The sequence below is a fragment of the Colletotrichum navitas genome, assembly GCF_030913465.1.
Source record: "Colletotrichum navitas strain CBS 125086 chromosome Unknown LY79scaffold_8, whole genome shotgun sequence".
Taxonomy (NCBI): Eukaryota; Fungi; Ascomycota; class Sordariomycetes; order Glomerellales; family Glomerellaceae; genus Colletotrichum; species Colletotrichum navitas.
In genome coordinates this window covers 572,240-701,261 of record NW_026850554.1, presented here as the reverse complement: position 1 = coordinate 701,261, position 129,022 = coordinate 572,240, and the positions used below count along the sequence as shown (strand labels likewise).

The following is a 129,022-nucleotide window of genomic DNA, read 5'->3' as shown; positions in this document are numbered from 1 at the left end:
TGTAAATCGTAAGCGTGGCAGTAAGCGGCGCACCTGTCAGTGCCTTGCCTGCCTGGGTAGTAGGTAGGTAGCTAATCCGAGACTCGTTCTTTGCGCCCACTTCTGCTAGTTCCCGCAGGGCAGGGAAGGAATGTCTGTCCCTTTACCCAAGGGGGGAATCATGCTCAGCCACGGCATGTGATGGCGGATTGTTGTCTCTTTTGCACCGCATCCCGACAACTAACACCCAACCCAGCGGAAAAAAAAAAAAAAAGAGTTCCGGATACGGATAAGAGCATGTCAATGAAAGTCTAACGTATGTGCGAGTGATCAGACGAGGTGGATCGGAGGTAGTAGGTAAGGTGCTATAATTTGATGGAAGATTCGAGCCGCCGCCATGAGCGCGGGGAGCCCCGTTGCACCCACTTGGACCATTGAACCCTTCGGAACCTCGAACAATGGCAGTCTTGTCAACGACGAGACGCTGTCTTTGTTCTTCTGCCTGCCTGTTGCCTACGTATGATGTGATACAATGCTTGACGGCGTCCTTGGGCCTTTGTATTCGCCGACCTAGAGTGCCGGCCGGGATCGATGGCATATCAACCCAGAGAGAGCCGCCTGCAGTGCATCGGAGTCCAGACGGAGAGAACCGACCCCCGGACCACGATGTCCGTCGGTGAAAGCGTCCCCCCCGCACCTTCGAGAAACCAGCCCACCTCATTGCCACCCCAGCACATCGGTGCGGGTACGAAGCTACCGAACACAGCCAGGAGTGGATGCGGAGGAGGGTTTGGTACCTTCTCACCTAGCGCATCTTGCCCGACTGGGGCTTGTTCGGGCTTCCAGTCCGATTCAGTGTACGCCCGTCTACCCCGGTGCGCCATTGATGCCCGTCAAGCTTTCCCGGTACTTGGCGGTTATTGGCCATCGAACCCGAGCATCGCGAACTCGGACCACCATAGAACGGTTCACCGTAGACTAGCACGTTGACAGGTTCAGTTTTGTGACTGCGAGGCTTTATGTCCTTCGACGACTACAACCACGACGGTGTGGTTCGTAGCTCCCCCATTTGTTCCGTAGATTAGCACTCCAAAAAAGATATATTTTGCTAATCGGGACCATGCGCTATTCAGCGCTCGATCTGGTTCCTCTCCACGAGTCACATCCAACAAGCACCCACGCGGAGGAGGGGGCGTTGGGGGGGGGGCGTCGTGGGACGCTTGGATCGGCGCGCCGCCCGCCGAAGATGGTCTGTCTCGGAGAGATTCAATACTGGACAAAGGATCCGTACATCAGCGTCCGGGCGAAGCCAGCCACTTCGAATGTTTGATATTCCCGGGAACCTTCCCCCCAACCCCCTCCAGCCTCGGGAAACCTGTGCTGTGCTGTGCTGTGTTGTGCTGTGCATTCCTCCAAGTGCTCTGTGTGTATCAGTTATTAAACAGTCGACGACGCCGGAGCGCTCTTGCCTGCAGAGCTAGCGGCCCAGCTGCACCGGCGCATCCTGCACGAGGCTCCGGGTGAAGGTGCAGACTTGCAGAATACGAGTGGCGATCGGCCCACCCCAGTGGGACGCCGGGAGCAGCGACGTCCTCGCACGCACCGAGTGGCGTCGCGACCAATCGTGGGGAGAAAGCCGACGATTGATTGGGGGTTGGGTATTGATCGGAAACAGGTCCGCCAGGGAGAGTGAGGCAGGCAGGCACGACTGATTCTTGCCTCGTATTATGGCAGTTGCGTATTATCGGTGGTGATGGTGGTGATGTGGTGGTGGTGATGTGGTGGTGGTGGTGGTTGTAATGGTTGTAATGGTGTCGTAAAGCTGTACACTACGAGGAGAGTCTATTTGGGCGGGGAGAGAGAAGGGGTCTGGTACGGTAGCCATGCCCATACGGCATGGGCCATACCGTAGCAGTATGGTAGTATTGCGGGGACCATACTCCGTAACTCGCACTCGCCGAGCAGCAACGGTCACAGTCTGCTCTGCAACCTCGTAATCAGCAACGCGGCCCAGGTCACCAGGCATGCAAAGTGGAATCCGACCAGCCTTTTTGCCTTGGTTGTATTTTCCCGGGGAGGGGCCCGCAAGCCGTGTGAAGTCTCATGCCCCAGCAGATTGGTCGACGGCGCAGAAACATTCGGAACTTGGCGCCGTCAGTGTGTATTTTTGGGAGAGCACAGGAATGCTGGGCCGACGCCGCGGGCTGGGCTGGCAGACGGGCAGAGAGACACCCGTTGGATGTGGAATGGACGGGTGGGCACAAAGACAAGATAGCATCAAGTGCTCCGTACATGCACGCATGTATTAGCGGGAGGCAAGACGGGGGGTGTAAGGGGGCGTGGGCGACGGGATGATCGGCAAAGATCGATGAGCAGGCAGGCAGGCAGACCGGCTCTCCCAATATCATTCAAGACCGGCGGTCCAGGGCTGCAAATTCCTCGGCAGAGAAGGCCGGGAGACGTCGCGCGAACGACCGCTCTCGCATACTGCTCGCATACTGCGGTGCACTGCAGAGAAAAAGAGCCTGGGAAGGGTTTTGGGTGGGCTGTCGTGCAAGGTCGCAGTTTGTGGAGAGCGAGGGGAGGGAGAGAGGGAGGGTCATCTCAGGGCGGGCAATACTGGACAATCATCCCCCCCACCCCAAGCGCGTCAGAAACAAACGTCTGGGACAAGCAGTAGCAGGAATGATATCGACGACGACGACAAACTTAAGCGTCAGAGCAAATATAAAATAAAATAAAAAGCAGCACAAAAAAAACAAACAAACAGCAAAAGCCAGTTGCACCATCAGCATCGGCCGCCGCGAGAAGCAATCCCCCCACCCTTGTCTACCCTAAGCAAGCATGCATGTCCGGCCCACTGAACCCTTCCCACTCCCAAGCTCCTAAGCCTCCTCAAACTCCACCGAAAAAACAACTCCAATAAGCTCAGGGGACATGTCAGTACCGTAGACTGCAGCTTAGATGCCTTGTTCGCCTTGCCTTGATCTCGAGGGATATGGCACTCTAGGGTGGTGTCAGAGGAACAACACCATCCTCCCCCCCTGGAGGGCCGATGGCAGGGGCGGCAAGAAGCAGACATTTCCAGACATTTCCAGACATGGGCTCCCCTTGGCGGTATCTGCGCGTCCTCATGGCTGTCTGTCGGTCAGAGTCTGTCAATCTGATCTGTCAGAGCCGTGACTCCATAGATATCGTAATAGTAGTACACGTGTAGTGGTAAAATGCTTGCTATCGCCCGAGCCCCGTCCGTCGTCTCCCGCCGACAAGGATGGTACCATACTAGAATACACTTTTACGAAGTACGGGGCACACAATACATACGAGGTGTTGACCTCCATGATATCTTCAGCCCGGGGAAGCCCGTCCTGTGATTGGCCAGGTGGATGAACAGACCCCCCTCCACACCCCCCGTCCCTCCTTCTCCCCAGCGGACATGCCACCCCGGCCAGCAGGAAAACCGCCGGATGGCTGGCGTGGAGGACGTGCTAAACCCAATTCCGCCCGTCTTCTCTCGCTTCGGCTCAACCAGAATTCTTCCCATGCCGTGTCGCTTCATGCCGTACCTGTACGCATACTGTTCATAAATATACACTACTCGTGTGCTGGAGTATCCGTATGTGGTAAAGAGCACCCATCGTGAGCCCGGCCCGCCCAGGGACACCCCGGGCCTCCTTTCTTTGGGACCCTCGCGAGCAGAGAAAAGAAGCTCCCCCCAATGCGTGCCCTACTGCTACATAGATCCGCTTGGCAGAGAAGGCCCTGGCTCCGGCCTCCTTTTCTCTCTCTATCCACGGGCCTCTGTCTCTCTCTCTCGCTCTTATTCCTCACGCCGAGGCACTCCGCTACGGATACGCCTCGACCGGGTTTTCTTTTGCTTCATACATAGTATGAACCCACACACACACACACACCCAGTCGGCTTCTCTTTCGATTCCACCCCATTCCCCTCCTTCTTCTCCTCCCTTCCACACCTCCTCCCTATCAGAACCCTTGGTCGTGTCTTGCCTGTCGTTACGCAAGTTGGAGCCTCTCTCTCTCTCTCTCTCTCTCTGTTTCTCTCTCTGGATCCAAGCTCGTGTTCTGCACATATATCTGTCGCTAGCCCCCCCTTTTACTACTCTCCTACTACCGCTACTGCTGCTGCTGCTCTCCCTCGTTGAAGCACCTTCACAAACGTCCCACAGCCGGTATTACGCCACTGTCGCTACTAATACATTCTCCGGCCCAAGAACCGCCGTCCAATTTCCTCATCAGCAACACAACACACGGCCCCGAATTGCAAAACACTCTTAGCGCGTAGGTAGACTCGTCACCTCCCCATTCCTCAAACCGCCTCGCTCGTAGCTCCAGAACACGTTCTCGCCTTCTCCCTCCCAAGTAAAAGCCATGTGCCGGGTTAATGGGCTCTTGCCCCAGTGGATCAATCCCACGCTCGCTGGCCTGGCCGTTTAGGCAGGCATAGGCTTTGGGGGGGCCGGCGGATTGGGAGAGTTCAGGAATGCAGCCAGAAAGCCGCCCATAAACATACACAAACGGGTTCGCTGACCAGGGGACGCAGTCCGGCAGATCGGGATTAATACTTTTTTTTTTCCTCATTGAAGAACCTTTGCAGCCTCGCAACTCGACAACCTTTTCGAATCGTCCTTGTCTCCCTCGAAGGCTTTCCAGTCCAGCACATACACCTCGCAACATACATACACACAGGATAAAATGCCTTCGTTCAAGAGCACCTTCTTCGCGGTGGCCGCGGCATTCGTCGCCACCGCCCACGCCGACTACGTTATCGACCCCAGCAGTGTTTCTCTGTCCACAAGGAGTACGTCCTGGAAACGCCGTCCCTCCCCCCCCCCCTTCGAGGCGCATGTGTCCGGATCTGCTAACACGATGCTGCAGAAAGCTGGTGCCAGGACCAGACGTACTCGTGCCCCGTCATCTGCCAAGAGGTCTCCTCCGACCCCGTCGAGGTGAACACGTGTGACCCTGTAAGTAAAACCCCAACCGCTGGCGCGAATGAAGGACGGAAAAGAAGACGGGCCAGACAGAGACACTGACGCGACTCTCCTTTCCAGGCATCGCTCACCTATGGCTGCGTCTGCGGCAATGGCAACCAGCCCAACATGTCCGAGTACTCCTTGACGCTGCCCTTCCACGTCTGCCAGGAGTTCGGCAACCAATGCGTGGCCGACTGCGGCATCGGCTCCAACACGTGCGCCAGCAACTGCCGCGACAACAACCCCTGCGGCGCCCAGAACCCCACCCGCGTGAACGTCACCTCGACCGCTTCGGCCTCCGCTTCGGCCACCGAGTCGCCCAACGCCGTCTTCTCCGGCATCCCCGGCTCGTCGCCGGCCGCCGCCGCCTCCGGTTCCAGCGCCGCCGCCGCCCTGGAAATGGGTCGCGGCGCCGGACTGGCCGTCCTCGTCGGTGGTGTGGTTGGCGGCCTCGCTTTCCTGCTTTAAGTGAGCAGTCGAGTTCAACTTTTGAGATTTTGGGGGGGGTGGAGGGGGTGGTTGAAGAAGAGATAAGGGAGAAAAGAAATGCCGTGTTGCGTGCGTGTCCTGTCTCGTCCACTCTTGCATTACCCCTCTCCCCCTCTTGTTGCACAAAGCTTTGTACGACCACATGCTCGGCGTTTATATGGGCGCGCGGAATCGAGACCACCGGCGGCAGGTTCCTGGTTCAAGACCACATAAATTAATGTCTTTAATATCCGTTCTTTCTTCTTTCTGTTTCGGACAGAACACGGCGGCGGCGGCGGAGGACAGCAAGGTCAGGGTGGGAATCGGTCAGCATATCGCGGTCGTGTGTGTGCGTCTGTGATTATTTTTTTTTGCTTTTTTACAGCGTTCCAGAGTCATTTGCACGAGGGAATGTAGATGACGAGAAACAAGGGTCTGGAAGAATGAAATCAGAAGCAAAAAGTCAAGCTTCCATGAAGGAAAGAAAATAAAAATCATCCAAGACAAACACGCGCTCATTGTGATCCGAGTGCCCACCCCGTCCCCGTCCCCGTCCCCGTCATCCATTGCTCGTTAGCGTCCCCGCCATGTCTCTGCCGCCGCTGAAAAAGGGAGCTTCATCTGACGGGATGGGGCGCACGAGACCACATCCAACCCTATTCATCCCGTCTGAGAGTCGTCCCCGTGATTGCGGGGTGGTATGCTGCCTAGACTCCTAGACTGGCACGGCGGCGGCCACTGGCGCGGTGTGAACGGACGGCGAGGCTTGAAGGACGCGGGGCTTCGACGCATCGCGGGCGCCAATCAAAGTCGCGGTGCAATCGAGCTGCCTCAATCAAGTGTACGGAAATATCGACGCGGGCGACATGAGACGTAATGGGTAGGCAGCACAGCACGACAGGTGGTCCCGTGGAAGGCCGAAACCCAAAGGGCGGATAGGCGGCCGTTTCGACCAGACCATATGCATGCCACATGCAAGTTGGATGCCGCCATATCTGACGTGCCGGGACGGGAGTCACGAGGGGCACGGCAGGCCAACCAGTCAGCCAGCCAGCTAGCCCGCCTTCAGATCCGGGTCCGTCCCCGATCTTGAATGGGCCTTGATCTGAGGCTGAAGTCAAACTACATACCTGAAGCTGCACGACAGCGGAGGGTTCTGGACAAGGGTGTCGGCTCACATGCCCACCCTGCAGGACGAAGCAACCAGCCCCTGTATACCTTGATACGTACGCGGGCCTGGCGACGAGATTTCTTTTCCTTCTCTGAAGAGCCGACAACCAGATGATCTAGGTTGCATCTTGCCGGAGATCGGGTCGGTCTGTGGTTCGTGGGGGTTGGTGGTGCGCGAGGGCTGGCGGGCGGGTTCGGTGTGCTCGGCCAGTAGCGCCCGACGCCAGGTTTTTGGCCGGACGCTGACCGGCCGCGCGCCCCCGTCTCTCACCGCAACGGCCGGCTTCCGAAAACGTGAAAACGTCGAAAACGACGAGACAGCGCGGGGGTTGGTGCCTCTAGAGTGTCTCTCTCACATGTCAAGGACCTGCTAACCGATATTCGCACGCACGCACGCAACGCAGTCATCGAGACGAGAAGAGAAACCGTACAAAAACCAAAAAACAAGATGCGAGCTTGATGCACGCTTGCAGTTGCAGGGCGGCGTTAGTGCCGTCCAGCAGTCCGCTCCGATCCGGCCCAATGACGTTCGACGGAAGGCGCGGTAAAAAGGCGGTAAAAGCGAAGGGCGTCCTACTTTGACTTTTCGCTGTCTCGTCTTCGGGAGGTGTGTGTGGGAAGGGGAGGAACTACCTAGTGAGGAGCTTGGGGCGTTTAGAAGATTCGGCGCAAGTCCCCCCGCCCCCGGTCCCTCAGAGGTTTGATAGGCAGGGTCCTTGGGCTCTTTTGGTTTTTGTTGAACGCCGAAAACAAGACATGGGACGGCGGACTGTATCCATCCATGTGATTCGCTGCAGGGGAAGGAAGATGGTGAGGCGGGAATCGGAAGGGGCGGGAGGTTCCTATGTGAGCGGTCGCTGGGCAAAATAGTGGTGGTAGCGGTGATGATGGTGATGTGCAATGCAACTCCCTCGGTTCGTGGGCACGTGTAAGTGATGCGGTTGTGGTTGTGTGGCATTCGCAGGCGACTGCGCGTGAGTTCACGTTGTATGAGCTTCGGAGGCGGAAATCACGAGCTTTTCGACTGCAGAGGTACGTACCTGCATAGCTCTCCATCCGATCCATCCATCCACCCATCATCCACCCACCCGCCTAGGCTTCACTGCGCTGCGCTGCGCTGCGCTGCTGCGGTGAAGGGGCAGGGGCAGGGCTGGGCCGACGCATGCACGTCGTGATGGCCGCGTAGCTACCGGTAGGTAGGTAGGTACGACACATTGAGCCTTTCTTTCCCTCTTCTCTTCTCTCTCCTTCCCCTCCTGCTCTCCCCAGGTAGAGGTAGGTAGGTACCTAGGTATCCCCGAAACAGGAAGCTTGTGCCTGCACCGCATGTCATTTGCTGCGCTGTCAGTCTGTCCACAAACCCGCAAGTCCCCCCAACGCGGAACGTCTCCACTCCATATGCCTGACCCCGGCCACCTTTTCACCCCTAAAATGAATAAAAGAATAAAAAAAATACCAGATGGCACGGCCTTGATTGTGATGCGAACTCAATAAGGCCCGTCCCAAGTCTGCCTTCTGCTCTCTTGCCCCTCTCTTGCGCAAGCAGTCGAAGCCGAACGCCTCTTCTTATTCCTTATTCCTCACATATCTGCCCTTTCTTTAAGAGGAGCTTTGATCCTACCCTCCCTCCCCTCTTCCCCCTCCATCCGCCCGCCCCTCCCAACCGCCCTTGTCAGAAAAATACATCCCACTCTTGCTTCTGACCTTATTCCAACTCCTTCCCTGCCGTCGTCGTCATTCCAGACTTATTTTGTCTCCGGCGCAACTCCTTAAATATGGGCGCCGCGACTTCAGACAGTGAGCACGAAACCCCTCCATCCCTCCTCCCCTCCGCCGTTCTCGCGAGAGCCCGGCCGCCTAGATGCAATTGGCCTTGGCGTCGCGAACACGCACATCGCAACATGATGCGCCTCCGTCTACCTAGGAGCTCCCTTTGGAAGCTACGGCGGACTCTTTGACGGCATACGATGGCTAACAACCAGTCAAATAGGGACGGCCGCCGCCGAATGCATCTCGGACGATGCCCTCATCCACCTCAAGTCCTACAAATACTCGGCCGTCGACAAGTCGCCCATCTCCAACTACATCCTTCGACCATACGTGCGTAGCCCCTCCGACAATCCCCCTCCTCCTCCTCCCACTCCCTCTCGTTGCTGCCCCGCGCCCGCCGTCCGAGCGGCCTCGAGCTCAGCTCAGCTTAGCTCAGCGCTTCCCCTCTAACGACTCTGCTAACCAGACTCCGTAGTGGAATGCCGCTGTTGAGCTCCTGCCGCTCTGGTTGGCCCCGAACATGGTCACCCTCTTGGGCTTCTTCTTCATCCTCGGAAACATTGGCCTTCTGGTCATCTTCATGCCCGATCTGGTCGGACCGGTACGTTGAAACGCGCGCTCTAGACTAAGACGCGCAATTACGTCATGAAAGAATCTCTCGCTGATGCTGCTTCTTAGGGCCCCTCATGGCTGTACTTTAGCTTCGCTTTCGGCCTGTTCATGTACCAGACGATGGATAACCTCGACGGCAAGCAGGCGCGACGCACCGGCACATCGAGCGGACTCGGAGAGCTCTTCGACCACGGCATCGACTCCCTGAACTGCACCCTGGCCAGTCTTCTCGAGACCGCCGCCATGGGTCTCGGCACCTCCAAGTCTGGCGTCTTCACCGCCCTCGTGCCCTGCCTGCCCATGTTCTTCTCGACCTGGGAGACGTACCACACCCACACCCTGTACCTCGGCAGGATCAACGGTCCTACTGAGGGCATCCTGATCGCCTGCTCCTTCATGGTCGTCTCCGGCATCTACGGCCCCGGCATCTGGACCGAGCCCATCATCAACATCCTCGGTGACAAGGCCGAGCAGCACCTCTATGGCTTCCACTACCTGCTGGGCGACTATTCGATCCGTGACATCTGGATCGCCATGCTTGTCTTCTCCCTCTTCGCCACCCACATCCCCTTTTGCGTCCTCCACGTCATCCAGGCCCGTCGCGCGCGCGGCGAGCCCGTCGCCCCCGTCTTCTTGGAGTGGACGCCCATGACCGTCTTCACCCTCGCTATCGGCGCCTGGGTCTACTCGCCTTACTCGGCCATCCGCAGCGACAACCACCTCGTGCTGTTCTGCTTCATCATGGCCTTCGTCTTCGGTCGCTTGACCACCAAGATGATCCTCGCCCACCTGACGAAGCAGCCTTTCCCGTACTGGACCGTCATGCTCGCGCCCCTCGTCGGTGGTGCTGTGCTCGCCAACCTCCCCCATCTCGGCTTCCCTGCTGTCAGCGCCCAATTAGAGTTATACTACCTCTACGCTTACCTCGTCTTCTCCGGTGTTGTCTACTTCCGCTGGGCCTATCTGGTCATCACCAGCATCTGCAACTTCCTGGGCATCAATGCTCTCACCATTCCCAAGGAGAAGCAGCTGGCAAACAAGCAGGCAATTGCCGCTGCCAAGGCACCGCCTTTGACCAATGGCCTCTTGAACGGGATGAAGAAGGACTAAATCTGCGGTCCGCCGAAGCCGAGTCTCGAGGCTTTTTTTGGCCGACTGAGGACTTTGACCCCCCGCACAGAAACGGGATTGTGGGGTCCAGTGGGGTGAGGATTTCGAAAAGACTTGTCGCAACGATTTCTTCAGTAGAATGAATGAGTTATAGCAAGCCTACGGGATGATGGCGGCTTCGAAAGGGAAATGATTGCGCTTTATTTATTTTTTTGCATGGATGTCGGCGTTGCTGGAGGCTTATCCCACTTTCAACATGGCATGCACTTAACGATGGCGCTTTATTTTTGGTTGAGCACAAGCCGTGCGATATCGGCATGGCTGGATTGAGTTACAGATACATCACCACCACCACTACTACTATTACTACTCGCAAGGACGAAAGCAGTTCTTTGCATAATGTTCACATTCAACTATCTGGCATGCTTGGAATTTGCAACGTGGCTGTACTGTGTCTTGATTTCCCCGGCGACTTAGGCAAGTGAGGTGATGTTCGTATACCCCTTTGGCGAGCAAACTCGCATGACAAGACAAGACGTGGGTTTTGGAAATTCTTAGTAGGGAGAACAGTTACACAGCGTTTCGTTAGTCATTCTTTCTGTCTACTGGGCCAAAGAGGTTGTTGAGAAACCTTCAGATACATTTCAAAATCTCGAGCAAACATCCACAGTGCCGCGAGAAATCGGCAACTCTGGAGTTGGACCAACGTGTGATTGTGCGAGGAAAGGGGCGAGACCGCTCAGACCCGTAGGCGTCTCTCAACCCTCTTGCAGTCCCGACTCTTCTGTGCCTATCTATCTAGTTTTATTATGCAGGTGAGATTGGGGTTCTCAAGCGGTTACATATGCCGGAAAGCCAGCGAATCTGGCGATCAATTCTCGTTCATCTTGTACAGCTCAGCAAACCTGGTCCTGCCAGAAATCAAACAAGCCGGTTCGCCGAACTCCAACAGCTCCCCGTCCCCGAGCAACGCGACCCTGTCGTAGCGAGAAACGTGCTTGAGTCGATGCATGACGGCCAGCACCGTGCAGTCGCCGAACTCGGTGTCGACAATTTCCTGCATGAGAGCCTCCGTCTCGGCGTCGACGCTGCGGGTGCGTCAGCGAGACGACTGATCCGGAGGGGCGAAGGGGGGCGGGGGAGCGGAATCATGACGGAAGACTCACCTGCCCATCGCCTCGTCCAATACCAACAGCTTGGACCGCCGCACCATGGCCCTGGCCAAGCAGAGAAGCTGCTTCTGGCCGGCCGACCAGGATTCGGCATCCGCGTCCCCGTCCAAGCCGCCCTGTGCCCGGACGAGGCCCCAGAGGCCGACCCTCTCCAGGGCCCGGGTGATCTCCGCGTCGCCCGGGCAAGCGCCGAAGGGGTCGATGTTGGCGCGGACGGTCCCGGGGATCAGGAAGGGGTCCTGGGAGACGACGTTGATCCGGGAGCGGAGCTCGGCCGGCGCCAGCGTCGACACGTCGACCCCGTCCAGCTCGATCTTGCCCTCTCTCACGTCCATCATCTGCAGCAAGCCCAGGACGAGCGACGTCTTGCCGCTGCCTGAGCGGCCGGCTACGGCGACGTGCTGGCCGGCATCAATGGTCAGGGTGACGCCCTTGAGCACCGGGTCCGTGTCGGGGCTGTCAAGACATTTTGCCTGGTTAGTTCAAAACGTCTCTCCCCCGGGCGACTCCCTGGCCGTCTTGGCAAACGTAGCGACTCACCTGTACGACGCGACTACATTGGAAAACCCGAGCGCCCCGGCCGACGGCCACGACGCGGGCGGAGGCGGCGACTTCCCGACCGAGGCCTCGGCCTCCGTCTCGGTCACGAAGCGCCTGACCCTGGCGACCGCCCCGACGCTGGATTCGAGCCTGGTCCAGGTCTGGATCAGACGGGCCAGGACCTCGCTGAAGCCGACGACCATGACGAGGCTCACGCCGGCGGCGCCGGCGCCGAAGCCGTCGCGCCACGCCACGACGGCGGACACGAGCGCGACGGCGAGCGCGGCCACGGCGAGGTCCAGCGCGAGGGAGAGCCAGGACTGCACGCAGCCCTGGGCGTAGGCCGGGCGCTGCGACGCGTCGGCGCGGCGGTGGCCGCGCGCCTGGTAGGCCGCCTGCCAGCCGAAGGCGCGGATCGTCGCGGCGCCGGCGGCGGACTCGGAGAAGTGGGCGTAGAGGGGCGCCTTGGCCTCGATCTCGAGCAGGCGCACCTGCCGCGACGTCCGCAGGTAGAAGCGCTGGAGCGCGTAGAGGACGAGGCCGAGGAGCGGCAGGCCCGCGCCGAGGTACTGGGAGAAGACGGCCAGGACCGCGAGCTTGGCCAGGACGGACACGGCGGCTTGTACGTGTGCTGTTAGCGTATTGCATCCGGGGCAGTTTTCTTTTCTCTCTCTCTCTCTCTCTCTCTCTCTCTCTTTTTTCTTGGCTACATCTTGTAACAGAATAGTGGTGGAAATGGGCGATAGAAAATTACTGACTGGAAGTATAGTTCACCATGTTGACGGGCAAGTCCATGTCGAGAAGTTGCATGTCTTCGCTGAATCTTGATAGGGGCCGGATCGTCAGTACACTGTTGCCTCCGCGTTCGGGGGTGGGGGGAGTAGCTTACCGGTTGAGGAGCTCTCCGCTGTCGGTCCTAGCCAGGAAGCGGAAAGGGGCGCTGCGGGAAGGATTAGATTCATCTTCAGCTTCCGAGGGGAGATCTTGGCCCCGCGGTGGAAGACGTACGCGAGAACCGTCCTGAGAAGATCGGCGTGGAGCTTGAAGGCCGTGTTGGATACGACATCGAGGAAGGCGAACCAGGCAGCCAGAGAGGCGGTCAGAGTGCCGAGGACGCCGAACAGGGCGTAGACGCCCATGTAGTACCCGATACTCTTGTTGGGCGCGGCGGTGTTCGCCTCGGACCACCACTTGATCCAGACGGCTGGGGGAGTATCCATGTATCAGTTCTCTGATTTGGTCCCTGCATGGGCGAAGACGACGACGACGACTTACTCGAGAACTCGGAGAAGAAGATCCAGGCCACGACGGAGATGCCGTACAGGGCCACAGCTTTCCACCCTGCGTTGCGGAAATAGTACGCGTAAACTGCCGTCTCCCCGTTCCTGCGTCGGACATCGGTATGGAGTATCTCGTCTTCTTCGCTCCTGTCCGACAGCTCGACTGGCGGATGGTCGATCGGAGCTTCAGGCGCATCGATGCCCGCCTTGTCCTCGGCCACACCATCACAGGGCAACAACCTCAGACCGAGCTTGCTGACATATCCCTGGCGACGGACGAGGATTTCAGGACTGCCAATTTCCTGGATTCTGCCGCGCTCGATGGTGATGATGTTGTCTGCAAGAGCCATGGCATTGTCTGTTGTAGCACCATGAGTAAGGTGTTCCAGAAACGCGAGGGGGGGGGATGAGACTGTCGACGTACGATGATGTGTTGCAACAACGACCGAGGCGCGCTGTTTCTTGAAAAGCCCATCGGGCCCAATGAGGCGATTCAAGACATGATGGGCTGTTCTGGCGTCCATTCCAGCGAAAACATCGTCGAGAACCACCACTTTATGCCTGGAGTAGACGGCTCGTGCAAGCGCCTAGGTGCGAAGATGGAAAAGGTCAGCGGAACGATACCGGGCCACAGCCGAACGGAAGATTTCCTGCCCACTTACGACGCGTTGTTTCTGGCCACCGCTGAGGCTCACGCCTTTGCTGCCGACGAGAGTGAAGTCGCCTTTCGGTAACGCCTGCATGTCGGCCTCGAGCGCGCATGCCGACACTACGGTGTCGTACCACTTTTGTTCATAAAACGAAGCCCCGAGTATGTTTTGCCGGACAGTGCCGTTCTCGAGCCAGGGGGTTTGGGAACAGTATGCCGCGTCGTCCCTTTGGCACCCCCTTCCTGCCGTCGGCTTTGCCACTGGAGACGTGGAGATCAAGTTGCCTAGAATCGCGCTCAAGAAGCTCGACTTGCCACTCCCGACCGGACCGACGACAACAGTCACAGCGCCTCGCTGAATGTCAATGGTGAGGTCATGAAGTGTAGTCTTGTCTTTGTGCCACCCGAAACTCTGTCCTTTCCATGAGACGATGTGGTTCCCTGGCGAGAGTGAGGGCCTTTTTGTACCCTCAGAGATCAGCGACCCCCGCCCAGGGTCTGCTCTCGGCTGACCATGGTGACGGCTAGGGCTACGAGGGCGCTGATGGTGAATCTGGGCGTTGTGGCTATAGTTGCAGAAGTCTTGTATCCGGTCGAAGCAGGCAAGCGACTGCACAACCATGGGCAGAAGCTGGATGAAACTGACGACGGGCGTGGTGAGCAGCGATATGAGGGCAATCGACGTGAATGCTTGCGCCGGTAGCAGCGTTCCGCTCTTCCAAAAGACGGAAATGAGGGCATACACGCCAAAGGTGACGATGGGGGCGAGATTGATCGGGGTGAGTGCTGGGTTTGTCTCCTGATTTAGCATTTGGAGCGCAGTCGGGGGGTTCCGTGTCGCCCGGGGGACTTACAGAGCAACAATGTGGCCACGAGGAGCTTTCGGAAGGATTTGGAAGTACCAATCTCATCTTCCCTGAGATGCCGGATTTTGTTCGACATGACCTCGCCGAGCCCGAGCATCTTCACGGCTTTCATCTCACCGAGCATGGCGGCGGTCGTGCGGAGCCGCTCCTGGATCTTTTCGATCCATCGCGTCTGGGCCGTCTTGGTTGCCACGGATATTTTCGACACGGCAGATATGAAGACTGGGAAATGTAGGTCAGAGCTCACGTCTGCGGCACCGTACGCGCGCGTCTTACTCACCTAAAACGAGAATGATGGGAGCCAGGCAGGCAAGCGAGAGTTGGAGCCCAAGCAGCCAACTGGCGACGGCGATGTCCAGCAGAGAGGCCCAGACTGCGTGAAACATGGACATTGCTCCGGTTATACGTTCCACATCGGTTCCCATGAGAGCAACCGCCGTGATTTCCCCAGCGTCGACCTCCCTGGTATGTATAGTTTGTTGATAGATGAGTGCAATCAACCCCCCGCGAAGCCTGGTCTTGAAACGAAGGTTGTGGTACCGAAAGACCGAGCCGCTCACCGCGATTCCCAAGTATACCAGAGCCCAGGCGCCGATCAACCCTCTACCATAGTTTGAATCGGCATCTTTTTGCGCCACGAAGCTGACAGTCGTGTTGATGAGGAACGGCTGCGTGAAAGTAAAGATGGTGAGGCATAGCCGGGGAAGGACCGGTGACAGAAAGGAGCCCAGATAGCTCCGTAAACAAGCTCTCAGCAGACTGCGGCGACTTTGGTGGTCGTCTGTCGGGAATTCAGGATAAGTGAGGGGTCCCCTTGTCGCATCTGGCCAGAGATGAGAGACTCACATTTATCCCAAGCAACAGCCAGGTCCTCGTGTAGAGCGCGGCTTTCGAGGCTAGGGTCGAGACCAGGCAGATCGCCGGGCGAAATGACTCTGGAATACCCCGAGTAGAAAGTCCGCGCAAGCCAGGTGAACAAGGTCCTCGCCCAAAAGCCGCTGCTCTGCTCTGGCGTTGCCTGTTTGCTGTCCGACAGGCTCTCGTCACGGGGCACGCCCTTTTTCGATTCGACAGACTCGAGAAGAAGCGCCGCCACGATGGAAACGAGCACGAACGTCAACGCAGTCGCTGACGCCAACGCGGCGTCTCCGATAAGCCACGCCGTACGGACGCGAGCGACCCCCAGAATGGCTGCTGCGGAGAGATACAGGCTGAGCAGTGTTGACGGCCGCTGCGATCGTTGGTGGCTCAGAACTGATAGCAGGCAAACTGCGGTCGTGGCGGCGAGCGCCAAAGCATCCGCTGCGACCGATGCCGAAGTCTGGAACGGCCTCGTCCGCGTGCGTAGTACCAGGAAAGCTATCTGGAAGGCAAGCAACACAGCCAATGCCACCTGGGAACACGATACTTGATCAGACACTCGAGTGCTTTATCACAGACGGCTTCTTGAGAAGAAAAAAAAAACACACAGACGTACTAGTTTACCGCACAGAAGCCTAGATTTGACCGAGAAAGCAGGCGGCAGGCGTAAGAGGGTAAGCATCCGTGACGGCGCGAGGAGAAGGAACAGAACAGATGGCAAACACGCCAAAAAGACGTCCTCAAAGTACAGCGTGAAGTCGAACGATCTACAGCCGGGATAAACTCGTGGCCCAAAGGACCGGTCGTTAGAAAGATGTGCGCAGGACATGGCGAATGCCCCAATTCCGGTATCACGATCCAGGAGACTGGTCAAAGCATTGCCAGAAAGTGCGAATTGGTAGTCGGAGAACTTTACATATCCGATTACTGCAGACGGTTGGTTTGAAGGACCTTTTTTTTGTTTTTGTTTTTGTTTTTGGTCCGGGGTGTGTGTAGGTGATGAGACACGCGTGCGTTGGTGCCTGTTGGTTATCTTACAGACAAACACAGTTGGTTGGGTCGGCTGTCAGACAATCGGGAGGGGTTTGCCGGATATAAGGATTGATACCGGATGTGAAGGCCTGTCATCGTGTCCGTTGGTATATCGCGACAGGATTGAGTCTCGAGTATCCCAAGATTAGCCAGCAAGCACTTATCAGATTCGTCCCCGTTCGGACAACTAAATTGCTTCGGGATCTGTTTTCCAAAATATCGTGCCCAAGCCTTTCGACTCTCCTCGTACGCTGGTAAACCCCACCTCCTCATCCAAGCCGTGTTATGCACAGTTGCAGTCCATGGTGTGAGTACGGATAAGCGTCTCTTCAACCGTATCCTATCAGGTGTTTCGGCAATGTACGATGGAAAGCCGATTATTTCTGTTGGTGCTGAAAACCACAAGCTCCAGATAGATCATCAATGGTGCTTCCGTGCTCTCCACAACCGGCATGTCCAGAACTGCTTCGGGTGTAAGGGAGTGTCGGACAGAGCTACAATGTGCAACAGGGCCTTGCCATCTCGTACACTCTTCGATCTTGATAACAGAATCAGATAGTGTTGATGGAGGACCCCACTGGGTCACGTGACCCACCACCTCCTCCCTCCTTCTAGCCAGCCTCTGCCCGCTTCGGGCAGCCCACTCCTTGCCAGCTTTACATCACGGTTATCACCAATATCAACGGATATTGCTTCACCTTCGCTGTTGCTCACCGTCCCACAGATAGAGGCCCTTGTGATGCTGGCGTCAAGGACGCCGCCGCCGAGGCGGTACATCATAGACCCGGAAGATGTATCGAGTCAGCGAACCGAAAACAGCTTCGGGCCTGACATCCCGGCTCCTTGAAGAGTGGAAAATACACACGTCACGCTCTGGCATGTGCCGGCGCGGCAGATGACGCCATTGCGATGCCTCGGAACCAACACATTGTGTCTCCGTTACCCCCGCGACACCGACGCAGCGGCTTACTATTAACCTCTTCGTACCGGGGGCTTGCGTCAGACGACCGAGGGGCAAACCTAAGATGAGTCGCGGCCCGGGTACGGTGCGATGATTGACTAAGCGGGATGGACCCTGGAAACCGAAATATTACGGATGGCGTATGGTGTTTGCAAGCGGGCTTGAATGCGGGCTTGAAAGCGGACCCCGAGTTGCACCCGGGAGTCAGTGGTTGAGGTTAGATGTAAGTCTATCTGCCTTTGGCCAACTGAATGGGCGTCTCATCTTCCACCCAGTACCCTGCAGGTATGCAGTCCACACGCCGACGGCATTGAATCCCATGTTAATTTCCGCATCTAATGTAGGTGGCAATATCAGTTGATACCGATGACAACTAATCGAGTCTACAGACAAGCTGATAGTGCCCCCACCCCCCCTGTCAACCCGAGAGTACCGTGCACAATAACAGCAATAAACCTCATATCCTAAAGGTTGCAGGTTCAAATCTTGTTTTCTTAGATTTTTTAGTTCTAAAACAGCCCCACCGGGGAGGGTTAGACTAGTACAAACCTACCCTGGTGCCTGCTTCCCACGCTATACTCCAGGTCAGGATAGGCCAAGACTATCCCTTTCACCTCTATTTTTTATTGATTTTATTAAGGTAGTTGTGTTATCACTAAATCAACTGTCTGCCGAGGTTTATTACAGTTATGTTATTGTGCACGGTACTCTCGGGTTGACATGGGGGGACACTATCAGCTTGTCTGATCACTCCAACTGATCCGATAAGTGGACCATTGTACCGGTATCTGGCTTTAGGAAGGGAGGAAACCGGGGAAGTAAGGTGCGGCTCGTGGTCAGCACGTCCAGAAGACAAGAAACACACAAACAGTTGGTTTCTTTTTGCGGGAGCAAGCTGCATGTGGACGGTGGGAGGTTTGGACTTCTAGGAAAATCTCACGGATCGACGGTGTCCGCTCGGAGCACATGAACTTCCCGAAAGCCCGCCAATATGGGCCGCCAATGGGGGCCGTCCATAGGGGCGCGCCCCACACTACCGCCCCTCGGACACCTGAAGCCGCCACGGGCCCACAATGTCGACTTACACGCTGGCAGCGGACAAGTGGAAGATGCTAGCTAGGACTTCGTCATCTAAACCCGGCTCAATAAATGGATTTCGATGCTTGTTTCTGGGATGTTGGCGGATTCAGCCCCCCGGATGACCCGGGGCCCTGGAACGAATAGGGGACTCGGGTTATGAGATGGACACCCTACGGTTTGAGTGCCGTGGACCCCCGGGAAGCAAGAGACTCCGTAGAGCCCTTGATAAACCTCGACCAGCCCATATCTGCATGGAACGTTTCAGCTAACCAGAGAGAAACCGAAAAGAATATATTCACTACCCTTCCTATCCATCTGATCGAGGTCTTGTTCGGACGGGTGCTTCGAAGAACCAAGCAAGAGTACTGGTTGGTGTTGATCGGTGAGCATTGGGACGCCGCTTATAAAGGATATATCCTGGAGTCTAACTGCTCGTCTTTGAACACAGGATAGCAAGACATACCTGCAACCGCTCCATCAGCCAGCATTCTACGCCAGTTGGTTGTATTTCATCCACCGGCCGACGACATGTCTGTGCCATACAACGCCGACGCAACCTCTCGCATCACTGGCGCCGGCCATTCTTCCCACGGTAGCCAAAAGACTTTTGTGGATCACGACTCGACATTAACCCAAAACGGAGAAACTGAGAAAGCTACGCAAGTCATGGGGGACAGCACAGTATACGGCAGAGATGCCGATGCGTCTGCATCGACAACTGACGAAGATGGAAACGACACGGAGCTGGACCGCCGCCAATCTATCGTGCAAGAGCTTGCCCGGGAATACACCCGCCACTCGGCTGTCAACGTCGACGGGAACAACGTGGCCCTGTTCGGCAGCGAAGACCCCAATTCGCCACTCAACCCCCACGGAAAGAATTTCAGCGCCCGCAAATGGGCAAAGACTCTCGCAAAAGTTACAAACGAGTACGGAGCCGGTTACCGGACGACCGGATTCGCGTTCCAGAACTTGAACGTCTTCGGGTACGGCAAGGAGACGGATTACCAAAAGGACGTTGGAAACGTGTGGCTTGAGCTGCCCGGTCTCGTTCGCAGCCTTACTTCGAAGACGGGTGGCCAGCGCCGTATCGATATCCTCCGGGACTTCAACGGTGTTGTCGAGGCGGGGGAGATGCTCGTCGTTCTCGGGCCTCCCGGGTCCGGCTGCTCCACCTTTCTCAAGACCATTGCCGGCGAGATGAATGGCATCTACACCGATGAACGTGCCTACTTCAACTACCAGGGTCTGACGGCGAAGGAGCTTCACAAACACCATTCCGGAGACGCGATATACACCGCCGAAGTCGATGTCCATTACCCTCAGCTTTCCGTCGGAGACACCCTCACGTTTGCTTCCAGAGCGCGCTGCCCCCGAACTCTCCCGCCCGGGGTCTCGGCAGACCAGTACTGCGACCACCTCCGCGACGTTGTCATGGCCATGTACGGCATCAGCCACACGGTCAACACCCGTGTGGGCAACGAATACGTTCGCGGTGTCTCTGGAGGAGAGCGGAAGCGCGTGACCATCGCAGAAGCCACCCTGTCCAACGCCCCCCTGCAGTGCTGGGACAACTCCACCAGAGGTCTTGATTCGGCCAACGCGGTCGAGTTTTGCAAGACTCTGCGTTTGCAGTCGGAGCTGTTCGGGCAGACGTGCGCCGTCTCCATCTACCAAGCACCCCAAAGCGCGTACGACTTTTTTGACAAGGTTCTCCTCATCTACGAAGGGCGGCAAATATTCTTCGGTCGCACGACGGAAGCCAAACAGTACTTTATCAACCTCGGGTTCGAATGCCCGTCTCGCCAGACCACCCCCGACTTCCTCACCTCCATGACGGCGCCTTCCGAGCGTGTCGTTCGCCCCGGGTGGGAATCCCGCGTTCCCAGAACCCCCGACGAGTTTGCCGCTTGCTGGAACGCCAGCCGTGAGTGCCAGGACCTGAAGGAGCAGATCGAGCAATACAAAGCCGCGCATCCCCTCGGCGGTCCCGACGTCGAGGTCTTCATGAACCAGAAGCAGTCGGTCCAGGCCAAGAACCAACGCCTCAAGTCTCCCTTCATCCTCTCGTATGGCCAGCAGGTCAAGCTGTGCCTCTGGCGCTGCTATAAGCTTCTCATAGGAGATCCCAGTCTGACTTTATTTATGCTCTTCGCCAACACGGCCCAAGGGCTCATCATATCCTCCTTGTTCTACAATCTTCCGCAATCCACTTCGTCCTTCTACAGTCGGTCTGCCATCCTCTTCGTCGCCATCCTCACCAATGCTTTCTCCAGCGCCCTCGAGATTCTCACCCAGTACGCCAAACGGCCCATCGTCGAGAAACAGAGACGCTATGCTTTCTATCACGCATCGGCCGAGGCCTTTGCTTCAGTCTTGGTGGACATGCCGTACAAGGTCGTGAACACCATATGCTTCGACCTGATCATCTACTTCATGTCCAACCTGAACAGGAACCCTGGTAATTTCTTCTACTTTCTTCTCACCACTTTCCTCATGACGCTCGCCATGTCCGGCCTGTTCAGATCAATGTAAGTTTCCCCATCTCATACCGGGAAGTGATACCCGCTGACGCCAAACAGCGCCTCCTTGTCGCGCACTTTGTCTCAGGCCATGGTGCCGGCCTCGATCCTGATTCTAGCTCTGGTTATTTTCACTGGTTTTGCCATCCCCGTTGACTACATGCTCGGGTGGTGCCGGTGGATCAACTACCTCGACCCTGTTGCCTACGGCTTTGAATCGGTGAGTTTGGCACATCCCAAAAGTCATTTGAGCAAGAAACTCACCGCCATCTCTCCAGCTCATGATCAACGAGTTCCACAATCGCGAATATTCGTGCAGTTCCTTCGTTCCTAGCCCTACAGTGGCCGGCTACGAGAACACCACTTTGGCCAACCGAGCCTGCTCTGTCGTTGGCGCTGTTCCCGGAAGAAATACTGTTAACGGTGACGCGTACATCAACTTGCAGTACAAGTACTTTCACTCTCACAAGTGGCGCAACATTGGTATCATCATTGTTTTTGCTGTTGTTCTCCATGCGGTGTACCTCGTCGCCACCGAGTACATTGCGGCCAAGAAGTCCAAGGGAGAGGTCCTCGTCTTTCGCAGGGGTGTCTCTGCGCCTACCAAATCCAAGGACGATCCCGAAGCCTCCGTGTCAGGCCCCTCTGCGATTGTCGAGAAGGGCGGCAACGGTGCTTCTGCCAACGAGGGCACGATTCAGGGCTCCACGAGCGTTTTCCACTGGAGCAACGTGTGCTACGACGTCAAGATCAAGACCGAGACCAGGCGCATTCTGGACCATGTGGACGGCTGGGTGAAACCCGGCACGCTGACGGCGCTGATGGGTGTCTCTGGCGCCGGAAAGACGACCTTGCTCGATTGCCTCGCAGACCGGGTCTCGATGGGCGTGATTACGGGAGATATGCTCGTCGATGGGAAGATCCGCGACGAGTCCTTCCAGCGCAAGACCGGCTATGTTCAGCAGCAGGACCTCCATCTCGAGACGAGTACCGTCCGCGAGGCGCTGGAGTTCAGTGCTCTGCTGCGACAGCCTGCTAGCACGCCCAAGGCGGAGAAGCTCGCATATGTGGACGAAGTCATCAAGCTCTTGGACATGCAAGACTACGCCGACGCCGTGGTGGGCGTGCTCGGCGAGGGCCTCAACGTCGAGCAGCGGAAGCGCCTCACCATTGGCGTCGAGCTGGCCGCCAAGCCGCCCTTGCTGCTTTTCGTCGACGAGCCTACCTCCGGCTTGGACTCTCAAACGTCTTGGGCCATCCTCGACCTCCTCGAGAAGCTCTCCAAGGCCGGCCAGTCTATCTTGTGCACCATTCACCAGCCGTCCGCCATGCTGTTTCAACGTTTCGACCGCCTGCTGTTCCTGGCCAAGGGCGGTCGGACCGTGTACTTTGGAGACATCGGCGAAAACTCCGACGTCCTCACGTCCTACTTCGAACGGAACGGTGCGCCCAAATGCCCTCCTGGCGAGAACCCGGCCGAGTGGATGCTCTCTGCGATTGGCGCGGCCCCCGGTTCGTCCACCGAGGTTGACTGGCATCAGGCGTGGAAGTCGAGCCCCGAGTACCAGGCCGTTCAGGACGAGCTCGCACGACTCAAGGCTCAGGGCGCCAACGGCGAGCAGCGCTCGGGTGAAGACGAGATGCTGTCCCATCGCGAGTTTGCCGCTCCTCTGCGGGACCAGTTCGTCATCGTCACCCGCCGAGTCTTCCAGCAATACTGGCGCACGCCCTCGTACCTCTACTCGAAGTTCATCCTCTGCTGTTCCATTTCCCTCTTCATCGGCCTCGTCTTCCTCAACGCTCCGCTCAGCATCCAAGGCTTGCAGAACCAGATGTTCGCCATATTCAACATTCTCAGCATCTTTGGCCAGCTCGTGCAACAGCAGCTGCCGCACTTCGTCACACAACGCTCCCTCTACGAGGTCCGCGAACGCCCCTCCAAGACGTACAGTTGGAAGGTGTTCATGCTGTCGCAAATCGTCACCGAGATCCCCTGGAACTCCCTCATGTCGGTTTTCATGTTCCTCTGCGTCTACTACCCCGTCGGCCTGTACGAGAACGGCGACCCGAGCCAGAGGAGCGAGCGCGCTGGGTTGATGTGGCTTCTGTTCTGGCAGTTCATGATCTTCACCTGCACCTTTGCCCACGCCTGCATTGCCATCACCGACACAGCGGAGATGGGCGGCAACCTCGCCAATCTCATGTTCATGATGTGTCTGCTGTTCTGCGGTGTCTTGGCCAGCCCCGAGTCTATGCCCGGCTTCTGGATCTTCATGTACAGGGTGTCACCGTTCACGTACCTGCTGTCGTCGATCTTATCGACAGGTCTGGCAAACTCGAGCGTGACATGCGCCGCGAATGAGTACATCCACTTCAACCCGCCGAACAACGAGACGTGCGCCAGTTATATGAGCGGCTACATCAAGGCCTCGGGAGGATACCTCCAGAACCCCACCGCACAGGCTGATTGCAGCTTCTGCCCCATCGACAGCACCAACACTTTCCTCACTTCCATCAGCTCCCACTTTGAGCACAGATGGCGCGACTTTGGCATCGGTATGGTGTATATTTTCTTTAACATCTTCGCCGCCTTGGCCCTCTATTGGTTGGTCCGCATGCCCAAGGGCAAGAAGAAGGCTTGAAGGCTTCGCAAGGGAGAAGCCCCAGCTTGAACCCGGGTTTCGGCAGTGTAAGGAAGGACTGCTTCGAAACCGCTCCTCTTCACTACTCACAACGGTTTAGAAATAATTTTTTGTATGTTTAACAGCACCATGGAAGGACTTTATTAGGGTTGGGATACATATAATTAGAGGCCTCGCACGGCCAACTATTTGCATAAGTCAATACAAGCATATGAGTAATAGCCTGCCCTAGTCTCATAACATCGAGAGATGTGAAAGATGCAGAACGACTGTGCCATACGTCAAAAATCCGTCACGCAACGCGACTGGCAAAAGCCTGAATGATGATGAACAACTACGCAGCCGATGGTCTGGAGTGTGGGCCCTCAACCATGCGAAGGTCTGGTCGGCATCAATGACCTCATCGTGAGTTTTAGATTTCAGAGATCCAGAAATTCAAGCATTCGCCTGGTTGTATATAAAACAGACGGTAATCCTGGCGAGTTTTTTATTCGTGCCAAATCGAAATAATCCGAATTGTCGACTATGTCAACTGTAAGTCGTCCCCAGTTCGTATTCTGCTACCGACATATCCCTGACACCCTCACTCGGTCAACGGAACCCCCCGTTTACACGCTCGCAGAGGACCGGCCCGTGCAAGACCCGGCATCCTCGGTCATTCTTCGCGGGCCAAGTGTCCGCGGCGGCGGGCTTGGGCTGCTGCAGGGCACCCAGCTCGTCGAGACCTTGGCGCATTTCCCGAGGGAGAGAATCCCGGAGCGGTACGAGCAGCCCCCATCCGTGAGGGAAGAAGACTTTTTTTTGGGGGCTGACTTACGAGAAGAGTCGTTCACGCAAAAGCGGCTGGTGCCTGGGGTGAGTTTGAGTGCACGCACGACATCACCCAGTGGTGTTCTGCCGCCTTGTTTAAGGAGGTCGGCAAGAAGACGGAGGTCCTCGCCCGTATCTCCACGGTCGCGGGGGAGAGGGGCTCGGCGGACACCGTCCGCGACATCCGAGGCTTCGCGCTCAAGGACGCCGAGAACTACAGATGGAACATCTTCGACATCACCAGGGTCTGGTCTCACAAGGACTAACCCCCTGATCCCCGTCGGCAGGCTTACCTTCAACAAGGACCCGGACAACCACTTCCAGGACATTGAACAAGCTGCCTTTTCGCCTTCGACGTTGATCCTCGGCATTGCCCCGTCGGCGGACATCATGCTACATGCTCGCATGTTCAGCTACCCCGACGCCGCCAGGTACCGCGTTGGGCCGAACTATCAACAGCTGCCGTGCAACCGGGCGCTCAACGTCTATTCCCCGTGCCGGAGAGACGGCCCGATGCGCGTAGACGGCAACTACGGGCCCGACCCTGATTATGTATGGCAGGCTATCGCTTCGCAACTCTCCATCTGCAACTATAATCCAGGCTGACATGCATGCCAGTTCGGTCCTCGTTCCGCAAGATCAAGAGCGGTCCAGCAGATGTTGCGCACGGGGAGTGGATCGGCAGAGTCCAAGATTACACCTTCGACGTCACCGAGGAGGACTGGGGGCAGCCGCGGATGCTCTGGAAGCTGTTCAAGGAGCAGGGCGAGGACAAGGTGTTGATCCACAACCTTTCCATGCACACCAGCAAGGCGCTGCCAGAAGTCCAGAAAGAGGCGATCAGTAAGTTAGCCCCAAACATGACGTTAATGTTGGAATGGCCGGGCAGTTCTAACTCCAAACACCTTGCGACAGAGTCATGGGCCAATGTGGACGAGGACCTCAGCAAGAGGCTTGGAGAAGCTCTGAGCAAAACGGGAGACAACACGGATCATAAGAACGCACCACCCAGTCAGATTGCCCTATTGAGACACAGAAAGTGAGGGCGCCAAGTACATAATCATTTCTGAATCAAGCGTATATTATAGTTGTAGCCTAAATATTCTTGGCTTATGTTAGATGAAATGCGGCCCGTATTTCGTTCGGAAACGGAGGCATCAGGTGTAAGTGTAAAAGTTAGAGGGCCAAACACAAAGAAACTATGACTAGAAGTTGGTAGAACCAGAGATAGACTCCCACTCATCCAACAAAGCCAACGTGTCTTTGCACTTTGCGCGAACGTCGGCGAGACAGTCGGTGCCCAAGAGCAATCTTCCGGGGATCTCGCGGCCCTCGGCAGCACCGGACTTGGTCATCACATCCACCACCACGCGGGCCCCCTTGATCGGGTCACCAGGCTGGTTGTTGTTGGCTATCTCGAGCAGCTTCTTGTACTCGCCCGCCGCGCCGACGCTGTACGCATCGACGACATGCTCGGCCGTAGTACGTGCTCCGGCGTTGAGGAACCCGGTGCGGAAGTAGCCCGGCTCGAGGATGCAGACGTCGACGCCAAACGGCTTCATCTCGTCGGCAAAGCCCTCGGTAATGATGCTGACGGCGGCCTTGGTGGAGCAGTAGATCGAAACGGCCGCGCCGCCGGCCCAGCTGCCGACGCTGCCCATGTTGACGACGACGCCGAAGCCCTGGGCGCGGAGGTGCGGGGCCGCGGCACGGCAGACCTTGAGGGTGCCGAAGACGTTGGTGTTGTAGTTGTCAAAGACCTCCTGCGCGTTGGCCTCCTCGATGGTGCCGTCGAGGATGTAGCCGGCCGAGTTGACGATGTGGGTGATCTTGCCGTGGAGGGCAAATGCCTTGTTCACCGTCTCCGTGATTGTGGCCTCGTCGGCGGTGACGTCGAGGGGCAGGATGTCGGCGCCGGCAGAGGCGAGCTCGGAGAGCTTGGATGGGTTGCGAGCTGTGGCGACGACCCGGTGGCCGCGGGCGAGGGCATCTTTGGCAATGGCAAGGCCGAAACCAGAGGAGGCACCGGTGATGAACCACACAGGAGATTCCATTATGTATTGGGTGAAGTGGAGTTGGAGTTTTAAGTCAGTTGATTTGATAGGATATGGAGTTTGGAGATGGTTGGATGTCTCAATACCAGGATGAATGGATTGCTATGGTGACGAAGATAATGAAATTCTACCCCTCAATGAAGATGAAGAGCTCGCATTATATAGCGCATCTATCAGAGGCATTGAATACTCGGATGCTGGCGCTTCAGGCAGGATTTTGTCTGCCTCTGCATGCCAGATCCTTTCAACATGTGCAACGGCCAAGGCACACGGCGATAGCACTCTGTTCCGCGACTCGGAATTGTAGATCTAAAGTCCATGCCGCAGGAATTAATGCTGTCCCAGACTGAGTGAGCCATAGGATGTTGCCGATCATCGCAAGACGCTTTCAGCCTTGGTGGTGAAGAGGTTGAATGCTAACGCCGATGAACCACCAGGAGTTGGACCGCACATCGGGGATAGGCGATGTGGTTCAGCCGTTGGGGATAGAATGCCAAGTTCGGAGCAAGATATGTTGTCCGTTGATTGGACGCCACCAGTCAAGCCGTGTTCGGCACGATGGCCACGTATGTTCTACTTGAAAATACACCTCCCCAAATAAGGGATGCTGGGTGATAAGATCTAGTGTCAAATCGGTGAGTCGTCGTTCGGGGTCCAAAGCCGACAAGCCCAGAATGGCCATGGCGCTCTAGGGCGTGGAACGATAGATCTCTCTCCGTGAGTGGAGCCACAATCGGCGTATTTCCCTCCTCGATTACTCCATGCCTCGATCACCCCTTGCCCCGACCACCCGGCGGGGCGTCTTGGACCTGAGTCGCATCATTCTCCAGATCATCGACTTAACCCATTTTCCTTCTGTCAACATGGCTGCCACAACTTGACGTTTTCCGCGCAAAAGAAGCCGCCGAGCGCCACAGCCAGCCCACCCATAACAACTTTGGACCTGAGCAGCATGAACCTGCTGCGTCCGATCTGGTCGCTGTAAATGGGTCTGCTGACTTGCCTGCCGAAGCTACCCCTCGTGGGGTCGGTCCTCATCGTCCTCTGCTCGCTCTTCGCCACGGCCAACGCCTACACCGAGCTTGGCGACGAGGCACTGCGAGCCATTCCCTCGGGCGGCGATGGCTTCGACATCAAAACAGGCTCGCTGCTGGCGCCCATCTTGATCCCCCGCGTCCCCGGCACCCCGGGCTCCGCCAAGGTGCAGCAGCACTTCGTCGACTTCTTCCGCGCCAACCTGCCCGAGTGGATTATTGAGTGGCACAACTCGACCTCCAAGACGCCCGCGACCGGCGACAAGGACATACCTTTCACCAACCTCATCTTCCGCCGCGACCCGCCGTGGGCCAAGGGAGGAGATGTCGAGTACCTGACGCTCGTTGCGCACTATGACAGTCTGTACCACCCGGAAGGGTTCATTGGCGCGATTGATAGTGCAGCGCCCTGCGCGATGCTGCTGCACGCGGCGCGGAGCATCGAAGAGGCATTGGTGAAGAAGTGGAAGGCCATGGAGGCATCAGGCGACGCCGGTAGCGGGCTCGAGGAGGACAAGGGCGTCCAGATCATCTTGCTCGATGGCGAAGAAGCGTGGGTATCGTGGACCGAGACGGACTCTCTGTACGGAGCTAGGTACGTCGGCGGCCTTTGGAGAGGAAAGGTGCATCCAGCTAACAACGTTAGGGCTCTGGCACGCAGCTGGGAGGATACGGTCCACCCGGACTCGCTGTACAAGTCACCACTCTCGTCCATCAGCCTCTTTCTTCTCATTGATCTCCTCGGCGCACCTAACCCACGGATTCCGTCTTACTTCCCAACGACTCACTGGGCATACAAGAAGATGGCCAAGATCGAGCATCGTATGCGCGCACTCGGCATTCTGGAAACCAGGCCAAAGCATCCCTTCCTGACGGACAGGCAAAAGAAAAGTGTGGGCTTCAGCGGCGGCTATGTCCTGGACGACCACGTGCCCTTCATGGAGCGCGGAGTCGAGATTCTGCACATCATCCCGACACCGTTTCCCGATGTGTGGCACAAGATTGAGGACGATGGAGAACACCTGGATCTGCCGACGGTACGGGACTGGGCGCGCATCTTGACTGTTTTTGCTGCTGAGTGGCTGGAGCTGGACGAGTACCTACCCAAGGGAGCAGAGAGCGAGGCCGCTGCTGGGCCGAGCGATTCCCGGGACGAACTCTGATTATTCAACTTGGCGCATTTGGACAAAAATAGAAGGCGTTGTAGTTCCGAAGCATAGAACTTTACAAGTGAAGGGCCGAAACTTCGTCTTGCCATTAGACTCTTAGATTATTACAACCTACCGAGAAACGACATGCCCGTTGATGCAGCTTCCGTGGTGATGATTCGATCCGTACTGTACGAACGACCGTGCATCTCCCCAAATGCACAGTCCCTGGTCCCGCTGCACCTGGCCCGTGCCCCACCGGCACTTCGTAATGGACACGAAAGCTGTCCCTAAGTGAACACTGTAGTCGTGAAGCTCCAGCCCAGCTACCGAAAGCTGCCAAAGACAAGAACCTCAGCAACCATGCGATTCCTCCACTCCTTGACGCCCGCCCTCGCGCTGTTTGCGGCCGGTGCCGCGCAGGCTGCCTCATCATGGGGATTCGATAGTGCCACCGTTTCGATTTCTGGAAAGGGCAAGGATGCCACCAAGGAGAAGTGAGTCGGCCCGCCTACGCATCTTCCTGGGGCCTTTGTCGTAATCCGGGGATGTGGGAAATCTCGCAAGACACACAGCCGGGGGATCCAATTGCTGACAGAACGTGATTGACAGACTGAGCCCGACCGCTCCCCTTAAGAAAGCCCTCTCCCTGGAGACCAAGGACAGCCTCAAGCTCATCCTGACGGCGAAGGAGGGTGACCAGGCCAAGCGCCCGCACCAGGCTTTCCTGGTCCTCAAGGAGCCCACGACCGGCCTCGAGGCCCCCTTCCCTCTTGAGATCAAGGAAACCGGCAAAGGTGTCGTCGATATTGTACGTCACTAGCTCAGGTTGTTCCCGAAGCGACAATGGCAGCGTAGCTAACTCGGTCACAACAGTCCCAGAAGGACCTTCCGATCCAGTTCCTCCTGGCCACCGAGCCCCTCAAGGCCAGCATCGTCATCGGCTCTTTCGGCTCGTCCAAGGCCGTCGAGACGACTCTCTTCGAAGTCGCCGTCAAGCGTGACGCCATCGCCGCTCCCCCGGTCTACGAGCCGCCCGTCCGCTACGGCAAGCAGCCCGAGATCCACCACATCTTCAGGGAGGGTGACAAGAGCCCGCCCAAGATCATCTCGTTGGCCTTCGTCATTGCCGTCCTTGCCACGATCCCCGTGCTCCTTGTTGGCGTGAGTGTCCCTGCAAATACATGTCTAGAAGACAAATCTCGTAGAATGGAATAAATAGCTGACTCCTCTCCGCAGTGGCTCAACCTCGGCGCCAACTTCAACCACCTCCAGAAGGCTCTCTCCGCGGCGCCCCTGGCTCACGTCGGCTTCTTCGGCTCCATCGTTGCCATGGAGGGCGTCTTCTTCCTGTACTACACCAGCTGGAACCTCTTCCAGACCCTGCCCGCTATCGCCATCGTCGCGACCTCCATCTTCCTGAACGGCACCAAGGCCCTCAGCGAGGTCCAGAGCCGCCGTCTCACCGGCCAGCGGTAAACGATGTCCTCGCGACTATTCACGCGTTTTAAAGGAGAGACGAGTACGGTCTTGGCCGCATGTGTTGGGAGGACCTGGAGGGACGTTCATCGGGTTATGAAGACGGAATAGCGGGTCTCCGATCGGCATCGAAAAGTTGGAGGGGTTGGCCAGTAAGGGTGAATAAAGAGGACACCCCCTATTGTACATCAGAATCACGACAGCATCTGGGCATCTGTGGATTAGACAAGACCAGGGAAAATATAAAGGTGAAATGAACCAAGAAGAGAAAAAATTGGCATCCAGACCCGTCTATCTAACACCTTGCTCGCTATAGTAACATCATGGCAAACCGTTCAGCATTAACATCAGCTTCTCAAGCCCTTCCCCTGGTGCTTCTCGCTCTCTCCCAAAACCTCAACACTCCTCCGCCGTGCGCCAGCCGCGGAGCTCTCCCCTTCCTCGTACGCGGGCGGCGGCACATCCCCCCCCGTGGAAGCCCTTCGGCGCTCATGCCATTCCTCGACGCCCTCCTCCTGTCTCCCGCTGTGGGCCATGTCCCGCTGATACTGCTGCTGCTGCTGATACTGCTGCTGTTGTTGCGGCTGGTAGAACGGCCCGGCGGCCGCGTGGCCGACGGCGCCGAAACTCCTGCCATGGGCTCCGTAAGACCGCTGCGCCTTGATGGCGTGCCTGACGGCCTTGCGCTCGTGCTTCATCGCCCGCCTCTCGAGCTTCGCCTGCCGCCCCATGCCCAAGGGCGGCGCAACGGCGCAGATGCCGCACGGCTGGCCGCCGGGCCCGGCGCTGCAGCCGGCGTGGCCTTCGCGGTGGGCTGGCGCCGTGGCCTGGTCGTGGTTGTGGTTGTGGTTGTGGCCGTAGGGGTTCCGGCCGGCGGCAACGTGGACCACCGTCGAGACGAGACCGGTGATGAGGCCCATTGGTTGACGGATGTGCGAAGGCGAGTGGTGGGTAATTGGGTTGTGTTGAATGTCGGGGTTGGACAGCGATATCTGTAAGCTGGGGCTGCTATGATTCGGCGGGTTGAACAGCAAGAAGGAATGTATTTTCTTTTGTCTCAAGCTTTGATAATAGTTGATCTTTCAGCGTCTTCTCTCGGTGGTCTAAGGTTCTCGATGTCGTCTGAAATCTAATTAAAATCCCACAAGCCATGAGGTAGGACACACGCCGTGCTTTATATCCATCTGATCCTTCGCTCGCTTGCTCGCTCGCGCGCCCGCCCTCCTCGTTTGCTCCCTCTCCGTCATCACACAGACTCCGCTTCCATCCTTCCAACGCCGGCGTAAGCCCTTTCCCCCCCGGATCGGGAAGCCCATTCGAAGGTGCGCGGCGCGCGCCGCAGAGCTTTGCCAAGCCACGGCAGACCAAGTGGGGCGCCCGGCACCGTCATGCCGGATCAAGCCAAAGGTCGGCGGGTCACCTCGAATCGGGTCGCTACAATCCTGCCCGCCCCAGCGACCAGGACCGCAGCAGGGGGGCTGAGCAGCTACTCATGTGCGCAGCAAGTCAGTTCTTTTCGCAACTCTTTCGCACTCGGCTAGTGTCCCAATCAGCAGTCAGCATTTGCTTGGAACGGCGTGTTCCTCTGATTGTGTACTATGTAGCATCGCAGGCAGGCAAGACATCTTTAGGGCAAAAACGTGGGCTAATGTGTGCTTTACCAAAGTCGGCAATCCCGACCAATTGGGCAGTACGCGTGATCAGATAACACACTTGGGGTAGCGCGAAGGATGGAAAAACAATGCTTGGATGTGCAAGGGAGAGGCCGTCGTGACCGGCCGGCGGCTATGTTATGCGTGCGTAAGGTATTTACGTGGGGAACCCGTCTGTACTCATGATCATATGGAAGCAACTACACAAACGGACGTGTATCGTGTCTTCATCCTCGTCTCGCATGTCGATTCTGTCTCGTGCACGTTTCGTCCGAGGCCGCTACGAGCTCCCACCAAGCCCGCATCAAGGCCATGCCGCCGTTCTGCGTCTCCGGGGTCCTTCCCCTGCCGCGGTCGTTCGGATCGCCTCTCGTCGGCGGCGCCGCTTGTCGTTCGAACCCGGCTTTACGTACGCCGCCGTCCTCTTCGCGCTGTTCCTGTCTACTTAAGCTAACAAGGACCTGCTGTCCGGACTGCTCCTCATCACTAACCACCACGACACCCCTTGTTTGGTTCTTGCGTGCTTCGCCGTTCGGGGCCCACACCTTGTCCGGGTCGCCGTTGGCCCATAAGCCATCGTGCGGAAGGCCGTAGTTGCGGTAGTCGGTCAAGTTCGGCGCGTTGTGGGGAACGCCGTCCGTTTCCATCGTCGGCAAGACACCCTGGAATATGCCCGCTCCCCACCATGCGCCAAACCGGCCTTCGCGGTCTCTGGTCCGCAAAGCTGATTTGGCGTTATGCTGTACCCAGCCTAGGTAGGCCTGGCAGGCCGATGCGTGAGCCGTCTTGATCTGATCATATGCTTGGGCGTCGACAGTCATGCCTGGCTCAACAATTGCCGGCTCGATTGGCTGGCAGAATGTTACAAAGTGATGAAAGAAAATGCCCTTGAAAGTCTGTCCATCCTGCGAGCATGTCGCGCTAGCGTCGCAAGAATCTTCCAAGATGCCCCCACGGCCCAGTCCTCGCCATGGCGGCAAGTAACCTGGGGGGAGGTCTGATAGGTTGTCGATTGGCCGATCGAGCTCCAAGTCCCAGCCCGAAGCATTGATGACTGCCTGGATTAGTTTGTGTCCGTCTTCTAAATACGATGCGCTGCCTGTTGCGGTGAAGAGACCACGCTGACCAGTAAGAAGCACGCCCTGATTGTAGGTAAAGACGGCTTCACTGCGCACATCGCACTCGGTGTTGTCCTGCTTGGACTTGTCTATGTGGTAGCCGTCAACATAGAGGCCTGCATCATTGGTGAGGTTGACCCCGGTGATCCACTTGTAACCCTCAATGGCAGCGGCAAGGTACTTGGGTTCGCGAGTAGCTTTCACGCCACTTTGACTGTTGGTCCAGGGCGTGGTGTTGTTGTCGCCTGGAAACCAATGATACATCGAGATGGAGGCCGCGATGTAAAGTTCATTGGTGATGGCGTTCTTGTATGGTTCCAATCTCGGGTTCCAATTCATGCCGCCACCACAGAGCAGCGTGTCCCACCCCTTGGATCCGAGATCCCAAAAGATTCGTGCGCGGTGAGCAAACGCGGGAATCCAGTATTGGCCATGCCAAGGGCCGTTGGCCAATGCGTCTCCGAGGCCTGGGGTTGCGTTTTCATTAACGCCCTCTCGAGGGTAGAATAGTTGAGAGTGTATGTTGATGAACTTGATGGCATCGATCCAGCCGAGGACAACCCACAGAATGTCATCGAATGCCTGCTCGTTCGTTAGAATGGGCCGCGTGCTGTTTGCAATGCAAAACAGAGGCCACGTACCTCGTGACGGATTGCGACGTCGTCTTGACCAAAGTAAGAGGCCACAAGTTGGGTGAAGAACGTGTCGATCAGATTGCTCTTCGCCCCCTTGCCACTGTTACTCCCGATATCAAGCACAGCCAGGGCTTGCGAAAGGGAGGTCAAGGTGCCAGAGAGCATTGTCTCCATAACGGCGGCCGTCCAGTCAATGGCTTCTGGCCACGTTCCTTGGTCCGATGCAAAGAAGTCATGCTGCATGACCGTCAAGGCCTCAAAAGCAGCTTCGAGAGGTTCATCTTTCGCCTCGGGTGTATCAGTGGAAGGGTTCCTCGCAGCTTTCGGGGCTGCAAGAAAGGTCGCGGGCTGCTTCGGTTCGCAATCGGTCGGCGGCTGGGCTTCGGGATAGAAGATGGGGCAGAAGCTCTTGGGCGCAGGCGGGGGAGTCGTCGCGACAAGGGCTGTCGCACAAGTAGCCAGAGCAAGAACCAAGAAGCATGCCTCTTGTAGAAGCAAACATGTCCGAGCCATGATAGCAGCGCGAGTGCCACACAGGGATCTCAGTTGAGTGAATCTAAGCCACGAGCTTTCGAGAAGGCCGCTCAGGTGCAGCAGCGCTCTGCCATGTTCAGTTGAGAAGGATCTCGCAGTTGGGCTAAGCGAGGATCGGCAAACGCGGGGAATATAACGGGCAAGCAGGGTGAAGGAAATGGGGGTTGGCAAACGGCGATGGGCTGCGACGGTGCGAAGGTGGAAAGAGAAAGTCGGGGGGGTGGGAGGCGTCGGAAGACAACCGAGAAGCGGCAGAGTGCGCGGACAGTGCCGCAGGGCTCTTTTGGCGATGGATGGCCGATGGACGGGCCAAGCCCACCTCCCAGGGCGAGATCCACCTGCACGAGGCAAATGCCCCTCCTATGGTCACAGAATGGTGCGCCGAGAGGTCATAGACTCACAATAGTGGGCAGTGTCGCCTCCTTGGGAAGGTGGCGGCCACTAGAGATCCAGTCATGTTTATGTTCATGCGGGGCATACTTAGAGTCAGGTCCCTGCGCTATGTGAGTCTGTCACTGAAGAGCGAATCGCCGTTGCAGTCCAACGATGGACGACATAAATCATCATGTAGGTAGGTACCTGAAGAAGCCTCTGACCACCGCATGCAAAAGGCACGCGAGCATCCTTTTCCGAGGCGATACAACCCTGCCAGGCCCATTGTCCACGAACTGGTTCATCGACACTTGGCGGTTTAAGGACGCTCACGATGCCACTGGCTGCAGATGGCGTGGTCACCTGCCGGTAACCTGCCGGTAACTGGCCAGGACTTGGCGGACCTGGTGACTCGCATTTATGTGCCCGCGGACTTGGCCAAGGGCAACGCTGCTCCGAATATTGCTACACGTCGACGCCGCCGGCAACCAATTGACAAAGGCACAGGCGGGCATGTCTCGGGTCTTGGGATGGTACTGTGAGGTCGGAACGGTAGCCGAGGCCGTTGAAGAGTGCCGGTACATAGGTTCCCGAAGGTTCGTTGGCGAGTCGTGGAATGCATTCGTTCCTAGGGTGAAACGTGCCGAGTCGACCTCGTGAGCTTGCGTCTAGCGGTGCTCGACCACGTTGACTGGCATGTCTCATTACCGCTTACTAGTGTATGCGAATTTGGTGTGGGAGGTGAGAAGGGGTGATCCCGTCCCCGAGCTTTGTGTGTCTTGATCAGCGCGATCCAGTGAGCGGGAACTAATATAATACGGCTTTGGATCTCGGAGGTGAATCCGGTCGGTGAGTCTTTCCCCGGCTGAATTCGAGGGCGCTCTCACCGACACTGGCCGAGCACAGCTGACGTAAGGGTCCTGAACCAAGGTCAGATGGGCCAGAGACAAGACAATCTCTCCAAAATGACCTAGAGATTAGCCGGAAGACAACCAAGCCCGAGGCTGAGGAACCCGAAGAAAACACGCCCCGCGCCTTATGCTGATTTCCAAGTCTCGTCTTGTTCGGTCAAAAGAGCGCGTTTTTCTTTGTCTCGTGCAGAGCCAACCAGCACGCGTTTCCTGTCTGCAGAGGCCTAATCATTAGTGATGATTCGCCGGGAGGGGCAGAGCAAGGGCGCTGAGCCTGACCACGGGGAACAGGGCTTCCCCACTACGACGCACGGGCGTCCACAGCCAATAGCCAGTTGTTTACGCCTGCACCTCTGAAAGTAAACAAACCGATCCCTGCTTATTCACATTGCACGCACGCATTCTTCCCTCTCCATATCTTCTTGCCCGCGACTGCTCAATCTTGCACCACAGCCCTTGACCTCCGTCAAGCCATTGTGTGTGCTTCCATGCCTTGAGCAGCTTTCTCTCTGCTCGGTATCGCTTCTCTTCAGAATTACAGTTTAATTGTCCCCAAACTCTACTCATCCGACGCGTCGCCGCCAGCTGTTGCGGCACCATTGTGAATTTGCATTCCTTTTCGACTCCCGCCTTGGAAACCGCGCCCGACGCGTCCTACGGCAGTCATGGAGGCCGACTCAGCACACAATCGCTATCGCTCTCGCATTCTTCGAGAAATGAACGCAAATCGCGACAATCCTTTCAACTCCCCACCATCTTCCACCGGCTCCCACGGCACCGTAAGCCCGACAATGTCTTCCGTCTTCTCAGAACCAGACGGCGAGTCGACGCGCAGACTGAACGAAGACATCGCTCGTATTGTCGGTTCCACGGGTGGAAAGGTCCAAGTCGACTTGGAGGCTGCCCACCGCAAGTGGCCCGAATTCTATGGCAAGCCGAAGGCCGCCGCCGAAGCGAAGCAGAACAAGCCCGCCCCTAGGCAATCGGGCTCTTTGCGTCACAAGGACGCCGTCTCCCACAAGGCCATCGTCCAGAAGTACCTGTCTAATATGGTGGACGACTCGACGGAAATGACCTGGCAGGGTTCTAAGCGGACACGTGCTGAAATGCAGCCTCGCGTAGAGGACAACGAGTCTGACATGTCGGCCAACACGTCCAAGTCACCCTTCCGGTTCGATATCAACGCCGACAGCTTCAAGTTCAATCCTCAACAACAGGTCGGTCGAAGCCCCCTGTCTAGAGGACATGCCCGCTCAACCTCTGGCAACTACAAGTCGGCACGACGATCTTCTCAAGCCGCAAAGAACGACCGTCGGAAGTCAGATTTCCTGGCTCCCCCAACCCACGCTACTCCAAAGCCAGCACCAGCCGAGACCGCGCCATCGAACAACCCTACCCCAGTTACCTTTAATACGATTAGGAGCACGTTCCCGTCGCCAGCAACAACCGACAGTCCGGCTCAGAATGGCGTCACCTCCCGCTCTTTCTTCATGCCCGACATCTCTCACCTCAACGACTTCATTTCTGGCAACCTGCGCTTCCAAGGTGCGGTCAAGAACGGCGTCCCCGTATTCGTGAAGAATGGACAGGTGCGTGACCGCATCGATACAATGCCTCCGAACGACCACGCCGAGGTCGACGGCCTAGCAGTTCCCGAGGATGAAGAGAGGATATTTGTGTCTATGGATATGATCCGGGATGAAATACTCAACCTTCAGGAGCACGACGACTTGGTGCAGCAGCACGCTGTCGAACTCGAGAGTCAAGTGGAACACCTCCAAAAGGAACTCAAACGGCTCAAGGGCCGTAAGTCGATCGACAGTGCTATTGGTTCTCGAACTGCCTCGGAGCCCGAAACAGCCCACGAGGAGCGCTTCCAGACAGAGAAGCTGAGTGAGTCATTCTTCTCGCTAGTTCAGGACCAAGCTAACAGATGACAGAATTGGAGTCGCACATTGCATCACTGCAGTCCCGGCTGGATCATGCCACCACCCGGATCGATTCTACCGAATACGAGAACAACACGGTTTCTCTCGAGCGAGACCGGGCTCTGAAGAAGCTGCAAGATGCCTGTGTCGAGATTGGCGATCTCATGGATAAACTTGATGCCCAGGGGAAGGAGCTTCACGAGACCCAGGAGAAACTGAACGCCACCTTGGAGATCACCAACCAGCGGGAGGTGGTCCGTCACGAAAAGCAAACCAACTCTGTTCGGCACACCGAAAACAAGTCGGTCCAGGCAGACAACCACGCCCTTCGCCGGGAACAAGAAACTCTGCAGCAGGAATTGGACTCTCTGCGAGCCGACAACAACTCTTTGCGTCGCGAGCAGGAGTCGCTCATCAGCGAGAACAGGTCTTTGCGTGCCAACGCGCGTTCGCTCATGTCCGAGAACGAAGAGCTCCGTCAGACTGCCGCCAACGCCAAGGAGGACATCGAGGCTGCCCGCGACGAAGTTGAGGCACTGCAGGTTGAACTTCACACCGTGGAGCAAGAAAAGTCCACGCTCAAGGAGGACAACGAAAGCCTCGTTCGGCACAACGAAAAGTACTTCAACGAGAACAAGATCCTCCGTCGCGAGAACTCTGGGTTTGAGCGCAGCATCCACGACCTTCACGATGAGAACATGCACCTCAAGGAGGAAATCGAATTCCTCAAGCAGCAGCTCGACCATTGCCGCCCTCTCGGAAAGACCGAAGACTTCTCGGTGCGCCTCGACAAGCAGGTGGGCGATGATGACGAAACAGAAGAGAACATGACCTCGGCATTCTTCGTTCCGGACATTACCATTGATAGTACTCAGAACTCGGCTGTCGTCGACGGCACTGTTGAGGGAAAGAAAATCCGGAAGCCCGCAACGCCAGGCAGGAAAGCAATCGACATGCAGGACACAACGGAGCAGACGGACCTCAGTATTAACGAGGTTGACAACACCTTCCAGAGCCAGCTGAGCTCTGTGGCACCCGAGCCTCCTTCCAAGAGACGAGCCTCCGCTTCGCGTCCTCAAGAGTCCACTGGCCAGCAGAAGGTGTCATTCTCTCTGCCCGAGCGCTCAGCAGCGGCTACCATGTCGAAGAGCACTAAAACCTCCAACGTCGCCAACAAGGGCAGCAAGAGAAGCGTCTCTGCTCACACAACCTCCAAGACTTCACTCAAGGGCGACGTTGTCCCTGATCTCGATCCATTCCAGACTGAGGACGACGCCACTATGCAGTCGCTGGAGAACACCCAGACGCATTCTATAGTAATCGACATGACGAGAAGCAAAAAGGAGTCTCGCACTACCCGACAAGAGTCGACCAACACCACTCGCAACTTGACCAGCCAAAGTCAGAGAACGCCATCAAGGTCTGCTATCAAGCCTTCCCAGAACAAGTCGGTCACGATCGACTTGATCACTCAAGGCGGACTGGAGAACACGACTACGGAAATGAAGGGCAACTGCCCTGCACTGTCGTCGGACGCGCGTCGTGTGCTCGACAGTCTGGCTGGACACAGCTGTAAGAACTGCATCGTGTGCACCCGGATCAAAGGCCACCGAGGAACGGTCACTGCTGCCGATATGGCAGAGGGCAAGAAGCGAGTGAAGATCCCCAGGCCTGTTGCTCCTTCAGACCAGTATAAGCAGCTGGGCATCTCATCCGAAGATGCCACCATGCGGCCCTCTCAGCCTCCGGGCAACGCCCTGGCTAAGGTCATCAAGGGACTCGAGGATGAGTTGGAACACATGAAGATGGAGCATGCGAAGATGCAGGCCAGATACGACAGACACAACCCGGCACTTGCCGAGTCGAAGCGCAAGCAGCTGAAGATCAACATCGACGCCAACATGAACGCGCGCGAGGTCAAGAATGCCCAAATATACGCGCTCTATGATGTTTTGGAGGGCCAGAAACAGGTCGGACAAGAGATGTCGGAAGAAGAGCTCGACATGACTGTTTTCAGCATTACGGGATTGAGTGTTAGGGATATCACAGATCAGATTACTTGGGAGGGCATTCAGGGATAAAGTCAGGGCTGTTTGGAGCTCGTAAGGTGGGTGCGTGTCACTGTTCTTGCGCATGGCGTTTTGGTGGTTTCCCAGATATCAGGTTGTTGGATGGGAGCGAGGCTCCGGTTTGAGCACGCTCGGAAGATTGTCACAAGGTTATTATTTATTCAGTTTCATCGTTGTTGGTCCTCGTTGTATTATACCCGGCCTTTCAGGACAGGTCGTTGGCGGACAGCAATTATCATGAATACCCTATGCCACAACCTACGAGCCGAGTCTGCTGTGCTGGTGATGTAGGCGACTTGGCTGCTCTCATCTGATCCGGATCCGAGGCAGAGAACCCCAGGCACCCGTGTCCAATTTGAGCCCTGATTCGTCGGTAGCACCTAGCTGAACTCAGCTTTTACGACAACATATCCGGCCAGATTTGGTAAGCTTAGATTAAGGGATTGGAGAGCGGCATCGACGCTGATCAGAGCTGCCTCGTTTCCCACCCGAGGTTGAATGCGCCTCAGCGTGGACAGCCAAGACCAATCCTATCCAGAGACAGACCATAGACCAGGTCAAACGCAGCAGCCGTCTCATGGACGGTGTTTCCGCGCGTATTCGCAAGGCCAGGCACGACCCAGTCTGCGGATCTTGACGTGGCCTCCCCTCAGCAGCTCTGCAAGTAGCCGAGTTCAACTCCGTCCAGGTCGGCAAGCGACACATCCGCTGAGTATTGGCCAACGACACACCGCGTGGGGGAGATGGAGCTGTTATCTCCGCCTTCGCCGAGACGGCGAAATGGAGCGGAGAGAGGCATTCCGCTTCTGGCATGAAGACCGTGGTGACGCGAGACACGACGCCTGCCGTCACGAGAATTCTGCGAACCCGGAAATGCAGGCAGCCAGGCAGCTAGGCATCGTGGCCGCCACCTCGCACTGCAAAGGCCCAAGGCACATCAGCAGGCTCGGGCAATCGCCTCACTTTCCTCCCTCCGGGCAAGCCCTTCCTCTCATACCTGTCGAAGCACACCGTCATTTCTTCAGTCTGCTAAAGCTTTGGCACGGATCGACAGGTCCCCCCCTTCCTCGTTCCTCCCCCAACTAAATAGGTGCTTGTTGCAGGAGGGGAAAAAATCCAAAGACGGCAGGGACGATTGGCACAAGCTGCCGATGATCCCGTCTCCTGTTCAGACGCCTCGGAGGATAACCTCGAGGATGGGATTTACTGGGCCAGAGGCGAAGAGCCCGAGGCCTTCTGCTTGATGGAAGCATTGCCAACCTGTCGGCAGTGTTATAATGCTCAAGCCGCACATTGTTAACGTCGAGGATGGTCCGAATCATCAGTGGGAGTTGTGCGGCGGACGATACTGGAGGCAGCAGGAAGGGAACGCTGCTAAATGATTGAGACCCAAAGAATCGTGACGACCAGGTTGGTTTATTTGGCATCTCACGTTGCGGATATGGTGGCTCATTGCAAATCGTCACGCATCTTTTACATCATTGTTTACTAGAGGGATTTGTGTGCACACAGAACTCCATCTTCGAGCGCGACCAGAGCCATGACATCGAAGACTGTAACCACCGAGACTCTTCTTCATACCACCGCGCAAGGCGGAGAGCACAATGAAAAGTGAGTAAAAATCAAAAATTGCCACAGCGATGGTCCCGAAGGACAATCGAGAGCGGTCGACACCGCGATGTGCAATGCAGGCCTCCCACTCTGGATGCCGGATTTCTTGATCCCCAGCACCCCCATGAAGGTAAGTATGAAGAAGAAAAGAAGGAAAAGAAAGACGAAAAGGGAGGAGGCTAGAGGGCATTATATAGGTCTTCTGGAGGGCCCCCAATCACTCGGGTGGGGCACAGACTGGAGCCAATGGTAAATCCGAAAATAGAGCGGGTCCACAGATTTTCTGATTGGCTCAGAAACAGCTACGAGTACGTGCTCTTCCGACTATGCTCTCTCCTGCCTGTGGTTAGGTAGGCAGCCATGTAAAAGCGACATCTTCTCTCAACGATGAGGACCTTCTACAGCAGCTGACTCATCAATGCTTGCGAAAGACCTTGGAAAGAGTGTAGGATCGTTAATCACGTCGAGACAGTCGGCGCAGAGGCTGGTATTCCCGTGGGCCTGTCCTGGTCCTCGTATTGTTTCTTCATAGCAGGACGTGATTTTACGCTTTAGCCCAATTGGACTACGTACTCTCTGTCGGATTTTTGGGCGTACACCGTGACATATGACAGTTCCAAAAGAAAGGCCTTGGATATGCCCGCATGTGTTTACCTTTCTCGTTGGGTAGGTATTTACCGGTTCTTCGCAATGGCAAGCCCACCTGTTTGAAGCCTCTCAATGCAATAATTGCACATGGCTGGATCTTTCCTCCACCTACCTTTCCTAATGAATACGCCACTCTTGCATCTGAGTTTCCAGCACCTCACCAGTGTCACCTCCTTAATCGAGATGAGTGTGCGTGAAAGAAGGTGACGGCTAGGTTTCTCTCCAAATATACTCGCAGCCTAGGCTGCGAAGCCGTCTGTTCGTGCATCTGCAGCAACTGTGCTGCGTGCTTAGGATTAGGTGAGTAGCCCATCCGGTAAGGACTGAGCCATGATGGTGAAGAACGGGTGTTGCCCCCCTGAAACAGCAACAAGGTGGTTTATAGAAGACATGGGGTGGAGCTGTGTACTGCAAAGTCACAGGCGCGTTTACGTTTCTGTTTCTGTTCTTAGTAACCAGTTGTATCGTATTGACATCTTGAAGCAGCAGGTATATGTGTGTTCTGCTAATATGGAGAGCAGCGGGTAGGGGCATTTCTCCATGCAGAAGGGTGAAGGGTCTTTCAGCCAGCCATTCTCTTGCCATGGATGATTAGATCAGCATGCACTCAGGGACGAGCTGGCTTCACGTCTCTTGCTCCTTCAAGACTGTTAAGTAGCCTTGGCTTCGAACAGTGGACTAGAGCAATGCAGTGTGCACTGGTAAGACCTACTTACGTATTACCTTGGTAGACGTCTAAGCCTCTGATCCATAGTCATCCTATGCATGCGATAGACAACAGTTCGATGAGCTCGACAGGCTCAGCCCCTCATCTTCTCCGCCATCGATCTGTCCATCGTCTGCGTCGCGTTGATTAACAACCCCCCACAAAGCGGAAGAGGTACAACATGAGCAAGTGCCGCCAACCCGCGGCCTACGCCGCCGGTTCAGGGGTTCGCACAAGCAAGGAAAGAACAAGCGGGTGCGTGGTGACAAATCTGGGAAGAAGGTCGCGACGTGACCACACCGGCCGGTGGCACCACTCTGCCAACCTCGACGCGCTAAGCCGGGATGATGGTTGTTTCAAGAACGCGGCGTTTTCACAGGGCCGCAGCACTTATTGTCTCTCTTGCCGCCGCAGGAACGGCAAATAACGTCGATTAACATGCGGGCGGGGAATCCAGTTTATTCGACCAGACTCGGCCTTCTGGTTTGCTATCCCGGCAGAGTCCATGCAACCCATCCATCTTATTGCTCATCCTTGGCACCACCACCTCCCTTCCAAGCCAAGACGAAACCAAGACGACCCTCCCCTTTTTTGCCTCTTGTCTCTTTCGTCTCGTCTTCTTGTCATTCGGAGCGAATGCGCAGCTGTCCTGCCTCTGTGGAAGGTCGCGTATCCTTGGCCGACGGTTTAAGATTGTGTGGATGGACAAATCCTTGGCGCGGATGGCTTGCACAGCCCTCTCGCTCTGGGCACCATGGAACGGCGAGATGGGGTCGAGGTCACTTGGGTTATAATTGAGATGCCATCCCCCATTTTGATCCAGAAATCTCATTTTTCACGGGATTTCCTCGCGCTTGCTGCATTCGTTCTCTCTCAGTCTCTTTCTAGTCGCTCCTTTCAACCCCAGAGAGCTTTCAAGCATCACGTATTCTAGCCGAGCCATCTGCAGATCTCTCTCTCTCTCTCTCTCTCTTTCTCCCACTCGCCGAACACGTTTACAGAAACGAGCAGCAGCAATGACTACGGATCAGCCACAAAAGCAATTCATGGAGGCCAAGACGGAGCCTCCCAAGGACGAGAACACAGAAAAGCAGGGCTGGTCATGTGTACGACAAACCCCAACGGCAATGTGAAGGGAACCCTACAAGTGCGCCTGCTAACAAAATTACCCCCGTACATAGGCCCAATGCTGCTCAAGCTGCATGGACTGCCTCATGATGTGCATGCGTTTCTAAAGGCGACGGGAACTCATCACACATACACACGATGAGAAACGATGGAGTTTGATATTTGAGACCACCAAGGTGCTAGGTTCGGCTCGAAATGTGTCACGTACTGGAACGTCAAGTTTTGCCGGAGAGGGCCCCCAGGGGAAGAGGGGCGTGTGCCAGGTTCGGCAGATTGTCTCTCTTCCACAAGGGCCTCTGGTAGGGAGTTGGAGGAGTTTCGGTCCATGGGGACCCGGCATCGGCTATCGGGTATACCAGGGATATGATTTGGGGCATCACTACGGAGTACTCAGATGTCCTCGACTTTGTTTGAATCGAAAAGAAAATATTCACTGTGCATTTTTTCCCCCAATGCCATGTTCGTCCATCCTTTGCGCGTGACCTCGTCCGATTGGCGACCAAGCTTCGCTGCCCGCCCAGCAGGGAGTCCGTGCACAAGCTTCCGAGGCACCCCCCCACCACACGGCCTCCCTCCACTTTTTTCTGCTCTGCGCTGCCTCTCGATGAATGTACTCTCAGCCTCGCCATAGCAAACGTCTCCCCACATAACCACCACCACAATCCATCGTCACCTTTGACCACCTAACGCGCCGTCACACCGATTGGTTCCCACCCCGCGCTCCTCCGTCACCAAACACCCCCCCTCTTCTCTCCTCAACGGCCTCAACTTGACGGAAGGAATCCTCTCACCCAAGAAAAAAGCACCACACACAGCTCGCCAAGATGGCCGACGTGGAAATGGAAGTCGACAACCCCCCCTCCCCCTCCGTCGCGGCCGGCGAGGCGGCCCCGGCCCGCAACGAGTCCGAGATGCAGACCCACGGCCGCGCGACCGCCGTCCGCTCCATCGAGGGCTGGATCATCATGGTGACCAACGTCCACGAGGAGGCCGACGAGGAGGCCATCCACGACATGTTTGGCGAGTTTGGCGAGATCAAGAACCTGCATCTCAATCTCGACCGGAGGAGCGGTTACGTCAAGGTACGCGCCCTCTCTCCCCCCCCCTTTCCCCCGCTTCTACATGCGAAGAAGCCTCGGGATAAGAAATACTCGGTGAGCACAACACTGACACCTTTCAACCCTAGGGCTACGCTCTCATCGAGTACGCCACCCTCGCCGAGGCCCGCGCCGCCATCGACTCGGCCCACGAGACCAAGCTCCTCGACCAGACCGTCTACGTCGACTTCGCCTTCGTGCGCCCCCCGCCGGGGAGCAAGGGCGGCAACAACCGCGGCGCGCGACCCCAGAACCGCGGCCGCGGCCGCAGCCGCAGCCGCAGCCGCAGCGTCGACAGGGACGCCGTCGCCGCCGCCAAGGACGGAGGCAACATCGAATGAGCTTGCGCTTTTCTCTAGGAAGGGGGCAGGGAGTTTTTTTTTCTTTCTTTTCTTCTTGGGAAAACCCCAATATCAGAGTGGGAAACCCCCAAAGGAAAGACGACGGGGGAGAAGAAAAGGGCATTGAGAACATGGCCTTCGCCGATGTGTCCGCGACCAAGCAGAGCCGAAGGAAGCCTGGGTCGCGCGGAGGAGACACGTCGGCATGTGCGATTTTGTCCGAAAAGGTTGGTCAACTCGTTTGTCCCTTGCTTGATTCACTTTCAGTCTATATCCCCCCCCCCCCCCCCCCCCCAAAAGCGACGAAAAAGCTAACTCGCAGTCACAGGGACCACAGAGAAAAGAAGAAAAAGTTTGACAATCACCAAAATACTACACATATATTTTCCCCCAGCAACTCAAGAAGAAGAGGGAGGGGGTGGAGGGGAGTGTTTACGTCCTTTTCCCGGCTCCGTTTCTTCCGTCCCAAGTGGGAGAAGGGGGTGGCTCAAGACCATGCACACACACGCACGCGCATCCGAATTCCGACGGGCCACGGCCCATCAGCGACTCTGCCGACTGATTAGCCGTGACACTCTCCCGCCTTCTCCCGGCCTTGACCTAACGCTCCGCTGGTGCGGTCCTCGTCACCCTAAATGCGCCCATCCCTTCATACGTTACTTGAAAAAAACACATTAGGACACGCCTAGTCGGAGTCATAACTGTCATTACTAACGTAAGAGGCCATCCGACCTAGAGGTATCGAAAGAGACGGGCACCCCCAGAAAAAGAGGAGTCCGTTAATCCAAAAAAAAAAGTCTTCTGTCCTCATCTGCAAACCATACTCCTTGACGACGCCCATATGCTACGCCTCGAACCAGGGATAAAAATGCCATGTGTCGAATGCCAAAGCCACCCCCCCTTGTCGTTGTTGAGAATACTCAAGTTTCTTGTCCTCAACCTGTTGTGGAGTGTATCCCCCCTCCTCCTCATCTGCCGTGCCTCAAACTCTGCGACTCGTATCTCGCTGGCGAGTTGTACCGCCCTGCCGAGTCGTGCGTGCGGGCTGAATCATAACCTCCAGGTGACTCGTAGCTAATGTTCTTGGACGGCGCGTCGTAGACAGGCTCCCGTCCCGCGGGAGGTACCGCCGACTGCTGACTGACGGACCCCTCGAACTGTTCCTCGGACGGCCGGCCCTGAGACGGCACAGCGGTGCCAGCGGTGCCAGCGTCCTTCTTCTTCATGCTGAACAGCCGCTTAAATCCCGTCGGAGCAGGTGGCTGCAGATTGGCGGCCTCCTTGGCGTCATCCCAAACGAGGCGGGGCACAAGCAGTCGGTACGGGACTGTGATGCCGGCGGGATCCTTCTGGTTCACCTCGACGTTGAGGCAGATGTCCAGACCGCCCTCGAGGTCCACCTCCAACGCGTCCGCCTTCTTCTTTTGCTTGACCGACAACCCTGTTGGAGTGCGGTGGAAAGGCTTCGGCCGCGCCAGCGAATCTTGCGACCTTGGAACCTGACGGTCATCGCCTGTGGTGTAAGAGCGAGTCGGCGCACGAGCGGAGAATTGGGTTTCGTCGCCGGGCTGGAACTCGTCATGGCTCCGGGGGACTGCCATGTTGGGAGCCCCGCTCACTCGCGCCGCCGGGCGAGCTGTGAAATAGGAGTCATCACCGGATTGGTACTCATCGTGGCCACCGCCCCGGAGACTCATGCCCCTCGATCTAGACCCCGGCACGCGGTCGCGTTCGTCTTCGTACCCGTAATACCCATCGTCTACGCTATCGTCGTCTCGGCCGTTGTCCTCGTCTCCCCACTGGCCGTTGATACCACCGTCATCAGGTTGCGATTTCTTGCTGCCCCGGCGACTGAAGAAGTTGCGAGTCAGCGACAGTGAGCGTTTTGGCTTGGGCGGCTCAGCAGGCCGACCTCCGTCGGTCGAGTTGCGGCGTGAAAGACTGCGGAACAGGCCAGCCTTGCCCCTGTTGGAAATCGGAGGCCGAGACCGGGACTCGTCTCGAGCATCTTGCTGCACATCCGGGCGATAGGCGGGGCCACGGTTCGAAGAGAACCGCCTCAAGAGACCTTTACGACTCGCCGGCGGGCTTGGGCTCCTATCATAAGCAGACAGCGGCGGCGTGGGAGGCGGCGTAGTGCCCGGGGTCCACGCCCTGATGGAGCACCAGTTGCGGTGCGGCAGCAAGTGTTTGTTGTTTCTCGCCTTCCCATCCACGCCATGCTGGAACAACGGGATCATGTCTTCCTCGGTCGACTCATCAAAGTGGTGAATCTTGTTGCGCTTGTTCAGAATATCCGCCATCAGGTCGGGAGGTGGCGTGTTGACGATGGCCGAAGAGATGATGTTGGGCATGTATCTGAAGTCCTTGTGCTTGGGGAGACCAAGCTTGGGGTTGGCGTAGAACTGGCCGACGGCGGCAAGGTGAACATCACCGCTGAGGAATGTGACTCTCACGGACTTGTCTGCCGCCAGGTCCTGCATATCCTGCAGGACAACGGTCCGCTCCTTTTTGTGATTCTTGGCAGTCCAGTGATCGTTGAGGTCGTCGAGCACCTCGACGCCACCGTCGATGTGGTTCAGAGTGTTACCGAGCATACCCAACTTGCCAAGAGCCTTGACGGGATCCATGGCTCTCGAGGTGAGACTAAGAACGTTAGCATGTTATCCCCTAGATCGTGCAGGGAAGAGGAAACTCACATGTTTTCCAACCAGACCAACCTGGGGTAGGCGATCGGAACACCCAGCAGAACCAGCAGATGCTCAGTTCGCCCGTTCCTCAACTCATCGTAGCAGCGGTCCATGATTCTCTGCCATGAGGGCTCGCTGACCACGTCGAGCTCCGTCCGCTCTGTTCTGCCGTCGACCGCCAACAGGGAAACCTTGGAGCCCAGCTCAACAAACAGACTGCGGCTCAGCTCGCTGATGTACGGTCCGGGTTTGGTGCCAAGAATCCAGCTGGGCTCAGAAGCCTCTGTTTCCATAGGGACACTCTGATGCTGGAATAGCATGTAGTACTTGTAGGCAACGTTGCCAAGGCCAGAGAATACCGGCGAGTTCATGTCGTGGTGTGCGTACGAGCCGAAGCCGTCCGAGATGTCGTGGTCATCCCACATGTTGACCATAGGGATCTGCGAGTTAGCCAGACCGAAGAGACCCTGAGAAAACCACATGCAGTACCGCTCGAGGTAGGCCCGCTCGAGCTCGTCTTGCATCGTTGGCGTGAAAGGCGCGTTGTGCTTGTGGAGGGGGTTCCTGATCGCCAGCCATTCGCGGAACTGCTTGCTCTGGTCCATCAAGCAATCATTGTAAATCTGGTCACCGCCGCCAATCATGACATGGAAAGGCTGTGACTGGTGAGTGTTGAGAACGTCGCGCCACATGGGATCGGGGCCGCTGAAGTCGTCGGGGTTGACGCTAGCACTGAAACCGTTGCAGCTGTGGAACATGATGTTCATGGATTGTCCGAGGGCAGGAACCCAGAAGCCCATCGCGGGGCCCCTGTTGATCCGGTATGCGATCCGCTGCTGGTTCTCACGGAGCTCAATCTCAATGTTGAAGCGCCAGAACGTGCATCCGCGCTCTGCGTGCAGTCGGAAACCGCGCACGTCCTTGTACTTGGAGACCTTTTCACCGTCAATTTCGACGCGCTTTCGGCGGCTGGCAAAGGAGCCAGGCAAGTCCGCCGAGCCGTCCGGCTGGGTATAATCGGGCGGGCTCCTAGTCTTTTCAAAAAGGCCGTTGTCTGTCTCATCTCTAGACAGGTCCTTGGCCTCATCGAGGTGCTCCACTGGACGAACGTAAAGGGTCTCCCCTCGTCTGCCCAGCTTCGGAATTCCGGCAATCGGGTCCACGTATTCTGGCGGCAGTCCCTGCTCTCCCGTGATCTCCAGAGGCGGAGGAGGGAGCAGTTCGATGGGCTGCACGAACAGTCTCAAGGTCGGCGCGATCTCGTACGAGGAGTCGCTGTCCAGCGTCACGATCATGACCGACCCACGCCAGATAGTTCTCTCATTGACGGCGATGTTCCTATTACGCGCGGGAACCTTCTCATGTTTGAGTCCACAGTATCTCAACAGCGGACCGCACTTGAGGAACAGTGGCGGCTTGAACCGTGTGGGAGCTGGAGGTTTCTGTCAGCCTCGGCCAAACATCCGTCGCAAATCAGAACTTACCATGTGTGTCATCATACTCGCCATCAAAGGCTTCTGCCTTGCGCGGCCGTGAGGTACTCCCTCTGCGCTTGCCGCCTTCCCACCAGGGAGTATCCTTATCGTCCGAAGCAAGCCGTCCATCGCTAAGGTCCAGCATGGCCCCGGACAGACTACCGACTGTTGCCTTCTTCCACTCGTCAAGATAGACGGGTGGCTGGTAAATGCCTTGGCCGGGGCGGAACGCCTTCTTGGCGGGATACAAGTCCCGAGAGTCATCACTGAGCCCGTCATCCTCGGAGTAGTATTCCCTGTCGGAAGGTCTCCCACGTGTGACAGCCTGCACCTGGGGTATGTGGTGATGGCTGTCACCACGTCCGCCCGAGGCTACAGGTGCCTGGCCAGCATCGTCGTATCGAGGGCCGTCGTCTTCAGACTCGTAGTCGTCTTGTTGGGCCGCCGGGGCCGTCGACCGACGTTGAACTCCTCCCAAGTCAAGACCAATCAACTTCGCAGCCTTACTGGGAATCCCGGCCCGCCTCACCTCTTCCTGCATTGCGTCCGGGGGCAATGCCTGTTCGCGCTGGGACACGGATCTCTGCACTGGAGGCCCACCCTTTTCTGCAGCAGATTGGTCCAAAGCGGCGTTCCGGAACTCAATGTTGTCGTATTTCCTCTCCGCATCTTGCCGGATGCTGAACCACGGATCGCCCTTCGGCTGCTTCTTCAGCTTGTTGCTCCCGCTCCTAGTGAGAGAGAAGCTGGGTCGCCGAGACCCGGCGACCGGTGGTGTGGGTTGCGGACTTGTCTCTGCGCTCTCAGTTGGCTCGGCGCCTTGCGGCAACACCATGTCATTCTTTGCAGCGCGCTCGCGGAAGCTCAAGTTGCGCTTAGGGATTCCTGAGCTAGATGCGGGCGGCTCGCGAGGCCCTTCACGGAGACTGACGCTTCTCTGTGGGGCCCCAGAAGAAGCGGGAGGGTGTCTCGGTTTCGCAGCGGCCATTGAAGGTCCTTTCGGCGGGTATGGCCCGGACGCATGGCGCCTGTGGTTTTCGGGCCCGTACTGCGGTTGTTGCCGTCTCTCATCGAGCGACTGGCGGGATGCGTATCTCCTGTCGTCTTCGGGATAGTACTGTTGCTCTCTTCGGTCGTCGTCCAGCCCGTCGTCTCGGAACCGCACCTGGTGTGGTGGCGCCTGATGCACCTGTACATTCTGCACCGGCACATGTTGCACATATCGTACCTCTGGTGGAGGCTGCCGAGGCGGCTCTGGAAGGGGTCGCTGGGGCTCTTGCTTGAACAAGGGTTCTTGCGGCTGCGGCGGCGCACGGGGGGCGCGCTGCGTGGGCTCGGGAGGTTGCAAGAGATCCGGGTTCTGTGCAGCCTTCGCAGCAGCCTTTTCTCGGGCACGTTTCTCCGCGGCTTCGACACGAGCTCGCTTTTCCTCCTTGGTGATGCTATCGAGCGTCAGCTCAAGCCTCTGGAGCGGAGAACGGTCGTTGGCGAACTTTTTGCTGGATCCCCCTGCCGAAGACTTTCTCCCCTGCCCACTCCTGCCTGCCCCGCCCGTGGATCTCCTCCTCGAGGAACTTTGAGGGTCGCGGGGTTCGCGGGGCGGTCGTGTCTCGGCGGCGGCGTCTAGCGTGCGCTGCGAGCGATCGAGAGGGGGTAACTCATCCTGCTTCTGCTGCTTTGCTTCAGCCTCAGGCGCAGGATTCTTGTAGTACTCTTCGGGGTTCATCTCGTCGTCCGGGACGACCAGCGGACTGGACTGTCGCGAAACGCGAGGCGGGCCTGGTGATGGGTGTGTGTATGGCAGGCCACCATTTCCGTACGGATGTCTGAAGCTCACTGGCGGGGCGCGGGGTACATCCGGGGCAGCTGGAGGTGTTGGACCGGACTGGTACCCAAAATCGATGTCTTCCTCGGTCTCGTTGTTGCGCTCTCTGCGTCTCCGCTCGCGTCTCTCAGCCGGCTCGTCTGGATACTGGGATTCGCCGTAGGGGAAGGTCGGCGGACGTGGGGCCAGGCCTTGATCGGCGAAGCTGGAGGCGGTTGGCGAGGTGTAGGGGCTAAGAGTTGACTCGGTGACGGCCTCGGTATTGGTCGTCTGCATCGAGGTGCGGTTTGACTTTGGGGGGTGAGGAGGAAGAGGTTTGTCCGTCATGAGCGCTGCGGTTGGAGGGGCCTCCAGATCTGGGGAGTTACGATTGGGAAGACTAAAGTCTTCTGACTGGCGACGCTGGCGTCTGGCCGCCTTGGGACCCGACAGATCGCCCCAGTACGGTGCAGTAGGCATAGCGACGAGATTATTACCTCCCGTCGTCGCTGGGCGTTTAGGGCTGCGCTACCCAGTTGGGGCTGCAGACGGAAACAGACTTGGTCGCAAAGACAGGTGTGTGATGGTACCGTCGTCCGTGGAAGAGAGAGAGTGTGAGAGCAAACCTGCCGCTAGGAATACCCTCTAAGCTACTTTGGTATAAGAAATACAGAAAAAGACCTAGATCAGAATCTACAAAACGGTAGGGTGAAAATGGCCGGGCGTCAAAGACATATGCAGCTTGCCATAGCAGCCAATGCAATGCAGACACGCGCGCGCGCAACGGAAGTTGGTTGTATGCGAGGACAGGGAAGGAAGCAGTAAGTCGGTCACCGAGGTGAAGTTGCTGAGATTTACTTTTGGGCTGGGCCCAGGAAGAGGATGAGGGGGGAGGGGGGGGGGGGGGGGGGGGGGGGGGCGAGAAACGGTTGCAGCGAGGAGATGCAGACAAGAGACGAGTCAATAAGGGGAGTAAAAGGATGGAAAGTACCGGAGAGAAGTTGACCTTTCTTTTTTCTTTTCTTTCTTTTCTCTTCTGCTCCCTCTTGCGAATCAATCACCAAGGCGAAGGAAAGCCTAGAGGCAACGACCCAACGCGCTGCGAGCTTGGAAAATGGCGAGGTTGACGGGTTGTGTGCCACGAGCCGACGGCGTCATTCGCTCGCCCGGTTGGGTTTAGCACAACGGATGTTAGACCAGGATTGGGGGCGGCTTTGGGCGCAGAGAAGGACCTCCCACCCCGGCCTGTCGACTGGGATCTTGAGTAGTCCCCATCCAGTGGAGGACTCCAGTCATGTTGCTTCCTTCCGCTGCTAGACTAGGCGTGTCATCGACTGGGCTGGCAGGGTAAACGGGCAAGACACCTCGAGCTGCGGAGCAGGCTACTGTACCTGACCGGGTACAACCAGCCTCGACGGGGGGGGGTTGCGGTGTGTTTTATGTGTGCTGTTCAGGTCCGTAAGGTGGCCAAAGAGGAGAGTGCATATGCGTAGGAAAAAGTAGGATAAAAATAAATGAGGGAAAAAAAAACTAAAAAACTCCCGAAAGAGGCGGTCGGAACAGAGCCCACTCGATGGCTGTCGCTTTGCCATTGACCAGTGACCACGACTCAAAGATGCTGCAGCTTACCTCCTCATGCGCGCATTGCTACCGCCCCATCGTGCCATCTTCCACAGCGGAGGGGAGATAAGGAGGAGACCGACCTCTCTGTCTGTCTTCCCTCCATCCAGCAAGTCCATCCAGCAAGCCTCCTCTACGCCAACGGACCGGCCTTAATTGGCTCCTCTCAGAATGTGCAAACGACGTATTACCTGACCTTGCCTACGCCTCCCGTGTCATGAACGACAGGTGAGATTGGACAGACGCAGAGTGCAAGGTACTTTTTTCCAGACTTAGGTACCTGATCAAGTCAAGAAAAAAAAAAGGTGGCTGGCCTGGCGTCTCAATCAATGTCCCGCTTCTGGCATCGAGTACGCCAAGGATCAGCTCGAGGGTAAGACAAGGTACGGACGGGACAGATAGGTAGTGAGTGGCACATCCCGGTCGGGGTGAAATCTTGGTTTAAAAAAAGTCAATTCGATTCGATGTGGTAACACAATCTTACCCGTCCGAATATCGGGGTGGCTGGCCGGCTCCTAAACACAAAGACCTCGGGCCAGCTTGGGCCCAAAATGGACAAAAGAAAAAAAGGAAAAGGAAAAGAGAAACACCCAATTGACAACACGGTTGTCTAAGACGGAATACCTACAATCCAATAAATAGAAAACACTCGTTTGTACGGAGTACTGCCTCGGAAAGAGAGTTGACCAAACACTGACCAAAGGTCTCTGAGCTTTGGGTCTTCCACCGTCCCAAAGAGCCGTGCAGCAGCCGCTGCCCGCCGGGACCGCCCGCCGTCACCCCATCAATCAAGATGTTCCAGACCAGGCAGGGCTGACTCCCTTCTCCTGTCGCTGAGCATTGACCTGCGTGGACCAAACACACCATACATACCATCTGTACTTACAGTCATATGCAAGGAAGCACGTCGCAGACACACACACAGCCGGACGTTTGCAAATCATTGATTGAGCCCAAAACATCAACACGCCCGCCATCTAATCTTCCTAGGACAAAACAAACCCCACACAATGCCCGGATGCTCATGAACGAGAAAAACGAGGGCGGAAAAGAACCAAGGTAATTCTATGCAAAATGCTCCCGTGTCCACCCGCCTGTTGTACGCCTTATTTTTCGGTCAACCTGTCTGTCTCTCTGTGGCGGCTTCCCTCTCTTGAACGGTCCCGACTGTCATGATATTCGCCCGTACCATCCTCGTCATCCTCATCGTCCCCGGCAAAGGCATCGTAGAGCTCACGGCCCCGCGTGCGCTTCTCGCCGTTCAGGCCTTCGGCTTCGTCCTCGTTGAGCAACTCGAACTCGTAGTTGTCCCGAGGTGTGCTGTTGCGGCGCTTCCTAATGAAGAACCAGATCCCAAGAGCAGAGCAAAAGACGGCAATGAGACCAATAGCCCCGTACACCCACACTCCGGCCTTGCCAAACGATGGCAGCCAAGACACCCAGTTGGACGGGCTGGTGGTGGCCGCAGCGGTCGGTTGAGCACCTGTCGGCTTGTTCGTCTCCGCAGGCGTCGCCCCTTCGCTGGGCTTGAGCTTGGTGGGACGCTCAGGGTGGTCCGTAGGAATGACAACCGACGCCGTGTTTTCGGCAGGGTGCGTCATCGTCGTGACGGCAGCCGGCAGCGTGGTCGTGGCAACAAGCGCATGGTCGTTGTCGTCTTCTTCGGTCGGCATGGGAAGGAGCGTCGCCTTGCTCGCGTCGATCGACTCACCCCACAGCTTCAGGTGCCAGTCAACAAACGTGCCCTTGTGCTCGTTTTCCTTAGAGTCCTTGACAACCACAGTCCACTTGCCGAGGCCAGACTCTCCCCTAATGCAAGGTCAGTAACCGCGTTTCAGTCACGTGCGCTTCCCAAGATCGACTCACCAGTGGGCAACGCTCATGAAGGTCCAGTCAACGTAGCCAGTGTTGGCCGAATCCATCTTACGGGTGACGGACAGATGGCTGGTAACTCTTTCAGGGCTGATCAAATCAACGCTCAAGTCGCCTCTGCGCGTGTGGTTCACGTTCATAGTGACCGTTACATGTTCGACTCTCTCCAAATTGGCCTCCTTCAGCGCATCGGCGGTGACTTCGAAGCTGACCGCGATGCCATCCTTGCCCTGGGGGATGTCTTTGTTAACGTGGATCCAGGGCGAGTAGTACCACGCCTGCGGCTTGACGTTCTTCCACGTCTTGGCTGCCTCAACCATCTTGAAAGCGTCAATCTTGCCGTATCCATACGTGTGGCTGAACTTCTTTCCGATTTTGGTCGGCATCCACTCTCCATTGGCCTCATCCATGGGAACAGCAGTATCCATAGCGAGCCATTGCATGTCTCTCCATGTCAAGTCAGGCCGAGCTTCGAGAACCAAGGCGTAGACACCAGCGCCCAACGGAGCGGCGGCGGAAGTGCCTCCATGGCCGTTATAGCAGGCGTTCTGGCCGACGTCGGTGGTGTGCTGCGAAAATGTTAGCTCCTCGTCTCGCCAATACGCGATGCGTTTTCCTTACGATGGCGTCTCCGCTGCCACTACTGTAGGTGACAACTAGCTGAGCAGAGCACTTTTCTGAGTAATAAGGATGCTGGCCCTTCCTGTCGATGGCGCCGACGGTGATGCTGTAGATGGAGTTGGTGTAGCCGTCAAAATTGCAGTTGTCGTCGTTGGCGGCGCCGTTACCACTAGCGAAGACGTAGATGGATCCCTTACCGCCACGGCCCTTCTGAATACCCTTTAGCATAGCGCGCTTGATCAGGATACCTGGCGCGTCCATTGAGCGACCGTCATCAGGCGGGCCCCAAGAGCAAGAGTAGATATCGTTGTGCTGGTAGTCGTAGGTCATGGCGACAGCCTCGTCCGCGTCCGTGATCAGCTTGCTAAGGATACGGATGCCGGCAATTTTGGATTCATAGGCCACACCAACGCCGCACACGTCGTTCTTGGCGGCGGAAACTTCACCGGCACAGCGGGTGCCGTGCTTGTCGTCATCGAGAGTAGGCTTGGGCTCTTCCCGGTGGTCATTGAAGTCATAGGAGCCGGCGGCGTAGTAGTTGGGCTTCAAGTCGTCGCTGTACATGTCGAGACCGTCGTCGACAATGGCAACGGTTGCGTTCTTACCCGTGATGCCCTGCTTCCAAACACCGGCGACGTTGATGTCGTGGCCCGGCTGAATAGTATTAAGCAAATGCCATTGCTCGTTGAAGATGGGGTCGCCGATTCCGAGGGTTTTCATCAGGTCGTTCATCTCGGTAACCTTCATGGGATCAGGCTGCTCCTGGCGAGCAAAGTTGGAAGGACCATGTGTGCGCGGAGGGAGCCTCTTCTCCATGGGCTTTCGCAGCTGCTGCTTTTGCGCCAGACGAACGCTGTCGAGAACGTCAAAGCCGCCCATGGAGCGTTTCCTCAGCCTGCGCTCTTGCAGAGCAGGTTTGACGATGTCGTGCGCAGCCTTCCTGGCCGAGAAGATGTGGTGGCCATCCATATTACCGAGTGTACCCTCGTGCCTCAGACCCAGGCGCTCGGCGACCTGATCGGGGGATGAACGCGAATCCAGTTCGAGAACATAATAATCGTTTCTTTCGTAGTTCCGGTGCAAGGAAGAACCGCTGGCGAGGGCGGCAAGGCCGAGGAGAACCGCGGAGGGCTTCATGATGGGCTACCGTGGACCCCTCGAAGGGATGGGATGGGAGAGTGCACAGAAAATGAAGGAGGTGACTGCAGAAGACAGAGTTGAATGTCAGCCTTCGGCGCCCTGATTGAGATCAAACCAATGTAGGAGGAAAGAAGACGATAATGGCGGACAGGTAGAATAACACAAGACGTACCTCCCTCGTTCGCTCTCTGCTTGATTAGGGGAAACAAAGGTAGCCGGACTGGGCCCGTTCAGGGAGGCAAGACGAGACGTGGTCGAGTCGCAAGTGGCAAGGGGTTGCCCCGGGGTTGGCCAAAGCTTCACTATGGGTTTCTGAGACACCTCTCTCTTGTGTCCCCTTAGGAATAACGATTACTGTCTCCTCGGCGCGACGAGCTAGGAATAGCGCTAGTCACCCCAGCAAAACCGCGAATCAACTCTTGGCGATGCAGATTAGGCGGGGACTTGACAGTTGCTGTTTGTCGTCGTTGATCGGTTCTTGGTTAGAAGGCCAGAGTTCACGGGTAAGAAACAGCGGGGAAATGCCGTTTCATCGTCCTCAGGCACTCGATATCGATGGGACGGACGTCTGGGCCACAAGCGAAGCTGGCCCACTCGAGGAAAGGGATAATGCGACAAGTAGGTAATATAGGAAAGTGAGGATGAGGAAGTCAGAACAAGCAGACAATGCAAGTGGTAGACATGGGCGTCCCGCGTGAATAATGCCGATGCTGATGAAGTAAAGGGAACACATAGGTCATGCGCTGACTAGATGTTGTTTCGTGGCCTTCTCGAAAACGACAGGAACCAGAAATGCAGACAGGCATCCTATGCGGATACCTACCTGCTTTCCACGAGTAGACCAGAACTCGCCCCCGCCCCAGTACAACCTGGGGCACCTAGGTAGGTGTGCTTCAATAGTAGGGGTCCTGGTGCTCAAAGGGATACGTGTAGCAACCATGGGGGCCAATGGGGCGGCCCCTTAACGGTTGAAACCGCAGTGTGTGGGCGGGTTCCTTAGTGCTGATGCGCCCGAATCGTCCCGCCTTCCCTTTCAGTGCAGACGCCGAATCCTCAGCTGACAGCCCGTCTGTTCTGTTCCGTCAAGGGATAGCGATTTCCCCAAAGTCCCCCAAGCCGACAAAAATGCCTTGTTGAGTTGTGCCTTTTTTGCCCCCTTTCTCTCGCCTCGATGTGTCTCTGGTCTTGCAATGCGCTGCCGACGTCTCGTTCAAGAGTCTTCCTCTTCCTCGCTCACCCCAAGCAATGAGTACGTATCGGCTTGCGTAACTCTAGCTTTCCACATGCCAATCGCGAGCAATCTTATTCTGGTTCCAGTCATCTTTTGAACAACAACGTTTCCTTGCAGGATGGAGCAGTAAATTATCCGTAACATAACTCTCTAGACCCCCCACCTTCGTGTATATGCACAAGTCTCTGACATTTGTCATTTCTCTTGGGGCCTCTGACAAGAATGTGACACAAAGCGAAAGAGGAGGTCCTCTGTCTTTTTGCGTCAGGGAGGTCCAAGCGTCCAGCCGCGACCGGGCACTTCCGGCATGCTCTTTGCAGGCCTTGGCGCTTGACACAGTTGATCGTTTCGGAATCCGTTTGTTGTGGTGCGTACATACCTAGGGAGTCGTGGACCAAACCTAAGGCCGCAGCGTCCCAGCTAGGTTAGTCAGCATTGCTGTTGAAGTACGTAGATACAGTATTTAATACAACAATAATCCTTGGTTAATTAGGCGTATATTAATGATATCTGTCTATCCGTGCTATGTCCCCTCGTAATCTCTGCCTTGTTGGACTAGGTGGCTCTTTTTTAACCCGATCTGACTAGGCTGTTAGAGCGAAGAAATAGCAAACTCCTGCACTGTTCCACTAGTTACACAGGTTCTCAGATGTTTGATCGCAGTCGCCACTCCAATTGCATAACTAGGATTTTTAGTATGAAAGCAAACGCAATCAAGGCCAGCTTAACTTACATTCAGCCACCCGTTACCATGCCAGCTACCAGCAATGTCAACAATGCAGTAGCCTGGACCCATTCGTCCACCTCTTGCCCTACAGGTAGCTCGTGTATCACTGTGATCAATCACAGTTCTTCTCTGCGCATTTCTTTTCCAACAACTTCTCCAAGTTAGTATTAAACAAGTCAAAAGGGGAACAGATTACATACCTGCATTCATAGCAAGTTGCCTGGACCTGAGCAACAATAAGTGCAAGACTAAGGATAAAGGGAACCTTCATTATAAAGTATGTTGAGTAGATAGAGTTAGTTGTAAGATAGGGTAAGATAGATTAGAGTAGAGTGATTGTGTAGAGATAGACTCTGAAGAAATAGAATTAGGTTTGTGTTTGTAGAGGTAGACTCTAAAGCAATAGGATTAGGTTTGTGTTTAAGTACTTTGTTATCCTAAGAAAATGCAGAGATATTGTCTTATAAGTTATTCTAAACTAGGAAACGGCGGGCAAGCCCACCTGTTAAGAAAGGCCTCCTGTTAGGAAAGAGACATCATTTTACACAACAACAGGAACATTCTTAGACTAGCAGGCCATTAGTCAGTTAGGGCCACCAGTGGGGGGGACAAAGATTATAAGAGCGACTGGAGAGCGCGACCCACAAAACGGAATAAATGCAACCAATGGCTATCAATCTTTTTTTCTAGCCAATGTGAGAGCAGAAGCGAGGGACCGGGGGAGGCCAAGGGCAACAGAATCTCGGGCGGAATAGAATAACCTTTCCTAACGGAAGGCATCTCGGGCGGAATAGAATACCCTTTCCTAACGGAAGGCATTTCTTAAAAGCTACTTTTATTACTTACTGTAACGGGCTGGCCCCTATGGGGTGTATACAGGCAACTAACTGCATCAGCCGTCAGCGCGACACGCGCAACCATTAGGCTATTCGCCCAAAAGGTTCGAGAATGTCAGATCGGCAATCTGACCTCTGGTTGCAACTCATAAGGGTATCCTCGTGTAGTTCCACCCTGATCAGGGCCGCGATTCAATAACAAGGCCAATCACAGCCTAGCCTGTTACACTTACTTTAGTTGGTATAATTTGAAAGCTAACTTTAGTGTCTTTGTTATGCGGACTTAAGGGGATAAATAGTTGCGGAGATTTCCGGTATTTCGACGTATATGCAGACTGATAGGGTTACATCTGAGAAACCTTAAATAGCTCTAGGTATATTGTAGACGTGCTACACCCTAGTGTCAGATAGTCTTTACAGCCATAAATCCATTTTACCTCGGTCTTTTACATAAGAGACTTACGACAACAAAATTAATAAAACGTCCATATATACAGCTATCAGTACTCTAACTAGATAGTTAGCTATGATGTAAAGTTGGATATGTCCCGCAGTGCTGCTAAGGGAACAACCCAGTTTCCCACCGCCCCATATTTACCCTATTCTAACAGGGAAAAGCTTCATTTACTAATAATGAATGTCGGCTCCCAATAGCCTCACAGGTACCCGTGCGTGTAAAATTTCACAGGTACCGTGAAAACGAATATACAAGATACATGTCTCTGCCGCATCGCCTGACGGTGACATCGGAGAGGTGGCCAAAGCAGATGTTGCGTAGCTTCCATTTGACCAGCTCGTACCAGCGTGGCAGCAAACCAGTGTTTTAGACCCTTATTAAAATGACCCCATACAGGGAAGAAACAGCGCTCTACAAGATGGCCGTACAAGGCATCCGGTATAGGTGAACCATCATGGTGTATCCAACCACTAAGAGACAGATCCTTGACCTCGCCCAGTCGGGATTTGGCATAACACCATCGATAGAAGTCAGAGTAACAGTCCGTGGCCAAGCCGAGACACAACACCTGTCTCTCAGGCAAGATGCCTGCTGCAGCTGCGGCGAATCTCAAGCTGCCAGCTGACCAGAAGCTGGCCGAGAAGAGAATACTCTGTGCTATCCGCCTTATGCTCACTAAACACAGCATCCTCCCATGCGACGATCCCGGCCACAACAACCTCAGGACCTTTATCGATCCTCCTGGCACAACAACCACCGGAAAAAGCGGCGCCTAGATATCTCCCCCTCCAGAGCGGTAGGCAACATTCTGGACTTCAACAACCCTGCCAAATGTCACCTCCCAAACGTCTGGCAGTTCGCTGACCAGGCCGATCTCTTCCGCCTTTACGACGCCGTTTTCCATAGCAAAAAGCAGCCCAACTTCCTTAAGTCCTGCGTATCCAATCACGGGTCTGAGGCAGCAAACAATGAGCATAGTCATAAGAGACCTGGCCACTCAATGGGTAGGGTGCGAGGTACGAGTACCCCCGAACTTGGACTTCGGAAACCTCTGCCGTCGCCGGCATTATGTTGGAGGGCGTCCAGAGGCCTGCGTATTTCAGCTGCCTTTATCAACCTCCGTCAAGGCGATGTCTCTGGTTTGTCGACATGAATATCAAGGCGCTGTTCTTTAGTGCTCGCTAGACACACTCCAATCAACCACTGTCAGGAGACTAGTCCCAGTCTTACACAGTACCCAGAAGTCATAAGTTATGCCAGGCTACTAGTCACTTCTCCTAGTTACGCTAGGAACAGCATGGAACACATGTTGCGTGTGGATAACAGATATAATAGGCTCCTCCTTAAAACAGATAACAGGCTGTTTCCTCTGAACAGAGGCAAGTATAAATAGAGGGAAACCAGCTTAACACTAGGAATTAGGCATAACTAGGACCAGTAAGCAGAGAATCTTTGACACTTTAGACCAGTAGTACTGCAACTGTTGGCATATGGGTAATGCGGCCGGAGGCGGTGGGTCACGTGACACACCGCCTACCGGCAGAATCCCCACTCTTGCCCACACGCAAGGGTGCTGCCACACTTATGCTCCCACTTCACCTTGTTAAACTAGTCAACTATCAACAACCACGAATTTGACCACCTTTTCCCAACCTTCGTGATATCACGAGATACGGGATCCCATCAATTAACCAGTGAAAACCAACAGCAACCCTTAAATAGCCAGGACTAGTGTCCTCGCATTAGGAGATTCTAGAGACTAGTCTCAGGCGCACAGCCTAGAGACCAGTACCGCTGTACATAGGCCTACCCTATACCAGTCACCCAACTGTAACCTTAACCAGTTGCTAGTACCACAACCCTAGGTTGTAGTCTTTAGTGCAGGACTAGTAAGCATAATTCAATTATGGTTACGTTCCTAGTAGCCTGTCCCTGCTGATTTCAGGGTACTAGTCACCTATGGCTTCTGATGTGTAGATACCAGTAGCTTGGCATAGAAGTAAATACTAAAACTCTAGTGCATTGGAGGCTGCCAGGTGTTTCCAGCTGTGATCAGCTGTCTCAGTCTCCATAGCTGGCATTCTCTGTTTCTCTCCAAGACGGAGATAACCAAGTACGTCTTAGTCAGGAAGGGGCAATTAGCGCTCTAGAGGTCCACATCGCCCATAAGCAAGCAAACACTCAACCAATTCGTCACTGTCTTCCGCCCAGGTAAGGGGAACTAGAAATGAGGCAGCCAATGGAGACGAACAGGAAAGCCGTGTGCACCCATTGCCTGGAGACGGGAGGATGCACAGGGCAGTACAGCAAGGCATCCTTACTCCCGGCTTCTTTCACAGCAAGTTTACCCGCAAACTAAAACAATGCCAAGGGCTAGGACTCAGGGTGATCACCCAGGCTCACCCTCTCTCTGCTCACCTTTGGTCACCTTCGGCTCAGGTTAAAGCGGCCACAGATCAGTCCCCACGCTTAATGCGGATTCAGGACGAAGTTCTTGTCGCAGGTGACTATAGGTAGCCATGCAGGCCCCCCCTCCCCCCGTGCTATCGGGAAACGCTAGCCTCTGCCATGTAACAATGTCTATGCTTTTGCACTCGCGGGGCCGCCTCAAGTTGCTCTGTCCATGGCAGGTGAGTAATGGGAACACTGAGGTTGACACGAATCAATGAAGCCGCCAATGACATGCCAAAAACGTATTAGTTCGTTAATCACGTTCCTTAAACCTATCTTAAGCTCATCTCCAGTTCTACTTGACTGGCGTCCAATCCTCCCTCCACTTGCATGGTCCGCTCCTCCATACACTGTCAAGCTCGGTGCCATCCGAAAGTGATATTGTGCTAACAACCAGTCCCCCCTTTCATTGGGGATCAACTTCACTCAGTGTTTCATTGTCGAATAAATCACATAAAACCATGGCTTTCGCTTACCCTCTCCTAGTTCAGAACACGGCCCTCTAGTCCTCCAAAGGTCGACCGTGAGGCTCAACTCCAGTGCTGCGCGTTCTCGACACGCCCGCCTTCTCCATCGCATTGACGTACCCCTCCCAGATCTCAATGACCTCGTCGTAGAACTCAATATGAGAGTCGGCAAGACCGCCGAGCTGCTTCTTGAACTCGACCCGCTTGATCCGCTCAAAGTCGGCCACCTCTTTAACTACCTCGTCGTCAAACATCTCGCTTGTCTTCTTGGCCCGTTCCGCTTCCGTGGTAAGCTTGTCAATATTCATCTCCAGTTTTCTTTGGCGATCGCGGCGAGCCTGCTCGTGATCGACTCCGCGCACATCCTCGAGTTTGCGCATCAGTCTGCCACTGGCACCCGACAAGCCACCCGAACCTTGGCCGGACTGAAGTAGATCTCTGTCGACGGTGTTCTTGTTGAGGTACTCTGTGAGCTGCTCATAGTCCACCTGCTTCTGCTCGCGGGCCTTCAGGAGGCTCTTCAAAGCTGTGCTGTAGGCCTGCATGTCCCGGAGACTGCCCAGATAGTCCCCATCGGTGACGTCCTTGAGCTTGCGCAGGCCCAGGGCAGTATCCTCGATCGAGTTCGCGAAATGCCTGACTTCGTTCTCGACGCCAGGCTCAAGCGTGATGAGCTTCTGGAACTGCTCCGCCAGGTCCTTAAAGTCCAGTTCGAGGTCATTCTCCCGCCGAGCCACCCGTGCTACCACCTTCTCGATGTGGGCCAAGTCCTCGTCAAGCCTGTCGCTTCGTTCTCTAACCTCGAGGAACCGCTTGTCGTGCCTGTGTGCCTTGGTGAAGGCGTTGAGGAAGCTGTCGGTGAGGTTGTCGAACACACCGCTGCTTCCGGCATCGCTGCTTGTAGATCCTCTGGTACTGCGACTGCGCATGGTGGCGTTCCAGTCCGGGCTCTCGAGGAAGATGTGGAGGATATCGGCTCGCCGAAGGACGGGATGAAGGGAAAGACGGGTGAGGAAGCGCTGTAGCGAATGCGCTCGACGGTTGGTGAAATCCGGCCCGAAGCGATTGCCACTGACATACTCCATACGCTGCTTGTCGGGAAGGGGGGGGACTGCGGCGGTCGGGTAATCTCTGCTCAGCGTCTTATACAAGAAAACAAAGTCGGTGAATCGCCGGCGAACTGTCGTTTGCGATCTTTGGAAGGAAGGGAATGTGGTCTGAAGAAGTCGTGTCAGCGCGCAGATCTCCAAACAGAGCAGGTTTGTAGCTGGAATCCACAGGGAATCCCGAGCCTCCTCACATTAGTGGTGATCAAATAAGAGACAAAGGTGTCCTTGGAGCCTTCGTTCTCCTTGAGAGGCTCAGAGACGACACAATCCAATACCTCCCGGCCATTGGTGCCGGGTGCATCGCTTTCGTAGGCATTGTGTCCGTTCCTTTCGGTGTCGTCATATTCAGTCGCAGTTACTGAGCTAGAGCTCTCGGCGGCGGTGTGCTCATCCGTGTTCCAGGACACATTGGAGAAGTCATCTTGGTGCGGGTCGATAACCGCCATGGCGTCCAGCTGGGTGGACGTGGGGTTGCGTCGTAGTTGTGATCGGAGGTGTCGCTGGCTGTGTCGGGGAAAGTGAGATTGTGGATCGCGCGGTGGACCTCGGCAGAACGGCAATAAATTAATTCAAAAATCGGGTTTACTTGCTGACAAAGATGCAAGTCTTGAAGCCTTGAGATCGTCTTGTCGCGACGGATGGGAGATGGGCGGAAAGAGCGACTTGTTTGCCGGACAATGGGCTGGAAGTGTCGGCGGCAGTGGTGGGGGAATGGGCAGGAGCTGCTGTCGCTGAACCATGAAAGGTGACGCCGCGAGCTTAGTGTGATGCAGTTGGGCAGCGCGATAGCGGGGAGATGGCTGGTACCCACACCTGTGCGTAATTAAAGCAGGCGAGGAGGTAACTTGCTAGCAGCAGGGCAACGCCGTCAGACCTCCAGTTCCGGAGGGCTATGACGAAGCCTGGATGCAAACTAGGTACCAAACAGGTAGGGAGAAACACGCGGCAGAAACAGGCCAGGGGCTGCCTCGGGTCGTTTCAAGGGCACCAGAAGCTCTGACCAAGCCCTCCGAATGCAGAGAGCAGCGTGCTGAAATAGATGGATTTATCCAACAATTCATGTTCCACATGTTGTTGGCATTTGTGCACAATGGCTGCCATTATACAGTAGTGGAATCTATTTGCTTCCCAAGATGGATAATTCTAGTAACCTGTGAGTGATGTTCCCTTTGGGTGTCATGAACCCTCTTCTTTTAGTACACGCTACCCAGCCGTATGCCATACACGTCTAACAAAGAAAAGTAAGTGCTTGTCTACAGCGCCGAGCAAATTATTTCTCGCTCTTCTCCGCCTTGGACTGTCCGTCCCTCGCGATCAGCATCTCCTTCTCGGCCTCCTTAGCTTCCTGGGCCTGGCTCGAGCCAGCGGCCTGAGCCTCCGCAGCCTGGTGGGTCTCCTCCTTCTCATCAATGTTGTCGATATCACGAGGGGTGGCGAATCCAGTGCTGGCGTTCTCCTCGTTCTGGCTATTCTCCTCGTCAATGAGCTCCTGTTGCTCCTTGAGAACTTCAAGACGCTGCTTGTTGGTAGCGGCGCCCTCGGCGCTGTGCACCTCAAGGGACATCTCGTGGAAGAGCTCATCGGGGATAGATGAGAGAACACCAACGAGAGCCTCGACCTGGCTGTGCGCGGGGACCTGGCCGTACATGTAGGCATTGCTCAAGACCAAAAGGGTAGAAGGGACGCCGTCCTTCAACCTCAGGTCAAGCCACTGCTGGAGATACTCGCGCATTCTCGCCGGGGACACACTGTGGGTACGGATGCCACGGCTGGCACACGCCATCTGGAGTTCCGCAACAGTGAGGCTGTCAACGCCCTCATAAGCGATCTGTCTGTCGTCTCTCTTGATCTGGCGCATGCGGTGACGAATCTGGTATCGCAGCATGTTGTCGGTGCCAAAGGTGTTCAGGTTCATATACTTGCACATCGAGACCAGCTGAGGTCTTGAGAGGTTGTCCAGAGTCAAGTCATCCTTGAAGATCTTGCAGACCTTGATGACGTCCTCGTGCGTCGGCGACTCGCCGGACGATCTGAGTTTCCGGAAGAACGTGGTAAATGCCTCACTCTGGGTGGTCGCAGGAGTCAACGGCAAACCAGTCTCTTTAAGACTAGACCGCAGGAACTGACTGACTTCCTTGCGCGTCGTTCTGAGAATGTTCGCCTTGGCATCCTTGGATTTTTGGCCCTCATATGTGCTAGGCAGCATGTTGGGGAACAGTCGCAGGGCGACAGGGAGCAGCAGCTCGGCGAAAGGGACGATGACGAAGACGGAAAACGGCACCAGGCGACCAAGATCCTGGACGGTGCGTTGCAATTGGCGGTTTTCTCTCCGGCTGAGTTCGTATCCAGCGGCCATCTTGAGTGCAAGCTTGGTGCTGATCTTGACTTCGGTAGCCAGCAGCTTCGTTCCATCCCAGTAGTGATGGGCCTCCTTCTTGACCTTCTGCCAAAGGGTCAATTTATCTTTCTCGTTCTTCTCTGCTTCGGCAGAGGTTCCCTTTGCAGCAGCGAGTTCCGACAATGAAGCGTTGGACTCGGCCTTGTCGGCTGCGGACGCGTCCTTGGATGATGACTTCTCGTTTTGTGCCGCATCGTTGGAACCGTTTGTTGCCTTGGAGTCGCTTTTGACCGCCGAGGTGCTTTCCTTGGGCAGGGGCTTCTTAGCCTCTGCGACGTTGAAGCCCGGCGGCGGGCCAGACGGCTGGCCGTGGTTGTGATGGTCGGTACCCAGATGGCGTACAGGCACAAGGAGCGCGAGGGCGGTTACACGGCGAGGAAGATGTCTTGCATTCCGGCCGAGCACAGCTGACGAAACGCCGAGGCTAGAGAGCGCACGCGCTGCAAGAGGTCAGAAAAGAGATCCAAAGTAGCACCAGCGCAGAGCAGCACGGAGAGCGGAGGGAGGGAGAGCGGGGCAGGAAGCAGCAGACGCAGGAGATGGGCTTACCGTTGCCTAGAAACGGGTTGGCAATCGCCGCCCGACGAGCGACACTGGCGGAAGCGCTCATTCTGCAGCGGTTGGGATGGCAGGCAGAGAGGGTGGATGAATGGGTTGTTGGAAAGATCGAACGAACTACCGGGGAGCAGTGAACATGGGCGATTATTTCGTTGTGAGTGTCCAGTATACTACAAGTAAAGACAAATGATGAAGGAGAGGAAGATGCACTGTAATGCGAAACGGCTCAAGGATTCCGGAATGGAGGGCAACTGATCGCATCAAATGGAATGCTATTACGACCTGTCCTGGCTTTCCGAAACCACCGGGGCGGCCCAGGGACCTGCGGAAATGGCACGTGCAAGATCACGGGGTTTTTCTTGCCTCTTCGCTTTCAGAGAGAGGGGCCAGAAACGGCATCAGCGTCAGCAATCGTTTGTACCCAGGTACGTATCCAGCCTGCGCCCGGACCACTTTGGCAGTTTAGGTCCTCCGCTTTCCGCCCTTGCTGCATCCGTTCATTCGTCCGTTTATCACCCATCGCCACATGGATAGCGAAGTAGACGGCCATCTCCTGTAGATCGGTGGGTCGTCCTGGCCTTAGCTACTGGCAGCTCGATCTTCTGGAGCGTCTGGACTGTGGGCTACTTGCCAGGCGCTGCCAGCTCGGAGTGACCAATATCAGGCAATTTGGCACAGGAGCGGTCTCCCACACCACAGCAGGCAACAGAGGTTCTTTATGGCCGTAATTCATCCACGGTATCCGTGTCATTGACAGTGCGCTAGAATGAGAGAACAGGCGTTTTGATTCGGACCGGTCATCATGACTTGTTTTCCTTGTCGCCGGTGTTCAAGACACAGACCAGATTTACTACCGGTAGTATGCTACGAAATGATGCGGGATTGGAATGGGCTCTCTCTTGATTCTCCCCGCCAAGCCACATCAACCATCCATTGTTTTCTGATTTAGGGGCTAGGAGTAAGAAACGCCGGTGAAATTATTATGTCGCAAAGTGATGAGATGCGAGTTCGGAATGTGCTTTTGTGGATTCAGTAGTGGGCGGCGGCGGCGTCTCTAGGTACTGGCAAAGGACTTGCTTGGGGACCGCCTCAACAATTGTGCTCCCTGAATTTTTGATTTTTTTGTGAACTCCGCTCGACAAGTTTTGGTGGGATACTTCACAAGCTCGTCATTCGATGAGGGGTTGGAGGTCTCGGCCGCTCGGCCGCTGGGTCTCCTGCCAGCTGGCAGCGGACGAGCTTGCTTGGAATTAACTGTAACGATATGCTCCGAGTACGTACCCCATCCTATCATCCTCCGTGCCCGCTGTTCGCATCCTCAGAGGCGATACATAACGCACTGTGCCTTCCCCGGACTTTACAACAACCTAAGACCGGTCGACCATTAAGGGCCCAGGGAGGGGAAAGGGTCTGACGGACGTACTTCACAAGGGATAAGGAGGATCCCGAGCCACACCAAGGCCCGCATAAGCACAGAACACTCACTGAAGCCACCCGTCAACGGCTCGCTGGTGGAGGATGACACCAGCAAAGAGATTTGGCCGTCAGCCTATCTAGGTGCCTACGCAATCTCTAGGTACCTTGGGTACCTACCTACCTATAGGTAGGTAAGTTTCTACCTAACACTACGGACCTCACACCACGCACACGCGCGCAAAGTCCACTCTCGGACCGTCCACACCGAGTCGTGCGCCGCCGCCGCCTCCTCATCCCCTCCCCCTCCTCCTCAACGCCCACCTGCCCGCCGTCTATCGACCGATTTCCAATCATCCCTAGTCCGAGGTGCGCGCCAGCACCCCGGTCACTGCACCTGTGCATCCCACCGCCGCGGTTCTGTGTTCTCCACCCTCCCTTCTCGGCATTCCTTGCACGACCTCGATTTCTGGTGCTGTCTTCTTCTCTTTTCCTTCTCTGTTTCTTCTACCTCAGATTGTCGCCATATACCAACCTTCGTCCTTCCCGTAGAGGCCATGGGTATCTCCTAAATTACCCCCGACCACGATCCCGCTTGGGTTACGCGATTGCGACTCGTTCCTCTTCCCTGCACGTCTTGGGACAAGCAAGCCAGTTCACCAGCCAATTTCGAAGCTACCTACTTTCGTCTCTCTTCACCCCATCCAGTCCCCCCCTCTCTGTCACTCTGAAGTCAATCGTCACCTGCGCCAACCGCCCAGTGACTCGCGTATACTATGAGACTCCGCAAAGCCGCTCGCGTCATTCTCGTCGGTGCCCCGGGTGTTGGGAAAGGAACGCAGTCTGAACGGCTTCTCCAACGGTTTCCGCAGATCCAGTCTATCAGCACTGGAGATCTGCTTCGCAACAATGTCAAGCATCGGACCCCTCTCGGTGAGTGCCACAAGCCTCCGCTACCCCGGCCTCCAAGCATTAGCTAACCCATCATCATCATAGGTATCAAGGTCGAGAACACTATGAAATCCGGCGGATTGGTTGCCGATGATCTGATTATGCGCTTGATCTCCAACGAAATGTACAAGAACGGATGGCTGCTTAACAGCCGCAGAAGGCCCCAGGTCATGACGCTCTCCTCCTCGTCGGCCGCGGTGGACTCGTTCTACGAAGAGCATATGGATGACTGGGTGACGGCCTCGGGCGTGCTCGATAGCCACTCTGCCCCCGAAGCCTCCGAGGACCCTGCGGCATCTTTCATCCTTGACGGTTTCCCGAGGACGGCAGCCCAGGCTGCGGTGTGCGACAAGCTCATCCCCATAAATCTGGTCGTCTCTCTGAAGACCCCGTTCAGCGTGGTGATGGAGCGCATTTCCGGCCGCTGGGTCCATGAACCCTCGGGCCGTGTGTACAACACCACTTTCAACGCCCCAATGGTACCCGGCAAGGACGATGTTACCGGAGAGCCTCTCACGCAGCGCCCGGACGACACCGAGGAGGTTTACAGAGAGCGCTTCCGCAAGTTTCAGGAGACCAGCGAGCCCCTTCTCGAGCATTATGACAAGAAGGGCGTGCTCTGGGAGGTCGAGGGTATGAGCAGCGACGAGATCAGTCCCTTGCTTTTCGACGAATTTGAGCGACGCTTTGTTCATTGATTTGGCTTCTTCAACTTTATTATATATACAGGAGTTACACGTGGCCAAGATACCTCGGGCTGGCCAGAAAGACCCATGGCTGAAAACGGGCGCAGGTCGGACGGATGGGTGAAAATACCCAGGGCGGGGGCGGTTGTAGCGCAAACATTCTTTGTCGCTTCGAATATTGGCCGTCTCTATCATACGTACTTTTATCAATGTACCAAACATTTCATTTCCCATTCTTGGCGCGCTGCACGCTGTGGTATGTGCTCTCAGCGCGATCTCGCACAGATAAAGGTGCGCCCTCTGGCCTCGGGTAGCGGTTCTGGCGCGCCAGTAACGAATGCGCGGGGTAATGACCACCGGATGGCAAGGGTGCCTTGCTGTCATCTTAACAAGTCAAAACGACTACGACCCAGTCTAGCAAGTCTCTGTGCATCCAAAACTCGGGCCACTTTCTCGGGCTTCTTTCACTCTGATCGTCTGGGCTCCCAAGAGCCAACATAGGTATCCCTTCCAAGCGGAGGACCGGGCGAGCCGCGAGCGGGCGATCCACAGCTTCGGCAGCCCAAGGTGCGTCCCGCCCCGTGACGTTGGTCCGGCCGGACTTGATGCATGTCTCACAACCTACGCGGGAGGGGAAGCCACGAGGCACCCGAAGGGTCTGTCGGCTTACATGTGATGTTTGGACGGTGCTGAAGAAGCGTGCTGGTTTCCCCCTCAAGGCTGACTTGGCTTGTTGCAGTTGGTGTGCCGGTGCCCTCCGTTTCTTGGTGATCCACGGCTACCGGTGCTCTTCTTCTATGGATAGTGGTTCTTGGCGTGGTTAGCATGGATTGTATCTAAATGCAGTTGATAGAAGGACTCATAATGATCAAAAGGCTTTTGTTTATGACGTTCATTATTTAATTTAGTAACAAATGTATTTGCTATACGTTCACAATTCCATCGACGGTTATGCACATCTATACGTCGATCACCACCTCCATTGCATTTCCCAGCATTTCCACGATGCCTCGGCCCGGGCAAGAAGTCATGCCGAAGTACGCAGCAGTACCAATGTCAACGGGTCTGGCGACTCATATCCAGCGGCTCTCCGGCCGCCACTCGACGGAGACGTTACGGGCAAGCTTTCCTCCAAACTCGGTCTAACTATACAGAACGGATTTGTCGAACCCGGCGAGCGTCAGGGCTACAGCAGCGAGTGGAGGATAACAATGAATCACGACAACTTTTGACTCGGCAGTGTACCTCGGGTACGCTATATCGTAAAGGTCCATGGCATACGAAGCGGGAGAGAGGGCTGTGTAGGCATCAAGACGGTATGGACCCGGCCTCGAAGGCCAGCTACTGCTCGGGATGAAGAGTGGCTTTCTGCCATAGCCTAGACTACAAACTGCGGATGTCCTCTTGCTTATTTAGAGCATAAATTTAGGCAAAGGGGGCTGCATATGTAGAGGACGGCGAGCTCTGGAACGCAGTACATATTGCCAAAGCAAGTATAAGCCCGCTAGAATAGCGATTTAAACCGTTGAACACTGCTTCAGCGAGTATGTGAACGTGCTTTCGATTTGGTTCATTATCGGGGCTTCTTATATCCGATTCGCTTCATTCACAGTTCTTATCAAAGGCTGAAGGAGTTGATGATAGACTAGGAGAAAAGTAGTCCAAAATCTCATCTTGGTTACTGGTCACCAGTTCGAGAACGAAACACTAACGAAGCTGATCCACGGCTCAATCGGTCATTGATAAACACGAATGGCTGCTGATGTATTCGACCGTCATGAAAGTGGCCGCGCGTCACGGTAGGGTCAGTGAAAGCTTTGAACTGTCACCCGAAAAGCCAAACACCAGGAAGATAGAGTATTAAGCGGGTCTTTCCCGTCCCGACCGGCAAGCGCTGCGAGCCAAAACGGCTCGGATCAAGCTCATGAAAGACAGTCACGATGGCGCCAGTTCTTCCGGGTTATGCTCTTCGGTCTTGCCACCGCATAGCTCCGATCCGGAATTCATTTAGCGAAGTGTCGCAAAGAAAGAGGTCAAGGATGACACTCCAGAACCCACTCGGACACCCGAAGAAGAAAAAGCCCTTGACAGTGGTCTATCGATGGGATAAGTCCGCCCTCCCCGCGTGGAGAGACGTCGGCCCTATCACGTTGTCGAAATCCACAATGCCTCCGAGATGACAGACCATACTTTCCCCCCCAGTCATGTACGCCGCGGGTCGGTCGGGGACTCCGGATTTTCACCGACAAATTTCGCCGGACCTCGTTATCCTCGATCTGCCAACTTCCTTCGCCGCCAATCAAGCATATTTATCGACTAGTATTCCACGTAAGAAACTGAACGAACAAATTCTGCCTGACGTCCGCCTTCCCTGTCAGTTCCCGCGTCTTCCCGAACATCAAGGGCGAACCGACTCCCGTCACTTTGAAACCTATGATACGGCCACGACCAGCCCCCCCAAAGAAATGCCAGCAGCTCAGCGGATCGCAGTCGTGGAGACCTCCACATTTTCCCCGAGTGGGAGCCCGGATGAACTCCCCTTTTCACGCAAGGCGGGAGGATGATCGATTGCACTGGGGGGGAGTTGTGGCTACAATACTAGTGGATTGCAGCCGCCCCCCCCTGCATGGCATGATCATCGGTTGCGAATGCCGACTGAGGATCCAAAGGCCAAGATTCGCCAAAACTGACCCCAGGACCGCACTATTAAATCTTGATTCCTGTCAATCGCCCGAGAAGCAGCCGGGACGCTGCACATTGTGCGAGTCTGATTTTGGACATAGGCGCGCGCACACACTGTTTCGATTTTCGTGGGGGGTCAAGTGTGCATGTTTTCGTCATGGCAGATTCACGCTGCCTTTTTCCCATCCATGGCACCCATGTCATTTGGTTCCACTGTATTATATCGGCTACAGCCACATCTCTAAAAATCGCTTTTTGCTGAGTGAGAAGCAAGTAAGAGGAGGAAACAGAGGAGACTGCACCCGCTGCTCATCTGCCCCTGTCCGGGGAACGACCGAGGCCTATATCCTAGGTGCCCAGCTTTTGACCCTTCCTTCGTCCCCCGCCGCCCCAGACCGAGGAAGCACTTGCCCGCTCATTGCAATCGCCTGGGATACGTAAAAGGAACGAGTTCCTAGTGGGGCGTTTAAGAGAGAGGCGAGAGAGTCGAGAAGCGGTGGGTGTAATTGTAATAGGTACTTGAGCAGACTGACAACCGCGCACCATCTCCACGTCGCATTTCCTTTCCTGGATTCATTGCACCTCCAGGGATTTGGCTGCTACCTCTAAGCGACTGCCGGTGTCTCTTACTTCCCCCGCCTTCTCTTGTTCTGCCGTCAACCTATCTAGCACTTTTCCCCATTTCCCGCCTGTTTTCCCTATCGCAGGCTTATCCTCTCTTCCCATACGACTGTACCGTCGATCGAACCGAGCGGCCCTGACTCACCTGCAATTGCACCTCTGTTTCCATCCACCCTCAGCAAGAGAGACAGCGAGGCAACACAAGCTTCTGCAGCCGCGGCCCGTGGTCTTGTCGAATCTCATCCGCGGGTCCCTGCATGCATCAGTGAGTTGCTGGGCATCCTTGGGGAAACAACACTATACGGAGAGAGCTAGAGGCAAGAAAGCGAGGGAAGGAGACGCAGCGACCAAAACCAACATTGGTTTTGAGGCGAACTGGGACTCTCCCCTCCCCCTAGGTCTTTCACACCCCGCCGCGGGCGTGGCTTGCGATGCCAGCATGGAAGAAGAGAAGCACAAGTTCATGATTCCGGCCCATGAGCGGCGGCCTCAGCCCGGAACCGTCACCAACGACCCGACGTCGCTGCCGAGCCATGACGTCCAATCGCCTTCAGACTCACCTGAGATTCGGCAGATCGAGTCATTTTCACAGCACTCGTATCCCCAGAACGCCCACCTCCCAGGGCTCCCAGCTGCGTCACCACCGTACCCGGAATCGAGGATCAGCTCCGAGGCGCCTGTCGCTCCGACCGCCGAGCGACGCAACCCGGCGCCGCCAGTGGCGCCATTGGATCCCGAACTGCATCAGCAAGGAATGTTAGCGGGATGGAGGCAGAGGTTCGAGAGGGGCAGAGCGGACGACGGGAAGCCGAGAAGAACCATCTTGGGCCTGACCGTGTTTCGGTTCTGGGCCGCAATGGCACTGGGTGTCATCATCGTCGGCGTCGCCATTGCCGTCGGTCTGGCGCTGGGTTTGGCCAACCGGTACGTCTGACGAACGAGGCTTTCTCTTGTAACCCTCTTGTTTCTCTCCTCGACCGTCCTTCCACCCGTTCCTCTTCAGCCTCGGGCTGACGGATTGCCCCACGCCTTCACCAGACGCTTCGGCGACAACTCGAACGGGCCCCAACCTGTCACCCAGATCCTTGGCGTCCCCTCGCCGGCCCCGATCAACCCGTACTGCCCCCAGCCGACGCCGGGCGTAAACACGAGCGTGACGCCCTATGACGCTTCGGGCTCGCCCATCCGCTTCAACAATGACCAGGTCATGTCCTTCGACATCCTGTGCAACACCTTCTACCCGCAGCGCCAGGGCATCAACCCGCAGCTGCGCGACATCCTCGTCATGACCGTCCCGGACATGCTTACCTGCATGACGCTATGCGCGCAGTACAACCAGGGGTATAGCGATGCCGTCGGCGATGACGTCTTCCTTGACGGCGGCGGCATCTGCGTCGGCGTCGCGCTCGTCAAGGGCACCGCGCAGTTCTGCCACCTCAAGAACGCGACGGGGATCAACGCGACGGCGGCGGCCGGCGGCTTCGACGTCGACAGCGCGGTGCTCACCGGCGATTGGACGCGCATGACGACCGTCGAGCAGATTCTAGCGTTTGGGGGGAACATCGAGGTCGCCCCCAACGTGACTGTCACAGCTGGGTGATAAAAAAAGAAAAAGAAAAAAAAAACATGGACTTGTGGTAGGGAAACCCCTGAGGCGGAAAGTCTTTTCTTGGAGCGTATCGGGGCGATTCCTTCTTTGGCGAGAAATCTCTGTTTCTAGGGCAGGCCAAAGGGAGGGCTCCTGATAGGCTTTAGGACCACGGGCATTATTTTGGATACAGGAAACTTTGGTGCTAAACAGCGCATCGACAACAGTAGCAGCGGCGGCGACGGCAGAAGCATAAACGAAGCGTTGCAGCGGACAGTGTTTTTATTTTTTTATTCTTACGAGGTGTGTGTTTGGAGGCCATCCTCCATTATAATACGACGGGAGGACTTACGGACGCGGTCTCAGGCCTGCGTCCAGATATGACTACGAGCTACGGCGGGAGGATCGAGGCATATCACCTCCAACCTCGCTGGGCTGCCAGCGGCTCAGGGAAGGCGAAGGGGGGGGGGGGGTGGGCAAACGGGATATGCCCTTTACAAAGGGCAATTTCGGATTGGTTAGTTTGAGGTTTCAAGCTTCCCCAGTCTTGGATCAACCAACCGGCCTCGCGTGACCTGCTACCATCAAGTGCGCAGCAAAAGACGGGGTAAGAGTACATACTTGGCGAGAAGTCAAGAAGACAATAATCCACAGCATCTTATATATAACACATATATATTTACACATACCCTGAAAACACATTTCTTCTGTATTGGATTTCAAAAGAAAACGTACAAAGACCCCTCGAGCTTTTGTGAGACCCATGCCTAGGTTCCATTGGATGGTTAATTCAACATCAACACACTGTTTTTTTTGCTGGGCATTTAAGCCCAACGGGAAAACCCATAGCACGAATGCGTGCATTCGTGCGTTCTCTCAGTCCATTCATAGCTAAGCCGTTCGTCGCTACCCGAGCACGTCCGTCCCGGCGTCTATCTCAGAGCCACTATTCAACCGACTTCAGCAGCGCAACATGCCTGCTCATGGAGGAGCCGTCTCCTGATCCAAAGTCTAGGTGCGCCACTCCGAACCGTTATTAATTCCGTTGGGCGCGCCGCTGCTCCCGGCCGCGTGGCGCGAGTCATCGTCGTCCTCGTCGTCCAGTACACGGGCAAGCTCATCGGGGTCCTGCATCTTGGCGTCGGGGTCAACAACGCCGTCGAGCTCCTCAGCCCGGCGCTGGTTGTCCCTTTCGGTGTCCAGGACGCCCTCATCGGCACTGACGGAGATGCCGCGGGCACCCCACTTTGGCCGGCCACCCCGGCGAGCATGGCCCTCGTTGTCGCCAAGCGCCGGTGCACTCTCCTCGTCGTCAGACTGCACATCGACACGCTTGCCGAAGATCCTGTTGAGCAACCAGCCGCGGCGCATGTCGTCGGCGTCAACGACGCCGCCGTTGCGGAGCTTGACGCGCTGGCGGGTGTAGTATACCCAGGCAAAGTCGACGTAGAGGGCCGTCTGGATGATACCGAAGATGACGGAGACGGTGTTCGGGGCCTTGTCGTTGATGTCGAGCTCGCGGGAGACCCAGCCGATGAGGTAGAAGGCACGGTAGGAGCCAAGGGTTAGGAGGTAGAAGGAGTCGATGACGGTCGGGACGGTCGTCTGCCGGAGCAGGAGGAGCTGGGGCAAGACGCAGACGGACTCGAGTATCTGGGAGAAGTCCCAAAGCCACTGACGGATGAAGGTTAGCAAAAGCCTGGCTCTAGATCACTGCGCAACCTAATGACTTACGACTTGGAAGCTCCACCAGTTCTCGAAGATGAGCATGACGAAGGGAGACAAGAGCAGCGAGCCGGCAAAGACACCGGCTCCGACCTTCCAGGAAATCTCACGCTCTCTGGTGCGAGGGAATATCCACTGCATCGCTGCGATAATGTAGAACGATGACGAGATGTAGAAGAGCTTGAAGAGGAAGTTCCATAGTGGTTGGGCGGTGAATATATCGAGGTAGCGTGTGCAGAAGACAATGGCGTACAGGCCCTGGGTAATGAGAGAGACGCCTGCGCGCGCGCACACACACACACTCGGTCAGTATCGATTCGATTCACTCGTACGGTTTCGTCAACGTACCCTCAGCACTTCTGTTGCGGTGTATCGCGTACATCAGGATGCATTTTGACAGGAGGTGGGAGATGTCTCCCATGTATCGGAACACCTAGACGAGCGAGTCAGCTAGCGGCTTCGGAGGACGACTGTCGGCCTCGAGGCACTTACGTTCCACGCAGTCATGGTGCTGGATTGGAAGTCGAGCGTCCAGTATATTCCGGTCTATCGGAAAGTTTGTAATGAGGAGGGGGGAGGACTCGGAAGGTGCGGTTGCGACACGCAAACAAACAGCAACGGACGGGGGTGACGGCCGCTCCGTTTCACATCAAACGAGGCGGCGAGCTGGCCCACGGAAGGGGAGTTATGTTCGGATGATGGCTCTGGGTGGTGTCGGCTTCCTTCAATGATGCTTGGAAAGGAGCAGGATGGCTGCACGACGTAAGAAACAGTCGAGACTGAGGATGTTCAAGGTGGAATGCGGAGGTGAAGCTTGTCAGTTCAGGTTCCCGATCCAGCCATATGCCGCGCAGGTTGCCACACTCCTTCAGCTGGAGCTGCCCAGCTGGCCTTATCAGCTTGAGCCTGAGACTTATCTGTGCTGAAGGAAGGTGACGACAGCCCGGACCCCCAGTCATGTAGCGCCACGACTAAGGCCATTGATTGGTTCAGGGGATGGCTGGGTCGCTTATGTAACCCATCATTTGAGGGGGTAGCGCCATTGAGGACGTGGATTTCCCCGGTCGTTGCCTGTCAACCTGCAGCACGCATTGCGAAGCCTATGCCGAATCGAGAAATGCAGTGTCAGGCGGGGCAGGGGACGATAGTTCCTCGAGCAGCTTCGAAACAGGTACGGATAGGTTGCTGCGACTAGAAGGTCGCCTTTTTGATCAGATCAATGGCCCTTCTGAGGACCTCGCGGTCAGACTCGAATGTCAGCTTCTCAACGGCTTCATCGCAGCTAAAGAACCTGGCCTCGAACTGTGTCCCCCCTCCCTTCGTGCCCTCCCTTGCCACGTTGTCGCTTTTGACGGCGGCGACGTTCCACCAGATGAGTTTCACCCCGGCTCCTCCGTCCAGGCTCCTCGTCGTCAGCATGAACGGTTCCGTGATCGCTCGACGCGCGGTGGCCGCGTCCGTTGCGTCGGTATCGTCATCTGGCCCCGGCGCCCGCGTGGCCATGTCGACAGGCAGAAGCCTGCAGCGGAAGCCCGTCTCTTCGAGGACATCCCGCAGCGCCGCCTTGTGTCTCGACTCGTCGCAGTTGCGCCTGCCCTTGGCGAGGAGCCATTCGTCCGTAGCTAAGTAGCGCAGCAAGCAGACCTCTGCGGGTCCCTTGGACAGGTCGAAGGCGATGGCGCCGCAGCTCTCAACAAAGGCCTCGGATGGGTATTGGCTTTGGACAAAGTTGGAAGCCGCCATATTTTAATTTTGTTTTGGGGTTTTTTTTTTTTAATGAGGAGCTGTGCCGCCAGCTCGGAACGCCTATTATTCAGGGTGCAAGAGGGATCTTGTTCCCGCATAGTAGATCTAGCAGGTTGATGTTGTGTTGCAGAGTGGTCATGGAGCGGCCTTGGACGTACCTAGGTAGGTAGGCCATCCCTTTGTCTCACTTGCTTCCGAGTCCCGTCCCGTCGGTGGCCGGCCGAGCGTTGTGACCGCTTTGGCTTGGTTTCCCTATGGGGTGTCTGGGCTGTGTGCCTGCCAAGACGCCAGCCATCCAACAGGAGCCCAGGTCAGCTCGCCTTGAAGGTTATTTTACGGTGCCGTCGGTTCTGATGACGGCTCGTCTAGCTCAGCACGCGAACTGCTGGCAACGCTACACCTTCGGCAGCAGCCGACTCCAAGGTCGGGCCTAGTCATGAGCTGCTAATTGGGTTTTGGGGACGGTCCATCTTCTTCTCTTCTTCTGCGTTCAAGTGGGGGTATGACAGTTTGGCTCTAAAACTTACGAGCTATTGTGCAGGTTTAAAAATGAAGATTGTCGTGTCAAAAGTAAGAAAGACTTACTCTATTGCTACCGAGGTTTGAAGCCGTGGCTGAATAGCAAGGGTTCGCTCCTGGCCCCTGACACAAGTTGTTGGCATTAGGAGGACAGTTCGATTTCAGAGAAGCATGCAATGTCTCGCATGCTGTAAACCCTGGTAAGCAGGTTGAACATCCTTTGACTTCAATGCGTTTGCGAGCAAAGGTCCCGAAGTGACATAAACACGCGAGTACCCTGGTCCAAACGGACTACCGGTAGGTATGTTTTTCGGGAATATTCTTTCACATTTTAAGATACCCGCAGCGGGGAGATTGCCGGTTTAGGTGCCTTTAAGCCTCCGTATTCAGCCCCTCGCCGTGCGCGGCAGCAGACGTCGTCAGCGGACACGCAGCACCAATTTCAAAAAGGCCCCGGAATGTGGGCTGATGGAACTAAGAAGCCTTCCTGGCAAGGGCCAGCCTCAATCGCTCTAGTGCGGAGCAACGGGTCGGCACCGACGGCAGCGCCAGTGGAAGCATCATGACGCGGCCCAGTAGCCAAATGGCAAAGGGTGTACTTCGCAGACGCGTTCGCTCATCGGCCGGGTATCTCGGCCCCCCAATCCCCACAGTACAGAACGATCTATGTATGCTCCCGTTGGTGGTAGCTGCTTGCCTGTCCCAATGCCGCATTGCCGATGGGGGTTTTACTCAGCCTCGCTGCTGAATCGCCGTCACGCTACCACGTTGAGTGTCCCCTAGGGGCTCGCAGCTGGCTGCTGGAATCCGGAAGCCTATTTTTGTTCATCACTCACGCGTGCTTCTCGTTCGATAACGGGGGGGCAAGAAGGCGTACATCGCGGGTCTTGTTGGATCGGACAACCGCCCACCACCCCTGCACCCCAGCATGGCGCCTTTGGTGCCTCCCGCATCGCCCGGGAGTACGCATCAGGTCTTTCGGTGGTCGAAGGCGGTACAAGGGCTGGCACATAAGGGATGTGTAGAAAAAGCAAACGGGTCCCCTTTTGGGCCGTTGGCTGGCTGGCTGTTTGTTGGTTCGATTGATTCATTCATTTGGCTCTGCTTTAGTATACATACCAGAGTGCAGTATCCTCAAGAAACCTCCTTCAGTACCTGACTTGGTTCATTGCGCGAGAAACTTTGGCATCACTGTCAGCTCAACTCACTACGCCTTTCTGGATTTGTTGCTGCAGGAACTGAGGTGGGAGGATCGAACGTGCTCTTGCCCTGCACTGCGCCTTCGATGACGTTTTGCCCAGCCAAACGGCAATACAGATAACCAGGTCCAACAGACGACTAAGCAATCGTGCCGCCCTCGCCGTTTTTGAACCCGAGGCGGTCACTCTGGGAATCGAATAACAAGCGCCAATTCCTCGCGAGCCCAAAATCAACAAGCCAAAGATGCATATCGGACGCCTCCTCCCGGGAATCGTCGCCGGCATCACATTAGCTCAGGCTGCCCCGGTCCAAGACAGGTCTCTGGCTTCATCCACTTCCGAAAACACGGCGGCGGCGGTAGGCAAAGACACGCGGAGCCAGCCGGCAAGCTATTTCCACGAAGCAAGGTATGTCATCCAATTTTCCACTCGCATCGCCGTGTCTGGTTTTGAGACGAGGAACGCCGACGGGATGAACCGCTAGCCTGAAACTCTATATCCTGCAACATGGAAGATTACTGGATATTATTATCGTATTGACCGATCCTCGACAGCTTCTCTGCACGCTATGACGAGCGCTTCGCCTCCAAGCCGCTAAATCAGACGGCTGAGCGCGACGCCCTCAAGGTCTTGGTCCAGACCTACCTGGCGACGCTCGACGACCTGGGTGTCCAGACCTGGCTCGTGCATGGCTCCCTCCTGGGATGGTGGTGGAACAAACAAGTTCGTTTCTCACCCCTTCCCCCAGACCAATGCTTCAAAAGCTTCCCTCCCTCGTGCGGGTTTAAACACTAACAGCACAGATTCTCCCTTGGGATTCGACCGCAGACGTTCAAGTCACAGTAAATGGCATCAGATTCCTCGCCTCCTACTACAATATGACGACCTATTACTACAAGTACTCTTCTATCCCAGACGGCCGCTTCTTCCAGCTCGAGGTGAACCCCAATTACGTCCACCGGGCTAAGGATGCCGTTGGCGAGGCCGACCAGGCCGACGCCCGCTGGATCGACATGGACAGTGGCCTTTTCATCGACGTCACCGCCGAGGGCCGCAACACGTACCTTGACCCACTGTTGGAGACCACCTTTGAGGGTGTCAAGGCCAAGATCCCGTACAAGTACAAGGAGATGCTCATTTCTGAGTACGGAGAGAAGGCCTTGACGCACAAGGAGTTCAACAAGTAAGTTTCCCATAGACAGCAACCCCAAACTGCACGTCTCTAACGGCTACCTCAGCCATAAATTCATCGACAACAAGATGGAGTGGGTTCCCAACGATGAGCTCTGAGGGGGCATATGGAAATGTATGGGCTTCATAGTTGATGCAGCAACTGATCGGACGCTCAGGGTGTGTAATGGGGGCACACAGTTCGCGATAAACCCAAAGTGTGTATGTTCGTATTTGGCGTTAGGGGATACCCAAGGCTCTGATTTCAGCAAAGCAAGCAAACAAAAGACAGCAGTAAAGTTGCAGTTTTGACGGCATGCTCTATTCCCTCGTGACTCTAGTGATTTATCTCATTCAGTAGCTCCTCTGTCGCCATAATATCCATCACAATCCTTTAGCATTACGCATCACACGCCGTCTCAGTTAGTAACATTGGTGTTGATACTTCCAGCGGCATCAGCACCATTGTCTCCATCACGATCCCCTTGAATTTTGCCTTTCTCTCCTTGCTCTACGCCTGGGACGGCCCCGCCCACAGCATGCTTGACTTTGGGCAATAGGCCGTTGATGTGGACAAGCAGGGGACACTTCGTTCCGCCTCCGCAAGTATGCGAGATGTTGAGTGACATACTAGTGACCCGCTGCACAATCTGCGATATCGATGTGTCATCCTTGGAAAGTACGTTAAGGGGCCACAGCCTTTTGTCAGTAAGAATCCTGAGATAATCGCCAATGCGATGCTGCTTGGTGCAGAGTTCGGACCAAAGGATAATCTCGTGGCATGGGTGACACTTTTTGGCAGTGCTGGGATGCCGTCGGCCGCAACTTGGACAGAGCTTGCGGCCGGTGGTGTACACTTGGCTTCGGCTACTCAAAACGCCATCGATGGAGTGGATAAGCTCGGAGGTACAAGAGAACAACTTCGCCACGTTCATGTGCAATCCATCTATAGTCATGACTCATCAGCCTGTGCAAGCTTCTATTTTTCGATGCCACGTATATGGTATCTGAGAAGAAGGTATAGGGAAAGAAAAACCAAAGGTTTTGGGGGTAGGGTTGGCATCTTACTGAGAGATTTGCTCTTGTGTAAATCCCTGAGATCTTGGCTTCTCGCCCATATTTCGAGGAAATTCATGGGGAGGTGATGGGGAGCAAATGCTACCAACTTGGCAACCTCCTCTTCCGCCTTGAAGGTGATTGCCGAGCTTAACAGCATGCCCAGCTCCTCCGTCTTCGGTTGGTCGTGGCCGGCTATTTCCTGGCGTATCGAGTCACACCACAGACATATCCACGGCGCGAGAGCCTTGCCACAATCCAAGATTGCGTTGACTTTGGCGACTTGCAAGAGGTCCTCGGCTGTAAGATGCCGATAGGTGTAGGTGTTTGTGTAGTGCAAGACGGAAAAGATGCATCGAAAGGCATCCACCTCAAGGTCTACACAGTCGTAGAGTCTGGCCACCTTGCGTCCGTCCTGGGTGCCGCAGGTGGTATCGATCAATGTGGCAATAGTCTTCGAGGCCACACTGCAGACTTTTGAAGACAACTGAAAGCCAGCTATGAATGACTTTTCATGACTGAGCAAAATGACGAAGAGATCGCCAACGGGGTAGATAGGCTCGGCATGTGTGGTATGCGTATCCATGATCATACTGACCTCCTCACTGTTAGTTCTTTTGTCAGATGGTGGGTTGATGTCGTCACTGCTTCCTTTAGCAGTGTCAAAGCTGCAATCGATCGCGTCATGGTGGGAGGCCATGATGTGGACGGGGGCAAAGAAACCGACTTGAGAAGATAGAAACGACACGGTAAGAATGGGCGAAATGGATTGAAGAAATAGAATACATATGGTCGAGTGAACATGAAGGCAGCAGTGGGAAGCATACGGGGGGGCAAGCAGGGAATCTGTGTCATGTACAGCTCGATCAGAAGGCAGGCGTGTACAATTTTAGATGACTTCTTTCCCTCGGAGATTATCACAAAGCGCCGCTCTTGCCTTTTTGTGATGGAAATGCAGCCTGCCTTCCTAAGGAGAAAAAACAAAGAAATATGTCTTGGTGCCATTGGTTTATGCGTGAAGCAGTCAGGCAGACAGATTTGTCTCGAACATGCACCCTTTACGACGAGGGTACGATTGCATAAGTTGCGGTATCAAACAATATTCCATTCATAATCCTCACCAACGATAAGCAGGGAGCAACTATAATGTATGCGGAGGCTGTCTCTTCTCTCCTCGTTGCTTGCTGGGTTTCAGGAGAAATATTAGGAAAGACAGAGAGGAGAACGGAATCGCAAGAACCGTGAGCTTTGTGGCATCTTCATCTACAATTCGTTCAAAGAAGTTTCAACGAAAATTGTTCGAATCTCATTCGCTTTACCGCTGAACTGCCCTTTTAATATCAAAGTCAACGCTCAAGGCCCAAACGGCGAGCGATTAAATCCGGCTCAGAAGAGATAGTTAAGTGTAGCAGCCGCCCCAAGCCTTCCAGTCTTAACTGGCGTCAACCTGGCCCTCACCCTTGCCATCATCATCGAAGTTAGTGCTGGGCTTGTCCGTGACGAGAGAACTTAATTTTTGACCCTGAATGCTTCCAATAACATCGACTGCCGCCTCATCCAGCTCTCTCAATCGCTGCCTCAAAGGACATTGCTGATCAAACACACATTTGTGAGTGCGTGTCTCTCGGACCATGTTGAATCGGCGGACTATCTCGCCAATCGTACACTTTCGCCAGGCCTTCTCATTCGGGTAGAGCTGATGCTTCGTCAAGATAAGCGTGCACTCTGCGACGCGTGTTTCCCAGCAGCAAAAGACTTGGTAGTCTCTGGCGCCGGGCTGCTCACCTTCGACTGACGGGCAGTCTGGGCACTTTGATGACCGGCTCTTTTCGTAAATGAGAAAGCACTTGCGGCAGCGGGAACTGTGCATCCAGCCGATGTCGGACTGGTTTGCCACCAAGTCTGACACTGTGTTCTGCAAGAGAGAATATAGGCGCTGGGTAACTTCCTTCATCTTCGAAGTTATGTAGTCTGAGAAAAGTTAGATATTGAATCAAACATGTTTGCTATCATATTGCGGTGTACTTACTGCTAACATCTTCCGAAAGATTGACCGACGACTGGTCTCCAAGCCAAGAGCTGAAGTCAAAGTCGAGAGGCAGTCGTAGCACAGCTAATCGCGAAATCTTCTCAAAAGCCTGTGATTCTCCAATGATGGAAGTGGCCACCAAGAGGTGCCCAATATCTCGAAGATCGATAGTGCGGTTGAAGTTGGCAAGCCATCTCTCCATCCACGGCGTGAGCGACATAGTGCAGCAATACTTATCGCAATGGGTAGCAATGTCCGCAAAACGCTCAGCGCTCATTTTATACCACTCGCTATTATAAGAGTAGTGAAGAATGGAAAGAATAACATCCATTGCATCCGGGTTATCTTCGTGCAGATGAATGTCTGGCTTCGATCCATCTTTGGTCTTGATGCCTTCCTGGAAACCACGAGTGAAAAGGGCGTTGAAATATTCGGAAGTGATTCTCAGAACTTGAGAAGAAACGAGAAATTTCTTGCGCGACTTCTCGTTGGCGACCACCAGAGCAGCGTCCCAAGCTGGGTGAAGCTCTCTGATGGTCTCGTTTGCTATCTCAACCTCCGCCATAGTGGTTGGTTGTGTTTTGTGTGGGTCCGAGTTGCGACGGCTCAATGGTGTTGAGAGCCAAAATCCAGTCAAGTGGACGATGTGGTTGAGGATGTGATGTTGTAGACGATGCGGTCTTAACCTAGGCCCGATATTGAGTGTACTATGAGAGTAGGTGCTATGGAAGGGACTGCAAAGATTCACAACGAGGAAGGAGCGAGAGGACGAATGAAGGCAGAATAAATATAGAAGATTAAACCGAGATGTTGACGAGGGCCTGCGAAAGTTTGATGTAAGTTGTCCAAGGGGGTGTAGTGAGCTCTGATGATCGACCAACCGCCTTGCCTCCTCGGGTTGAGAACACGTAGAATACCAGTGGGATATTCACATGGTTGAGCGGTCTGAGTGATGTATGTTTCCAAGACGCTCTTGTAACAGATGTTTTGTTATAAAAAACGACTAATAAATATGCAAGAGCCTAAACCGAAAGAAAAGGGAAGGGCAAATGTGCATCCTTCGGCAACCATATGAAGTCTGGCTTAAGAGAACTTTGAATACGATTTCTGACTGCGACGATGTCTTGGTCGCACTTTCTACATGGACATAGCATGATCCTGAAAAAAGAAAAACAAGAAGAGAGAAAACGGCGACTGGAATCCACCAAAATCAATAATATTGTTATGCTGCAGCGTGTTTCCGTCAATCTACAATAGCTCTTGTTGTGTCAACATACAGGTTGGGAAGCGGACTTGTAAACGTGGTAGTCCGGAGCTGGTGGTTAATGACGCACGGACCATACCAAGGATGCTGCAGGGATGGACGGCGTAAAGGGGAGGCGCGTGTTACGCTGGGTATCAAGACGCGCCCCTCTACTCTAATCATTTGTCTCTATCGGCTCAAGCTGGCAGCTCTGTGTGTGAACCACAACAGCCCGGCCTCGACGACAAACTAGCTTCGATGATCTCCCAGCCATATTCGGATTACTTTCAGGCACTGTCGCCCTAATCACGTCTCTATAATCCGCGATCATGACCAGTGAGTCTTGGCGCGTGCAGCACCCCGCTAAGGCAAATACTGACATTTGATAGCCCGGGCGGAACGCATGCAACAGCGCATGCGAGGCGCTGGGTAGGACAATCCAATCATCTCTGCCTGAAGATTGCGACTGACAATTCAAAGACATGGCCAGGTTGAGGATGTTTCTTTCCAATTGGACTTTGGCGACGACCTCACAGCAACCGGGATCGAGCCCCAGAACAGCCCGGAGAGACCGATACCCAGAACGACGCCGAACACGTCAGCTAAGAGACGAAGACTGGACACTGATGCGACGCGGCCGGCGATACCAGCGACGAACGATACGAGCCTGACCTCGCGGCAGCCTTCAGGGAAGGACGACCCTTACGAGCTCCAAGAAGGGTCCTCTACCGAATCCGCGCGGTTCGCGGCCGCGCAAACCGCCAGAAGCCCTACTGTCGTCGTCGGCGAACAAAATGACACTGAGCCAGTCGAGTCCCAGCTGCTGCCTAGACCTGCTGCGTCTGCGCCTCCGGTCTCGCCCGTGTCAAGGAGGGGTACGGGGGAACATACCGAAGTGGAAGAAAGCCCCTTGGATGCGCCGGGTAGCGGCCGACGACGCACGGTCGTGAACAGCAGTGCTCTTGTATCGAGTGCCAGATTACAGCAAGCACTCTCACCCGGCGATAACGAAACCGAGACCGTTCCGATATCCTCCCCTTTAGAGCGTAAAGTACGGAGAAATACAGCTGGCACGCGCAGCTCCCGCGGGAGTCGAAACTCTGCCGCATCTGCAGAGGATGTTCCGGATGGCATTTCGCCGGATCACACGGTCAGGTCTCTATTGAAGACAGGATCTCCTGAGCTCTCGTACCGTCAAGATGGGGAAATGGAAGAGCCGACAGCGCCCGTCTCTGAGCCAGTATCCCCATCAGAGGTGGAGCCGGAACCAGAAACAATTGTAGAAGAAGTACGCGAAGTAGAGCGAGATCACGACGAAAGCTTGGCAGAAGAAGTGAATACGAACGAGGTGGCCCAAAGACTGGGGCGGAAACGACCACGCAGAAGCCCCAAACCACCTTCCCCTGAACCTGAACCAGACTCGACTATAGCCGACGAAGACCACGATGAGCCATTGCCCAAGAGACGGAAAAAACAGACACAAAAGAGCCCAGCGAAACAGAAGAAAGGAAGACCAAAGGGAACTTCCAAAGCCAAGGACACTTCACCGAAGGCGGCCCCAAAGCGCAAGAAGAAGCCAGGAGCGGATGGAGCTGCAGAGTCGGTTACTATCCCCGTCCAGCGATTTACAAAAAGAGTGCAAGTCGCGGAAGGCGACGAGGACGACGCGGATGTGCTCAACCAGGACATCCCATTTGCTGGACGTAGCGGAGTCAACACGGTCGATGTTCTGACTCAGGTGTGTGACGAGATGATTGAGACGAGTCTCGATACCCTCAAAGAGGGTGGGCGAAACGCCCAGGATAAATCCGCCAAGAGGGAATACCAAGTGCAGTTCCGAGCCCTAGAGGCCTACCGGGAGGAGCTGAAAAACCGCCTTCTCCAGCATGTGCGTATCAGGTATCTGAGTCCAGGTTGCCATTGCTGACCCCAGTCTAGACTATCCTCCTCGACGCACTTCACAGCTTGCGCAAGCGAGTACGTAGCGTCCAGAAGGAAAGGATCGCTCTTCGGGAAGAAATCATGCGTATCCGAGCCGAGCGGGATCAGGTGGCACTTCGGAAGGATGCCGTCAGAGCCAAGCACGAAAAGGTGACGGAGGAAGCATTGGTACGTCCCCTCGGCCGCACTCTAAGTCAGTCAGCCTTATAGCTCTAACATGTACCCACAGAACCAATTGAGCTTGTCTTCGCAGATGCATGATATCGACCTGGCCGTGGAGCGCGGTCGTGCAGCACCTGAGCTTGACCCGGCCGAGAAGAAGACGGCAGAGCTGGCCAACCTCGAGATTTTGATATCCAGAATGACAGACCAAGCCTGTTCGCAGAGCGGTGCAGGGGGAACACTGAAACAGATCAAGGACTTTAATGCTTTGCTTGAACGAGCTGCTGTGGCTCTCGAAGGCAGATGAACGGCAGAGAGGTGTGTGCGAGAGGGTAGAGCTTCTCAGTCAACACAATAACAGTTTTGTTTCGGGAATGCCACGACTAAGGTTCCTCGAGGCGGTTTGTTGTTCTTTGTTACTTACGACATGCTCGGGAGGCTTGGGGGTGGTTGAGGACAGCCACGGGAGGCCTCTGGTCGGAGGGATCCTGGGAAAGTCCGGGTTCGGCTCGGCTAATTGATGACCATGCTTTGTCCTCCCTTGCCATCGACGGGGTAATAACACGGCACTAAGTGCAAACTCTAATCCCCAAATTGAAGTAGGTACCTAGTTTTTAGCACTCTCGTCTCCCAAGAGGGGAAATACGTTACGCAGCGTAACCCGAGGATATTTCGTCAGCCCCATAGCCAGCCACTGCACAGAAAGCGAGTCCCGATCAGACCGATGACGTTCTGGAACCAAATGGTCCCACAGTCTCCTAAGCGACCGTCTCGAACTTTGGGATGCCTACTCCTAATTTGACGTCACTAGCAAGCCTCGTTCGAACTCTCCCCGGAGGTGCCCGTCGTCCCTGCGTGCGTTGTTACCGGTACCATGTTGGTGTGGCCGTGATCAGGGAGTGGTGGCCGGGTGACTTTCACCTGGCGTCTCTGTCCGCCCCTCCGCACCAATTGTTCCTGTTGTCAGCCGCACGTCCCGTGTCATGAACATCCCACCACGGATGTACGGCATCTCCGGGATCCATCGTCAAAGTTTGTACTATGTACTACGTACACGTACCTGGGGGCGGTATACTTGCCCTACCTGACTATTACGTACCCTCCCTCTACTGACCCCTAGTTCCTGGCCAGCCAACGACAAGGAAAACAAGGCGCAGCCAGTGCGCGACGGCGACTGATTGGGCGTTTAGGGTGCTATAGTTGCCGTTTTGCATCCGATAATCAAGGGTGGCTCTGTGTTGTTTCTGGGGGTGGTGGAGAGAGTGCGAAGGCGATAAGGGGGTGTGAGCGTGGGAGCCCTCGTGCATAACCTGGATTGGGAACGGTTTAGGGATCCTTGGCCGCCGACTGGTCCAGTCTGGCACGGGGAATAGCCTAGTGGATAGCGGGTTGACAAGCAGAGGTCTGCTGGTTTGTGCGGACTGAAAGAGTACATAAGGCCGGAGAGGACAGCACATCCTACCATTGATATTTTTTTTGCCAAGATCAATCTACACCTATATACACACCACCCAAAAAGCCTCCCGAGATCGTATGCCAAAGACCATCACCTCCTCTTTTCAACCTCAGATTCTTCTCGCAACCGACAACATGCCCGCTCCCGAGGCTCCCCAGCAGCAGGCCCCCATGGAGGTCCCCGTCGACAACGGCATCGTCACCCAGCAGCCCGTGAGTTTCTCCCTCTTCCTGCTCCTTTCGGGCCATCCTGGCTGGGAACACGCGAACACCGACTAACATGCTATCGTAACAGTCCGCCGAGCCCCAGCCCGAGATGAGCCTCCGCGGTGGTGAGGAGGCCGGCTGTGAGATCTGCTGCGGTCTCTGCGGCTGCGATGAGTCTTGCTGCTAGACGTGTGCTTGAGGATGACCTGACGAAGTGGATTGGAACATACGGGGATAAGCGAATACAAGCTTTTGGGGAGAGGAGGGGGCGGGCGCTGAGTGAGAGATTATGCGCACCGGTGGCTAACCCGTGCCCTCCCCCCCGGGGCGTTTTTGGCGAATTGGACTACCACCAGCTACCCTGCCGTTAGAGCTGGGTTGGATATATTATCGAAACAAAATAAAAAATCCCACATGAATGATGTACAACTCCATCTCGCCCTCAATACTGATAGCACTTAGGCGTCCAACTAGAAGAATGATCGTAGTTGAGGATGTGAGGCCCCATAATCGTTGAGGCTTGAGGTTTGAGCCTTGGGGGGCTGCCAAGTGTGTGCCAAGTGTGTGCCAAGAGATCTACCCGCTCGCATGGAAAGCTTAGCGTGCGACGGCTACTCTCCATCATCCATGGCTTTCCCCCCCTCTCTTTTTCTTCGCTGGGCGAAGCGAGTGCCGCTGCAGAATCCACCAAACTTATGAATTGTTCCGCAGCACAACACATAAAAAGAGCTGCGCCGAACCTTCTGTCGGCGACGATCACTGCACAAAAAACCTCCACTGCCCGGTAAGCATCATTTCCCAGTTGTGACAGGCACGACAGCTCACACTGTCACATTCGTCTGGGTATTTGCTGTGTGGGGGAAGGGGGTTTTGATCACACCACGTCCAGGCGCTTGCTCCAGCTTCTCCACTCGAGGCAACCCATGTTCGAGAACCGTCTTCGTGGCCTGTCGTGTTTCCGGGTTTCTGCAAAAGAGCCTGGTTGCAGCTGCTATGTACTGGCGGGCGGCCGCGAGCTCATCTTCCCCCCCCCCCCCCCCTCGTCGAATTTGCAACCGCGCACAATCGAAAACGCGGACTCTCTGCTCTCGGGTTCCCGTGTGCCCGCACTCCTCCGATGGGCTGCTGCGCTTTTGTTGGGGTACGAGATGGGATGGAGTGCGCTGAGCCACGCTGACCCTGCTGAGGGAATTACGGGCTGCGTTGCTTCGGCCCGCCTCGTGAAGTCTGTCAATGTACGTCACAACTTCAGGCCGCCGTCTGATAATATGGTTGGGGCCAACCGCATGCCCGTGAGACATCGTGATGGTGGGTCCACGAGCAATATTCTCGTTTACTCCCTTTGCCGACTCTCTGTACCAATTTTAGTGACTACACGGACGACGAACCGCCTTGAATAGATCCTTCTTCTGTCGTGAGTATTGAGAGGCTTCGACTGGAGGGAGAATATGCCATTAACAGGCTCCTTTTGTTTTTGCCTTCCAAATAACGCTTTGCTAGAAGTACAAGATAGGTAGTCTACAGTCACTTCTACAATGGCCGAAACCGTCACATCAAGGACGGTCGCATCGACCTCGACAACCCCCTCTGTACAGTACACGGCTCGGTGCCAATTGTCCTCAGGAACTGTGGCCATCTCGGACATGGTGACGCACCCCCTGATGAACCGTAGACACTGATCAACGGCAAACACCGCGCCTCTCACTTGCCGCTGCCAAACACCCCGGTGATGCGATCGTAAATCGTGGCCTTGCCCTCCGCCTTGCGCTTCTCCTTCTCCTTCTCCTGGTCGTCCCATAGCTTCTGCACTTTCCTGGCCACGTCCGCTTTGGCCTGCAGGTCCGCCCGCAATGCCGCCTCCTCGGCCGCCCGCTCCACCTCCGGCAGCTTCTCCAGCTGCTCCTTCCACGACTTCTCCAGGTCCGGTCTGGGCTTCAACTCGGGGGCGACGGGGTCCGCGCCTGACGGCGAAGTGGGTATCGCGAGATCGAACTTGGGCGCGGGGAGGCCCTCCTTCTTGGCCGCCTCGGCCGCCTTTTCTTGCTCGATCATGCGCGCGTAGAGCTGGTCCGCGTGCATCTGTATGTCCTCCTCCACCTGCGCCGGTCGGTTGTGGACGGAATGGTAGCCTAGGGCCCTGAGGAATCTCTAGTGGCGGGGCGTTAGTGATCATGAATCCCTCCCGCTGACAGCGGTGACACGAGTAAACCCCGGGAGGACACTTACCGTCTGCACGGTATAACACCTCTCGAACCGCTGCACCTGATGCCTGCACATCTGCAGCCGGTCCTCCCAGTCGCCGCTCTTCATGCAGTTCACCCACTCCTCCTGCTGGATCGCGCAGTTCTCGAGCGCCGCCCTGCCGATGTTGTGTTTCCGCTGCTTGTAGCCATCCAGCACGTCCGTGAGCTTCTCGTGGTCCGTCTTGGTCTCGGCCTCGATCTCTGTGTAGGGGCGGTACGTCTTCCACAGGTGCGCATACCGCCCGTCCTGGAACAGGCTCTCCTTGGGCACCTTTGGCCGATCTCCTGCTTCCGCGGCGTCCTGTTGTGAATGTACATGCGCGTGCGTCGCCGCATCGGCGGCCCTATTCTGGGCGTCCTGGGCCTGCTGCTGCTGGATCTTGACCGGAGACTCGCGCTCAAGGAACTCGCGGAGCTTCGGGTCGAGGGACTTGAGCGGGTTGTCGGACGCGGGCGCGCCGGACCCGAACCAGCCGTCGAACCACCCCATTGAGAAAATGCGAGCTTTTCGAGTGAAGGAAGGTTGGGAGCTCTTGGGGGATCCCGGGGGTTGTTGCCTGGAGAGCTTGGTGGCTCTCTGGTTGTCGCAAACTTGAAGCTCTGGGAGAATTTCAAGGTGGCCGACTGTGATCCAATCAGATGCTTGGAAAGACACGAAAAGACTGTATGGCGCTCGGCGTCGCACTGTATCGAACACTGTCACATTGGGGTTCAATCATCATGGCCCGCATCAAACACGTTGCTCGGATAGTATTATTGAACTGAACCATCGGGCTTTCCCACTGTCAGACGGATACAACTCAGATATTATATACTATACATTACATCTCATTTCGGGGCATCTGGTAAGTTGAAACACTTGAGGGTTATAGTCAGAACGTGCTGTGCCACTAGGACACACTTCTGGGCAGCAGTTGGTAAATTCGTCGTCGTCCCAGAGTGAAATGCAATATACGAGAGACGCAAGGGATGAGGGGCACTCGGAGGCAGCATATCACTCTGTATCACGAAGAAACAATTACACGCCCAACCATTCCTTATCATTTTTTTTTTCGTTCATTCGACCTGAGGCGTATCGCAGTTTTCCGTTCCCGCAAAAATCACAAGCCCATCGTGTGCCCAAGACAGCCAGAGAAAAAGAACCTCTAGTTCACACCCGAGATGTTTGGCTGATCGAATTCATTTGGTCTCTGATTCTGCATCTATAACACAATCATGTGGATGCAGTTTTCCTGTTGACCTCCCATCCGGTATGTAATGAAGAACCCACACCGCAGTCACGCCGTAAATGCCAATGAGCCAATTTAGAACTTGCTGAACTTCTTGACAGCCTTGCCAGTGCGGGGAAGGACACGCAGGACGTTGAAGCGGACCTGGATTCGACGTTAGTAAACTTGCCTCCCGCGAGAGAGCTCTCGTTTGAACAGCGGCCGTCGTGGTATATCTTTGTAACATACAGTCTTGCTCAGAGGTCTGCACTGGCCAACGGTGACCTGGTCACCCTCCTCGACACGGAAAGCGGGGGAGACGTGGGCGGCAAGGTTCTTGTGGCGCTTCTCGTAACGGGCGTACTTGGGGATGTAGTGGAGGTATTCTCTGCGGATGATGAGGGTGCGGTGCATCTTGGTGGAAACGACGGTGCCGGTGAGGATACGACCGCGGATGGAGACCTGGCCGGTGAAGGGGCACTTCTTGTCTGCAGACGATCCTTCGTTAGCCACTGTATCTTCTGCAGTTCACTCCGTTCCCGACGTGCAGCGCGTGGTGCTTCCTTGTCGTAATCGTCGCATAGTTTCTCCTCTGCTCGTCGAGTCCGTTTCCTAACTGGTCGTGCATTTGCTGATTGCGGCCCTCGAGGGCGTCGCGAAATTTCGTCGTCTTCAAGTGTCGTCCGTCCATCGCGCGCAAAACTCCAACACAAGTTCAATCGCTCTCGCTCGCAAACGTACCGATGTAGGAGCCCTCAATGGCAGTGGCAGGGGTGCGGAAACCCAGACCAACGTCCTTGTACCATCTGCGGCCGCTCTTGCCGGGGCGAGCAGACTTCGCCTTGACCTTCTGGTTAAGGAAGATACCCTTCTGCTTCTGGAAAGCCCTCTCGGACTGGACGGTCAACTCGGTAGCCATCTTGACGTCGTGATGCGGTCGGGTCGACTGGGCGGGGTGGGTGCTGTTGAGGTTAGAAGTCGTTGATGCTGAGCCGCTTTCAACCAGAGCTGCGGAAAAATCGAGTGACGAGCAAGAGATGTGGCCCAGCTTAGGGCACGAAAAAATTAGCGAAAGGTGGGTGGGCCTCCCAAAAACACCCACGTTCCTTTCCGGAGTCGGCTCAGCCACACTTGGACAGTCCCTCCTCCAACAGCCTCAGGCAGAAGCTGCCCCTCCTCTCTGGCTTGTCGAGGACGGTTTGTGGCGCAGCTCTACTGTGGCTGGCAATTCTCTGCATCCGAATTTCCCCCATCTTCAGTGACAGCTTGATGCCACAGCAACAAAGCGCGTCTGTTGACATCATTCCCGACAGGCGAATCAGGTCCCCTGCCGCACGTAAACACAACCCATGACAGCCCACTCACCCTGCTTTTTGGGGGGAACTAGCATAGGTATTCACGCCATCGATATAAGCAAGCCGCGCTCACACACACCCATACTTTAACAAGTGACATGCGCACGTCTAGCTCTTCGATTTGAAGCCCAGCCCATCAACAGAAACTCCGATACTCACCATGGCTTCGTTAGGCGACGCGACCCTGCCGTCGACGCGTCGGACACGCAGGTCTATCGGAGCGACCAGTTTGTCGAGGAAGAATGGCGACAAAGAGAACGCGACCATTGACGTGGGTAGTAGTCTTGCTGAAAGTCGCAAGAAGTCGCGAAGCAAAAGTATTGGTCCCGGAGGCCTGGATACCCTCAAGAACGGAAATGGGAACCGCAGAGCTGTGAGTATGCTCTCTCTTGCCGGTCACACGCACCCGCGCCTAACACATACCCAGTCCCTGGCAGTGCCTTCACGGCCCCCGCCTCGATCGATTTTGAAGCCTACGATGCCTCTATTGCCCGAGATACCGCCACACCGCAAACGGGGGGCAGACCTCATCGATCTCGGTCCGCCGAGGGCGAGCACTCCGACGACGACGGGCAGCACCGATCTCACTGGTTCTGGATCCAAGATTGCGCTGCGCACAGAGGAGGAACAACAGGCTGCGGCTAAGGAACGGGAGCGCAGAGATGCGCGCCGCAAGTCTCTCGCCAATCGTCGCGTGTCATTTGCAGCCGAGGCCACCCTTCACACATTCCACGAGATTGAGTTCATGCAGGACTCGACATCGTCAACCGACTCGACGCGCCGTAGGTCATCAGCCGCAGGCAGCTCCAACGAAGCGCCGCCAAACCGTCCGTCGACACCACGAGACCAGGAAGAGGATATTGTTCCACAATCACCAGACAATCAGCGAGAGCTGCACCAGAAGAAACGCAGAAGAAGCTCCACCGCTCCTCTGATTGAGTTTACAGAAGATGAGGAAGATACCATGGCGACCGGTTTCAGTTCCGACTCGGAACCGGCAGATGCTGTAGAGGAAGTCGGTGACGAGGAAGAAGAAGAAGCCTCAGACTCCAATAGTGACTCTGACGACGGCACGATGATGACAGTCGATGACCACGAGGTCACCGGCGCATCAGTTATGTCTTCGCGCACCACCGGAACGGACGATGATCATGACGAACTGGATGATGCACTTCGAGCGGCTGCACGGCATGCTGGCACACAAAGGCTGGGCTTCGATGACAGTGACGACGAGGAGGTGATTCCTTCTTTCGGGTGGATCAAGAAAGACAAGCCCCAAGCAGAGGCAGGTCAGGACCAAGAGAACGTTAAGCCACAACCGCTTGTCCGTAACAGCCCTCCTCAGGATGACGAGGAGGATGACATGGACATGGACTTCACTTCTGCCGTCGGAGGAATCCTTGGCAACCAGACGTCTCAAGGTATCGAACCTGACGAGGAAATGTCCATGGATGTTACCCGTGTTTTGGGAGGCATTATGTCGAAGAACAACAGCCAGTCAGCATCGGCGGAAACAACCTCCGAGGACCAGACTATGGATTTCACTCAAGCGGCTGGAGGTATCCAAAGGTCCAAAGCCAACGGCCATCTATTCGCTGCCGAGGACGATAACGAGGACATGTCGATGGAATTCACCAGTGCAATTGGTGGTTTGCTGCCGACGCACACCAAGAGTGGCACGGCACAGACGCGCCGGAGAACGATGACTTCCAGTAACAACCCAGAAGAGTCAATCATGGACATGGATATGACCGTTGGCGTCGGCCGGATCTTGCCTAACACAGACAACACATACCACGGCGACCAGACAATGGGCATGGACATGACTGTTCCCGTGGGCCGCATTCTTTCGACAGAAAACGAACCTGCAAATGAAGAGGAAGCGACGGGGGGCATGGACATGACTGTCCCCTTCGGCAAGACCTTGCCTACAGCGGATCAGTCGCCTGAGGAGGAAGAGATGACGATGGGAATGGACATGACCATTCCTGTCGGCCGGATTCTGCCGTCTTCCCAAGCTGCGGATCACGAGGAAACCACGACGGGTATGGACATGACTTTGGCTGTTGGGGGCATCATCAGACCGCCACAATCTCCTGAGGCTCGGGTTGCTGCCAAGAAACTCATGGAAGCGGAAGTAGACAAGCCCGACACGCCGAGCAAATCTATGTTAGGCAAACCTGCATCGCCTGCCAAGAAGCTTGCCGCTTCGGTTAAGAGAAACACTTCATCAGCATCAGATATTGGAAGCAGTCCCGGGTTCAATCCTTTCCAGGGCAGAGGTCTCCGCCAAAGTATGCCACGCGCAGGCACCGCTTCGATGTCGCCGGACCGAACGAGAACGCCCAGCCCTTCAAAGTCTACAGCTCCCACTCCTACCGTCGCCGAGACCCCACTCGATAGTTCGCCAGTCAAGACGCCGCAATCACTCAAGAAGCGAGGCCGCCCCAAATCACCCGTCAGGAAGCCTGCTACTCCCTCTCCCGAAAAGGCGGTTAGTCGTCTGAACATTTTTCAGCAAGACCCAACCACCGGCGCAAGGACCCCGACAGTCGTCCTTACTCCCCAAACCCGCAGACATTCCGGTATCGGTGCAGATAAGCCTGGACTGGGCTCGCCTCGAGTTGCCGCTCTTTTGGACCGCAGAGGATCACTTGGCGAGACCGTTAAAGAGTTCGTACCCGGCAGGACCCGAGGGGTCAAATTTGGCGACCCACAAGTCATCGAAGAAGAGATCGACAGAGACCGTCAGGAAGAAGAAGACAAAGAAAACGGCCGGAAGATACTCGAGCGTGAGGCCGACGGCGGCGAGAATGAGAAAGAGGCGACCCTGAACCTAAGGGAAATGATTGAGAGCTTGAGTCCGCAGAAGAGTCGCATGCGAAGTCGCAAGAGTCTTCATGTCGGGAGCGCAAGAGGGCTACTCGGCAAGCGGCCCGCTGAGCTCGATGATGAGGATGGCGAGGACCACGATGGCGTCAAGAGGCTCAAGGGCCATCAAGGCAGTCCTGTCAAGAATGTCAAGCTGCAACAGCCGCCCAGTAAGGCAGAGACCACTGGTCGCAGATTGACTCGGTCAGCCCGGAAAAGCATGGAGGAAGACGCCGCATCGAAAGCCACGCCCACCCATTCCGGTTCCCCTCTGAAAATGGCGACCTCGGCCAAGTCACCAAAATCGCACGGTCGTTTCAAAGACGTCGAAGACGACACAATGTCTCACCCGATGAATCTCGATGGTTCTCCTGTCCGAGACGAGGACGACCTCATGAACGAACAGGCTGAAGAGCGTATTCATTTGCAAGACTTTCTGAACATGACTTCAATTCGTTTCATGGAGTTGACAACTACCAAACGAAGACACACGCAGGCCCCAGAGATGTTCAAGGACGGGCTGTTGGGCGGGAAAGACGACTTGTCAATGGAGCGCTGCGTCGTAGCCGGTGCCTGCACGGTGCCCATGCTTGAGCTTTATCAACACTCCTGTCGCGAGCTGAAGAAGTACATCTCTGAAGGTCGCAGCATCGTTCGGGAGATCGAATCGGAGACCTTCGAAGAGAACCCACCGCTGTTCCGCGAGTACATGTCGGCCACGCCCGACTTCAAGAACATCCTTGACAACCAGTTCAAGAACAGCAAAACTCATGCTCGCCTGGAGAGCAAGGCCATGTGGTACGAGTGGCGAACGAAACTCCAGGAAGGTCTGAGAGAGGGCCTTGTCAGGATCGCTGAGGGCATGGCCGCCGATGATGAGGTCCTCGATCAACAGCAAAAGCTGCTCTCTTCTGTCTTGCCTGCCATTGTGACTCGCTTCACTGCCCTTCAACAAGAGCACGAGAATTTGCAAGCCGTCGCAGAAGAGCTTGCCGACTGCGACCCGGAAGAGCTCGAGGCCGCCAGGTCTGACTTGGCTAACATCGAAAATGATGTGGAAGAGAAGACGCGGCGTGTTGCTGAGCTTCGACAGGAATTGGAGGAAGCAGAACAAGACGTGGAAGAATTGAAGCAGGAGAAGCAGCAGTGCCACGAAGACATCAAGGAAGCGGAAAAGATCCGCGAGGAATGTCGGGGCTGGTCGATTAGCGAGATCAGTGCGCTCAAGGGTAAGCTCCAATCGCGATGGCATTTCTACCCCCACAAGACTAACATGGCTTGCAGCGCGAGTGGATTCTCTCGAAAAGCAACATGGCTGGGCCGTGACCGGGGTTTCCGGGAGCACCATTTCGATGACGTACCGAAAAGAAATTGAGCTGGTGTTTGATCTGGCATCCTTTCAGCATGGCCGGAAGAACTCGCGGATCGATCTTTGGTACATCGCTGCAAACCGCGACACCAACCCTGTGCCGTTGACAACCGAAAGGGACTTTTTCCTGCAGTGCATCCGGGACCACATCCGTGGACTGCCGCAGAGCCGCACTAAAATTGCGGACCTCCTCCACCTGGTTCGTGCCGCATGGGACAACGCTAATTGCACCTCCAACCACATCCGGCAGCTCAACATCACATTTCCCACGGCCATTGCCAGGACGTCGGACTCGTCCGTTGCTGTGAAGTCATCCCTCCTCCTACCCCAAATCGAGACCAAAGTGGAAATTGCCCTCGAGATCCGCGGTTCGAGCAAGCCTGACGGCATTGAGTTTACCCTGCACCCCGAGGCCAAGGTTGTCTATGGAGAGCACTTCAACACTGGAAAGATGGGAGAATTCCTGACGACGCATCTGGGAGACCGGGCATTGTCTCAGGAGGAGGGTGCGCCGTCGTGGAGCAATGTGGTCGTCGACCTTCATGAAAGGCTTCTGGCGAGAGGAAGGAAGCAGGGCTAGGAACGGGCTATTTCTATCTTGTAATGATTGATGATGGTGGAATATTCATTTCAAAGGCCGTGATTTCGGCCCATGGCGCTTGTGGCGGATACCCAGAGCACGATAGCAAACATTAGCTACGCGTCGTTGATTACATGCATATGCCACTGTCGTAACCATGGCCCTTTGAATGCATCTTTACACCGCATGATTTCTTTAAGTCCCTCTCCAACATTCAGTCCTAGATCGGCAAATGGCCCTTACTCGTGCCCAAGGATCAGACTGCATGTTCGTCCGAAGTCTCCTTACAAAGTCAACATTTCAACGACCCCAAACCACTGCTGATACTTAAGGTGAATGGGAATGGAGGGATACTTCTCGTAACCGCGGTTCGAAAACACTGGGCATGCCAGCAGCTGCTTTGTACTCCAGTGACTGGTGCTCATGCTGAGCGAGTCGAATGAATGACGGGGGATCAGCTTCTTTGAATCGATGAACCGCCTAACGGTCTGGTCTTTAATAACATCTATCCAGGTTTGCCCCCTTGTCATCTGCCGCTGTCGTCAATCTCCGTCGTCCGTCCCCGTCCGTCCTTGACCGCCCTCCTTCTGCCGGTCTCAACTCCTGAAGACCATCTCACCCGCCACTTCACCTCACCTTCGCCCTTCCGTCCCAACCCACCAGACCGAAGCGAACAACCGGAAGCCCTCGCTCGCCTACCGTCACGTGCCCAACGACCAGACCGCCTACCTGTTTGCCTATATTAGCTTCTTCCACACTTCTGAGGTTTCAGAAAGAAAGAAACCTCTTTCTCTCTTCTCTTTCGTCATGTATCGATTCGACTATTGCAGCTGAAGTTTCGCGCATAGTTATCTTGATACATGTCCCATTGATACAACCCTCTTTCTCCTTTTCATCCATCTCGCAATACCAACTTGATCTCAATTGTCAGCATCAGCATCAGAACAGTCAACATGGACGGCTTTCTCAACTGGGTCTGCCCCCAGGCGGAAAAGATGTTGGATTTTCTTATCGACACGTCCGGCATCATTTTTGGTCCGATCATTTATGGATTACTCTGGATGACCGGATTTTTTTCAATCGGGTTCGCCATTTGGATCATAGTTGGCTCCCTCATTCTCAGTGCCCGCAAGCTGTTCCAGGATGCGACACGAAGTCTCAAGTATCAGTGGCGTACCCTGTTAGACAACGACCCCAACAAGCCCAGGATTCCTGGTACCTGGCCTGGAACGGCGATTCTGAACTTCTCCTAGTTTGAGAAGTTTGGTATCGCCGTCCCGGTTATGTGAGTCTCACCATCCGGTATTCCATCCATCCTGACCATGAGCTGACCATACTCCCAGGCCCCTTTCGCCACCGGATCAGGCGGTGTGCGACCCCATTACCAACTCGTCGAACTCGTCCAATGATGTTAAGAAGAAGAAATCGGACAAGAAGAAGTTGAGCCTTAAAGTCGTTCAGATGAAGGTCAAGAAGACTACGACACGGTTGAGAAGGAAGACATCCAGACTTGAATACAGGCACCGGCAGGAACATGAGACGAATCCCTGGTCCACGAGGAAGCACCAGCAGACTGCAGAGCTGAGCAGCGAAGTCGAGAAGCTCAAGAGTTGCATCCTCGAACTCAGTGCCTATCTACGGACAGTGGAGGAGAGCCGCGCTGAATTGTTACAACGTCAGACAACCTGGATTTACCCATACGACAAGGACTTGGAGATCCCCGGCCGAATTCCGACCATTTGTGCGAGACTGCCAGTGCCCGAATTCCGCATCTCAGACGTGATTGACCGCCGGAGGGCCAAGCCAGTTGCCCCTTTCAATATCACGTTTTACAGCATGCCAGAGACTATCGTTCGATCCAAGGCCTCTGCTCCTGCCGCCCGGTCTCTTTCTAGCGCCAACAGTAAGACCATCGACCAGGCCGCCAACCAGCCCGTCACGAGCCCCGCTATCATCCCATCGCTAGTCCTTTCTTCGGTTCAGTCTTCAGTCCCGTCTTCAGTTCTTTCTTCAGTCAAGTCTCGTATCGAATTTCGGACTCGGAAGCTGATACGACTTCAGGCTCGTGCGAACAATAACGCCTCAGTCTCGTCATCCTCTTATGCGCCGACTTATATACAGTCTCCGAGCTTACTCCCAAACCAGCCCATCGCGATTCCCACCGTCAATACCCCCCGCAAAATTCCTAAGCACACCGAGAGCCCTGTTAAGAGTATTCTCGAGCTCACTCAGCCCGCATCCATCTCTGTGCCACTGCCCAAGTCCCCCCCGCAGCCGCTCGCACAGCCTGCTTCAACCCCGCCCTCGCTTGTTCACCCAAGCTCACAGATTGCTACCCCTGCTTTCTCCGCGGTATCCAAGAACAACAACTGGGAAGTGAGCAAAGAAGGCAAGCTTGCCAAGGAATCCAAAAAGAAAGCTTCAGACTACAATGTCAGCTCTGAAAGTAATAGTGACGAGAACGGCAATACTGCGCTTCCATCGATAGCAGAACCAGATGGAGACGACGGCAAGAGTAAAGATGACAGTCTTACACTGCTTCCGGATTCAGATGAAAACGACGTCGAAGGAAGAGACGATGACTTCCCGCCTCTTCCAGATTCGGATACTGGTTCGGATGGAGAGAATGATCATAAGGACCACAACAACAGACCGGACAACGCAGGCAGTATGATTCCCTCTGTAATTCAGCAGCTTGTGGAAACTTTTTCCGATCCTGCACCTGCCCAAGAGTCCTTTTTTGCGTCTTCCTCCGTCCCTGCTATCATCAAAACCAAGGTCCAGGGACCTTCTATTACCCCCCTGGGTACCCAGATGGAAGTTGACGTCCACGATAAGAATGTGGCCGAAGAGGACCACACTAAGATAGATGCGATGGATGTTGACGTCCAGAAAGAAACAAGTGAAAAGGAACATGACGCTGCTAAAGACGAGATGGAAATGGACATCGAACACGAGAAGACCAAGGATGACACTGGAAAAGACAAGATGGAAGTTGATATCGAGAACGAGACTGGCGCTACGACAGACGAGATGCAGCTGGATGATCTGGATACAATCCGAGGTCTAAAGGACGTCGACATGGTAAACGCGTCGCAGAAGATCCAAAAACCGACGGGCGATATCGAGATGAGAGACGGGTCAACAACCCCTTACATTGCGCCTAGTACCAATGTCTTTGCCGGAAAGAACACTCAGCATACAATCGCTGAAAAACCTTCGACTCCTCTGCCGAACGAACATCGCTCACAGCAAGTAATGCTGCGTCTACAGGCATCCAATGTCCGTGGCGAAACTATGTCTGACGAGGCACCTCCCCCGGCCCTGGAATCTAGGGACCAGAGGCCAGTCATTATCATTCGGCGTAGGCCAGCCGACCCAATGGTGAAACAGAAACCTCGGAAATCAAGTCAACAACAACGGCCGCAACGGCCAACAACGCCGACGTCACAGGCAGGGAATCCGCCAACCGTGCGCATACCTGGACCGCCCAGTCTTGTGAGCGGTGCTGCATCCGAAGGAACGGTGACACTTTTCCTCATGTCCCAAGCCCGAAGCAGCCCGAAGCCCCCTACGCCCTCGTTCAGGTCGTCAGTGCGATTGTTCCCAGACCGTCCGGCCCGGAAGCACAAGTATGACGAGGTGGCTGCGATCGATCAGGATTATAACGGAGATACTGATCTTTCGATGCCCTTTGATGTCAACGGACCGCCCCGCGATATTTTACCCTTACCAAAACGAGCACTTCAAACTCTCTCGGCTACAGATAACGATTTGCGCCGCCGGCGAGCTCTCGAGGCGAAGCGGCGTTGGCTATTGGCACAAGAGCAGGAAGCCGCCGCCGCTCCTGAGCCCGCCATGGAGCAGTTTAGGAATAGACCACCGCCCATGGTATCATCGCAGGGAGTCTCCGCCAGAGAGAACCGTCTTCTGTTGTCCGGAACGGCCGAGCTGAGGCGAGAATTACTTCACAGGCTCCAGGCCCTGTGGCCCCTTCTACCGAAGGCCGAGGTCGATCGGGTACGGCTGAACAACTTGAGGTCAAAGTCACTCGCAGAATGGCGAAAGCTCCTGAACCCGGCAGGCAAGCATGCGCTTCCGGACAATACCTACATCCCCAGGGACGCGTTCGAACGGGAAGCGGCCGAGTGGATGGAGAAGGTTGTCGAACTGATGACCAAATTGAAAGTCATTCCAGAAGTGGGATCCCTTCTGGAGACATGGAGGGAATGTGTGGCCCGCCAAGAGCCACTTCCCGAACCTGAGGATAACTAGAAGCAGTAATCGACGATGCGAACTTTTGAGTGAAGATAAAAAAGAGTTGTTGCCACCCAGAAAAGACAAGACACGAAAAAAAAGGCTTGGAAAATCAGAAAAACTGAAAAAGAACACCAACACCCACTCACATCACCATTAGAGGAGGCGAGGATTGAAGCTCACAGAGAGCAATGAAATGGCCATTTCAAGTACAGTCATGACTTTACGTTTGGTTTACCTGGTTTTCACTTTTGTCCAGCCATTTGTACCACCACCACCACCAGCCCGAGCCATCTGACCTTCGCCATCGTCAATAGCCCACGCATCATCCTCTAGAACCTCCCATTCCGGAACGGCAACCTCACTGACAAGCTTCTTCTTGAGCTTATCGGCAAGTTTCAGGGGGCTGGGAAGCTTGAAACTGCGAACGAATTCGGATCCCTCCGCACTGCCAAGAAACGCATAAGCTGTGCCATGTGAGTACCGTCCCACCCAAGACGAAGGCCTGCCAAGCTCTTCCTGGTCGGGTGTTTCGTGCTTCGCCGCGGGCGATGGAGTTGTCGGGGGGTAAAGTCGACCAGTATGGTTACTGTGTAATTGTTGGCCGATGAGCAAATTATACAGATTGCGACCCATGTGGCAAACGTCCTCGAATGAGTTGCGATCCCCCACGAAGACCCCCTGAGTGCTGCATGCCCAGGCGATGTCATATGCCAACAACGTCACACCCTCCAAAAAAAGGGAATAGGTAGCGGGATCTTCCTTGGCTAGAATGGGCAAAGCCTTGTCGACAAACAGTGGCCGCGGACGAGGGACGTAGTGCGGCTGGCTATCGCGCTCATCCGAAGCAAAGCTGGGGATGGTTGAAGTGCCGGGAAACGGAACATCGCCGTGTTGGTATGACGAGGCGAGGTTGAAAATGGTGGGCCGCGGGTAATCACGATGGGGCAACGTGATTTCTGCGGGAAGCCGGATAGTGAGATAATGAGACGTTAGCGCCAGAATATGAGCAATGTTGGCCAGGGAGGTCGACAAGACTTCAGGCGATGTCGCTGCCAAACAAGGGTCAGTATCATTTTCAAGAGCAACCGGACGTGAAACTCGCCATTCATAGATGAAAGGTCAATCACATCAACGCCACCGATTTTGAACTCGTATCGAGACGAGGAGCCCTTCTTGAAGCGGCGAAGACCGTAGAGTTTCGCGGCTTCCTTGCAGAGAAAGGATCGGGTGGTCGACATTTGGTCAGCATTGCGACCCCATTTGTACTTGGCGACCGAGATGGAGCGCTCGGCCTCCTCGAGCTGTCTGGTTCTCCGAGCAGTGATGCCACTCGATGCAGATGCAAGATCCGACTTTCGGCGAGAAATGGCAGCCTTGCGATCGGCAATCTCCTTCCTGGCAGCGGCGACCTCATCCCTCAGCTTATCGGCCTGGGCGATGATTTGGTCCGTTCGATCCTCGGTCATCTTCTGTTGGGAGACAGAGTCTTCAAGAACGACAACCGGGTTGGGCGCACCCGCTGTTGTGTCTTGAGCAAGCAGGTCATTGATCTGTTTCTGAAGACTCTCATTCTCCATCAACGCCTGCAGGTTCTTGAGGCGACCTTCATAGCAGTGATTGCGAGCGTCAACGGCACACAGAAATGGCAGCCGCTGCGGGCTGTGAGGTCTTTGACAGATGTTGCAGTTCATTTTGGCGAAACCGGTCGAGTCCAGGTAAGCGGCGACTCGGAGCTCGATACAACAATGGCGCGCATGAACAAAGCGTCGCTAGGGATGACGTTGGGGAGATTGTGTTTGTTTCTGGCAAGCGGATCGCGCACTATGAAGGAACTCCAGCATGGGGAGGAGGAAACAGCGACTTGATATACGACAGCTTCCGGTACGGGGGTGAGTCGCTCAGACGACCTGTGAGTGCAAGTTGTTTCTAAGGTTCGCCGAGTCACGGGGACTTGGTCGGGTGAGAGGCGATGAATGGCCCAGAACGGGAAACACTCAACTGCTATCGGCGCAGCGCAGCGGACTTTGGCAGGCAGCAGGGGTGCCCCTAGTCACTCTAATCCTCCCTGCGCCACATTTCCTTTCTTGCCTACTTTCAGCCAGCGACGCCACACCGTTCTCTGCCCACCTAGGTACCTACCTACGGTACCTACGCCAGCAGGCACGGGGAGTCGACAGGCGATAATCAGCGCCTTTCTCCACCAAAGGCCCAAAAAGGTAGCATTGCGAACCATCACCCCAAAAGGTTACAGAGTCACAAAAACATAACCAAAAAGCAACCCGGCACCAGCACAACCACCTATCCTCCTCTTGATAAATCCAACATTGCACCTGCCAGTGCAAAGGACTCTTCTCAATTTTATCGCGAAGATGCCCGACGCGGAAACCAACGAGTCTCGGAGACCCAAGTCTCTCCAGACCACCAAGACGCCTGAGCCGAGGCTAGATCAGCAACTGGCCAACGGCCAGAACAATAGCAATACCCCCAGCACACCGGGGACTTTCCCTTCCTTCGACTGGGAAGATTTCGAAGCTCGGTACGAAAAAGCCCTTGCGGAGGCCGACGGAAAGGAGAGAGAGCTCTTGCTCGAGTTCGACAGTCTCGTGAAGGTAAGCAGAACAACTCAACGTCCACTACCAACAGTCAAACTTGCAAGCATGCTAACATGGAAACCGTCAGTACTTCAATGTCTGGGCCTCCACTTCGAGTGCTCATGACAACGAACGCGCAACCAAGCGCCTTCACACAAGGCAGAGGTATGTCAACTTGGCAGAGAAGGATATGGCTCAAAAGGAGGAGCACAGTAAGTCGCTCCTCATCACGGCTTTCCTTTTTGAACGACTGACACGCGTCTACAGTGAAGGAAGTGCTCCGCGCGTTTCAAAGCGCCCTCGCCCTGCTAAGCCGGACTTAGATTCTCAATTCCGGGCTTGGGCGGGCGCGAGGTGATGTTCGACATAATTTTTCGTTGCTCTGATTATGCAAAATAACAGCAATTTGCAAAACTGCACTCACGCTTCCGGCAACAGTTAGGCATGTGCTCTATCGGCTTCAAACGCGATGGATGGTGGTGAAGGTCAAGGGGGGTCTCCACACGTGATCCAAGCTCCAAATTCCAAACGCGTCAGGTCTCTTTTCTGCGCGATTCTCCAGCTCCAGAAGTTCCAACCATCTACATCCTACACATAGCACTACTCTCCTCGGAGAAAAAAGAAAAAAGAAAAAAAGAAAAAAAAAAGTAGCAAATCATTAGCAGAAATTGCCCAAACCACCTTAGCCACAGGGCATGGCTGCGGCAAGAACGAGTCCGATGTCGACACAATCTGCTGCACCAAGTGTCAGCAAAGTAAGTTCAACCGCGCCGAACATTCATTGTACCTAATTGACCTTCTCACAGGATGACATGATGACGTTCTTCGAGACGCACTTCTCAGATGCGGCACTAGAGAGGTTCAAATCCGATTTTTTCAATTCAAACCAGCAATCGGATGCTGTCAACTCTGTCCCCTCGTTCGAAGAAGATGGCGACATCATTGAGGAAGACGATGGCCTCGGCTACTACTCTGACGGCGTGAAGCGCACGCTCACTGATGAGCAAATCGCCATGTTTCGACACTCCGAGCGTGAAGCTCTGAGGCGAGAGCAGGAGCGAGCTGCCGAGCGCCGCTCAACGGTGCCGCATCCAAACCAAGCTGGTGAGGCCGGCAATGATGGCAGCCTTAAGGCTACCGACTCGTTTCACCAGCCGGCCAAGGCAGCCAAGAGCAAGAAGAAGAGAAAGGGAGGGAAAGGCAAGCCTCAAGAGCCTAAACCCGATCTCCGTAAACGAACCTGGGACGTTGTCGAAGCAGGGCTCGACACTCTCGACTATGATTGACTTCGGATCAGAATACAACAAATCGCTGTCAATGCCCGGGCTGCCTTTTGGAAGGGACTATGGGCCGTAAAAACGTCTATAGACCTCCCATGCACGCCGCCGGGGCTGCCTCTGGAAGGGACTGCAGTGAGGGTCATAGCTCGCAGACCTAACATGCATGCCAGTTGCTGCTGCCAGGAAGAACCACAGGCCAGACAAATGTCTGTGGGCCTCTCGTGCGCGCAACAACGTTCTAACTGTCGGCAGAAACTAAGGGCCGGACACACGCTCTTAGATCCGTTGACAATCTGAACACCCAATGTTGAGAGCAGCTATTTCCATCGTCTCACGGGCTTGATACGCGCACACAAGAAATCAACACTTGAAAACCAGCAAAGACCGGAAACCAACAAGTCTGGTAGCGCCCCAAAAGGAAGCGCGATCATTGGTGTGTAGACATCCCCTTTTCTTCCTCCTCTTAACCCCCTCTACCTATGCTGTGATGAAATCCTTTGTATCGTCATCCTTAGTCGGATCCATAGCCAGAGACAGACAGCTACTAGCTTCGGCCAGCAGCTCGAGTCTCACAGAGCTTGGACATGTCGAGCAATAATCTTCTCTCTGAAAGCATGCAAATTTCACTCACTGCGAATTTACAATGCACTATAGCTGGACAGTTGCTAACGATTTCACCAGATGGACTGAAAAGGCACACAGTATGTGTGACCCTGAATGGTGTGGATTGCAGAATCAGCCATTACAAGATGGAACCGGCTAGCAAAAGCATAAAATGCTCGTCCAGCGGATCAGATTGTGAAATGGCATTCATTATTGGCTGAAGTCGGCCAGTATGTAAGACTGACAGACACGCGTCGATAGACAGGTGGGAGGAACCACCTTCATTCATGAATGGAAAAATTGATTGTTCCGATACGCTCATTACCCTGATACCATTCGTCTGACATGACTCGTCGTGACTTCTTTCAAAGTCCAGATGAGGTAGAAAAATTTGTTGCTGTCTACTAGTTACAGCATGGAAGCCTTGGATTGCACACATGCTGGCCCTGGTTATGTGAGCCGACTCCCTGTAATCTATGTCTTGACTGACCTCTCTCATGAGGTCAAATTTACCTTTGTTTCAATCGATCATGTGATAGATAGGCTTTTTGTCAAGGCACCTCGCTGGCGCTAGGTTTTTTCTGGGCGCTTGGATGATGACAACTGCCCAAAACCCGATTTTGCGAAGTTCTGGAAGAGCACTGGAGGAGCACTGCAGCGCTGGCTGTGAATCGAACTACACCATGCTGCCCAAAGGTTGAGCGGCATGAGTGTGTGCATGAATCACTGGGCCTTATCGGGCGGTCTTCTTGGGACGATAAGGGGGGAAAGAGACGGACTCGCCTCGGTCGACAGCCAATCAGAACCCTCTGACCGCTTAGCCTGATTTTGTGCATCCCACCTAGATTTACTCGCTGCCCCGTTCTCCTACCACTACCGCTACCACCAACACCACCACTGAGCCAAGCTACCTCAGCCACGCCGAGACCCCTCCTCGCCTTGCCTCCGCCGCAAAATCCAACCTCACGTCAACATCACCACCCGTCACTTGTCGAGTTCTGCGTGCAATCGCAGGCAAACAGCAGTAGCCCATCATGGCGCGGGTCTACGCAGATGTCAATCAAAACATGCCCCGCAGCTACTGGGACTACGACAGTGTCAACATTAGTAGGTTTTCTATCGCCCTGCCACCCCTCTCATGGGCCTCGATTATGTTGAGCCTCTGTGACCCAAAGGCGCGCCTGTCTCCTTTGACTTCGCTCTTTTCTTGCATCGCAGCTGACCTCTTCATTCTACAGGCTGGGGCGTTCTCGAGAACTACGAGGTGGTCAGGAAAATTGGTACGTCTTTGTGCTTGGGGGAACCCCCGCGCCGCGCGCATGCGCATTTCCGCCCCATATACGGTCACAACTCTTAGAAGCATATCGAGCTGACGAAACATCGCACATACAGGCCGTGGAAAGTACTCGGAGGTTTTCGAAGGCATCAACGTCGTTAACTACCAGAAGTGCGTCATCAAGGTCTTGAAGCCTGTGAAGAAGAAGAAGATCAAGCGTGAAATCAAGATCCTGCAGAACCTGGCAGGAGGCCCCAACGTCGTCGCTCTGCTGGATGTGGTCAGAGACTCGCAAGTAAGTTCTAGACGTCGTCCTATGTGAATCGCGATACATCCGGGCCATGGGCTAACGAAGCGTTTTCAACAGAGCAAGACGCCATCGCTCATCTTCGAGCACGTTAACAACACCGATTTCCGAAGCCTCTATCCCAAGTTCAACGACCTTGATGTCCGCTACTACATCAATGAGCTGTTGAAGGCTCTCGACTTCTGCCACAGCAAAGGCATCATGCACCGCGACGTCAAGCCTCATAACGTTATGATCGATCATGAGAACAGAAAGGCATGTCTCCGTGCTTGGAGTGTGTTTACTTGGGGCTAACTGTCGTACAGTTGCGGCTCATCGATTGGGGTCTGGCCGAGTTTTATCATCAAGGCACCGAGTACAACGTTCGTGTGGCCTCCAGATATTTCAAGGGCCCCGAACTGTTGGTCGACTTCCAGGAGTACGACTACAGTCTCGATATGTGGAGCTTGGGCGCCATGTTTGCCTCCATGATTTTCCGCAAGGAGCCCTTCTTCCACGGTAACTCCAACTCGGACCAACTCGTTAAGATCGCCAAGGTCCTCGGTACGGACGACCTCTTTGACTATCTTGACAAATACGATATCGAGCTTGACGCTCAGTACGACGACATCTTGGGCCGTTTCCAGAAGAAGCCGTGGCACTCCTTCGTCACCGCCGAGAACCAGCGTTTCGTCAGCAACGAAGCGATTGACTTCTTGGACAAGTTGTTGCGATACGACCACCAGGTATGTTTGCCTGCAAATCTTGACAAGTACATGCTGTTGACATGCGAACAGGAACGTCTCACTGCCAAGGAGGCTCAGGCCCACCCCTACTTTAACCCCGTTCGGGACCCAGAGGTTTTCAAGCAGCACCTGGCCAGTCAGACCGCATCCGGTGTCAGCAGCAACTGAATCAAAAGCGTCAACCTGCCCTTTATGGGAAACCTAATCACGCCCATAAATAACACTCCGGATTCTTCCTCTCCATACAGGCTGCATGCACCAAGCACTACGCCGCTGATGGCCCGATCGGGACTTTATCCTGCATCTCCAAATGAGCCTAGGATCTAGACAACACCTACCTCTGTCCAGTGTGAATATGAACCTGATCGGCGGATGAAAAAAAATCGGAGCATGGCCTCTTACTTCATGTCTCACTACACAGAACGATTGCTCAGAATGACTTGTCAAGATCGGTACCTAGTCGCGGACAACGGCACAAATGTCACAACATATCAAGGCGTAAGACGTCAATACAGGCGAAGCGTAAGGAGGGATGGCAGTGTCAGGGAAGCAACAGGGAATTTGGCTTGCGCATGGATCCGGGCTTCACCATATGGATGGGGGACAGGCGTTTGCGAGGTTGAGGCCCCTTTGTCGATTCCAAGTGTCCTTACGGCTCATTGTCCATGACTTTGCATACGCGGGTTTTCACGATTTTTCTTTACAGAAGCTCTCTGGTATTCATCTGATGTAGCGACTAATGAGGAAGCACTCTATGCTTCCATGACCCCTTACTACCGGTTGCAGCTCTGCATATGTTGATGGCGCCGTGGTCTTTTTATCGCAATACCGCCGGGCTGGATCCTCCCATCACAGCGGTAACAAAGCTGCTTTGCTTCTCTCGTAGTAACTACTCATCATCTACAGGCATGTGAAGCAGAAATCCCTGTCGCACCGGAACCCCTCCTCGCCGCAACGGCGCAAGTTCCCGCCCGGCGTGCGGACGAGCGACCCCGACGGGCTGCCGAGGCGGGCCTTGGAGGGGGTAGCGAACGCCCACGCCGCCATGCGCTTCCGGTGTCTGGACGTGGTGGACGCGCCAGAATCCGCGCGGCCCCCGCTCGGTACGTTCTGCTGCACAGGCGTGGCGGTCTTTGCCTGTGGCCCGGCGGGGAGGGCGGGCGTGGAGGGGGAGCCTCTCCCGAGATCTCCCAACGACAATCGGTCCCCGCGGCCAGGAGTCTGGGTCTTGAAGAGGTCCGGAGTGAGTTTTCCGTCGTCTTCGTCATCCGAGAGGAGGGAGATTACGGATATCCTGGTGGACGAGCCCTTGGCCGCGCTGCGAGGTCGTCTCGAAGACGGCGTGTTGGGCTGCTTCGACTGCCGTTTCCTCCTGGGCGGCTTGGGTGCTGGCGAAGCCTGGCAGACGGCCGGTGACTCTGGGGCGTCCGCCACCTCGAAGCCGGCAGCCTGCGAGGCGAGAGCGGGAGTAGACCGGCTGGCGGCGGCCCCTTGGGTTTCGGGGGTCGTCTCGCGCTTGGGGCTGACCGAGGCGCGAGGCCAGACAGACCCGCCGGCATCCGCAGGGGAGAAGCAGGGATCTCCGTGTCTCTCGGGGGGCTGCTGGATCGGAGGATGAGGCCTCGCATGGGGGAGGTGGCGGTGTTTTCGAGGCGTCCCGAGTGGATTGCCGAGGACAGACGGCCTCGGCGGGGCATTGCGGAGAGGGCTCCTGTTGGAGGCGGCGCCTCTGCCAGGGGCGTGAGGATGGGAAGCTCGAAATCCATTGCTTCTGGCTCGGGATCGGTCTCGGCTGTGCTTGTTTCATCCATCTCGTCGAGGCCGAGGGGGACGATGAAGGGTTCGATAACCTCTTTGTTTTTCTCATGCAGGGTGTCTCCTGCTGGGCATTCCTCTTCGGTTTCGACCCCCTCCTGGGTAATATCCGTTCGAACTTCTTCCCGAGCATTGTGTATTGGTACGTCGCTTGTTTGAGCATCTTCTCGAATCTTTTCGAGCTGGCTTCCTTCCCAACCGCCCTCATAAGTATTCCCGTGGGCTTCCGTTTCTTGATATATCTCATCTAAAAGCTCCAAAATCTGCATATCCACATCTTCAGTCGATTGAGGATTCTCTGCGCCCGCCATGTTTATCTCGTTTGTGACATGCTGCTCAGTTATTTGGTGTTTGTCAAGTATATCTCTTGGAGACTGAGAAGTGGAGGCCGGTTGAACATCGGTAGCGGCCTGTGAGACCTCATGACGATGGAGGCCGGGATCGGCTGATTCGTTGGCAGTAGACGAAGGATTGCCATTTTCTGCTACTAATTCTGGCTGTGCTTCAGAATCCTGCCGATCCCCCGAGATGTCCGAAGGAAGCGTTTGTTCAGAGGGTCGAATGCCTGCCACGAAGACTTGTTTCGTAGATTCTTCTGTTACTGGAATAGCGGTGGGCACTTTCTGACTGCGACTTGTTCTTGCTCGCGTGATAGGGATACCGTCGTCATCATCGGAGAAGGCGTAAGCTGGGTCAATCTCGTGCCTGGTGAATTTCTCCTTTGGTGGCGCAGGTGTTTTCCCGGATGTTGCTTCAACTGACGCAGCCGCGTCAGGGACTGCTTCCACAAGCGCTCCTTGAGGAACTGGACTTTTCGAAACCGGCTCGGAGAGGGCCAAACCATTAAGATTCAGGGCTTCCACCGTGTCCTGTCGGGCCGAATTGAATATAACCATATCTTCGGAATCTTCAACTTCCGTAATCTCGTGTGCTGGAGGGCGTTTCGAGAAAATCTCAACGACGATGTGTTGTCTTGGCCTTTTTTGGACCTCTTCAGCCGTCACAATACCGCCCAAGCCCTGCGTAGAGTCCAGTCGAGCGGTGACATCGACAAGAGGTTCCTTACTTCCTTGGTCGGAGGACTCAGTCAGCTGAGCGGGCTTCCTGGATTTCTGGACCTTGGCAGGAACAAGCTGTTTCTTTGAGGTCAACTTTTCCCCCGCTGAGGACTTTCTTGGTTTACGACGGCTGGGTTTCTCGGCCGAAGAGTTTGGTAACGGGGGCTTCGTTTGTGTTTGACCCTTGGCCGCATCTTCTCCGCTCTTCTTCTTCTCCTCCTTCTTCTCCTCCTCCTTCTTCTTCTCCTCCTTCTTCTTCTTCTCCTTCTTCTTCTCGCTCCTGAATTCTCGGTCCGCGATTGAAACACCTAGGACATCATCCTCCTTGTCATCATCGGCAGTAAAAACGTGCAGAGTTTTCTTGGACGTCTGTCTTGCCATCCTCGAGGCTTCTTGTCTCGCACGAGCGAGTTGCGCCATATCGATACGAACAGGCTCGGACGCTGCCTTCTCCTGCTCGCTGTCTTGTCGCGATGCCCACACAGATTGTGATCCTGAATTGACAGGGAAGCGGTATCTTGCTCCACACAGTTTTGCGATTAAGTCGTCGTCCGATTTCTGAGGGTTGATCTCTGGAACCCTCCATGTCGGATCAACAGACTCCGGTTCACGCCCCCAAGGGTTTGCAGAGGAACTCGAGTTACCATTCGCTGATGGATGAGCTGAGCCGAGGTTGGACAGCCGCTGCTCAGATTCAGACCTGGAGGCTGGCAAAGTGCGTGAAAGGCTTGAGCAATGCTGCAAATCAACTTTTGCCTTTTGTGTGAGAGCTGTCGAAGAAGATGTTGCGTCTTTTTTGCGCAATATCCGTTCGTCTTCTTGGTCATCTTCGTCCTCCTCATCATCTTCGTCCTCATCGTCACCAGAGGCAAATGCTTCCTCCAACAGCATACCTTCGTCTTCTTCGTTTTCATCAGGAATCCCCGTATCTCGTTCATTCCGCATACTTGACAAATGGCCATTGTCCGTAATGATCTCACCGGTCCTCAGATCAATCTCGTCACCGATTCCTGTAAAGTCTCTTTCGTATTTTTGAAAGATGTGCTCGAACGTCGACTTTAGCTTGAAGGCTGCGAAAGCACGGGACTGCTCGAGTTGGTAGCCGGGGTCCCGCATCCGAGACACCTCATCGGGCTCGTAGTTGAGCTCATCATCTTCATCTTCTTTTGACTGCTGTTTCAATGGAGACGGGCCAGTCCTTGGTCTTTTCGCCAGAGGCTCCATGTCGTTTGCGAGATGGAGCAAGCCCTTCAAAGTATGTTGTTGAGACAACAGGGGTAGGCAAACCAATGATAGCGGACGGCGACATGGCAAGACGGAAGACGCGCCTCGACGGGAAGTTGAATGTTCGCGTGGGTCGAGTGGAAACGCACGGACCTAGTGGGGGGCTGCTGTTGTCAAAGGCACGCAGCACCCCGAAGGGACATGCATTGTGAGCCGCTAAAGATAGTAACCACTAACCAGATGGAAGCTTGTTATTCCACCACAATCGAAAGATGGCCGAAAGATGGTAGATGACCAAGTAACTGACCTGCTATGCCTGGTTTCCACTTGACTTGCAAAGAAAAGCGGAAGACGGTCATGACTATGCCAATACAACTTTGGTGTCACTTTCATGGGCCCTCTCCATGCAGCATCGGGGAAGACATTGACACTCCCTTGGGCAAGGACCAATTTACTGGGTTGATGACAACTGACAAGTTCCTAGGCCTCATGCACAGAAATTTGGGGGGGGGTTGATACAAGGTAAAGTACAAATACATGTATCGTATTGTATTGTATTTTTTATAGAATACATGTATATGCATATTGTGTCCTTAAGCCGCCCTCTGGTGGCCGCCTTACTAACGAACAATAAAGAGCCCATCGGGCAAGCAACCTTCCGTGCTGTGCGACAACTCGTAAGACGGATGCCTTCAAGTAGAGCGGATAGAGAGTAACAGGCTACCTAGAAAGAAATAAAAAAAAATGTGAAAAGATCGAAACTAAATGGACAAGTCGCAACAGCAGTCAAAACGCTCCTCCATCGGCCATCATTCTGACATACATGGTGACAATGACCCGACCCACGCCACAGGTGTGGCCCTAGCGACCACAGGACATGCGTCCCTTTCCTTACTAGGTGACATCACAAGACCTTCCACTCTACATCCATCAACACCTGCAACTCAAGGCTTGCAAGCATGCGCGCAACAGCGAAATGTATTGTCAAAAGTGTCGCACGCCACTCAAGCTGGACAGCTCCCTTGAGGACCTGAATCCAGCTGCGTACGATCTCCTCGTCGGTCAGCACAGCCCTCTCCCCTCCATCCGGGACAGGTACAGCGCAAGGTAGCTGACGAACGTAGCATCATCCTCACAACAACCGCCCAAGAAGACACCCTCTTCACGACCATACCATCCTCAAGACGGCCAAAGAAAGGTTCTCTACGACAGAGTATCCCAAAATGCGCCCTCTCCGACCTTTAAACGGCATGCCGGCGGTCCATCCAACTCGGCGCAACGAGATTCCACCATGTCCTTCATCTACCTCACAGAATCGCAAGTCGCCCAGCCCGTTCTCTCGCGACCCGAACCCTCTTCGGCGAATGCGAAGAATGCCAGTGACGCAAAGAGTGCATCCAAGGGTCAAGACGACCAACGCGCCGGCAGCAAAGCACACGAGATGGAGCGCATCAGCAAGCTTTTTGAGATCCTTTCCGCGCGATCCGATATCGATCATCCTATATGTGTCGAATGCACCGAAATGCTGGTAGAGGGCCTGCAAAAGAAGCTGGAAATTTCCTCAAGGGAGCGCGACGCCTATGTCGGGTTTCTGAAACAAGTACAGGGTGATCGGCCCAGCGAGGAGGACTTAAAAGCACAGAACGAGGCTTTAAAGAAGGCAAAGGAGGCCGAGGCCGCGGCCATGGCCGATCTTCTGCGTCTGGAAAAGGAGAAAGCGGCTGTGGATGCAGAAATCATCGCTCTCGAGGAGGAATCCCAGCAACTCGACCGCGAAGAAGAGCAGTTTTGGCGCGAGCGCAATGCCTTCGCCACGAAGCTTGCCGACTTCCAAAACGAGCGTGACAGCACCAACTCCAAGTTTGACAACGACGCACAACTTCTCGAGAAGCTCCAACGCTCCAACGTCTACAATGACACCTTCTGTATCAGCCATGACGGCACTTTTGCTACCATCAACGGGTTGAGACTGGGTCGGCTGTCCAACAAGCCAGTCGATTGGCCTGAGATCAACGCGGCATGGGGACATGCGCTTCTTCTGCTAGTCACCGTGGCGGACAAGCTAGGTTACAAGTTCGATGGGTTCGAGCCGCAGCCTATGGGAAGCACCTCGAAAATCATTCGATACGAGCTGGCGTCCCCCAGTGCTAGCCGTCTAGGATCGCACCGAAACGCGCCGCCGCCGGCCCCGAAGAAGCACGTCCTGGAGCTTTTCTCCAACGGAGATTTGCCCCTGGGTCTGACTTTCATGCACCGCAAGTTCGACAACGCCATGGTTGCGTTCCTTGAACTAGTGCGACAGCTTGGTGCTTTCGTACATAGGCAGACGGCAGCCAACGGCCATCCGCTCAGTCTTCCGTACAAGATCGAAGGCGACAAGATCATGGACGTGAGCATTAAGCTCGGTATTGCTCAGGATGACGGCTGGACGAAGGCGTGCAAGCTTACCCTGACGTGCTGCAAATTTTTGCTTGCGCATGCCAGTAACGTCAATACGATCGCAAGGGCTGCTAGTAATCAATAATCACCTGCAAATCCCTTGCATTTGGAATGGAGTTAAAGGGGTTCGGGGCCAAGGCGGCGCTCATATCAAGCGCCATGGAGGATTACAGGAGTTGGGGGGATCACATTTCAGGGCATGCATTCCGAGGGAGCAGGTAATGCTCTCCGTGCCCCTTGGGCCTGGGTAATTAGACAGCTTTCTTCGCAGGCTCGCAAATACATGGTTTGTTGTGTGTCACGGCCAATATAGCTTGCAGGGGCAAAGGATTTGTGCTGTCGCCGTCGGTCTACATTTCAGAGCACCGTCATCCGCCCATTCTCCTGAGCGGCAATGTCCGCCACGCCCGTTACGAATACCATTTTCAGGGTCTGGTAATGGTGGAGGGGATTGTCAGAATAGAATTCGGGCTTGGTACACTTGACAGATGCTAGGCTGGGCTCAGAAGAATCGGAGTCGGACCCAGGTTCTCCTTTGCTTGGAGTCCAGTCAGCATGGATGCCTATCGGCAGCTCACGAATTTTCAGGCAACAGGGCACATTCGAGCTCCAAGCGGGGCTGGTTGCCTGTTGTCTTACACCACAATAAGCCTCATGCAAGCCCAGTGCGACTTCATTCTCGGCCGCCAATCGTTCATTGTGAGGCAGCCATCGATGCCTCGATGCGGGGTGACTGCTCGCCCTATCTTCTGCTCCAATGATGATGCAAGTCTGTGTCTTGATCATTGGCCTACAGCCTGCTCTGCCGCTGCTGCTCGCTGATGGAATGAAGAGCCGCAACAAGTCGTTAGGCTTCAAAAGCACAGCTCCCCCTTCAGGAGCCTGACTGGGTTGCTTCCGTGTATCCTGTTCTTCTTTTATCTCAATCTTCATTCGAAGTGCTTCCTATCTTGAAAAAGGCGACACTCACGTTGACCATTATGGGCGGCCAGACTGACAAGGTGGGCTTGCTGAAAAGCATACAGCTTACGCCTGGACAGAAAGTAGTGTAATAATGCTAACAACATGTTGCAGATCGTCGACGACGATAATGCCTCTACAGCCAGCTTCGAGGAGGTTGGTTTCAGAGGCGTATCGAAAGACAATCAAGCCTTGGTTCTCAAAGAGAAATCCGAAAACAAGCCAACAGCAGACATCCTCTACGTGTTGCAGTACCTAGGTTTCGGTGGCAAAGTTCTTGACAGTAAGCCCTGATTCCGTCACATTTCTCAAGGACCCTTTTAACATGAACAGGCCAGGAGAGCGTTACTCCCTTCGAAGATATACCCGATTATGGAAAAGCCATCAATGAACCCCACAGCTCCAGCATCAAGTCAATCCTTGAGATTGTGACCAAGGTGTCGACCAATGTCAAGATGCCCCAACCTCCGAATAAGCGTGGCCACCGTCATAGCAATTATTTCGATTCGTCATCTTCGGAAAGCGAGGATGAGAGTGGCGTGAAACCCGCCAAGGTCATACGAACATACATGATCATTCATTCGGAATACCTCATCAATGCCCTCAAGGCAGTTGTGGCTTACTATCCCAATGTCAACTTGCTTGGAGACAAAGTCACCATCGAAGCCCCCTACCGCGTCATCGTACACCACCGCGAGGCTTTGAAAAGGTACCGCTACCACCAGCCTGGCACCCATTCCTCCGAGTACGCTCGCTTGACAGCGGAGCATGTGGATGTCCTCCTGGGATTTATCGAGCAGACGGTGGGGGATTCCATCCGCAAAGAGCAAGAGCGACACCAGCGGAGCGTCCCAGTGGCCACTTTCGACAACTACTGGATGGCTCTGAAGCCTGGCGAGGTCGTCTACGTCAAGAAGAACGATCTTTGGGAAGCGCACGTCCTTAGTAGGGTGTTTCAGGATGTCGCAACTGACGGGCGTAGCCGTCAGCTACAAGTCGATTCTTGGTTCCTAGAATTCGGGCATAATCGAATCATACGAACAATGGACGAAATGTTCATCCGTTCGTGGAACGGTGAGCAGGCCATACACTCGCTCAGCGTCATACCTGCGAGCTTGTTCCCAGGCGACCCTGAAGCCATGCTGGAGAAGCAGGTCAGGTTGGGAAAGTTTTACTGGGAACTTCTGCAGCGGCCGACGTACATGGAATACGACGGCTTGCTTGTGCAGGCCTACCCAGGAGTCCACGGGTGGCCTATATCTCGCGGACCCTCGGGCTATGTATGCTCTTCCTTCTTAGCGGCACCCTTTGTCTGGCACTTGGACTGACGAATCTCAGATGACTGGACGCGTGATCTGTGACGCTGAGGCATACGAGAGACTGAACATGCGTGCCCCAGAGAACCGACACGCTCCTCCGCCACCTCCATGCAGGCTGCCATACGGGGTGCCGCAAGCGTCCCCGCCGGGACGAGACCACCTGCCTCACTTCCTTCCACGCTGCGGCTGCGAGGAGTGTGATACTGAGACCGACCGTACAGACTTTTCGCCATTTGCCGAATTTGACAACATCAAACTCCAGGGCTCGCCGGCTCCTACCAATGATATCTTCTACATCGCGTGCAGCAAGGTCATTCCGGGATTTCTCCTCGGCGACCGACGCTGGGGGCATCTGAATCTCGAGTACCTGAAGCCCGTAGTCACCGACCGCGAGGCGTTCAAGTACCTCGTCCTCGACGAAGAGATCAAGATGACCGTCAAGGCGCTCATCGGAAAGTTCGCCGCGGCCGATTCCAGCAAGGTGTCCCCCTGGGCCAACGATTTCGTCAGGAACAAGGGCGAGGGTCGTATATTCCTCCTCCACGGCGCCCCTGGCGTCGGCAAGACGTGCACCGCCGAGTGCGTCGCCGAGCTGACCAACCGGCCGCTCATCTCCCTGACGTCGGGCGACCTCAGCGTCGACTCGGACAGCGTCGAGAACAACCTGTCCTACTTCCTCGAGCTGGGCCGGCGCTTCGGCGCCCTCGTCCTCCTCGACGAGGCCGACGTCTATCTCGAGCGCCGCCGCGCCAAGGACATTGCGCGCAACGGCCTCGTCTCCGTCTTCCTCCGCGCGCTCGAGTACTACCGCGGCGTGCTCTTCCTGACGACGAACCGCGTCCAGGCCTTCGACGCGGCCTTCACGTCGCGCATCCACGTCGCGCTGCACTACAAGAACCTGACGAACGTCGACCGCGAGCGCATCTGGGCCAACAACTTTGAGCGCCTGGACAGGGACTCGAGCGGGCGCGTGCGGGTCGCCGTCTCCACGAGGGAGTACGCCTACGACTCGCGCGACGTCCGCGCCCTGCGCTGGAACGGGCGCGAGATCCGGAACGCGCTGCAGACCGCGCTGGCCCTCGCCGAGAGCGATGCGGCCGACGAGGGGAACGAGCGCATCTGCATCACGGAGAAGCACCTGCGGGCCGTGGTCAAGATGAGCCGCGGCTTCAGGGACTATCTGCGCAGCGGCAACGTCTATGACGGGGATAGCGAGGAGGCTGGGGAGAGCGAGGGCGAGGACGAAGAGATTTTCTCTGACTAAGAGCTCCAGACGTTGGAGGTTCTGTCTATGACTGGGGGGCACTTTATTTGTTTTATTTTAGGCGTTTTCCCTACTTCTGGGTCACGAAGCGTATTATCAGATCGGTATCAGGGACATCGGATACTGAGCACCGCGTAGGCGGTCTCGACTTTACGTGTAACGCCACACATGACGATTTACGACTGGAAGACACCACTTTTATCACTTGTGTTTCAATTATGGCCATAGTAATAACCATCCGTGGCATGGAGCCTCTCCCAAACCTGTGTTGGGTGTATTGACTGAGCTGCGACTGTTTTAGGAAACCGTACTGACAGGGAAGGCACCGCCACTATTATGACAAGCACTCTTTGGGCTTTCCTGTGCAAAAAGGCTTTTACAAGCCGGGGGTGGGGTGAGGGGTAGTACAGGATCTGACCGTGGTCCTGAGAGTGACTACTGTAGACTGGCGTTGTCGATGATAGCTTGTGCTTGTGTCATCATAAAAGGCGCGATTTACGGCGAAGAAGGCACCCTCTGGGTTGGCTACCGCAAATCGAAGTAGCTGTCGGCCCCGTGGAGGGGTAGAGACATGATATAGGAGTCACGGGTTACGCGAGACCTGGCCGAAGTCGTCGATGCTGTCAAGGTCGTGGCTGGCAGCGTAAGGCATAAGACGACCCTGGTGGCTTTGTGCCTGGTGGAAGACTTGCTGCTGGCGATCCCTTGATACAAAACCTGGTCGCGATTCTAACTCGATTAAATATGTGTACTGTGTACCACCTCCGGCCCAATCTTGCCTTTCCCCTCGGGGAAGTATCGGTAGAAGGCATACCAGATTTCAGCGACGGCCTCCGTCTCACGGCCATCATTTTCATTGAACTTGCCAAGTCCGATAGGCAAGATGTGCGCAAGTTCTATGTGTCCAATACGTACGCCAGCGCGCTGCTGAACGAGACCATTCTCAGCACTATCGCTGTCGTAAGCGCGAGAAAACGCGCATCTGAAACCGTCTCGTTTGAGAATGTCTTGCTTGAGTGGACTTTTTCGATATCTGTTCAACGACCAGATAGTGGCATTTTCCCGATATAGGTCAAGTCCGCAGCTTCGGCGTCGGGCGACTCGTCAGAGATATCAGCGGCATGACTGCTGGGACCCGCAAGTTTCACTATTAATGAAAGGCTCGAGACCCAGTCACCAGGCATTTCCACCCTGCTTCCGACTCTCGACTGGCTCAGATAATCGATCCACACCAGGAGGTACCGATTCCCTTTAGTCGTGACTGGGAAGGGTCCCAAGTGATCGTTTCCGACAACCTGCATGGGCTCTGAGATGGTCATAGGAGCGTTTGGGGCTTCTGGCTTTGATGGTGGCACCCAGAAAACAGGGCAGATTCGACTTCAAGTACAAAGCAGCGTGGACATGCCGGGAAGCAGCCCACTACTTTGTGGAGGATGACAAGCTCTGGCATTCATGGCAGGGACACAAACAACTCTGCCTCCTTCCGCATCAAGTCCCTACGGTATTGAGAAAAGCACATGATGAGTTGGGTCCGGAAATTGATAGAGGTTAACACAACGTGAATTAAGGCGTAGTTCAGATAGGGGGGCTCCTTGAGCGATAACGATCACTCTGGTAGGCTCTTCTCCAGCTGGCAGGTTCTGAGGGCCTGTTTCCCAAGGATAGATTGAATAAGCTTGTTGTGAACCTTGATTATGTTAACAGACTTATGGGCTTGGGCTGGTGCGATGACAACAGAAACGCCCTTGTCTGCCATTTTGGACCTGAATCCTTCGGAGGCTAGAGGACCCGACCCGGAAGTGATCAACCGAATCCGTTGTCTTGAAAGATGTCCTGAAACTCCGTGAGGAGGTCCATGATCTTCTGTGTGTCTGGATCTCGCTTGCAGACAGTAATGCCCAATGGATGTTTAACGGAGTCGGATTCAGATACCAACGTAGGTTGCATCAAGTGTCGTTCTGGGCAGCGAATCGAGATGACCCTCAACATCCCGGTGTGGACATCCTTGGGACTGAAGATGGGAGCTGAATCGACGCGTCTATCACCGACGCCCTCAGAACCTGCCAGTTGGAGAAGAGCCCACCAGAGTGATCGTTATCGCTTAAGGAGCCCCCCTATCTGAACTACGTCTTAATTCACGTTGTGTTAACCTCTATCAATTTCAGGACCCGACTGGCCGACAGAACCGAGAGCGGAACTCAGAGCGAGTTGGTCGCCCCCTGTTTGTGGGAGCTGACAGCGCTACAAATCTGCATCAGCATCCTATTCCTCATCCCAACCCTCATGATTAGATAGAATCATTACCTAATCGGCTTGAGAATTGTGTCGTATAGGTAACGTGCGAACGAAGCGAGCTTTGGCTTGTCCGTGACGATGGTCTTGATGTCGGTCATCAAAGCCAATCTTCCGCGTTTCCGGAGCTGTGACTGAAATGTGCCGAGGACTAGACAGGTTTTGTCGCCGGCCTGTTAAGTTTTGGAATAACGATCCAAGATGTTTTCTGTGACTTCCACGGGATCGGAGTAAAGATCGGAGTAATTGTCTGCTGACAGCTCAGATGACAGGCCACTCTGGCTGAGTGGATGATCCTTAACGCTGTTCGGCACAGTAGACCACAGCCGCGGTGGTGGGGTATCCATGCCTGTATGTGGGTGTGGGAAGATATAGAACGATAATGTATATACGACGAAGGAGAAGGAGGAGGAGGACGGGGAGGAATGTGTTGCTGCCCGGCTGAGGGTGCCTGCTCTGAATGGGAAAGGAATGTACTTTGGGTCCGTCACCTTGAGGCAGGTGAGGCAATCGACAAAGGAGTCTGAGATGGATGTGAAAACAAAATTTCTTTGTTAGTAAAGGATGGACGGGTGCAGGAAAACACAGTCACAAGTGCACAAGATATAGCAGCCTGAAGAGTCATCCCCATGTTGCCACAGGTGCTAAGTCACGAGTTTGTCTGCAAAACCCCATGGTCCTGTGTTTCCATCTATCTAAAAGAAACCTAATCTTGTTTGCTTACCTTGAGTGCCTATGGTGTACCCGAGCGGCCTTGAGAAGGCCCGGAAAACACAACTCAGCTGAGGTGCAGAATATCCTTTGACAACGATACTGATTGCCCCTTGCCGCAAAAGTGCCACTCCTAATTACATCCAAACCAATCCTGGAGAATAGCCCCCCGGGACGCCGCATTTCTCAGATAGTACGGGAACAAGTATAGTTATTTGCCTTGAGGACGGGGTGACTAAGGTGGTTTGTATCCTAAGCAGCACCGAGCACGGGTGACGTAGGTACTGCCAATTACTATTCCTATGCGAGTGCATCCGTGGTTCGCGGCGTTCCTAGAAATAAGACCTAAGCTACCCATGGCAGGTTCATTCTCGCCAACGAGCGCTCTTGTGCCGTGGGATTTTGGGAAATCTCTCCACGATAGGCCTGACGCCATGTCATCACGAGTGACAACCCTCAGCTTCATCCAATAGTTGGGTGGGAGGGAAAGGGGCCAAACGATTGATCTCTCAAGGTTGGTTTTTCTTTTGTATTCACTAAAAACAGGTTTGCGGGACCATTTGCTCCGAGCAAAAGTCCGACTTTTTATACCACTCTTTGTCTAAATATCTTTTGCGTTTTTGAAAAGACTCGGGGGGAGGAAATAACAAGGGAATCGCGCCGACAAGGATACAATGAACCAGAAAACAACAACACACAATACAACACAGACACGCGCGATATATATCCTTTTTTTGTTTTTTGCGCGCCTCCAACCCGGGCACGGCGTCATCCCCCCAATCCTCTCTCTCAACCAAAGATGATGTTCTTCAGCTTCTCCTTCTCGCCGCTCTCCTCGCACATGCCCCTGAAGACGCTGTCGTCCTTCTCCCACAGCTCCCTGGGGCTGCCGTACTCGGCGACGGCGCCGTCGCTCAGCACCAGGATGCGGTCAAAGTCGGCGATGGTGCTCAGGCGGTGGGCGATGACGATGAGCGTCGAGTCGTTGAACTCCTCGCGGATGGAGCGCTGGATCAGCGCGTCCGTCGTCATGTCGACGGCCGACGTCGCCTCGTCGAGCACCATGACCTTGGGCCGGGACACGATGGCGCGCGCGAGGCAGAGCAGCTGGCGCTGGCCCTGCGAGAGGTTGCCGCCGCCCTCGGCGATGGGGGAGTTGAGGTTGCGGAACACGTTGGTGTTCTTCTGCGACGCGTCGATGGAGGGCGCCGCGCTGGGGCCGGCGTCGTCGCCGTCGGCGGCAGCGTCGGAGCGCGCGTTGCGCGGTGTCGGCGGGTTCGAGTCGACCAGGTGCACGCGCTGCAGGGAGTCGCGGAGGTCGTCGTCGGTCTGGTTGTCAAAGGGGTCGAGGTTGGAGCGCACGGTGCCGGAGAAGAGGACGGGGTCCTGCGGGATGATGGCGAGGCGGGAGCGCAGCTCGTGGAGCTTGACCTTGGAGATGTCGAGGCCGTCGACGTGGATGCTGCCGGAGCGCGCCTCGAGGAAGCGGAAGAGGGCGAGGGTGAGCGAGGACTTGCCGGCGCCCGTGCGGCCGATGACGCCGATGCGCTCGTTGCGGTTGACGCTGAACGTCAGGCCCTTGAGGACGGGGGCGAGATCGTCGGCGTAGCTGACGACGAGGTCCTTGACCTCGAGGCGGCCCTCGGTGGGCCACGTCGCGGGGGGGTCGATGCCGCCCTGGTCCTCGGTCTTGAGGTTCGAGTACTCGACGACGCGCTCGGCGGCGTTCATGTCGAGCTCGATGTTGGCGTAGTGGCGGATGGACCAGACGATGGCCTGCGAGAACTCGAGCGCGAAGGAGAGGGTGAAGCCGGCGAGGGCGGCGTCCATGGAGGTGGTGCCGAGCACGACGAAACCGACGGCGGTGGAGAAGAAGGCGCCGATGACGGACATGCGCCAGCCCATCCAGCGGTTGAACAGCCACAGGTGCCAGGTGGCCATGCCGTAGTCGTCGAGGCTGGCGTACATGGCGTCGATGTAGACCTGGGCCTTGTCGGCGCCGCGGATGGTCATCATGCCGACGAGCGTGGAGCCGAAAAGGTCGAAGAGGGGCGACTTGGTCGTGCTCTCGAGGCGCTTGGCCGGCCTGGCGCCGGCGAGGTAGCGCGAGGCGATCCAGACGGCGATGAGCAGCAGGACGCAGGCCAGCGGGATGATGACCGGGGAGACGTAGAAGGCGGTGATGCAGATGCCGAGGACGCTGAGGATGGCGCCGAAGACGCCCGAGAGGTCCATGCCGAGGCGGTTGTCGATGACGTTGAAGTCGGCGGTGAAGCGGTTGAGGACGCGGCCGGTGGGGACCGTGTCGAGCCAGCGGAGCGGGGTGCGGAGGACGGTGCTGGTGATGCCCTCGAACATGCTGCGGCTGGCCTTGTAGCTCATGACGAAGAAGTAGAAGAAGCGACCGGTGCCGAGCACGGCGGAGAAGGCCGAGATGCCGACGTAGACGCCCAGGTAGAAGAGGGTGTCCTTGTCCATGGTGACGCTGACGGTGCCGGACGGCGGCGGCACGTGGAGTTCGCTGTGCTGGAGCGTGAGGGCGTAGGCGTATTGGTGCTGGGGTTCGTGGTGAAAAGAGGAGGCGCTGACGGACTGCCCGGATTCGCCAGTCCAGATGCGAAGCCACCATGATCGTCCTGTTGCGAGTGCGTCAGTATAAGATGAACGGATTATTTTCAATGGGGCGTTGTGACGAGACACTTACCGATGACGACAAACTGGTAGATGACGAAGAGTCCGAAACCACACAGCCACCAGGGCCAGCCACCGCTCTGGTTCAGGTACGCGGCGTAGACGTGCTTCTTGATGGAACCCTTTTCGCGGGCCTCGTCCTCGACGAACTGACGCGCAGCCTTTGACGGGACCTTCTTCAGGACGCCGCCGTCTCCGTTGAGCTCGGCGATCTCGGCAGGCTCGATGGCGGATGCCTCCTCCGAGTTGACGGCGGTGCCCTCCTCGTCTTCCATCTCCTGGGAGGACTGCTCGTGGCTCTTGATCAGTTGCAGCGTCCCGTCCTCGTTGAGCTCGGACAGGAAGCCAGAGTGCTGGACGGTGCCGTCGCCGAGCTCGACGAGGAACTTGGTCTTGGGCTCGCAGAGCGCGACGTGGTGGGTGACGAGGATGCGGGTTCTGCCCTGGCAGAGCTCGCCGGTGAGGCACTTCTCGTAGATGTGGCGGCCGACGTGGGCGTCGACGGCGCTGAAAATATCGTCGAGGACGAGGATGCCGGCGCGCGAGTAGATGGCCCTGGCGAGGGTGAGACGCCACTTCTGGCCGCCGCTGAGGTTGATGCCGTTGGCTCCCAGCTCGGTCTTGTCGCCGTCCGTGAGCATCTCCAAGTCCTTCTTCAGAGCGCAGACCTCGATGGTTTTGTTGTAGCGCTCCTCGTCCAGGGGGAGACCGAAGAGGATGTTGTTCTTCAAGGTGGAGTTCTCGATCCAGGGGATCTGGCCGACGAAGAAGATGCTGCTGGGGATGATCCAGTTGCCGGGGTTGGCCTTGTCGTCGTTTCGCTCGTGCCTCGCGGGGGGCTTGGGCGCGTAGATGGTGCCGGAGAGGAGATCGGACTCTCCGAGGATGGCTGCCAGCATCAAACTCTTACCGGTGCCGGTCTTGCCGGAAATGACGGACAGCTCGCCGGCGGGGAAGGTGAGGTTGACGTCGCGCAGGATGAACCTGTCCTCGTCCTTGGTCTCCTCGTCGACGGGCCAGGCGATGGTGGCGTTCTCGAAAGCGACTTCGGGGCCCTCCGTGACGGTCTGAGTCTTCTCGGGCCCGTTCAGGTAGTCCTGAATTCTCTTGACGGAGATGTTGGCGTCGATGACGTCGGTGATGAGCTCGGGGATGACAGCGAGGGTGACCTCGAGGTTCTTGAAGACGCCTATGCTGACGAAAGCGACGGAGGGGATCAAGGTGCCGTTGAGGAAGGCATAGACGGCAAGGGAGACGGCGGCCAAGGCGATGGGGCTGGTGATCCACATGCCGAAGAGCACAGTGTCGCCCTTGAAGACCTGCCAGAGCGCACCGAGCTCCTTCTCGCGCACGTCGAGGATGCGCTTCTCCCATTGGGGCTCGAGCGCGGAGAACTTGATCTGGCGCATACCCACGAGAGCCTCGTTGACGACGGCGAGCTTCTGGTCACGGATCTTCATCAGCTTGTCCTGCGCCTTGGAGTAGACCTTTGCGTAGGTGAAGTTGATGGGGAGGAGAATGGCCCAGGCGAAGAGTCCAGCACAGAGGGGACCCCAGCCGAGCAGGTAGACGAGGAACCAGACGGCAACAATCAGCTTGGCGCTGCTGGAGGGGAAAAGGAACTGGAAGCCGGAGAAGTCGGAGATGCGCTTGGCGTCAACGCCGATCAGATTGATGATGGCCTGCTTTGACTTGAGGACGTTGTCTTCCTCGGGCTCTTCGTCGTCGTCCTTCTTGGACTTGTCGCCGTCCTTCTTGCTGGCCTCGTCCTCGGCGGGTTCGGATTCCTGCTTGGAGGCCGCCTTGACGTTCTTCCTCCGCATGGACTTCTCGAAGACGAGGGCGGACAGGGTGCCGCGGAGGGGGATGCACAGGTCGGCCCAAGACAGCCAGAACATGGTGGCCTCGGCCCAGGCGTCGGCCAAGATGGCGAGGCCGAGCCAGAAGACCAGGATCCAGATATCCATGGGGACATCTTCGCCATGCTGTTTACGCTGGAGGGCCTCAAGAATCTGCAAAGTGATCCACGACGGGGCGAAGCTCAAAAACGCCTTGGAGATGGCGATGGACCACTGGATGAAGAGAGGCACACGGTAGGCCCAGATAATGGACCACCAAAGGTTCGAGTCGGAGTCGAAGTTGTACGCCTTCCATGCCGCAGCCGAGTCCTCCGACCTGGTCAAGTGGTCGGGCTTGGGGAGGTCGGACGCATCGAGATCCTTCTTCTTGGTAGCTAGGTCGATGATCTCGGCACCCCAGCCCCAGGTAAAACGGGAGTAAGCTGGCACTGTCCTGATGCGGTCCACAACTTTGCCGTTATAGTAGACGTCCGGCCTCCTGGGCAGAGCAACGCCCGTCACGACAATACCGACGGTCAGGACTAGGCTTGCGACTTTGAGGCCGAAAGAGACGGGGTTGTCCTCCAAGAGGTGGTCAAGAACGACCGTGTCCTGCAGGACCTGGACGGCGGCGAAGACGAGGCCAGAAAACCACAGCCACAGGCCAAGGTTGTAGGCGTGGACGGAGTCATTGGTCGCGACGATGCCCACGGCCTGAAGAGCTAAGAGGGCCTGTTTCGAGTCAGCATTTGAGCGCCAAAAGACGGAGGTGGTTGGGGGATGGGGGGTCAGTAACATGCCCATATACCGGCTGCAAGCCAATCCGCGATAAACAAACTGTCAAACTTGCCGGTGTGAGACGAGGATATCGACACGATGGAGTTGGCTAACGACACGGCCAGGCCTAGCAAGGCAAACAGGAAGATGAAGGTCTTGGGCCAGCGGTTGGAGAAGGCAGCCGAAGACTCGGCGGTGCTCTTTCCGTCCACATCCTCGTAGAAGTGGTCCTTGGGCCTGCGGGTTCGGAACTGCTTGACGAGGCCTACAAGGGCTGGAACCGAGGTGAGAGCGACGACGCCCAGGGCAGCTCCGACCTCGATCAGCATGGTTGGTTCATTTTGCATGATGGAGCTCGATAATTGGCAGCAGCCCGTGGCGTTTTTTCCTTTTCTTTTTTCTTTTTCTCGGGGTCGAGTTGAAGAATTGAGGGAAGGGGGGCCGCGATTGGGCGAGTAAGACTTTTGCTCCTTCTTTTCTCGAGTCCTTCCGAAGGTGGCGGTTGACAACGGCTTTTGAGCGCGACGGGGCAAAAAAAGCGAGAGCTGGTCAGGGCCCACAAGGATGGTTGGTAAGCTGATTCCGCCGTTTAAGGCCAAGGGCCAAATCGGTAAAGTGTGTCGGGCTTCTCGGGATCCCAGACCGGACCAGGAAGCTCGAGTAAGGGCACTCCCCGCTAGACGGCAAGCCGAGAGGGTGTTGGCGTTGGTCACGACTCTGTCAGATTTATCGGACGGCGGGACGGGTTGAGACGCGCGGAATGCTTGCGCTGTTCTCGGCTTCACCGTCCAGGAGAAAGAGAGAGAGTGTGTGTGTATGTGAGTGAGAGAGAAAGAGAAAAGTCAGGCCTCGAATTGAGGTTTACTGGTCGTTTAGAAAAGGTCTTTGGAAATACAGGGTTTCGGAGGACGACAAGCGGCGCCGAAACGGAGCCGGTGGAGGTGGGCGTCCGTCTCAAAGTTTCGTTTCGTAACGTCGATCGTTTTTTCGCGCGTGCTGCCGTATTCATTCGTAAAGGCAAAAATGGAGCGGGTGCGGCAGACGCTCGGTGCTTTCGGGACACGGGCGCGCGGGTACGGATGCGGCAGCCAGGAATTGAGACAGGCAAATACGGAACGGAAGGGAGGGAGGGGA

At 55.5% G+C, this 129,022-nt stretch overlaps 42 protein-coding genes across 42 annotated transcripts; 23 read left to right on the top strand and 19 right to left on the bottom strand.

Moving 5' to 3' along the window:
• Window positions 1-4,692: 4,692 nt before the first annotated feature.
• On the top strand, window positions 4,693-5,441 carry LY79DRAFT_576772 (uncharacterized protein; the record flags this gene model as incomplete). Its single annotated transcript, XM_060559823.1, has 3 exons — window positions 4,693-4,798; window positions 4,876-4,964; window positions 5,052-5,441. The coding sequence occupies 3 exons, from the start codon at window positions 4,693-4,695 to the stop codon at window positions 5,439-5,441; spliced, it is 585 nt and encodes a 194-aa protein (XP_060418296.1).
• A 1,257-nt stretch (window positions 5,442-6,698) lies between these two features.
• LY79DRAFT_388361 (uncharacterized protein) lies at window positions 6,699-7,705 on the bottom strand. Its single transcript, XM_060552913.1, has one exon. It carries the CDS (start codon window positions 7,567-7,569, stop codon window positions 6,982-6,984), a length of 588 nt encoding a protein of 195 aa, XP_060418295.1. The 5' UTR covers window positions 7,570-7,705; the 3' UTR covers window positions 6,699-6,981.
• Window positions 7,706-8,386: 681 nt separating this feature from the next.
• Window positions 8,387-10,103, top strand: LY79DRAFT_666776 (CDP-alcohol phosphatidyltransferase; the record flags this gene model as incomplete). Its single annotated transcript, XM_060563278.1, has 4 exons — window positions 8,387-8,408; window positions 8,602-8,711; window positions 8,857-8,982; window positions 9,060-10,103. 4 exons carry the CDS (start codon window positions 8,387-8,389, stop codon window positions 10,101-10,103), a joined length of 1,302 nt encoding a protein of 433 aa, XP_060418294.1.
• An 871-nt stretch (window positions 10,104-10,974) lies between these two features.
• LY79DRAFT_507933 (ABC transporter) lies at window positions 10,975-16,300 on the bottom strand (the record flags this gene model as incomplete). The annotated part of the gene is made up of 13 exons (XM_060553873.1): window positions 10,975-11,191; window positions 11,270-11,731; window positions 11,816-12,434; window positions 12,574-12,638; window positions 12,705-12,755; window positions 12,824-13,019; window positions 13,091-13,453; window positions 13,520-13,682; window positions 13,758-14,530; window positions 14,599-14,832; window positions 14,891-15,391; window positions 15,457-16,003; window positions 16,088-16,300. 13 exons carry the CDS (start codon window positions 16,298-16,300, stop codon window positions 10,975-10,977), a joined length of 4,404 nt encoding a protein of 1,467 aa, XP_060418293.1.
• A 2,772-nt stretch (window positions 16,301-19,072) lies between these two features.
• LY79DRAFT_666774 (ABC-2 type transporter-domain-containing protein) lies at window positions 19,073-23,708 on the top strand (the record flags this gene model as incomplete). The annotated part of the gene is made up of 3 exons (XM_060563277.1): window positions 19,073-21,075; window positions 21,127-21,286; window positions 21,345-23,708. The coding sequence occupies 3 exons, from the start codon at window positions 19,073-19,075 to the stop codon at window positions 23,706-23,708; spliced, it is 4,527 nt and encodes a 1,508-aa protein (XP_060418292.1).
• Window positions 23,709-24,233: 525 nt separating this feature from the next.
• LY79DRAFT_666773 (catalase-like domain-containing protein) lies at window positions 24,234-25,561 on the top strand (the record flags this gene model as incomplete). The annotated part of the gene is made up of 5 exons (XM_060563276.1): window positions 24,234-24,469; window positions 24,532-24,763; window positions 24,822-25,070; window positions 25,157-25,361; window positions 25,434-25,561. 5 exons carry the CDS (start codon window positions 24,234-24,236, stop codon window positions 25,559-25,561), a joined length of 1,050 nt encoding a protein of 349 aa, XP_060418291.1.
• A 162-nt stretch (window positions 25,562-25,723) lies between these two features.
• On the bottom strand, window positions 25,724-26,572 carry LY79DRAFT_576767 (short chain dehydrogenase; the record flags this gene model as incomplete). Its single annotated transcript, XM_060559822.1, has 1 exon — window positions 25,724-26,572. The coding sequence occupies one exon, from the start codon at window positions 26,570-26,572 to the stop codon at window positions 25,724-25,726; it is 849 nt and encodes a 282-aa protein (XP_060418290.1).
• Window positions 26,573-27,200: 628 nt separating this feature from the next.
• On the top strand, window positions 27,201-28,901 carry LY79DRAFT_541832 (peptidase family M28). The gene has a single exon (XM_060556961.1). It carries the CDS (start codon window positions 27,558-27,560, stop codon window positions 28,767-28,769), a length of 1,212 nt encoding a protein of 403 aa, XP_060418289.1. The 5' UTR covers window positions 27,201-27,557; the 3' UTR covers window positions 28,770-28,901.
• Window positions 28,902-28,934: 33 nt separating this feature from the next.
• Window positions 28,935-30,487, top strand: LY79DRAFT_541830 (Dolichyl-diphosphooligosaccharide--protein glycosyltransferase subunit Swp1). Its single transcript, XM_060556960.1, has 4 exons — window positions 28,935-29,251; window positions 29,367-29,565; window positions 29,631-29,918; window positions 29,994-30,487. Exons 1-4 carry the CDS (start codon window positions 29,118-29,120, stop codon window positions 30,231-30,233), a joined length of 861 nt encoding a protein of 286 aa, XP_060418288.1. The 5' UTR covers window positions 28,935-29,117; the 3' UTR covers window positions 30,234-30,487.
• On the bottom strand, window positions 30,488-30,990 carry LY79DRAFT_541827 (uncharacterized protein). Its single transcript, XM_060556959.1, has one exon. The coding sequence runs from the start codon at window positions 30,962-30,964 to the stop codon at window positions 30,581-30,583; it is 384 nt and encodes a 127-aa protein (XP_060418287.1). The 5' UTR covers window positions 30,965-30,990; the 3' UTR covers window positions 30,488-30,580.
• Window positions 30,991-32,112: 1,122 nt separating this feature from the next.
• LY79DRAFT_587493 (glycosyl hydrolase) lies at window positions 32,113-34,151 on the bottom strand (the record flags this gene model as incomplete). Its single annotated transcript, XM_060560779.1, has 2 exons — window positions 32,113-33,585; window positions 33,645-34,151. The coding sequence occupies 2 exons, from the start codon at window positions 34,149-34,151 to the stop codon at window positions 32,113-32,115; spliced, it is 1,980 nt and encodes a 659-aa protein (XP_060418286.1).
• Window positions 34,152-36,120: 1,969 nt separating this feature from the next.
• Window positions 36,121-36,597, top strand: LY79DRAFT_500526 (uncharacterized protein; the record flags this gene model as incomplete). Its single annotated transcript, XM_060553360.1, has 1 exon — window positions 36,121-36,597. A coding segment is annotated over one exon (477 nt), but the record flags the coding sequence as incomplete, so codon positions are not given.
• A 3,110-nt stretch (window positions 36,598-39,707) lies between these two features.
• On the top strand, window positions 39,708-40,726 carry LY79DRAFT_387557 (uncharacterized protein). Its single transcript, XM_060552911.1, has one exon. The coding sequence runs from the start codon at window positions 39,951-39,953 to the stop codon at window positions 40,536-40,538; it is 588 nt and encodes a 195-aa protein (XP_060418284.1). The 5' UTR covers window positions 39,708-39,950; the 3' UTR covers window positions 40,539-40,726.
• A 3,381-nt stretch (window positions 40,727-44,107) lies between these two features.
• Window positions 44,108-45,045, top strand: LY79DRAFT_600215 (RNA recognition domain-containing protein). The gene is made up of 2 exons (XM_060561830.1): window positions 44,108-44,627; window positions 44,732-45,045. The coding sequence occupies exons 1-2, from the start codon at window positions 44,370-44,372 to the stop codon at window positions 44,981-44,983; spliced, it is 510 nt and encodes a 169-aa protein (XP_060418283.1). The 5' UTR covers window positions 44,108-44,369; the 3' UTR covers window positions 44,984-45,045.
• A 906-nt stretch (window positions 45,046-45,951) lies between these two features.
• LY79DRAFT_666765 (uncharacterized protein) lies at window positions 45,952-51,432 on the bottom strand (the record flags this gene model as incomplete). The annotated part of the gene is made up of 3 exons (XM_060563275.1): window positions 45,952-47,629; window positions 47,683-49,105; window positions 49,158-51,432. 3 exons carry the CDS (start codon window positions 51,430-51,432, stop codon window positions 45,952-45,954), a joined length of 5,376 nt encoding a protein of 1,791 aa, XP_060418282.1.
• Window positions 51,433-53,563: 2,131 nt separating this feature from the next.
• Window positions 53,564-56,416, bottom strand: LY79DRAFT_387462 (subtilase). Its single transcript, XM_060552910.1, has 3 exons — window positions 55,066-56,416; window positions 54,439-55,013; window positions 53,564-54,381 (listed from the first exon to the last, which is right to left on the bottom strand). The coding sequence occupies exons 1-3, from the start codon at window positions 56,200-56,202 to the stop codon at window positions 53,679-53,681; spliced, it is 2,415 nt and encodes an 804-aa protein (XP_060418281.1). The 5' UTR covers window positions 56,203-56,416; the 3' UTR covers window positions 53,564-53,678.
• A 1,512-nt stretch (window positions 56,417-57,928) lies between these two features.
• LY79DRAFT_541813 (uncharacterized protein) lies at window positions 57,929-58,815 on the bottom strand. Its single transcript, XM_060556958.1, has 3 exons — window positions 58,364-58,815; window positions 58,170-58,314; window positions 57,929-58,119 (listed from the first exon to the last, which is right to left on the bottom strand). Exons 1-3 carry the CDS (start codon window positions 58,432-58,434, stop codon window positions 58,066-58,068), a joined length of 270 nt encoding a protein of 89 aa, XP_060418280.1. The 5' UTR covers window positions 58,435-58,815; the 3' UTR covers window positions 57,929-58,065.
• Window positions 58,816-60,150: 1,335 nt separating this feature from the next.
• On the top strand, window positions 60,151-60,609 carry LY79DRAFT_576758 (uncharacterized protein; the record flags this gene model as incomplete). The annotated part of the gene is made up of 1 exon (XM_060559821.1): window positions 60,151-60,609. One exon carries the CDS (start codon window positions 60,151-60,153, stop codon window positions 60,607-60,609), a length of 459 nt encoding a protein of 152 aa, XP_060418279.1.
• A 1,528-nt stretch (window positions 60,610-62,137) lies between these two features.
• On the bottom strand, window positions 62,138-64,195 carry LY79DRAFT_541808 (PX domain-containing protein). The gene is made up of 2 exons (XM_060556957.1): window positions 63,675-64,195; window positions 62,138-63,591 (listed from the first exon to the last, which is right to left on the bottom strand). The coding sequence occupies exons 1-2, from the start codon at window positions 63,927-63,929 to the stop codon at window positions 62,410-62,412; spliced, it is 1,437 nt and encodes a 478-aa protein (XP_060418278.1). The 5' UTR covers window positions 63,930-64,195; the 3' UTR covers window positions 62,138-62,409.
• A 558-nt stretch (window positions 64,196-64,753) lies between these two features.
• On the bottom strand, window positions 64,754-66,491 carry LY79DRAFT_507863 (LETM1-like protein-domain-containing protein; the record flags this gene model as incomplete). Its single annotated transcript, XM_060553869.1, has 2 exons — window positions 64,754-66,321; window positions 66,431-66,491. 2 exons carry the CDS (start codon window positions 66,489-66,491, stop codon window positions 64,754-64,756), a joined length of 1,629 nt encoding a protein of 542 aa, XP_060418277.1.
• A 2,137-nt stretch (window positions 66,492-68,628) lies between these two features.
• Window positions 68,629-69,501, top strand: LY79DRAFT_507627 (adenylate kinase; the record flags this gene model as incomplete). The annotated part of the gene is made up of 2 exons (XM_060553843.1): window positions 68,629-68,785; window positions 68,849-69,501. The coding sequence occupies 2 exons, from the start codon at window positions 68,629-68,631 to the stop codon at window positions 69,499-69,501; spliced, it is 810 nt and encodes a 269-aa protein (XP_060418276.1).
• Window positions 69,502-71,796: 2,295 nt separating this feature from the next.
• LY79DRAFT_386997 (uncharacterized protein) lies at window positions 71,797-72,922 on the top strand. Its single transcript, XM_060552907.1, has one exon. The coding sequence runs from the start codon at window positions 71,923-71,925 to the stop codon at window positions 72,610-72,612; it is 690 nt and encodes a 229-aa protein (XP_060418275.1). The 5' UTR covers window positions 71,797-71,922; the 3' UTR covers window positions 72,613-72,922.
• Window positions 72,923-73,231: 309 nt separating this feature from the next.
• Window positions 73,232-74,392, top strand: LY79DRAFT_587486 (uncharacterized protein; the record flags this gene model as incomplete). The annotated part of the gene is made up of 2 exons (XM_060560778.1): window positions 73,232-73,716; window positions 73,831-74,392. 2 exons carry the CDS (start codon window positions 73,232-73,234, stop codon window positions 74,390-74,392), a joined length of 1,047 nt encoding a protein of 348 aa, XP_060418274.1.
• A 999-nt stretch (window positions 74,393-75,391) lies between these two features.
• Window positions 75,392-76,612, bottom strand: LY79DRAFT_587485 (ER lumen protein retaining receptor; the record flags this gene model as incomplete). The annotated part of the gene is made up of 4 exons (XM_060560777.1): window positions 75,392-76,054; window positions 76,115-76,383; window positions 76,454-76,538; window positions 76,598-76,612. The coding sequence occupies 4 exons, from the start codon at window positions 76,610-76,612 to the stop codon at window positions 75,392-75,394; spliced, it is 1,032 nt and encodes a 343-aa protein (XP_060418273.1).
• Window positions 76,613-77,066: 454 nt separating this feature from the next.
• LY79DRAFT_387069 (NUDIX domain-containing protein) lies at window positions 77,067-77,977 on the bottom strand. Its single transcript, XM_060552909.1, has one exon. It carries the CDS (start codon window positions 77,846-77,848, stop codon window positions 77,297-77,299), a length of 552 nt encoding a protein of 183 aa, XP_060418272.1. The 5' UTR covers window positions 77,849-77,977; the 3' UTR covers window positions 77,067-77,296.
• Window positions 77,978-79,813: 1,836 nt separating this feature from the next.
• On the top strand, window positions 79,814-80,859 carry LY79DRAFT_507824 (LicD family-domain-containing protein; the record flags this gene model as incomplete). Its single annotated transcript, XM_060553866.1, has 4 exons — window positions 79,814-79,977; window positions 80,124-80,292; window positions 80,373-80,752; window positions 80,808-80,859. The coding sequence occupies 4 exons, from the start codon at window positions 79,814-79,816 to the stop codon at window positions 80,857-80,859; spliced, it is 765 nt and encodes a 254-aa protein (XP_060418271.1).
• Window positions 80,860-81,046: 187 nt separating this feature from the next.
• LY79DRAFT_541787 (uncharacterized protein) lies at window positions 81,047-82,646 on the bottom strand. The gene is made up of 2 exons (XM_060556956.1): window positions 81,808-82,646; window positions 81,047-81,685 (listed from the first exon to the last, which is right to left on the bottom strand). Exons 1-2 carry the CDS (start codon window positions 82,493-82,495, stop codon window positions 81,159-81,161), a joined length of 1,215 nt encoding a protein of 404 aa, XP_060418270.1. The 5' UTR covers window positions 82,496-82,646; the 3' UTR covers window positions 81,047-81,158.
• A 299-nt stretch (window positions 82,647-82,945) lies between these two features.
• Window positions 82,946-84,599, bottom strand: LY79DRAFT_647242 (uncharacterized protein). The gene is made up of 2 exons (XM_060562486.1): window positions 83,825-84,599; window positions 82,946-83,766 (listed from the first exon to the last, which is right to left on the bottom strand). The coding sequence occupies exons 1-2, from the start codon at window positions 84,387-84,389 to the stop codon at window positions 83,228-83,230; spliced, it is 1,104 nt and encodes a 367-aa protein (XP_060418269.1). The 5' UTR covers window positions 84,390-84,599; the 3' UTR covers window positions 82,946-83,227.
• Window positions 84,600-85,396: 797 nt separating this feature from the next.
• Window positions 85,397-87,477, top strand: LY79DRAFT_666755 (AT hook domain-containing protein; the record flags this gene model as incomplete). The annotated part of the gene is made up of 5 exons (XM_060563274.1): window positions 85,397-85,403; window positions 85,457-85,496; window positions 85,548-86,955; window positions 87,006-87,176; window positions 87,238-87,477. The coding sequence occupies 5 exons, from the start codon at window positions 85,397-85,399 to the stop codon at window positions 87,475-87,477; spliced, it is 1,866 nt and encodes a 621-aa protein (XP_060418268.1).
• Window positions 87,478-88,760: 1,283 nt separating this feature from the next.
• On the top strand, window positions 88,761-89,019 carry LY79DRAFT_666754 (uncharacterized protein; the record flags this gene model as incomplete). The annotated part of the gene is made up of 2 exons (XM_060563273.1): window positions 88,761-88,838; window positions 88,921-89,019. The coding sequence occupies 2 exons, from the start codon at window positions 88,761-88,763 to the stop codon at window positions 89,017-89,019; spliced, it is 177 nt and encodes a 58-aa protein (XP_060418267.1).
• Window positions 89,020-90,533: 1,514 nt separating this feature from the next.
• On the bottom strand, window positions 90,534-91,565 carry LY79DRAFT_587479 (uncharacterized protein; the record flags this gene model as incomplete). Its single annotated transcript, XM_060560776.1, has 2 exons — window positions 90,534-90,980; window positions 91,059-91,565. The coding sequence occupies 2 exons, from the start codon at window positions 91,563-91,565 to the stop codon at window positions 90,534-90,536; spliced, it is 954 nt and encodes a 317-aa protein (XP_060418266.1).
• A 737-nt stretch (window positions 91,566-92,302) lies between these two features.
• On the bottom strand, window positions 92,303-93,349 carry LY79DRAFT_541765 (40S ribosomal protein S11). The gene is made up of 2 exons (XM_060556955.1): window positions 93,025-93,349; window positions 92,303-92,771 (listed from the first exon to the last, which is right to left on the bottom strand). The coding sequence occupies exons 1-2, from the start codon at window positions 93,200-93,202 to the stop codon at window positions 92,461-92,463; spliced, it is 489 nt and encodes a 162-aa protein (XP_060418265.1). The 5' UTR covers window positions 93,203-93,349; the 3' UTR covers window positions 92,303-92,460.
• Window positions 93,350-93,571: 222 nt separating this feature from the next.
• On the top strand, window positions 93,572-98,697 carry LY79DRAFT_541764 (Spc7 kinetochore protein). The gene is made up of 3 exons (XM_060556954.1): window positions 93,572-94,011; window positions 94,066-97,738; window positions 97,794-98,697. The coding sequence occupies exons 1-3, from the start codon at window positions 93,799-93,801 to the stop codon at window positions 98,456-98,458; spliced, it is 4,551 nt and encodes a 1,516-aa protein (XP_060418264.1). The 5' UTR covers window positions 93,572-93,798; the 3' UTR covers window positions 98,459-98,697.
• A 516-nt stretch (window positions 98,698-99,213) lies between these two features.
• LY79DRAFT_696190 (uncharacterized protein) lies at window positions 99,214-102,785 on the top strand. Its single transcript, XM_060564831.1, has 5 exons — window positions 99,214-99,673; window positions 99,718-99,743; window positions 99,824-100,423; window positions 100,604-101,822; window positions 102,225-102,785. The coding sequence occupies exons 1-5, from the start codon at window positions 99,412-99,414 to the stop codon at window positions 102,731-102,733; spliced, it is 2,616 nt and encodes an 871-aa protein (XP_060418263.1). The 5' UTR covers window positions 99,214-99,411; the 3' UTR covers window positions 102,734-102,785.
• A 3-nt stretch (window positions 102,786-102,788) lies between these two features.
• Window positions 102,789-104,698, bottom strand: LY79DRAFT_541760 (UV radiation resistance protein and autophagy-related subunit 14-domain-containing protein). Its single transcript, XM_060556953.1, has 2 exons — window positions 103,821-104,698; window positions 102,789-103,767 (listed from the first exon to the last, which is right to left on the bottom strand). The coding sequence occupies exons 1-2, from the start codon at window positions 104,407-104,409 to the stop codon at window positions 102,950-102,952; spliced, it is 1,407 nt and encodes a 468-aa protein (XP_060418262.1). The 5' UTR covers window positions 104,410-104,698; the 3' UTR covers window positions 102,789-102,949.
• A 389-nt stretch (window positions 104,699-105,087) lies between these two features.
• Window positions 105,088-105,632, top strand: LY79DRAFT_666748 (uncharacterized protein; the record flags this gene model as incomplete). The annotated part of the gene is made up of 3 exons (XM_060563272.1): window positions 105,088-105,327; window positions 105,398-105,521; window positions 105,577-105,632. 3 exons carry the CDS (start codon window positions 105,088-105,090, stop codon window positions 105,630-105,632), a joined length of 420 nt encoding a protein of 139 aa, XP_060418261.1.
• A 396-nt stretch (window positions 105,633-106,028) lies between these two features.
• On the top strand, window positions 106,029-106,595 carry LY79DRAFT_666747 (uncharacterized protein; the record flags this gene model as incomplete). Its single annotated transcript, XM_060563271.1, has 2 exons — window positions 106,029-106,064; window positions 106,116-106,595. The coding sequence occupies 2 exons, from the start codon at window positions 106,029-106,031 to the stop codon at window positions 106,593-106,595; spliced, it is 516 nt and encodes a 171-aa protein (XP_060418260.1).
• Window positions 106,596-108,226: 1,631 nt separating this feature from the next.
• On the top strand, window positions 108,227-109,668 carry LY79DRAFT_508044 (kinase-like domain-containing protein; the record flags this gene model as incomplete). The annotated part of the gene is made up of 6 exons (XM_060553888.1): window positions 108,227-108,299; window positions 108,431-108,472; window positions 108,585-108,763; window positions 108,836-109,051; window positions 109,081-109,500; window positions 109,552-109,668. 6 exons carry the CDS (start codon window positions 108,227-108,229, stop codon window positions 109,666-109,668), a joined length of 1,047 nt encoding a protein of 348 aa, XP_060418259.1.
• Window positions 109,669-110,400: 732 nt separating this feature from the next.
• Window positions 110,401-113,674, bottom strand: LY79DRAFT_700834 (centromere protein Scm3; the record flags this gene model as incomplete). Its single annotated transcript, XM_060564913.1, has 2 exons — window positions 111,050-113,674; window positions 110,401-110,990 (listed from the first exon to the last, which is right to left on the bottom strand). Exons 1-2 carry the CDS (start codon window positions 113,595-113,597, stop codon window positions 110,401-110,403), a joined length of 3,138 nt encoding a protein of 1,045 aa, XP_060418258.1. The 5' UTR covers window positions 113,598-113,674.
• Window positions 113,675-114,515: 841 nt separating this feature from the next.
• LY79DRAFT_386652 (autophagy protein Apg6) lies at window positions 114,516-116,257 on the top strand. Its single transcript, XM_060552905.1, has 2 exons — window positions 114,516-114,658; window positions 114,722-116,257. The coding sequence occupies exons 1-2, from the start codon at window positions 114,574-114,576 to the stop codon at window positions 116,119-116,121; spliced, it is 1,485 nt and encodes a 494-aa protein (XP_060418257.1). The 5' UTR covers window positions 114,516-114,573; the 3' UTR covers window positions 116,122-116,257.
• Window positions 116,258-117,101: 844 nt separating this feature from the next.
• On the top strand, window positions 117,102-119,579 carry LY79DRAFT_587471 (ATPase; the record flags this gene model as incomplete). Its single annotated transcript, XM_060560775.1, has 3 exons — window positions 117,102-117,279; window positions 117,330-118,276; window positions 118,335-119,579. 3 exons carry the CDS (start codon window positions 117,102-117,104, stop codon window positions 119,577-119,579), a joined length of 2,370 nt encoding a protein of 789 aa, XP_060418256.1.
• Window positions 119,580-123,371: 3,792 nt separating this feature from the next.
• On the bottom strand, window positions 123,372-128,235 carry LY79DRAFT_507984 (ABC transporter; the record flags this gene model as incomplete). Its single annotated transcript, XM_060553882.1, has 3 exons — window positions 123,372-125,218; window positions 125,287-127,833; window positions 127,908-128,235. 3 exons carry the CDS (start codon window positions 128,233-128,235, stop codon window positions 123,372-123,374), a joined length of 4,722 nt encoding a protein of 1,573 aa, XP_060418255.1.
• Between the last annotated feature and the right edge of the window lie 787 nt (window positions 128,236-129,022).

What these genes read in the sequence shown, in the direction of transcription:
- LY79DRAFT_387557 (XM_060552911.1), top strand. Translation starts at nt 39,951, where the DNA reads ATGCGCCTCAGCGTGGACAGCCAAGACCAATCCTATCCAGAGACAGAC.
- LY79DRAFT_386997 (XM_060552907.1), top strand. Translation starts at nt 71,923, where the DNA reads ATGATACGGCCACGACCAGCCCCCCCAAAGAAATGCCAGCAGCTCAGC.
- LY79DRAFT_388361 (XM_060552913.1), bottom strand. Translation starts at nt 7,569, where the DNA reads ATGCCACACAACCACAACCGCATCACTTACACGTGCCCACGAACCGAG.
- LY79DRAFT_541827 (XM_060556959.1), bottom strand. Translation starts at nt 30,964, where the DNA reads ATGGGGCGGCAGGCGAAGCTCGAGAGGCGGGCGATGAAGCACGAGCGC.
- LY79DRAFT_541787 (XM_060556956.1), bottom strand. Translation starts at nt 82,495, where the DNA reads ATGGCCTCCCACCATGACGCGATCGATTGCAGCTTTGACACTGCTAAA. An exon ending in ACACAAGAGCAAATCTCTCA is followed by an intron (nt 81,686 to 81,807) that starts GTAAGATGCCAA and finishes TCATGACTATAG; the next exon opens with ATGGATTGCACATGAACGTG.
- LY79DRAFT_541808 (XM_060556957.1), bottom strand. Translation starts at nt 63,929, where the DNA reads ATGGCGGTTATCGACCCGCACCAAGATGACTTCTCCAATGTGTCCTGG. An exon ending in CTTATTTGATCACCACTAAT is followed by an intron (nt 63,592 to 63,674) that starts GTGAGGAGGCTC and finishes CGACTTCTTCAG; the next exon opens with ACCACATTCCCTTCCTTCCA.
- LY79DRAFT_541765 (XM_060556955.1), bottom strand. Translation starts at nt 93,202, where the DNA reads ATGGCTACCGAGTTGACCGTCCAGTCCGAGAGGGCTTTCCAGAAGCAG. An exon ending in CATTGAGGGCTCCTACATCG is followed by an intron (nt 92,772 to 93,024) that starts GTACGTTTGCGA and finishes GATCGTCTGCAG; the next exon opens with ACAAGAAGTGCCCCTTCACC.
- LY79DRAFT_541832 (XM_060556961.1), top strand. Translation starts at nt 27,558, where the DNA reads ATGGGTCTGCTGACTTGCCTGCCGAAGCTACCCCTCGTGGGGTCGGTC.
- LY79DRAFT_387069 (XM_060552909.1), bottom strand. Translation starts at nt 77,848, where the DNA reads ATGGCGGCTTCCAACTTTGTCCAAAGCCAATACCCATCCGAGGCCTTT.
- LY79DRAFT_696190 (XM_060564831.1), top strand. Translation starts at nt 99,412, where the DNA reads ATGGACGGCTTTCTCAACTGGGTCTGCCCCCAGGCGGAAAAGATGTTG. An exon ending in GGTATCGCCGTCCCGGTTAT is followed by an intron (nt 99,744 to 99,823) that starts GTGAGTCTCACC and finishes CCACCGGATCAG; the next exon opens with GCGGTGTGCGACCCCATTAC. An exon ending in GCCAGTCATTATCATTCGGC is followed by an intron (nt 101,823 to 102,224) that starts GTAGGCCAGCCG and finishes TCTCGGCTACAG; the next exon opens with ATAACGATTTGCGCCGCCGG.
- LY79DRAFT_541760 (XM_060556953.1), bottom strand. Translation starts at nt 104,409, where the DNA reads ATGAACTGCAACATCTGTCAAAGACCTCACAGCCCGCAGCGGCTGCCA. An exon ending in TGACCTTTCATCTATGAATG is followed by an intron (nt 103,768 to 103,820) that starts GCGAGTTTCACG and finishes CTTGTTTGGCAG; the next exon opens with CGACATCGCCTGAAGTCTTG.
- LY79DRAFT_600215 (XM_060561830.1), top strand. Translation starts at nt 44,370, where the DNA reads ATGGCCGACGTGGAAATGGAAGTCGACAACCCCCCCTCCCCCTCCGTC. An exon ending in GGAGGAGCGGTTACGTCAAG is followed by an intron (nt 44,628 to 44,731) that starts GTACGCGCCCTC and finishes TTTCAACCCTAG; the next exon opens with GGCTACGCTCTCATCGAGTA.
- LY79DRAFT_387462 (XM_060552910.1), bottom strand. Translation starts at nt 56,202, where the DNA reads ATGAAGCCCTCCGCGGTTCTCCTCGGCCTTGCCGCCCTCGCCAGCGGT. An exon ending in GTGGCAGCGGAGACGCCATC is followed by an intron (nt 55,014 to 55,065) that starts GTAAGGAAAACG and finishes ACATTTTCGCAG; the next exon opens with CACACCACCGACGTCGGCCA. An exon ending in TTCATGAGCGTTGCCCACTG is followed by an intron (nt 54,382 to 54,438) that starts GTGAGTCGATCT and finishes ACCTTGCATTAG; the next exon opens with GGGAGAGTCTGGCCTCGGCA.
- LY79DRAFT_541764 (XM_060556954.1), top strand. Translation starts at nt 93,799, where the DNA reads ATGGCTTCGTTAGGCGACGCGACCCTGCCGTCGACGCGTCGGACACGC. An exon ending in GAAATGGGAACCGCAGAGCT is followed by an intron (nt 94,012 to 94,065) that starts GTGAGTATGCTC and finishes ACACATACCCAG; the next exon opens with TCCCTGGCAGTGCCTTCACG. An exon ending in CGAGATCAGTGCGCTCAAGG is followed by an intron (nt 97,739 to 97,793) that starts GTAAGCTCCAAT and finishes CATGGCTTGCAG; the next exon opens with CGCGAGTGGATTCTCTCGAA.
- LY79DRAFT_647242 (XM_060562486.1), bottom strand. Translation starts at nt 84,389, where the DNA reads ATGGCGGAGGTTGAGATAGCAAACGAGACCATCAGAGAGCTTCACCCA. An exon ending in TCTTTCGGAAGATGTTAGCA is followed by an intron (nt 83,767 to 83,824) that starts GTAAGTACACCG and finishes AACTTTTCTCAG; the next exon opens with ACTACATAACTTCGAAGATG.
- LY79DRAFT_541830 (XM_060556960.1), top strand. Translation starts at nt 29,118, where the DNA reads ATGCGATTCCTCCACTCCTTGACGCCCGCCCTCGCGCTGTTTGCGGCC. An exon ending in AAGGATGCCACCAAGGAGAA is followed by an intron (nt 29,252 to 29,366) that starts GTGAGTCGGCCC and finishes CGTGATTGACAG; the next exon opens with ACTGAGCCCGACCGCTCCCC. An exon ending in TCCCCGTGCTCCTTGTTGGC is followed by an intron (nt 29,919 to 29,993) that starts GTGAGTGTCCCT and finishes TCCTCTCCGCAG; the next exon opens with TGGCTCAACCTCGGCGCCAA.
- LY79DRAFT_541813 (XM_060556958.1), bottom strand. Translation starts at nt 58,434, where the DNA reads ATGAAGGTTCCCTTTATCCTTAGTCTTGCACTTATTGTTGCTCAGGTC. An exon ending in GCAACTTGCTATGAATGCAG is followed by an intron (nt 58,315 to 58,363) that starts GTATGTAATCTG and finishes AACTTGGAGAAG; the next exon opens with TTGTTGGAAAAGAAATGCGC. An exon ending in ATGGTAACGGGTGGCTGAAT is followed by an intron (nt 58,120 to 58,169) that starts GTAAGTTAAGCT and finishes TAAAAATCCTAG; the next exon opens with TTATGCAATTGGAGTGGCGA.
- LY79DRAFT_386652 (XM_060552905.1), top strand. Translation starts at nt 114,574, where the DNA reads ATGTATTGTCAAAAGTGTCGCACGCCACTCAAGCTGGACAGCTCCCTT. An exon ending in TGCGTACGATCTCCTCGTCG is followed by an intron (nt 114,659 to 114,721) that starts GTCAGCACAGCC and finishes TGACGAACGTAG; the next exon opens with CATCATCCTCACAACAACCG.